The sequence below is a fragment of the Hemiscyllium ocellatum genome, chromosome 16 (assembly GCF_020745735.1).
Source record: "Hemiscyllium ocellatum isolate sHemOce1 chromosome 16, sHemOce1.pat.X.cur, whole genome shotgun sequence".
In the NCBI taxonomy this organism is placed as follows: domain Eukaryota; kingdom Metazoa; phylum Chordata; class Chondrichthyes; order Orectolobiformes; family Hemiscylliidae; genus Hemiscyllium; species Hemiscyllium ocellatum.
In genome coordinates, this window is record NC_083416.1 from 76,629,244 (window position 1) to 76,773,422 (window position 144,179).

Sequence of the window (144,179 nt, forward strand, 5' to 3'; positions counted from 1 at the left end):
TCTCCTGCTCCTTGGATGCTGCCTGACCTGCTGCGCTTTTCCAGCAACACATTTTCAGCCCTTACATAAGTACATCATGGTAAAAGAACAGAATGCCGAATATAGTGTTACAGTTACAGAGAAGTTGCAGAGAAAGGACAACTGCAACATAGGAGAGGTCCATTTATACGTCTGATAACAGAAGGGAAGAAGCTGTTCTTGAATCTGTTAGTACGTGTTATTAAACTTTTGTATCTTTTGCCAGGTGGAAGAGAGTGGAAGAGGGTGTAACTGAGTTTGGAAGGAATTTTGTCCAAAGGTTGTTACTTCGTATTAGGAGAGCAGTAATGTCACAGAACTAGTAACTCACGGAATCAGGTTAATATCTGGGGATAGAGGTTCAAATCACAAGCAAGGCAGATTGTGAAATTTGATTTCAACTTAAATAAAATCTTGGAGAGGGGACAAAAAGCTAGCCTAATGGCAACTACGAAACTGCTACTGATCATTGTAAAAATCCAGTTGGATAATTAATGACTGTGAAATATCCTGGGACATTAAAGTTAGAGGCGCTATACAAATACAGATCATGGTTGAAATGTATATTCTGTTCAAAAAGTTTATAAAATTAGGTGACTTGATTCTTAAGAAAGAAAGAGAAAGAAACATTCTGATTTAGGAAGAACCAGCCTAAAATATGAACATGCGTTTGAATGCTGAGTAACTATAATATCCCTGATTTTCAGCCCATTGTGAGAAACAAATAGAGCTTTAAGCTTGGAAAGAGTCCTGGTTAATTCACTTTTGTTGCAGGAACTGATGAGCAAATAAGCCTATTGTCAGACCGATCCAATATTCTTGTCACACATTGAGTTCACTGGGATCCCTTCACGGACTGAGGTCAAAGTCTATTCTGTTGGAGAAAGAGGACACAAGGGGGAAGGTGAACAAAGCATTGTGCATTCCTGGGAGTTGTACTGAAATCTGTGCTAAAGTGAGAGACTGCTGTATAAAAGATAATTTTCATTCTACTGTTGCCATTGGGAATTCAGTAGACAGTGCTAATGTAGAAATGTGCTCTGCCTGTGTTTTTAACTGGCCAAAATTATACCATGTTATTAAAAAAGGATATAGTCGCGTGGGAGAGACTGCAAACAAGATTAGATACCAGGCTTGAAATGTGTTGCTGGAAAAGCGCAGCAGGTCAGGCAGCATTCAAGGAGCAGGAGAATCGACATTTCGGGCATGAGCCCTTCTTCAGGAATCTTCAGATACCAAGCTTGCAAGGTTGTATGTCAAGGAAGGATTGATAAACCAAACATTGTTCTCTCAAGAAGTGAAAATTGCGAGGTGACCTAAAGAAGACTGTAAAATTATGAAAGGTTTTGATGGGGTGGTCATGGACAATATGTTTCAACTTGTGCAGAAAAGCATAATCGCACGTTTTAAATTTATTATCATTGCCAAAACATAATGAGGAATTCAGGAGAAATATCTTTACCCAGAGATGATGAGAAGGTGGAACTTGCTGCTATATGGAGTGGTTGTGGCTAGTGTCACATTAAATGGGAAGCAAGAACAAGAGAGAGATGGGGATGGAGTTAGATCAGGATGAAGCTTAACATACCAGCATGGGATTGTTGGGCTGAATGGCCTGTTTTTGTGCTTTATGTATTGTGTTGAAAATGACTAATTGTGAAACTTGCAACACAATGGGGAGCTAAAGTTCAGAGTTACACTGAGATTCCTAACAAACTCAGTGTAAAAAAACTCCTACATTTCTATAGCACTTTCAGCATACGGTGTAAGAAGAGGCCACTCGGCCCCTTGAGCCTGTTTCATTATTCAATAAAGGTGGTGGTGAAGGATTGCTTTTCAGACTGGAGGTCTGTGACCAGTGGAGTGCCACAAGGATCGGTGCTGGGTCCACTTCTTTTTGCTTTTTATATAAATGATTTGGATTTGAACATAGGAGGTATAGTTAGTAGGTTTGCTGATGACACCAAAACTGGAGGTATAGCGGACAGCAAAGTAGGTTACCCCTGAGTACAACAGGATCTTGATCAGATGGACCAATGGGCTGAGAAGTAGCAGATGGAGTTTAATTTAGATAAATGCGAGGTGCTGTATTTTGGGAAAGCAAATCTTAGCAGGACTTATACACTTAATGGTAAGGTCCTGGGGATTGTTGCTGAACAAAGAGACCTTGGAGTGCAGGTTCATAGTTCCTTGAAAGTGGAATCACAGATAGATAGGATAGCGAAGAAGGCGTTTGGTATGCTTTCCTTTATTGGTCAGAGGAGTTGGAAGGTCTTAGGGTTGAACAGGACATTGGTTAGGCCACTTTTGGAATATTGTTTGCAATTCTGGTCTCCTTCCTATTGGAAAGATGTTGTGAAACTTGAAAGGGTTCATAAAAGATTTACAAGGATGTTGCCAGGGTTGGAGGATTTGAGGTATTGGGAGAGGCTGAACAGGCTGGGGCAGTTTTCCCTGGAGCGTCGGAGGCTGAGGGGTGACTTTAAAGAGGTTTATAAAATCTTGAGGGACATGGATAGGATAAATAGACAAGGTCTTTTCCCTGGGATGGGCGAGTCCAGAACTAGAGGGCATAGGTTTAGGGTGAGAGGGGAAAGATTTGAAAGGCACCTAAGGGGCAATGTTTTCACATAAAGGGTGGTGCGTGTATGGAATGAGCTGCCAGAAGAAGTGGTGGGGACTGGTCAATTACAACATTTAAAAGGTATCTGGATGGGTATATGATTAGGAAGGATTTAGAGGGATATGGGCCAAGTGCTGGCAAATGGGACTAGGATAATTTAGGATATCTAGTCAGCATGGATGAGTTGGACTGAAGGGTCTGTTTCTGTGCGGTATATCTCTCTGACCTTATGACTCGAAGATGATAGCTGATCTGATTACTCCACATTCCCCTATGACCCTGATAACCTTTCACCCCCCCCCATCTAATTATCAATAATCTATCTATCTGTGCCTTAAAATATTCAAACATCCAGTTTTAAGTGTGCAATCCCTTACTTTGAGATTATACCTTCTGGTCCTAAACTCTCCCACAAGCAGAAACAGCCTTTCTGTACCTCCCAGGTAAAAACAATGACTGCAGATGCTGGAAACTAGATTCTGGATTAGTGGTGCTGGAAGAGCAAAACCAATGTAGTGTACAAAATCCCATGCAAGGACTGCACAAAACACTACACAGAACAAACAGGAAGACAGCTAACGATCCGCATCCATGAACACCAACTAGCCACGAAACGACACGACCAGCTATCCTTAGTAGCCACACACACAGATGACAAGCAACATGAATTCGACTGGGACAACACTACTATTATAGGACAAGCCAAACAGAGAACAGCCAGGGAATTCCTAGAGGCATGGCACTCATCCACAGATTCAATCAATAAGCACATCGACCTGGACCCGATATACCGACCACTGCAGCTGACAGCTGGAACTGACAACCGGAAGCGGCAGATTCAAATCACTATAAATGCCGGAGGAAAGATCACAGAAGCGCTTCACAGGAGGCTCCCAAGCACTGAGGATGTCACCTAGACAGGGGACGAAACGTCTGCAACACAAATTCCCAGCTTGGCGAACAGAACCACAACAACGAGCACCCGAGCTACAAATCTTCTCACAAACTTTGACTATCAAGTTTCCTCTGCCATTTGATTATGTCTGACATGTTTCTAAACCCTATTCTCCTGCCTTCTCCTCGTAACCCTTAATTTCCTTACTAATCAAGTACCTAATTGTCTTTGTCTTAAATACACTCAATAACAGCCTCTCCAGACTTCTGTGACAATGCATTCACAGAGTCACCATAGTCTGGCTGAAGAAATTCCTCCTCATTTCTGTTCTAAAGGTGACCATGATGTGGAAGTGCTGGTGTTGAACTGGGGTGAACAAGGTCAGAAGTTCCATGACACCAGGTTATAATCCAACAGGTTTATTCGGAAGTATAAGCATTCCCAGTGCTGCTCCTTTGTCAGGAAGCTTGTACTTCCAAATAAACCTGTTGGACTATCACCTGGTGTTGTGTGATTTTTAACTTAACCCAGTTCTGAAGGGTCATTGCTTCACTCTGAGACTGTGCCCTTGGGTCCTAGTCTCTCCTACACGTGGAAACATCTTCTTCAGTCTATCTAGGCCTCTCAGTATTCTGTAAGTTTCGATTATATTCCCCCGACCTGATCCTTCTAAACTCCACCGCACACAGACCCAGAATCCTCAACCACTCCTCATTACACAAGCCCTTTGTCTTCCAGGATCACTCTTGTAAACCTCCTCTGGACCCACTCCAATACCAGCACATCCTTACTGAGATAAGGGGCCCAAAACCACTTACAGTATTCCAAATGCAGTCTAACCAGAGCCTTATACAGCCTCAGCAGTACATCTCTGCACTTGTATTCTCACCCTCTTGAAATGAATGCTAACACTGCATTTGCCTTCCTATCGGCCAACAGAACTTGCATGTTAACCTTGAGTGAATCCTGAACAAGGATTCCTAAGTCCTATTGTGCTTCAGACATCAACAAACCTTCCCCACTTAGAAAATAATCAACACATCCATTCTTCCTACCAAAGCGCATAACCTCATACTTCTTCACATTACATTTCATCTGCCATTTCTCTACCCACTCTCCTAATATGCCCTAGACTTCCTATCGGGAGGTTTATAAAATCATGAGAGGCATGAAGAGGATAAATAGACAAAGTCTCTTCCCTGTGGTGGGGGAATCCAGATCTAGAGGACATAGGTTTAGGGTGAGAGGGGAAAGGTATAAAAGGGACCTAAGGGGCAACATTTACGCAGAGGGTGGTATGGAATGAGTTGCCAGAGGAAGTGGTGGAGGCTGGTACAATTGCCACATTTAAAAGGCATCTGGATGGGTATATGAATAGCAAGGGTTTGGAGGGATATGGGCCGGGTGCTGGCAGGTGGGACTAGATTGGGTTGGGATTTCTGATCAGCATGGACCAATTGGACTGAAGGGTCTGTTTTAGTGCTGTACATGTCTACGACTGTTTGACTCTAAGTCCTTCTGCAGCCTCCCTGCTTCCTCACATCACCCGCCCCTGCACATATTTTTGTGTCATCTGCAAACCTAGCAGCAACGTCCTCAGTTCCTTCATCTTCACTAGTCACTAGTAGACATCTTGAAAGAATTCCTACTCTCTGCCTTCTACCGGTGGGCCAATCCTCTACTCAGGAGGAAGTGAGGACTGCAGATGCTGGAGATCAGAGCTTAAAAATGTGTTGCTGGAAAAACGCAGCAGGTCAGGCAGCATCAAAGGAGCAGGAGAATCAACGTTTCGGGCGTAAGCCCTTCTTCAGGAATTCCTTATGCCTGAAACTTCGATTCTCCTGCTCCTTTGATGCTGCCTGACCTGCTGGGCTTTTCCAGCAACACATTTTTAAGCTCAATCCTCTACTCATGCCAGTATCCTGCCTCTAACACTATGGGACCTTATTCTGTTCAGCAGCCTTCTGTACAACACCTTGTCAAAGGCCTTCTGGAAATCAAGTTGCCTCTTACGTTTCCAAACACTAGCCCGAGATTTTGCCAATCTTTTACCTGAGATTGCCAATCTATCTCGTTCCACATTCATTCAGTGTTTACACAAGGCGTTCAACGACGTTTGTTAGCAACAATAGTAGCGGACGTGGCTTCAATTTATCCAACTATTGGGGTTCATAGAACTTCAGAGTTGAAATTAACACCATTCGTCTCTGCCGATAATACGATGAGACACTTCACTGTGCCGCAGATACACTCACCCCATTCATAAGACAACCCACTCATTCCAAGTTCATCACTTTCAGATGTCCCAAAGCACTTCAGAGACACTGAAGTACTTCTGAAGCGTGGGGTCACTGTTGTAATGTAGGAATTGTGAGAGTCAATCTGCACTGGAAGCTCCCATAACAGGAATGAAATAATGATCGGGTTAGCTTCTCTACTGATCTTGGTTAAGGGATACATTTTTGCCCCATTTGCCAGGGAGTCCCCTGCTCTTTTTTGGGAAAGGCTGTGGGATCTTTTATGTTCACCTGAGAGAGTGGATCAGGTGTTGATCTAATGTGACATCCAAATATAAGGACTGCGTGTATTTTATTTGAAACATGAACTGGAAAATGGAAGTTTTAGACTCCTTTCTTGCAGAAGTATATTTTAATAAAGGAAAATTGGAATTTTACGTTCACTTACTGATCACATCATGACATGCAAATTTTTTAAGAAGCTGGATTCGATACTTCAGTGTGATTGGCTGACATCAGGTGGCTGTGGGCTGGAGAAACAGAAACTGCCCAGTAACGGTTTTGGATTGGTTTTTGAGGAGCAGTTTGTTGCAGGCCTGAGAGGTAGAGGAGAGAGTATGAATGGGACTCGAATCTCCAAATGCCCGCAAACAAGACCAATCTCTGTCTCCTCGTTTGTGAGTGAAAACAAACTAACATTAAAACAATTTACAATAAGAAAATTTCAACTCAACAAGATCAACTTGTAGAACATAGAACAATACAACGCAGAACAGGCCCTTCGGCCCTCCACGTTGCGCCGACCTGTGAACTATTCTCAGCTCATCCCCCTACACTATCCCAAAATCACCCATGTGCTTATCTAAGGATTGTTTAAATCTCCCTAATGTGACTGAGTTGACTACATTAGCAGGGAGGGCATTCCACACCCTTACCACTCTCTGAGTAAAGAACCTGCCTCTGACATCTGTCTTAAATCTATCACCCCTCAATTTGTAGCTAAGCCCCCTCGTACAAGCTGACATCATCATCCTAGGAAAAAGAATTTCACTATCTAACCCTCTGATTATCTTGTGTGTCTCTATCAAATCCCCTCTTAGCTTTCTTAGAGTCGTAGAGATGTACAGCACGGAAACAGACCCTTTGGTCCAACTCGTCCACGCCGACCAGATATCCCATCCAATCTAGTCCCACCTGCCAGCACCTGGTCTATATTCCTCCAAACCCTTCCTGTTCATATACACATCCAGATGGCTCTTAAATGCTGCAATTGTACCAGCCTCCACCGCGTCCTCTGACAGCTCATTCCATACACATACCACCCTCTGCGCGAAAAAGTTGCCCCTGAGGTCTCTTTTATATCTTTTCCCTCTCACCCTAAACCTATACCCTCTAGTTCTGGACTCCCTGACCCCAAGGAAAAGACTTTGTCTCTTTATGCTATCCATGCCCCTCATAATTTTGTAAACCTCTATGAGGTCACCCCCTCAGTCTCTGACGCTCCAGGGAAAACAGCCCCAGCCTGTTCAGCCTCTCCCTGTAGCTCAGATCCTCCAACCCTGGCAACATCCTTGTAAATCTTTTCTGAACCCTTTCAAGTTTCGCAACATTTTTCCGATAGGAAGGAGACCAGAATTGCATGCAATATTCCAACAGTGGCCTAACCAATGTCCTGTACAGCAGTAAGATGACCTCCCAACTCCAACGCCAACTTCTGACGAATAAAGGAAAGCATACCAAACGCCTTCTTCACTATCTTATCTACCTGTCAAGCTCCTGGGAGTGGTCATCCACAACAAGTTTTCTTGGACTCTTCATGTGGGCGCACTGGTTACAAAGGCCCAACAACGTCTCTTCTTCCTCAGGCAGCTGAGGAAATTTGGCATGACAGCGAATACCCTTGCCAATTTTTGCAGATGCACCTTCGAGATCATTCTGTCTGGATGTATCACTACCTGGTACGGCAACAGTACCATTCAGAATCAGGGACGGTTACAGAGAGTGGTGAACTCGGCCCGGTCAATCACAAAGGTCAACCTCCCATCTATAGAATCCACCTACCAGGCCCACTGTCAAGGAAAGGCTGGCAGCATTCTCAAAGATCCATCCCACCCTGGCAATGTTTTTCTACAACCTCTACCATCGGGGAGAAGGTACCATCGGCCTGAACACACGCACCAGCCGGTTTCAAAACATTTCTACCCTACTGTTGTTAGAATACTGAATGGACTCTCAAACTCTGAACATTCACCTATATCTGTGTTTTTGTTTTTGCTGCTATTTACCTTTTATTATCTTATCTTTGCTAATTAACAATGTGATCTGCCTGTACTGCTTGCAAGACAAAGGTTTTCACTATGCCTCAGTACACGTGACAATCAATTCAATTCAATTCAGGCCCACTCCAGGCTACACCAGCCACACCATGTCACTGCCAGGGGCCCACTCCACACTGAAGCGAGAGTCTCGCTCCCGGTTTCACAGGCTGACCGACCGACTCTGTAGCCGTGCTGCCTCTAAAGACGCCACCCATTGAAACCACCTTCCTACTGAAGAGCTTTCTTCATCAGGGTAGGTTTGAGAAGAAAGAAGGGGAAGAAGGGAAAAGAAAAAAAAAGTGCACAAAGAGAGCAAGCCCCGGGCACAATATTTTGCCATCAACCTGGATGTCACCGCCATCTGTATCTCAGAGTATTTTTACAATAAATAGCAATGACATTGATGAGGGAAGTGAATATATTGTAGCCAAGTTTGTGGATGATACAAAAATAGAAAGCAAGACAAGTGGTGAGGATGACCAAACATTTGCAGGGGGATAACAATAATGTCAGTGAGTTGATAAAGCTTAGCAGATGTAATATAATATAGGGAAATCAAGGAATATAATGTATGGAAGAGAGGACCTAAATGTTACTTAAATGGAGAAAGACTGCAGAAAGCAATGGAACAGAGGAAAGAGGATTTGGGAGTCCTCAGCCATGAATCACAGACAGCTAGTATCCAAATTTAGTGCGTAATGGGGAAGGCAAGTGGAATGTCAGCTGTTATTCAAGTATTACAGGTCAGACCACAGCTAGAATACTGTGAACAGTTTTGGGCCCTTTCTCTATGGAAAAATAGTCTGCAGGCAGTCCAGAAATGGTTCACTTAACTATGGAGGGACAGTCAAATGGTTGAATAGATTGGGCCTGTACTTGTTTGAATACAGAAGAATAATAAGTGAAGAATTACTGACAAAATAAATTCTCAGGCAACTTGACAGGGTAGATGCTGAAAAGGGTTTTCCCCCATGGAGGTGTACGTGATGGGAGCGTATAATTTCATACCAAAGGATTGTACATTTAAGACAGAGATGAAGAATTCTTACTCTCAGAGGATGGTGAATCTGTGGAATTCTTTACACAGAGGGCTGTAGAGGCTGGGGCATTCATAGGTTTTTAATCAGTAAGAAAATCAAGGGTTATAGAGAAAAGGCAGGAAAATGTATTTCAGGATTAACAGATTAGCCCACAGCATTGAACAGCAGGGTAGACTCAATGGGCTGAATGGCCTACTTCTGCTCCCACATATTTGATTAGATTTTTTGATTAGATTCCCTACAGTGTGGAAACAGGCCCTTCGGCCCAACCAGTCCACACCAACCCTCCGAAGAGTAACCCACCCAGACCCATTTCCCTCTGACTAATGTACCTAACACTGTGAGCAATTTAGCATGGCCAGTTCACCTGACCTGCACATTTTTGGACTGTGGGAGGAAACCGGAGCACCCGGAGGAAACCCACACAGACACAGGGAGAACATGCAAATTCCACACAGTCATCCGAGGCAGGAATCAAACCTGGGATCCTGGTGCTAACCACTGAGCCACCGTGACATATGGTCTTATGGTCAGTCAGTGTGAACCATCTGGGTGATTCACATTTATAATGACACATGGAATAGTAGGTCTGGATTTCCCATCAGTCTTGTGATAAAAGGGACAACACGTCCAGCAGCATCCTCCCACCCCCCAGAGTCAGAGGTGACTTAACTGGAACATAGGAGATCCTGAGGGGACTTGACCGAGTGCATGTGGAAAGGGTGTTTCCTGTTTTGGGAGAATCTAGAATCAGCGGTCGTGGTTTTAAAAAAAAAGGTTGCCCATTTAAAGCGTTGATGGCAAAATATTGTGGCTGGTGACTCTTTGGAATTCCATTCCCTTCCTCAAAAGACAGTGGGTGGAGAATCTTTAAATATTCTAAAGGCAGAGAGATTCTGGATGACAAAGGGGATGAAAGATTATTGGGGATATGCAGTACGGTACAGTTGAGATTAAGATTAGATCTTATTGATTAGCAGAGCAGGCTTGAAGGGCTGAATGGCCTACTCTTGTTCCTTATTTGTGAGTTGGGGGTCTTGGTGAGGTGGGAGGAGTTTGGGTTCCAGTAAAAGGGACCTTATTTTGGAGGGTGGGTGATAATCCACAAAGGGGGGACTGGATGGGGTGAATCTCTTGGTTGCCTGACAGAAGCCCCTGCCATGAAAAGTGACATTTCCTGTGCCACACTCTACTGAGATAAAATATCAGAGATGGCACAATGAGTCTTAAGGGCAGGCTCACCAAACACCAGCTCCACTGCCCCTAACCTGGGCAATTTCAGACAAGGCGGGGACAGGGAGGGGGGAATAGGAGGGGAAGATGGATGGGTGTGAAATGGGTGATCTTCCTGCTGGGTTGAATGAGCTCAAACCCTTTTCCCGTACACACCGGTAAGGAGCAGAAAACTCAATCCTCAATTGTGTGAGGAGAACGGGATCAGAGGGCAACTGGAGGTGGTGGGTGGTAGAGGTCTTGAGGTACACTCCCATTGGTCCAGGGGACCCACGCCCTCAGTCCACCACCACCCTGTGCAGGGTGTAGAGTCATAGAGATATACAGTACCGAAACAGACCCTTCAGTCCAACTCATCCATGCCGAACAGATACCCTGAATTAATCTAGTCTCATTTGTCAGCACCCGGCCCACATCCCTCTTGACCCTTCCTATTCATATACCCATCCAGATGCCTTTTAAATGTTGTATTTGTACCACCCTGGCAGCTCATTCAATACATGCACCTCCCCCGTGTGAAAAAGTTGGCACTTAGGTCCCTTTTAAATCTTTCCCCCCTCACCCTAAACCTATGCCCTCTCGTTCTGGACTCTTCCACTCCAGAGAAAAGACCTTGTCAACTTATCCCGACATTCCGGAAAAACAGCCCCAGCCTGTTCAGCCTCTCCCTACAGCTGGTTGCCTGGCAACCCTAATCTTGCTGTCAGTAAAATCCTGGCATCGGCGAGAGGAGGTTCTTCATTGGGAATTAATTTCCTACCCATTCATGGTCACAATTCTTCCACCAGATGTGACCAATGTTACCTTTCCCTTGGTATAAATGGGTTGGGTGTTAGGTGGTGCCAGAAAGTCCTCCTGCTTTCAAACCCACTGGTAGGGGAGCTGAAGAACAGGAGGAAGCCATTCAGCAACATCGCTAATTAGTTCGTCAATCCTTAACCTGGAACCACCTTTGCTTCACGTTCCTTGATAACTTTACCCAACTGAACCTTCAGACTTGTCAGCTCCAACCAAGCTCTCAGTGACCTGTAACCTCTTGGCAGGACAGCCTGACAAGTTTTTATACACAGGAAGTTCTATATTTAAAAGGTTAATCATTGTTTTTGCTAGAGTTCAGCCAAATTGAGGGGGGTGGGGGAGACGTGGAGATCTCATAGAGACTTCTACAATTCTAACTGGACTTGACAGGGCAGATGCAGGGAGGATGTTCCTAATGGTGGGAGTGTCCAATGACAAGGGTCACAGTCTGAGGATTTGGGGTGGGTCATTTAGGACAGAGATGAGGAGACATTTCTTCATGGTGAGCCTGTGGAATTAATTACCACAGGAAGTACCACAGGTGCCAAAACAATGAATGTATTGAGGCGGTTAGATAAAGCACTTGGGGCAAAATGGGATCAAAGGTTACGGAGAGAAAGCAGGATTAGGCGACTGAGTTGGACGATGACTGGATCATGAATGGCGGAGCAGGCTTGATGGGTCGAATGGCTTCCTCTTGCTCTTAACTTCTATGTTTCTATGGAATCTGTTACCATTTCAAATTTTGCTAAATTGCATGTAGAGGTTATAATGGCTGATCGTTTAACTCAGGTCCCCGTTCCCACTTTCTCCCCAGATCCTTTAATCCCTTTACCCCTAAGAGTTATATCCTTCTTGAAAACTTTTAATGTTTTAGCCACTTCGTGAGGCAAAGAATTCCACAGGCTCCCCACTCTCTGACTGAAGAGATGCCTCTTTACCTCAGTTCTGAATGGCCTACCTTGTACCCAACAGCTGCAGTTTTTTGTCTCTACCCTGTAGCCTTAGACTTTGACTCCTGGTTTTAGACTCCCTGGTCATCGGGAATATCCCTCTTGTATTTACCCTGTTTCGTCCTGCTAAACATGTTTGCAAAAATACGCATTACCACAATAAGCCAGACTCCTATGGGGCAGTTGGGTGGGGTAGGGTTTGTTGCCGGGGTTGTCAACGTGAGAGAAATTGATTGCAACAGCATCAGACTTGATCCCTCTCCTGCCTGGGGTGGTTTTGGTGTATATCTCCTTGCCCCCTTTCTGTGCTGGGGGTCATGATGCTGCTGTATAAAGTTACTGTTGGGCTGGAAATGAAAGTTCTGCTTGGGCCTTTACTATGTATAGGATAAAGATAACATATGGGGAATGTGGCATTGCCCGTCAGAAACAAGGGGTCCCTTCATAAAAGTCACATTTACACAGCTTGAGAATGACAGATCTCCCCTGTACTGAACACAACTGTAAGAGATGCAGCATTACAAAAGTTATAACATTTTTTCAAAGTTTCTTTCTCAGGATACAGGTATCATTGCCAAGTTAACAGCATTGTTTGTCCATCCTTAGTTGTCCTGAGGAGCTGGTGGATGGGCCTTTCTTTTGAACAGTGATTGGTTTGATACTGTCAAATAGTCACTGCCATGTGGTTCCTGTTGGTATGGGCCTGTTTGAATAATGATGGGGTTACCGTGATGGTATGAGGTGACTACATCTTGCCTGGTGACCCATCAACAATGAGTAGATAGCCAAAACACGTTGGCAAGTGTGGACGTGTAGTTATGGTATGAGTTTTGAAGTGATTAGACCAGTGAGCCATATGTCTGTTGTAGAAAAAGTTTTGAAAAGGATTATAAGAGATAGGATTAATAATCATCTAGCAAGCAACAATTTGATTGTTGATAGTCAACATGGTTTAGTCAAGGGCTTATGCTCGAAATGTCGAATTCTCTATTCCTGAGATGCTGCCTGGCCTGCTGTGCTTTGACCAGCAACACATTTGCAGCTGTGATCTCCAGCATCTGCAGACCTCATTTTTTACTCGATGGTTTAGTCAAGGGCAGGTCGTGTCTCACAAACCTCATTGAGTTTTTGAGAAAGTGACCAAGCATGTAGATGAGGGTAGGGCAGTTGACGTGGTGTACATGGACTTCAGTAAAGCCTTTGATAAGGTTCCACATGGTAGGCTGATGGAGAAAATGCAGAGGCATGGAATTGAAGGTGACTTAGCAGTTTGGATTAGAAACTGGCTTTCTGTAAGAAGGCAGCGAGTGGTGGTTGATGGAAAATATTCAGTCTGGAGTCCAGTTACTAGTGGTGTGCCACGAGGATCTATTTTGGGGCCACTGCTGTTTGTCATTTTTATAAATGACTTAGACGCAGGCATAGGTGGATGGATTAGTAAATTCGCAGACGACACTAAAGTCGGTGGAGTAGTGGTCAGTTTGGAAGAATATTACAGGTTACAGGGGGCCTTGGATAAACTGCAGAATTGGGCTGAGAGGTGGCAAATGGAGTTCAATGCAGCTAAATGTGGGAAGAATAACAGGAAGGCAGAGTACTGGGTCAATAGAAAGATTCTTGGTAGTGTGGATGTGCAGAGGGATCTTGGAGTCCATGTACATAGATCCCTGAAAGTTGCCACCCAGGTGAATAGTGCTGTTAAGAAGGCATACAGTGTGTTAGGTTTTATTGGTAAAGGGATTGATTTCCGGAGCCGTAATGTCATGCTGCAATTGTACAAAATGCTAGTGCGGCCTCACTTGGAATATTGTGCAGTTCTGGGCCCCCCTATTACAGGAAGAATGTGGAAGCATTGGAAAAGGTGCAGAGATTTACCAGGATGTTGCCTGGTCTGGAGGGAAGGTCTTATGAGGAAAGGTTGAGACACTTGGGTCTGTTCTCATTAGAGAAAAGAAGGCTAAGAGAGGATTTGATAGAGACATACAAGATTAGATTAGATTACTTAGAGTGTGGAAACAAGCTCTTCGGCCCAACAAGTCCACACCGACCAGCCAAAGCGCAACCCACCCAGACCCATTCCCTTACATTTACCCCTTCAACTAACACTACGGACAATTTAGCATGGCAAATTCACCTAACCTGCACATCTTTGGATTGTGGGAGGAAAGCAGAGCACCTGGAGGAAACCCACGCAGACACGGGGAGAATGTGCAAACTCCACATGTTTTTGAAGGGGTAGGAGACAGGAATTGAACCCGGGTCTCTGGCGCTGTGAGGCAGCAGTGCTAACCACTGTGCCACCGTGCCGCCCTGAAAGATGATCAGAGGATTAGATAGGGTAGACAGTGAAAGTCTTTTTCCTAGGATGATGATGCCAGCTTGTACGAGGGGGCATAACTACAAATTGAGGGGTGATAGATTTAAGACAGATGTCAGAGGCAGGTTCTTTACTCAGAGAGTGGTAAGGGCGTGGAATGCCCTACCTGCTAATGTAGTCATCTCAGCCACATTAGGGAGATTTAAACCATCCTTGGATAAGCACATGGATGATGATGGGATAGTGGAGGTCATCGAGGTGAGAATAGTTCACAGGTCGGCACAACATCGAGGGCCGAAGGGCCTGTTCTGCGCTGGATTGTTCTATGTGTTCCTGCTCACCTGCTGTTCTTCTCCTTACACTGGTTGAACATCAGGTCATAGTTCAGGAAGAGACATGAGGGCTGTGGGATCAGCCATGATTCCATTGAATGGCAGAACCATTCATACTAAGTACACTTTATCATGTTCTTTGTACCAAGGTTCATTACTTCATATTTCTTTGTATTAAACTGTGGGGTGGCACAGTGGCTAGCACTGCTGCCTCACAGCACCAGGGACCTGGGCTCGATTCCAGCCCTGAGCGACTGTCGGTGTGGAGTTTGTATATTCTCCCTGTGTCTGCATGGGTTTCCTCCCACAATCCAAGGTGCAGGTCAGGTGAATTAATTGGGTGAATTGCTAGTTGAAGGTGAGGGCTGCAGATATTGGAGATTAGAGTCAAGATTAGTGGCGCAGGAAAAGCCCAGCAGGTCAGGCAGCATCTGAGGAGCAGGATTCTTCATCCACTTACAGCACTCTCAACTACCTTCTCCCCAGCCTCATTCCTGATGAAGGGCTCCTGCCCAAAATGTTGATTTTCCTGCTCCTCAGATGCTGCCTGACCTGCTGTGCTTTTCCAGCAACATTCTAAACTCGAGCTAAATTGCCCACAGTGTTCAGGGATGTGTAGGTTAGGTAGAGGTAAATGTGGGATAATGGAAATGGGTCTGGGTGGGTTACTCTTCGGAGGGTTGGTGTGGACATGTTGGGTCGAATGCCCTGTTTCCACACTGTAGGGATTCTATGATTCTAAACTTCATCTGTCACCTATCTGCCCACTCCACCAGAATGCTAATACCCTCGCAGTGTTCCACACTACCCTCCTCTCAGTTTACAACTATCTCAAATTTTATATCATACACAAACTCTGAAATTAGCCCCTGCATACCAACTCCAGACTGTTAATTTATTTTACATATCTCTTTTCGTAGAACGTGCCAGACCTGTTGAATTTTTCCAGCGCTTCCTGTTTTTTTGTTGGAGATATTGTGATTTCTTTGCGTGTGTCTGCTGCCCTTGTCTTTCTCGGTGTAGAAGGTGTGGGTTTGGAAAGTGCTCCTGAAGGAGTCTTGGTGAACTATTGCAGTGCATTTTGTCGATGATACACACACACCAACTCAAGGAAACCCAAACATGAGAACAGAAAGCAGGAAACACCAGCAGTGCTTTGTCCGGAGGCTGCCTGAAGATGTTATCCAGTATGGTGACGAAACATCTGAAAATGAACCTTCCAGCTCAGCGAGCAAACCTACATCCAGGACCTCAACCTGAGCTACAAATTTTCTCAAAACTTGCTAATACACACACCGCTGCTATTCTGTGTAGATATGAAGAGAGTGAGTGCTGGAGATGCCAGTCATGTGGCGCTGCTCAGTCCTGGATTGAATATTGTTGCAGCTGCACAAATGAATCTGGTAGACAGCAAACAACGGGTCCTCTGGTTTCCTCCCACAATCCAAAGATGTGCAAGTCAGGTGAATTGGCCATGCTAAATTACCCATAGTGTTAGGTGCATTAGTCAGGGGGAAATACAGGGTAGGGGAATGGGTGTGGGTGGGTTACTCTTCAGAGGATTCGGTGTGGACTTGTTGGGCCAAAGGGCCTGTTTCCATACTGTAGGAAATCTAATCTAAAAAAAAATTCAGCTCCAGTGGTGGAGGCTTCTGGGATTGAGCCCAGTAGTAGTAGGTTGATCTGAAAATGTGTTGCTGGTTAAAGCACAGCCGGTCAGGCAGCATCCAAGGAACAGGAAATTCGACGTTTCGGGCAAAAGCCCTTCTTCAGGAATGAGCATTCCTGATGAAGGGCTCCGGCCCGAAACGTCGAATTTCCTGTTCCTTGGATGCTGCCTGACCTGCTGCGCTTTAACCAGCAACACATTTTCAGCTCTGATCTCCAGCATCTGCAGACCTCACTTTTTACTAGTAATAGGTTGCTCTGTCCTGGATAACGTCCAGCTTCTCAAATATAGTGGTTGCTATAAACATCCAGGAGGGAAAAAAGAAAGACAAAGTTTCATGAGAAAATATATATATTGTTTGAAAGATTAAACTCAGCTGTTCCCATCTTCCTGTTGTGTCAGTTTATTTAACATCGTCCATGAGAACAGTCGGTAAACAGTCTTTTAAAAAATAACTTTATTTATTTCCCAGGAATTGCACAGTTACAAAATATCCCCAACTGAGTCACTCAACTAACTTCAGGATTTACAATGATGTCTCGAACTGCAACAATTAAACTGCATTGAGATTGTTCACCCTTTAAATCCAACCCGTTTAACAGACAAGCTCATCATTTGTCTGATATGAGCAGTGCCAACTGGAGAAATGAACCTTTCAGTCCCCCAAGGTTAAAACAAGTATCCGGTTTTGTTACTTCTATTCACTCTTGGGATGCTGGTGTTGGTGCAGGAAGGAATGGAAAGGGTTAAACTGGTTCAGGACAGTGTTAGTTGCCTGTAAACTGGGTGGGTGCAATAATGGCCAATTACATCAGCATGTGAAATTGCAGCTCGCATGCTGAATTGAACAGAACAATTTGAGTTGAAAGCGAACAGTTAATTGCAACAAACCAGTGAGGACTGACAGATGACCAGAGGGACAGGAAGTCATTACATGGCTAAATCAATGGAAGAATTCTTGGAACTCAACCAACCAACAGCTGAGCAGAGATCCAGAACTAACCCATGTTCACAATGGCTTGATGTAAAAGACCTTTCACAAATTACAATCAGTATAGAAATCAGCAAAATGTCACTCACAGGAGAACACAAAAGAGAACAAAAAGGAAATCCCTTGTCAGACTCATTCTAATTGTCAGCATTTTTCTCTTTGTTCCGGTCTTGCTCCACACTTCTGCACCACCGCCAAAAGAAACAGGTGGATGTAGAGGAACCACTAAACCTTTTGAATGTCTTTAACACCTCGTTGCTTTCTGGACTGAAGGGGATTCAGGCCAAGTTGGTAATGTGTGCTGATAACAAAACCCAGCATCCGTGAGAGAGGGAAGACAGGGAGAAGCAATATGGAAAAATCCACATGCAGACGGGCTCTCCCTCGATGGGAAGCAACCAAAGTCATTCATAAGGAAGTCAACATTCTAACTGACAGACCCCAAAACTGTGAGGTCATTATACCCACAAACGTACACAGTTGTTTCTCCTGATTCACTATATCCTGTTGGACATTATCCGTGTGTTCAGTTTCTTAAAGAATGATTTCAGTTTGCAGATCTTGCAGGACTTTTTCTTGCTTTTATGCTTGACCACCTCGTTCCCTCGCTGATCTTCCTCGTCCTCACTCGCCCAGGGTCCCCAGGCACCCCCGTTGAGCTCTGGGTTGGCCCGGGGGTCGTCCGCTGGGTACCTCACCGGGATGGAGGTGCTGTCGTAAAACGCCAACCTGGCCAGCAGCTTCCTCACCACTTTCGGGTGCTTGGCGGAGATCTCCTCGCGCTCGTACGGGTCAGCCGTGATGTTGAAGAGCCACACTGACCTCCGGTGACCTGCCCGCTGCCTCTCCAGGTTCCACCAGCTCCCCGGGAGGGTGGGCAGCGTCTGCGGCGGGATCCAGTCGCTGTAGCCCGGATCCCCGGTCAGCAGTTTCCAATCCCCCACCCGGATGGCGGCTTGGATGGCGGTGTTCCAGAGGTTGTGTCCTTCCTGCCAGGAGCCGAACCTGGCGTGGCTGTGCAAGGGGTCAATGTTGTGCAGGATCTCGGTGCGCGGAGACCGCTTGCCTTCGCTGATCGTCGGCCAGAGATTGTACCCGTCGAGTAGGGGGCTTTCTGTCATGTTGCCCCCCGCCAGTGACACCAGGGTGGGGTACCAGTCCGTGATGTGCATCAGCGACTTGCTCACCCGCCTCTTCTTCTTGATCAGTGGGCTGTGGACAAAGCCTAGGCCTCGGATGCCACCTTCCCAGTAGGTGCCCTTGCGCCCTCGGAGGGGCCAGTTGCTACCCCCCCAGAAAGGCTGCCCCCCGTTGTCGGTGGAGAAGATGAGGAGGCTGTTGTTGTAGTAGCTGTACCTCTTGAGGGCCAAAGTGATGTTCTTGATGGCCTCGTCCATGCAGGTGACCATGGCTGCGTACTTCCTGCGGGCCACGTTTCCGAATGACCTGTACCGGTAGATGTATTCCTTTGGAGACTGCAGCGGGGTGTGCACGGCCTGGAAGGCCACGTAGATAAACAGGGGCTCCTTGGGGCTGTGCGTGGCGAGGATCTTTGTCACCTTCTGGGCGTAGAGGGAGGTGGAGTACTTCCCGCTGTACTCCCAGGCCACATTCTCACCATCGTGAAGGTCAAAGCCACAGACGCCAGGGCCGTCACAGTTATCGTAGGTGTAGTAGTCAGTGCTGCCGGTCAACGTGCCAAAGAAGGTATCGAAGCCTCTCCTGGTGGGCAGACACTCCTTCTTGTAGAAGCCCAGGTGCCATTTGCCAATCATGTGGGTGGAATAGCCAGCTTCCTGCAGCTTCTGGGGCAAAGTCACCTGATCGAGGGGCAAGCAATTGGGTTGCCTTGGCCGAATGATGGAGTGCTGGAGGCCGGTGTGGATCTGGTACCTGGAGAGAAGCCAAAGGGAATCCATTACCGACCAAGAGCAAAGCATTGATTATATACAGCACCATATCCCAACACAGAACATGCAACCAATCACTTGGCAATTCTACCATATTGTGTTCCTGTCTAATGGAGTTCATTCGGGCCATCTGTGACTGCTTTCTCAAACTAGGGTGAAGTCCTGAAGAGTTACGTTGCTTTTTCTCCTCCTCCAAGTCCTTTCCCTTGCTCCCCAGCGCACCTTCACTTTAGATGGACCGCCTCGGGCGACTGTCTGTGTGGAGTTTGCACTTTCTCCCTGTGTCTGTGTGGGTTTCCTCCGGGTGCTCCAGTTTCCTCCCACAATCCAAAGATGTGCAGGTTAAGTGATTTGGCCATGCTAAATTGCCTAGAGTGTTCAGGGATGTGTAGATTTGGTGCATTAGTCAGGGGTTAATATAGGGTGGGGGGATAGGGCTGGGTGGATTACTCTTCGGAGGGTTGGTTTGGACTTGTTGAGCCGAACGGCCTGTTTCCACACTTTTGGGAAAATCACTCAGTTGGGATAAAAACAGAGTGCCTTGATTGGTCACTGGATGGAGATATATAAGAGCAGCGTGAGAATGGAATCTCAAGGTCCAGCTTCTTGGTCTTCCTCATCGTCTCCGTAATGATGTCTATTGCATTAAATCCTTGGTTGCTAACATTCAATAAACGACACCTTGTTTAAGTTGAGAGCTTCTTCCTTTTAGACATTTTAAAAATTTCTTCATGCGACATGTGCTTTTTTTAACCCATTCCTAATTGCCCAGAGGGCAGTTAAGAGTAGGTTTGGAGTCACATTCGGGCCAATCCGGAGAAGGACAGCAGATTTCCCTTGCTGAAGGGCTTCGGTGAACAAGATGGATTTTTGCAACATTCAGCTGGCCAGCTCTTCCTTCCAGATTTTGTACTGAATTCAAATGTTACTGTCTGCCGAGGGATTCTGGAACGCTAGGCATTCAGTGGCATTATCATGATCCCCACTCCCTCTCCTTAAAATATTTTTCTCTAAAACATGACAGCCCCTCTATATTTTTACCAGAGAAATAGATGGAGACAGAATGTTTGAGAACACCCATACTGCATGACAAGCAGTGGTGAGGATTTGTTTCACAACAGTGGGAATATCACCGGCCTGGTCATCCAGCTGCCCAGCTTAACCCACAGCACACAAGGGTTCAAATCCTGGTACATCGGCTATTGCAATTTACATCCAGTAAAGAAACCTGGGATTGGAAACTAGTCTCAGTAATGGTGAGCTTGAAACTACCATCAGGCTAACTAAGCAGGGTAAACGTTCCAATGGGGAGAAAGTGAAGACTGCAGATCAGAGTCAAGAGGGTGTTGCTGGAAAAGCACAGCAGGTCAGGCAGCATCCGAGGAGCTGGAGAATCGACGTTTCGGGCCAGAGCCGAAGACGTTTGACAAGGTTCCCATGGGAGACTGATTAGCAAGGTTAGATCTCATGGAATACAAGGAGAACTAGCCATTTGGATACAGAACTGGCTCAAAGGTAGAAGACAGAGGGTGGTGGTGGAGGGTTGTTTTTCAGACTGGAGGCCTGTGACCAGTGGAATGCCACAAGGATCAGTGCTGGGCCTTCTACTTTTTGTCATTCACATAAATGATTTGGATGCGAGCATAAGAGGTACAGTTAGTAAGTTTGCAGATGACACCAAAATTGGAGGTGTAGTGGACAGCAAGAGAGAGTTACCTCAGATTACAACAGAATCTGGACCAGATGGGCCAATGGGCTGAGAAGTGGCAGATGGAGTTTAATTCACATAAATGCGAGGTGCTGCATTTTGGGAAAACAAATCTTAGCAGGACTTATACACTTAATGATAAGGTCCTAGGGAGTGTTGCTGAACAAAGAGACCTTGGAGTGCAGGTTCATAGCTCCTTGAAGGTGGAGTCACAGGTAGATAGGATAGTGAAGAAGGTGTTTGGTATGCTTTCCTTTATTGGTCAGAGTACTGAGTACAGGAGTTGGGAGGTCATGTTGCAGCTGTACAGGACATTGGTTAGGCCACTGTTGGAATATTGTGTGCAATTCTGATCTCCTTCCTATCGGAAAGATGTTGTGAAACTTGAAAGGGTTCAGAAAAGATTGACAAGGATGTTGCCAGGGTTGGAGGATCTGAGCTACAGGGAGAGTCTGAACAGGCTGGGGCTGTTTTCCCTGGAGCATCAGAGGCTGAGGGGTGACCTTATAGAGGTTTACAAAATTATGAGTGGCATGGATAGGATAAATAGGCAAAGTCTTTTCTTTTTAGGGTGAGAGGGGAAAGATATAAAAGAGACCTAAAGGGCAACTTTTTCATGCAGAGGGTGGTACGTATATGGAATGAGCTGCCAAAGGATGCGGTGGAGGTTGGTACAATTGCAACATTTAAGAGGCATTTGGATGGGTATATGAATAGGAAGAGTTTGGAGGGATATGGGCCGGGTGCTGGTAGGTGGGATTAGATTGGGTTGGGATATCTGGTTGGCATGGATGAGTTGGACCGAATTGTCTGTTTCCATACTGTACATCTCTATGACTCTAATCCACCGAACCTACAAATCCCTGAACACGATGAACAATTTATTATGGCTAATTCACCTAAGCTACACATCCCTTAACACTCGCCAATTCACTCAACCTGCACATCTTTGGATTGTGGGAGGAAACTAGAGCACCCAGGGGAAACCTGCAGGCAGTTGCCAGAGGGTGGAATCGAACCTGGGTCCCTGGCACTATGAGACAGCAGTGCTAACCACTGAGCCACAGTGGCAGCTATTTTCTTATGGTCTTATGGAGGGATAATAAATGCTGCCCTCACCAGCAATACCCACATACCACCAAAGAATATTTCTTTACAAGTCCTATTTTCCTGCCTTTTCTCTGTCAACCTGCAAATTTGTTTCCCTTCAAGAATCCCCTTTTCAAAGTCCCTATTGAAAGTCCTTCTTGAATTTGCTTGCACTATCTTATCAGTCATTGCACAGGCCCTGACCACTGACTGCACAAACAAGTTCTTCCTCTTGTTCCCACTGGCTCTGTTTCCAGTCATCCTAAACCGGTCAGTCTGGTTGCTAACGTTTCTGTCACAGGAAACAGTTTCTCTGCTAAGAGTTGCGATGAACCTACTGTGGATATCTTGACACCGTCCAGGATAGACCAGCCTGCAGCGAGCACCTTCAACATTCATTGAGGCCTTTCAGCCCAACGGGACAAGACTGATGATCATGCTCCACCCTGCCTACTCTCCCTACCTACCTCATTACATCCTCTCAGTAGATTCATCCTTCTTTTCACCGTGATCTAGAGAGTTAATCAATGCTAGCTATGTCAGTGATGCCCACATACTGTTGTTGAAGGAAAGTAATTTCTTTCTCAAACAAACTGTGGGCTTCAAGCATTTCTCTGTATATTTTGCTGTACGAGGCTATTGAAAGATGACCGTCCCTTTGCTCTTTGTATGTCGAGAGTCAAGCTGAGATAGACCCAGCTCGGAAACAGTCAAATTGCACCCAGACGTTTAACACAGTCTCTATGTCTACAGATGCTGCTATTTCCAGCACTTTATTTTCATTTCGGATTTCCAGCGTCGGCAGTATTTTGCTTTCATTGTAAATTCAGTAACCTGGGAGGAGCTCACTGCAGTAGAGACAAACTTTCAAACGGTGACTCCAGTCACCAAGATCAGCTGAGAAAACTTGGGGAAGTGGGAGGAGAAGTGGAAGAAGAAGAAAGAAGAACTAGATTATCTGGATGGCAATGGTTTGGGAAAGGGGGAATACAGTGAAATCTGGGCATCCTCATACACCAGTCACTGAAAGTTAGCATTGCAGGTGGGGTGAAGAGGACAAGTGCTATCTGGCCTTCATGATTAGATTCCCTACAGTGAGGATACAAGCCCTTTGGGCCAACCAGTCCACACTAACCCTCCGAAGAGTAAGCCACCCAGACCCATTTCCCTCTGACTAAGGCATCTAACACTATGGGCAATTTAGCATGGCCAATTCCCCTGACCTGCACATCTTTGGACTGTGGGAGGAAATCGGAGCACCCGGAGGAAACCCACACAGACATGGGGAGAACGTGCAAACTCCACACAGACAACTGTCTGAGGCTGGAATCGAACCTAGCACACTGGTGCTGTGAGGCAGGAATGCTAACCACTGAGCCACCGTGTCGCACATAGCGAGAGGAGTCGAGTACAGAAGCAGAGATGTACACAGGACCATGGTCAGAACAAACCTAGAGTACTGTGTGCAGTTTTAGTCTTCTTATCTGAGAGAGGATGTTCTGGCAAGGGATACAGCATAACAAATGTTTATCAGAGATTGGATTGGTTAGGGCTACACTCATTGGAGTTCAGAAGAATAAGGGGGTGAACCTATAAAATTCTAACAGGACTGAACGGGGTATATATAGAAAAGATACTCCCAGTGACTGGGGAAATCAGAACTAGGGTCACAGGCTAAGGATATGGGGTAGGACTGAGAGGGGGAGAATTTTGTTCACCCAGAGAGTGGTGTGCCTGTGGAATTCACTACCAGAGAAAGTAGTTGAGGACAAAACATTGAATATTTTCAGGAAGGATGGAAATATAGTTCTTGGAGTGAAATAAATCAAAGGAGAGAAAATGGGAATAGGGGACTGAGTTGACTGATCAACCATGATCATATTGAATGGCAGAGCTGGAGAGAGGGGCTGAACGGCTGAGTCATGCTCCTATTTGTCATGTTTCTATGCCAACCATATTTCCAATCTGGGCAGGCTTTTGTAGCTGGTGATGCGGATACATCTTTATTGTGTAAGTGAAGCGTTATAGCTCATCTTAAAGTTGATATCGCACATCTATTGCAGTCAATAGTGATAACTCGTAACTGTCTTTCAAGGAATTAACAAAAAATTCAGTCAAGATGTTTGGGCATCCACCCCTCCCCCTCGAATATATTCACATCGTTCAATTTTAACTATTCTCTTGAGTTTGTGAGTTCCACATTCTCACTGTTGTCTGGGTAATTAAAATTTCTCTTGAATCCCCTATTGGATTTATTAGTTATTCTCAGATTAATAATTTAATTTTGACCCCCAACACGGGAGTAAAAATATCCCCTCTGCATCCACAGAGTCAAACACCAGCATAAGTCGAAAGTTTTCAATCAGGTCATCCCTCAGTTTTCTCTTTCTGAGAGATAAGCATGCAGTTTGCTCCTGTCTGTTCAGTCTTTCGAACTAGGAGCAACCTCCAAAGGGTTGGTAAGCACAGTTGGTTTGAGATGGGGAAAGTGAGAGAAAGTGAGAACTGCAGATGCTGGAGATCAGAGTCAAAAGTGTAGCGCTGGAAAAGCACAGCAGGTCAGGCAACACCCCGAGGAGCAGGAGAATCGCCGTTTCAAGCATAAGCTCTTCACCAGGAATGGGGGAGGGGCCCACGGGGGCTGAGAGATAAGTGGGAGGGGGTGAGGCTGGGGGTAAAGGTAGCTGGGAATGCGATAGGTAGATGAAGGTGGGGGTAAAGGTGATAGGATGGAGAGGAGGGTGGAGCAGATAGATAGGAAGGAAGTTGGACAGGTGGGACAGGTCAAGGGAGCTGTGCCATTTAATTTCTTTCCTGGCTGAGGTTACCATGAAAGTCCCAGCTTCCTAACCTCATCTGAGGCATGGGGGCCCTCAGATTGATTTACCACCAGTTATCTCTCTCTCGCTCTCTAATGACAGAACAACCCGAGGCAGCCAGGCCTGTCAATCAAACGTTGGTGTGGAGGCAGAGCGGAAGAGTCGGACATCGCACAGAGCCGTGGGAATAGGGGACTCCATAGTGAGAGGAACTGACCGGGGCTTTTGTGGCAGTAGGCGGGACTTAAGGATGGTGTGTTGCCTTCCTGGTGCCAGGGTTAAAGACATCACAGACAGAGTGCAGGAAATCCTCAAGGGTGTAGGTGAAGAGCCAGAGGTGGTGGTACACGTCAGCACAGATGATGTCGGGAAGAAGAGAAGGAACATACTACAGCGGGACTTCGGAGAACTAGGAAGAAGGCTGAAAAGCAGGATGTCCAGGGTGGTTATCTCCAGTTTGCTTCCAGTTCTTCGGGCAGGTGTGGCCAGAAACAGGGAGATAATGGACTTGAACGTGTGGCTGGGGAACTGGTGCAGGAAGCAAGGATTTAAATTCTTGGATCACTGGGGTATGTTTTGTGGTCAGCATAAATTATACAAAAGAGACGGTTTGCACCTGAATAGGTTGGGGATCAGCAAGGGAAGTCAAGAAAGACAACGGTATCAATGAAGCAGAAAACTCAAAAAGGGACCATGCTGTAAGGTTGAGTGAAATAGAGGTTGATGGGAAGGGTGAAGGCAGTAACAAATTAAAAATACTATACATGAATGCACGAAGCATTAGAAATAAGATGGATGAGCTTGAGGCTCTTTTGGAAATTGGCAGATACGATATTGTGGGGATAACTGAGACGTGGTTTCAAGTGGACAGGGCCTGGGAAATGAATATACAAGGCTACATGTGCTATCATAAGGACAGATTGACAGGCAGACGGGGTGGGGTGGCCATGTTGGTAAGGGATGATATTCAGTCCCTTGCACAGGGGGACCTAGAATCAGGGGATGTAGAGTCAGTGTGGATAGAGCTGAGAAATTCTAAGGGTAAAAAGATCCTCTTGGGAGTTATCTACAGGCCCCCAAACAGTAGTCTGGATGTCGGATGTAAGTTGAATAAGGAGCTGAAATTGGCCTGTCGCAAAGATGTTACTACAGTTGTTATGGGGGATTTCAACATGCAGATAAACTGGGAGAATCAGGATGGTATTGGACCTCAAGAAAGAGACTTTGTGGAGTGCCTCCGAGATGGATTCTTAGAACAGCTGGTGCTGGAGCCGACCAGTGAGAAGGCAATTCTGGATCTGGTATTGTCCAACGAACCAGAATTGATCAGAGACCTCAAAGTGAAGGAGCCATTGGGAAGCAGTGACCATAATACTATAAGCTTCAATCTGCAATTTGAGAGGGAGAGAGTACAATCAGAAGTGACAATATTTCTGTTGAATAAAGGGAACTATGGAGCTATGATGGAGGAGCTGGCCAAAGTTCAATGGTGCAATGCCTTAGCAGGGATGACTGTGGAGGAACAATGGCAGATATTTCTGTGTATAATGCAGAAGATGCAAGATCAGTTCATTCCAAAAAGGAAGAAAGATCCTAGGAGGGGACATGGGTGGCCGTGGCTGACGAGGGAAGTTAAGAAACATATAAAGTTAAAAGAGAAAAAGTATAACATAGCAAAGATAAGTGGGAAAATGGAGGACTGGGAAGCTTTTAAAGAACAACAGAGGATTACTAAGAAGGAAATACGCAGAGAAAAAATGAGGTACGAAGGTAAACTGGCCAAAAAGATAAAGGAGGATAGTAAAAGCTTTTTTAGGTATGTAAAAGGCAAAAAAAATGGTTAAGACTAAAATTGGGCCCTTGAAGACAGAAACAGGGGAATATATTATGGGGAACAAAGAAATGGCAGAAGAATTGAATTGGTACTTCAGATCTGTGTTCACTGGGGAAGACACAAGCAATCTCCCTGAGGTAACTGAAATGAAGGGAATTTATATTTGCCAGGAATTGATGTTGGAGAGACTGTTAGGTCTGAAGGTTGATAAGTCCCCGGGGCCTGATGGTCTACATCCCAGAGTACTGAAGGAGGTGGCTTGAGAAATCGTGGATGCTTTGGTGATTATTTTCCAGAGTTCGATAGATTCGGGATCACTTCCTGCTGATTGGAGGGTGGCTAATGTTGTACCACTTTTTAAGAAAGGTGGGAGAGAGAAAGCAGGAAATTATAGACCAGTAAGTCTGACCTCAGTGGTGGGAAAGATGCTGGAGTCTATTATAAAGGATGAGATTACGACACATCTGGAGAATAGTAACAGGATAGGTCAGAGTCAGCATGGATTTATGAAGGGGAAATCATGCTTGACTAATCTTCTGGAATTTTTTGTGGATGTAACTCTGAAGATGGACGAGGGAGATCCAGTAGATGTTGTGTACCTGGACTTTCAGAAAGCTTTTGATAAAGTACCACATAGGAGGTTAGTGAGCAAAATTAGGGCGCATGGTATTGGGGGCAAAGTACTAAATTGGATTGAAAGTTGGTTGGCTGACAGGAAACAAAGAGTAGTGATAAACGGCTCCATTTCGGAATGGCAGGCAGAGACCAGTGGGGTACCGCAGGGATCAGTGCTGGGACTGCAGCTTTTTACAATATATATTAATGATATAGAAGATGGTATTAGTAATAACATTAGCAAATTTGCTGATGATACTAAGCTGGGTGGCAGGGTGAAATGTGAGGAGGATATTAGGAGATTACAGGGTGACCTGGACAGGTTAGGTGAGTGGTCAGATGCATGGCAGATGCAATTTAATGTGGATAAATGTATGGTTATCCACTTTGGTTGCAAAAACAGGAAGGCAGATCACTACCTAAATGGAATCAACTTAGGTAAAGGGGCAGGACAAAGAGATCTGGGTGTTCTTGTACACCGATCAATGAAGGTAAGCATGCAGGTACAGCAAGTAGTGAAGAAGGCTAATAGCATGCTGGCCTTCATAACAAGAGGGATTGAGTATAGAAGCAAAGAGATTCTTCTGCAGCTGTACAAGGCCCTGGTGAGACCACACCTGGAATATTGTGTGCAGTTCTGGTCTCCAAATTTGAGGAAATACATTCTGGCTATTGAGGGAGTGCAGCGTAGGTTCATGAGGTCAATTTCTGGAGTGGCGGGACTACCTTACGTTGAAAGACTGGAGCGACTGGGCTTGTATACCTTTGAGTTTCGAAGACTGAGAGGGGATCTGATTGAGACATATAAGATTACTAAAGGATTGGACACTCTGGAGGCAGGAAACATGTTTTCGCTGATGGATGAGTGTTGAACCAGAGGACACAGCTTAAAAATACAGGGTAGACCATTTAGGACAGAGATGAGGAGAAACTTCTTCACCCAGAGAGTGGTGGCTGTGTGGAATGCTCTGCCCCAGAGGGCAGTGGAGGCCCAGTTTCTGGATTCATTTAAGAAAGAGTTGGATACAGCTCTCAAGGATAGTGGAATCAAGAGTTATGGAGATAAGGCAGGAACAGGATACTGATTAAGGATGATCAGCCATGATCATATTGAATGGTAGTGCAGGCTCAAAGGGCAGAATGGCCTAGTCCTGCACCTATTGTCTATTGACTGTACTTTGGGACAATGGCAACTTTATCTTTAGCCTCCTTTTTTGGGAACACAATGTGAGAAAGTGTAGGCTTATGCACTTTGGTAGGAAGAATAGAAGTGTAGACTATTATCTAAAAGATTTTGGAAATTGGAAGTACAAAAGGACTTAGGAGTACTAGTTCAGGATTCTCTTGAAGTTAACATGCAGGTTCAGTTGGCAGTTTTGGGTCCCATTCATAAGGCAGATGGTCTGGTGTTGGAGGGACTCCAGAGGACCTTGACAAGAATGAGCCCATATGAGGAGTGTTTGCAGACTTCAGGCCTATACTCGATAGAGTTTAGAAGGATGAGGGGGTTCTGATTGAAACTCTCAGGATACAGAGAGGTCTGGATAGAGTGGACAGGAGAGGATGTTTTCATTCGTAAGAGAGACCAGGACATGGGGGCGCAGCCTGAGAGTGAAGGGATGACCCTTTAGAATTGAGATGAGAAGGAATTTCTTTAGCCAGAGGGTGGGGAATCTGTGGAACTCTCTACCTCAGAGGGCTGTGGAGGCCAAGTCATTGAGCGTATCTAAGACAGAGATAAAAATGTGTTGCTGGAAAAGCGCAGCAGGTCAGGCTCATGCCCAAAATGTCAATTCTCCTGCTCCTTGGATGCTGCCTGACCTGCTGCGCTTTTCCAGCAACACATTTTCAGCATCAGAGCTCTGTCACTAGCTGCCTTTTATACTTGGCTCACATCTCACTTCGAGTTGCAGTCAGCCAGGGCTGTAGCAGAGCAGTTAAGTTGCAGCCAAAGACACGGTCCAATAATTTGGAGCCTTGAGTTTAAGAGTTCCGCCACACAGCTGGAGAATTCAAATTGAATTAATTGAATAACCTCAGAAGACAACATTGTTTCTTTAAACAAAAAGAAAGCTATTGTCAGTACTGAAGCTGCTGAATTCTCATTTGAAAAAAGCCCATTTATTTAGCCCTCTGTGAGGATTTGGTGGCTGGCTCTGAACTGGCCATGCAAAGCCACTCAGTTGCAATGAGGAAGTTGCCTCACCACCGCCCTCTTAAGGGTATTTAGCAAATTGAGCTCCTGCCAGGGATGCCCACATCCTGTTGACAAATGAAAGAAAATTTCTTTTTCAAAACTAACAGCAGGCTCCAAGAGGCTTCTGTGCATAGCTCGCATCCAGAGGACAACCACAGATAAGAAAGCCCCTTTGCTTTTAGCTCACCAACCTGGACTGAAGTATAAACAGCTCCTGAAGAATGAGCTTCTAAATATTTAATAGTATCAAACACGACACTTTGATCAAGAACTCGCTTCAGATTGTCAGATTCTGTTGTGTGGTCTTCTTCAGCTAGTTTATTTTGACAGGACAGACAGAAATACTGGGAGTACGAGTCCGTAAGAATATGAAAAAAATCTTTATTGGGAATTATTTTAACGAACGGTTGGTGCTGAAGAAGTCAATCATTTGAAGGAACAAGCAGGAACATTCATGGATTTTATTCTAAAGAAATGTTAATTCTCCTGCCTTTGATGTTTACATAAACATCAGAATGAGAACAGACGTCTTTGACGAGAGACATATGGGTGGAAATGCAATAGAAACTGGAGACAGGCTTTTCAGGAGCAAAATTAAGAAACAAGTCTACATATAAAAGGTGGTATATGTTTTTGTAACTTTCTTCTGGAGCTGATATTAGCTTAAATAGTAATTTTAAATTGATAGATTTTTGTGAATCGAAAAACACTAAAGGGTTGACTCCATTTAACTCTATCTCTGTAACATTGCAGATTCTCACATGAAATGTGGGGCATTATCGACAAGATCACCATTTATTGCCCATTCCCAATTGTCCAGAGAACATTTCAGTGTCAACCAATTCCAGTTGGTCTGGAGTCACGTACAGAATATGGAACATAACAGATTTCCTTCCCTAAAGGACATTAGTGAACAAGGTGTTTTTATTTTAGCAACTAGTGCTGGGCACGTCAGATCCCAGACTGTAAACTGGTTTGGTAGATCAAACGCTGTCTCTTTTTTTCAGTTTTAATGAGGATGTCTTTACCAAAGCACAAGCAACGCAATTCTGCCGATTTGGTAACAGAACAGTAATGTATAGCACAAAAGAAACAAAAAGAAAAACAGAAGTAGAATTCACATCATTTACAGATTTCAAAAGAGATGGTAGAATATAATCCCTTTATTCCCAGCAGCACTCCTTTACAGAAGAGAAAGGCCACTCAGCTGCAATGAGGAAGTTGCCTCACCACCAACCTCTCAAGGGCATTTAGAGATAGATAGCAAATACCACTCCAGCCAGGGATACCCACATCCTGTTGTCAAATGAAAGAAAATTCTTTTTTTTTCAAAATAACAGCAGGCTCCAAGAGGCTTCTGTGCATAATTCCCTCACCAAACAGAATTGCCTCGTCTATAACATCTATAGCAGTTGACTGCTGCTCTATCGCCCAATCTGAGAATCTGATAGTCTCTTTCTTGAGCTTTCACACAACTGAATTTAGACTTTTGCAGCTTAAAATAACATCCTGTCAGTGTCTTAACCAAACACTTCTCGTCTGGAACGTTCAAACAAAACTACTTACATTGTATTAACCTACTGCTTAACAGTTCTTAACCATTCCCTTCTTCAGGAGCAACACATCCAGATTAAGCCAAGACTTCTGCAGATTGACCAACTGAAACTAAGAAGGTTTTTTTTCCCATGCCAAGGGTGTTTCTCCCAAGTAAAAGAAAATAGAAATCAATCCCTGACCTTTTAAATTGAAAGTTTAATGCACAACCGTTCAAAATCCTCCCAATATAAACCAATTCCTATTAGCTCCCTTGACATCCCTCTCCCAGACTGTTTTTAAAATCATTTAAAAATGATTTTAAACCACTAGTTCAAAATTCAAAAGTCCAAATTACTGTTAAAATATATTAAAACCACACAGCCATAATAGCTATAATGGCTGCCTTTATTGAATCCAGCATAGTGTTGTGTTTATTAATAATAAATTCATGAAGAATAAGCCCGAAGATCAGCCTTAATTTGCCTTCTCCTCATCAGTTGCTTTTGAATCTAAATTCATCACGTGGCATAAATACACAGGACAGAAGAGGTAAGAGATTGGCAAAACGGATGGGTTTGACACGGCTGGTCCTGACAAACTTTCCAGTTCATCCCTCCCCCACCCAGTGTCCTGGACTAGATTCTTGATTGGACATGGAACCCCCATGGGAAGGAGCACAAAATGGACTGAGGAGAGCCAGGACGGGGCACGAGAAAGGTTTGGCAGGAAGGATTAGGGAGAACCCAAAGGCATTTTACGCATATGTGAGGAATAAGAGAATGATCAGGGAGAAGGTAGGGCTGATCAGGGAAAGCGTATGGATCTTGTGCGTGGAATCTGAGCCAAAAGGGGAAGCCCTAAATGAGTTTTTTGCTTCAGTTTTCACTAAGGAAAGGGAACTTGTTGTGAATGATAACTTTGAGAAGCCGGGGAACAGGCTTAAACAGATCGAGACTAAGGAAGTTGGTGTGCTGGAGATTTTGGCAAACATTAAGATTGATAAGTCCCCAGGGCCGGACTAGATTTATCCTAGGTTGCTCCGGGAAGCGAGAAAGGAGGTTCCTAAACTATTGGCGAAGATCTTTGCTTCCTCACTCTCCACAGGAGTCATACCAGACGTTTGGAGGGAGGCAAATGTGGTTCCCCTTTTCAAGGTGGGGGAATAGAGAAATCCCTAGCAATTACAGACCAGTCAGTCTTATTCCTGTGGTCAGCAAGGTTTTGGAAAGAATTCTGAGGGATAGAATTTATGACTATTTGGAAAAGCATAGCGTGATTAAAGGCAGTCAGGATGGCTTTGTGAGGGGCAGGTCATGCCTCACAAATCTTATTGAGTTCTATGAGGAGGTAATGAGACAGGTTGACGAAGGTTGAGCAGTGGATGTGGAGTACATTTGAATTCAGCAAGGCATTTGGTAAGGTTCCCCATGGTAGGCTCATTCGTAAAGTCAGGAGGTATGGGATACAGGGAGATTTGACTATCTGGATTCAGAATTGGTTAGCTGACAGAAGGCAGAGGGTGGTTGCAGTTGGAAAGTATTCTGTCTGGAGATCAGTGTTGAGTGGGGTCCCACAGGGCTCTGTTCTTGGGCCTCTGCTCTTTGTAGTTTTTATAAATGACTTGGATGAAGAGGTTGAGGGGTGAGTTAATAAGTTTGCCGCTGACACAAAGGTTGGAGGCTGTAGTATCGAGGGCTATTGCAGGCTGTAGCATGGCATAGACACGATGCAGAGCTGGGCTGAGAAATGGTAGATGGAATTCAACCTGGATAAATGAGAAGTGATGCATTTTGGAAGGTCAAATTTGAAGGATTCTTAGCATTGTGGAAGAACAGTGGGATCTTGGTATTCAAGTGTATAGATCCTTCAGAGCTGCCACCCAAGTGGATAGGGTTATTAAGAAAGCATATAGTGTTTTCAGGGGGATCAAATTTACAGGGGGATCAAGTTTAAGAGCCGCGAGGTTTTGCTGCAGCTCTATAAAACCCTGGTGAGACCACACTTGCAATATTGTGTCCAGGTCTGTTCGCCCTACTGTTGGAAAGATACAGAGGCTCTGGAGAGGGTGCAAAGGAGGTTTACCAGGACGCTGCCTGGACCGGAGGGCTTGCCTTATGAGAAGAAGTTAACTGAGCTCAAACCTCTCTCTCTGGCGAGGAGGAGGAAGAGAGGTGACCGATCAAGGTGTACAAGATAATGAGAGGCATGGATAGAGTCGATAGACAGGCACTTTTCCCCAGGGCAGGATTGACTGGCATGAGGAGTCATAGTTTTAGGAAGAAGGTATAGAGGAGATGTCAGAGGTAGGTTCTTTATGCAGAGAGTTGTGAATGTATGCAATGCATTGCCAGTGGTGGTGGTGGAGGAAGAGTCATTGGGGACATTTAAGCGACTGCTGGACATGCACATGGATAGCAGTGAATTGAGGGGTGCTTAGGTAAGGTTATTTTATTTTAGATTAGGATTAATCCTCGGCACAACATTGTGGGCCAAAGGGCCTGTACTATCCTGTACTTTTCTTTCTATAAACTGTCTTGCATATCGTCTGATGTAAAGTCTAACCCAACTTTATAAAATTGGGTAACACTTTAGAGCATAACGTTTGAATTTAGAAATATTCCATGATTTATTTAAAGACTTCTAAATTACGGCAACTTCACAAATACAGCTGAAAAAGTGCATGTCACAAACATAAGCAAGGTCTAGTCCACACCCAGGAGCAATCCAATGTTCAATTATTGCAAACAACTTAAATAGAAACTTAAAATAACTAAATACAGAAATATGTAATAGCTACATTACTTTAGTGATTTATTTAAATCAAAAGCTAAACGTTTGAGTTATAGGGAAAGGTTGAACAGACTGGGGCTGTTTTCCCTGGAGTGTCGGAGGCTGAGGGGTCACCTTACGGAAGTTTATAAAATCATGATGGGCATGGATAGGGTGAATAGACGAGATCCTTTTCTCCAGGGTAGGGGAGTCCAAACCTAGAGGGCAAAGGTTTATGGTGAGAGGGGAAAGATTCAAAAGAGACCTAAGGGGCAACTTTTTCCACGCAGAGGGTGGGGTGTGTGTTTGTGTGAGTGTAATGGGTATGCGTGTGTAATGAGCTGCCTGAGGAGGTAGTGGAAGCTGGTAAAATTACAACATTTAAAAAGTATCTGAATGGGTATATGACCAGGAAGGGTTTAGAGGGATAGGAGCCAAGTGCCGTCATATGGGACTAGATTAAAACAGAATATCTAGTCGGCATGGACGAGTTGGACCAAAGGGTTTGTTTCCATGCTGCACAGCTCTAGGACACCAAAATTAAAAGTTGCCCCCTTTAGAGTCTAGTTGCCCATCCTCTGACCATTGCCCAACACAGTGGATTCTACTCCAACATTTGGGACTGCAAATTCGGAACCGGGACCCAACACTTGGGAGTCATCCCTTTTCGCTGAGATCTGCACACAGCATAGAGGGTGTAGGAGTAGGAATAGGCAATTCATTAGTCAGTGCATTTAGTATGGAAGTTGGGAAGTTATGTTGCAGTTGTACAGGACATTGGTGAGGCTGCACTTGGAGTATCACATTCAGATAGGGTCACCTTGCTATAGGAAGGATGTTATTAAACTAGAAAGAGTGCAGAAAAATTTACAAGGATGTAGCCAGGACTCAAGGGTCTGAATTACAGGGAGAGGTTGGACAAGCTAGGACTTTTCTCTTTAGAGTGTAGGAGACTGAGGTGGGATCTTATTGAAGTGTATAAGATCATGAGAGGCATGGATAGGGTGAATGCATTCCAGGGCTGGGGAATCGAGAACTAGAGGGCATCAGTTTAGGGTTAGAGGGGAAAGAATAAAAGGGAACCAGAGGGGCAATTTTTCATGTTAAACACAGAGGTGGTATATGTAAGGAATGAGTTGTCAGCAGAAGTGGTTGAGGAGGGTATGTTAACAACATTTAAAAGGCATTTGGACAAATGCATGGATAGGAAAAGTTTAGAAGGATATGGGACATGTTCAGGGAAATGGGGTTAATGTGGATGGACATTTTGGTCAGCATGGACCAGTTTGTGCCAAAGGGCCTTGTCTCTGTGCTGTCAGACTTTTATAATTCAGCCCAACCAGTTTGCTCCATTATTCAACGAGATCGTGGCTGACCTGATAATCCTTAACTTCACTTTCCTGCCTTTTCCCTGGATCCCTTCATCTCCTGACTGCTTTAACGACCCATCTGAGCCTTGAATATATTGAGCGACCTGACCTCGGCAGCCCTCTGTGGTGGGGAATTCCAGGGATTCACTACCCTCTGGGAGAAGACATTCCTTGCTTTCAGGGGGATAAAGAAAACTGAAGTTGGAGGGGTTGGTGGGGGAAGAGTCTGAAGCCGAAATGAACTGATCTCTGCATTAATTTGCAAAGTCTCTCCAGATCTGAGAGCCTTGTAGTCACTCTCTGCTCTCCTGTTTGTGAACGGATGGTAACTCATTGCCACACTGCTGCTGTCAGCCCCTGGGTGGGTAGGAGGGGGAGGGTGGTGGTGTGGGGTGAGGACTGCCGCCTGCTTTTGCTGAGAAACTTCATTAAATGAAATGATCTTTTTGAATCTGTGAGCCATGGGCGACGACATTCAGACAGAAGAATTCTACCAACACAGCAGGCAAGTCGCTGCTGCTGAAGACTTCCATTTGGTTCGATTCAGGAGTGGAATATTCACCGAGAGGACCAAGATGTCTTGAGAGGGCAGCAGCTATCGAGAGCACACCTCTGTCTGGGTTTTAATTTCTGAAACCTCTTTGCAACTCCTGGAAGCAGCGTTTTCAGAAACCTAGTCAGCAAACAGAGTGTGACGTCTTGAAACAGGTCAGTGGGTAAATGCAGTGCCGAATGCAGAATTAAGCTGCGCTGTCCAAGAAAATATATCTCGGAAAAGGTTCAGATCTCAGACTGCGGTTTATTCCAACCATTCCAAAGCTGTCATGGCTGGTGTCCCTTCCTTTACTTTCCATAAACTTAAACTCGTCCAGAATTCCACTGGTCTGGGTCTTGAGTTACAGATCCAGCCTTATCCCCATCCCCCCACAGTGCTTACTGAGTTTCATCGGAGATTCCGCTCAATCACAGTGCTGTGTGGCTACTTACAGCCAAATCAATTGCAGCAGTTCAAGAAGGCAGCTCACTATCACCTTAACAAACAGTTAGAAAATCACACAACACCAGGTTATAGCCCAACAGGTTTATTTGGAAATATTAGCTTCCAATTAAACCTGTTGGACTATAACCTAGTGTTGTGTAATTTTTAAACTTTATGCACCCCAGTCCAACACCACCCGCACCTCCACATCATGTCTTATCAAATACAATATTGAGGGGGGGGATGGAATTGGGCGGCAACTGCTTAGTGGACAGTTAATCCAGAGACCCAGGTAATGTCCTGGGGACCCAGGTTTGATGCTGCCACAGCAGATGGTGGAATGTGGATTTAATAAAGAATCTGGAATTAAGTGTCTAATAATGACATGAATCCATTGTTGTTTATCAGAAAAACCCATCTGGTTCACTCATGTCCCTTAGGAAAGGAAACAGCCATCCTTACCTGGTGTGGCCAACATGTGACTCCAGGCCCACAACAATGTGGTTAACTCTTGACTGACTTTGGCAACAGCCAAGCAAGTCACTCAGTTCAATGACAAACAGGGATGGGCATTAAATCCTGGCCTTACCTGTGACACCCTCATCCCGTGAAAGAATGAAGGGAAAAAGAATATATCAACAACACCCAGTTCTACCTCATCGTCAATTCTCTCAGCTTCACACCATTCACAAAGTTATTGAATGGAATACCTGACACCCACAGGGAGGAGAGATTCTGAGCTGAGCCCTGAGGAAGGGTCACTGGACCTGAAACTTTAACTCTGATTTCTCTCCACAGATGCTGCCACACCTGCTGAGCTTTTTCAGCAACTTCATTTTTGTTTCCCAATTACAGCATCCCCAGTTCTTTGGGTTTTTATTTGGGATGGATTTTATATTTCATTTTCCCCTCAATTTCCGGTATCTTTCCTAATTTGTTTACTTCCTGTGTTTCTCGCCTGACTTGAGAATACAGCAGTTCAGCGGAAACATTTATTTTCTCTCCACCATGGGAAAGGAAAGGCTATGCTGGCTTTATACCTGACTGAGCGAAGGTTCTGCCTCCAGGAATCAACAGTTAATTTTATTTTAACCTGCTTTCAGTTTGTAGAGGACAATGCAAAAATGAACGTTAATGTTACACTAATAAATAGACTTGAAGATTGGTATGCTTATATTTACAGGAAGTTAAATGAAAATAAACTGTTTTCCTGACCTTACTTCATTCCTGCTTTTCTGTCAGAATTTTTATTAAAACATGATTCATTCTAACCAGCATAGTTACTGTGAGCAGTGTATCTTCAATTTAAACAGTGTATGGTCACTTTAAGCATCATTTTTAGCGGTACATGTAAATGTTGAACAATTAAAAATAATTTTAAAGGAGTGCAATCATTTGATAGTCCCAGAATTAAACATCCTTTTTGAGCAACGGCTGTGGCCACTTTAAAAACAGCAACAGTAGCAATGTACAATATGAGTGCGTGGTGAGGAGACAGCATCACATTCCTGGCAAAAGACCATCAGGATATCCTGGTTAAATTTTGTTGGATAAATACATACTGCAGAGCCATCCATCACTGAAACAAACACGGCTTCTTCACACAAAAGACAACCAAATTCACACAAGGCAGTTGGCCCCAGCATTTGGAAATGATTTGCTGAGAAATAGTTAAGAGTTAAGAGGAGGGAACTTGTGTCTCTCTCCAGCACTTTATCACTGTCTTAGAAACATCTCCATCTGTTCAACTGGTGATGTGTTGCAAAGTGCAGTGAATGTTCTTGTGTGAAAGCAAGCAACAGCCAAATCTCAAACAGTGACATGATAAATGGTCAGCTCCATGGCACTGGCTGAGGAGTAAATATTGGCTCAGGGCAATGTGGATGGTGCCACGCAGGTGCAGTTTCTCACAGTATCATAGAATCCTATAGCATGGAAAGAGGCCATTCACCGAGTCTGCACCGACCCTCTGAACAGCATCCCACCCTGACCTAGTACACCCGCGCCTCCCCCTCCCACACTTCCCATGGTTAATCCACCCAACCTGGGCACTAGTGGGCAATTTAGCATGGCTAATCCACCATCTATTTAACATGCAGGGAGAAACTGTTTCCTCCAAATTCAGGAAAGGGGCACAATTCTAAAATGAGAGCTTGGACGAAAATCAAGGTTTTTCACAGAAAAATGTGTATGGAAATCAAACTCTCCATCCCAAAAGGCAGTGAATATTGGGATCAATTGGAGTTTTCAGTGCATGGGTTAACAGATGTTTCGTGGATAAAAGGTTATGGAACTGATGAAGTCAAGTATAGAGCCATCATAATCCAACTGAATGCCGACACAGAATCCAAGGGATGAGTTGGCTTCTTCCTGTTTCACCTTTTAAGTTTACAGGATGGCACTCTTGCCTGAGAATTCAAAGACGTAGGTTCAAGTCAATAGACAATAGGTGCAGGAGTAGGCCATTCAGCCCTTCGAGCCTGCACCACCATTCAATGTGATCATGGCTGATCATTCCTAATCAGTATCCTCTTCCTGCCTTATCTCCTTAACCCTTGATTCCACTATCTTTGAGAGCTCTATCCAACTCTTTTTTAAATGAATCCAGAGACTGGGCCTCCACTGCCCTCTGGGGCAGAACATTCCACACAGCCACCACTCTCTGGGTGAAGAAGTTTCTCCTCATCTCTGTCCTAAATGGTCTACCCCGTATTTTTAAGCTGTGTCCTCTGGTTCGGCACTCACCCATCAGCGGAAACATGTTTCCTGCTGCCAGAGTGTCCAATCCTTTCATAATCTTATATGTCTCAATCATATCCCCTCTCAGTCTTCTAAACTCAAGGGTATACAAGCCCAGTCGCTTCAGTCTTTCAGTGTAAGGTAATCCCTCCATTCCAGGAATTGACCTCGTGAACCTACGCTGCACTCCCTCAAAGTCCACCTACAGAAACTGGAGTGCAGAAAGGGCTGACACTTGTCACAATTTAACTGGGAAGAGTGCGTCAATAACCATGCCCCACTGTCCCACAATTCCTCAAAATGTCAACATTTCCAATGGGGCCACAAACCACCAAAACAGAAACTGCTAGCAAAGCTCAGCAGGTCTGGCAGCAGCTGTGGAAAGAAATCAGAGTTAACGCTTCAAGTCCGTTCGGAGGAAGGGTCACTGGATCTGAAACATTAACTCTGATTTCTGTCCACAGATACTGCCAGACTTGCTGAGCTTTTCCAGAAACCTCTGCTTTTATTTCTGATTTACAGCATCCACAATTCTTTCAGTTTTTACAATTGGCCTGAATGGTCACTCCTCAGGACGAAGCCACTTAGCATTATTTGATTTTTATCCGAAAATAACTTATTCATTGTGACACACTTAATGGCAGTGAAAAGACATACACAAGCAGACACATATACACGGGCAGACTTGCATGTGAACACATATACGCAAACACATATGTGGACACACCCAGACCCACGTGGACAACATATACACACACACGTGCAGACACACAAGTGGACACATGTAGACACACGTGGACACATGCACATCCCATACAGATACAAACACAGCAGCATATGCGGAAATGTGGATAAATGGACGAACACACACACATGGGGACATGACACAGGATACACACACACACACACACACACACAGCGCTATTACGGCCGGAAGGAACACAGACAAGGAACAAAAAAATCAAAGTCACCAAGCTTGGGTCAAATTGTTTCTAACAGATCCTCCTAATTTTAGGAATGATGACACATTGCTATCTGCAAGTGATGCTTGTTCTTCGTTTCAATAGTTGGTTGGTTGGTTATGCCTAGGTCGTTTCTTATTAGAATTCTTCCTTTTAAGCTTTCTTGGTTTTTCTACCTTTTCATTGACACCAGGAAATGGGATAGACAGAGCGAAAGAGAGTGAGAGAGAGAGATGTTTACAGTTTCCCAGGCTCTCAACTCTGCCCTGGCAGATTTGTAGCAAATTGCAACTCATCTGATTTGAAGGCTGTCATCAGCTCATCTTCTGGTGCCACTCAGTCTCGCTCAACTTCAAAAAGTAACTTTGCCTTGTACAGCTAAAAATGGACATCACTGGATTCAGAGCTGAAAATGTGTTGCTGGAAAAGCGCAGCAGGTCAGGCAGCATCCAAGGAACAGGAGATTCGACGTTTCGGGCATAAGCCCTTCTTCAGGAATGAGGAAAGTCTGTCCAGCAGGCGGAGATAAAAGGTAGGGAGGAGGGACTTGGGGGAGGGGCGATGGAGATGCGATAGGTTTCACTGGATTCATTCAAGTTGCTAAACTTTGCTGATATTTCAGTGATATAACAGTCCAATTTCCATTCCAGTTTATATAGCTCAAAAAGGAAAAATATGTGGGCCTTACATTCTCCAGGGCAGTTCTGAGGGAGTGCCACACTGTCAGAGGCACCATCGTTTGAATGAGATGTTAAAGCAAGGCTCCAACTGTTCTTTCACATCAATGTGAAGGATTACATCACACTGGTTTGAACAAGGGCCAGAGAGATCTCCCGCAGGGCCAATATCTATCACTCAGTCAACACTAAGCAAAGTATGCGAGCTGGTGCTCATTTCCATTCTATTAATGGGATTTTACTTCATGTGAATTAGCTGCCACATCCACAACACATACCCATAGACACCTGGGTATCCTACAGGCTTGAGGGGTTTCATAGTCTACTCCTATTTATAAGTTGAATGTCTCATCTGAAATGTCATCTCTGACAACACAGCACCCCTGCAGCAAGGTGTTGGAGGATAAGTCTTGATTACATACAAAATGGGTTGAGGGAGTGGGTGTCAAGGATGAGATTGCATTATATCAGTTCTAAACGTCACTTCAGAACTTTATTTGAAAATTTTGGCAAGGCCAACAGTGCAAAGATTAATATCATCTACGAGAGGTGACAAGTTCTATGTAACAAGCACTGTTTACGTGACATCACTTTGCATTGCTGAGAGCTGAAGATTTGAAGAGTTCTGTTTAATGCAAAATGCATTTTTTTTTCAGTGTTTTTGTTTGCAACACTTCTCAAAGTGCTTTTTTTTGATTACGGTATAACTCAGGCTACAAGCACTGTGAAATCACTGCCTGTTCGCCAATTCAATCATCCTCCAACATGAATCATGTTTCTGTAGATATTACTCATTTCAAATCATTTCTTCATTCCAACTAAAGAGACTGTTTGAAATTAAAAACCCACTTGGAATTTCTTCCCTCATATATAATTTTCTTTATTCTTTCACAGGATGTGGGCACCATTGCAAAGGCCAGCATTTGTTGCACATTGAGAACTGTTCTTTAAGAGTGGGTTTGCTTGGTGATGGTAATTAAACATCAACAATGCTGCTTTGCCTGGAGTCACATGTAGGCCAAACCGAATACAGATGGCAGATTTTCTTCCCAAAGTTAGCATCAGTGGTTGACACTGTTGCCTCATGATGTCAGGTTCACAGATTCAATTCCATCCTCAGATAACCGTCTGTGCAGAGATTGCACATTCGGGGTTTCCTCTGGGTGCTCCGGTTTCCTCCCACAGTCCAAAGATGTGCAGTTTAGGTGGATTGGCCAGGCTAAAGTGTCCATAGTGTCTAGGGTGGGTCAACTCCTGGAAATGTGGGATTACAGGGTTGGGTGGTGGTGGTGGGTGGGGTGGGGGGTGATGGGGGAGGGGGTCTGATCTTCAGAGGGTCAGTACAGACTTGATGGGCCAAATGACCACTTCCTGCACCCTAGGGATTCAATGATTCCAAGGACATTCGTGAACCAGCTGGGTTTTCACAACCACTGATGCTAACTTTGCTTTAGGGGCATGGTTTCAAATCTGACCACAGCAGCTGGAAGTATTTGAATCCATAAACTTGGTTGGAATGCTCTGCCAGTAGCAGTGGTGGACTCTCCCTCTTTATGGTCATTCAAGCGGGTATTAGATAAGCATATGGAGGTTATTGGGCTAGTGTAGGTTAGGTAGGCTTCGGTCGGCACAACATCGAGGGCCGAAGGGCCTGTACTGAGCTGTATTTTTCTATGTTCTAATTGATGGTAGCTTTGTGGCACCATTAAAGGAGACAAGCTTTATACTCCAAGTTTATGGATTCAAATACTTCCAGCTACTGTGGTCAGATTTGAAACCATGCCCCTAAAGCATTAGTTTGGCCCTCTGGGTTACTAGCTGAAAATGTGTTGCTGGTTAAAGCACAGCAGGTTAGGCAGCATCCAAGGAACAGGAAATTCGATGTTTCGGGCCAGAGCCCTTCATCAGGAATGGGGAAGAGAGCTTCTTCAAGGAAGGCATCCTTGCAAGAGGATTCGCAGTAGGTTAAAATCTTCGAGTAAAAAGTGAGGTCTGCAGATGCTGGAGATCACAGCTGAAAGTGTGTTGCTGGTTAAAGCACAGCAGGTCAGGCAGCATCCAAGGAACAGGAAATTCGACGTTTCGGGCCAGAGCCTGATGAAGGGCTCTGGCCCGAAACGTCGAATTTCCTCTGGGTTACTAGTCTAGTGGGATTACCGGTGTTTCTCTAAAGTGATTGCTTTTTGTGGACAAGCCTCACCCGCACAGGGATGGGGCACTATTCGATGCACCATAAGATGCTTTGTAGAATGACCACTCATCACCCAAATAGGCCCATCCACACCTGCCTTCTGACATTACTCAGATAAGCTATTCTTTTCTGGAAATATAAACTGGGAAGTTGGAAGTTTGGACTGTCACATTGCAGAGGAGAACGTTTGTTTTTAAAAAAACTCACTCAAAGATAAAAGGGAAACTATTGGTGTTCAGTCATTGGTTACTTTCGGGCACACAAGTTTGAGACTCACTGGCTTCAGGTGACTTTGGATTGAGAAAGTAAGTTCCCTGCATAAAACATTTTAGTTGATTTTAAGTTTCAGTTTGCAACAGAACTGAGAGGCAATTGTGCGGAGATCTACAAAGGCCCTCAAGAGAGGCAGATCTCTGAGTGTAAATGAAACAGCACGAAGAGATTCGGGAAAAGAATTCAGAACTCAATATTTTTGGAGGTACTGAGTTAATGTGTCAAAGGGCCTATTCTGTACCAACTTGGTATGATTATGCACTTTTACTATTATTCTATGATTTAAGTAAAACCCCCAGGCCAAAAATACTGCCTACTGAACTGAGGATTGCTGCAATCACCAATAATTTAAATCTCAGCATCAAAACTCTAAAGGGCTGATGGAAAGTCATCTCATTCTGTATTTGTGATTTGAACCTTGATCCGCAGAATCTGTTCCATTTTGCTGAGATATTTCAGCAAATGTCTGTCCTGTCCATTTTATCTGTGAGTGTATGTATGTCTTTGGATTTAATGGCGTATGCTTTTAAAGTTTGCATGTATGTCATTGACAGTCCATTTTACCACTCGTTAAAGGAAAATGCTGTGATGTGTTTTCCTCATTCACTCCTGAGATGTGAGCATCGTTCGCTGGTCCAGCTTTTATTGCCAATCCCTAGTTGCCCCTTGAGAAGGTGGTGTCGAGCTGCCTTCTTGAACCGCTGCAGCCAGTGTGCTGTAGGTAAATCCACAGTGGCATTAGGGAGGGAATTCCAAGATTTTGATCCAGGGACAAAGAAGAAAGAGTGATATATTTTCAACTCAGAATTGCGTGTCGTGCATCGTTCAGGTGGTGCTGTATTTGTCCTCCTTGTTGGTCATGGGTTTGGAAGATGCTGTGGAAGAAATATGGACTTCCATGGATTCCAGTTTTGCTAGGGCTCCTGGATGTCACACTCCATCAAATGCAGCCTTGATGTCAAGGGCTGTCACTCTCATCTCCCCTTTGGAAATCAGCTCTTTTATCGATGTTTGAACCAAGGCCGTAATCAGGTCAGGAGCTAAGTGGCCCTGGCAGAAGCCAAACTGGGTGTCACTGAGCAGGTACTACTTGACAGCACTTTTGATGGCACTTTCCGTCAAGTGTGGACTGACTGGCGATAATTGGCTGGACTGGATTTGTCCTGCTTTTTGAGTACAGGACATACCTGGCCATGTTTCCACTTTGTCAGGTAGATTCCAGTGCTGTAACTGTACTGGGACAGCTTGGCTAGGGGAGCAGCAAATTCTGGAGCACAAGTCTTCAGGGCCAGTAGCCTTCACAGTATTCAGTGTCTCCAATTGTTTTTTGATATCATGTGGACCGAGTCAAATTGGCTGAAGACTGGTCTCTGTGATGCTGAGGATCACTGGAGGAGTTGAAAAATGTGGTGCTGGAAAAACACAGCAGGCCAGGCAGCATCCGAGGAGCAGGAGAATCGACGTTTCAGGCATAAGCCCTTCTTCAGGAATCGGGCTTATGCCCGAAACGTCGATTCTCCTGCTCCTCGGATGCTGCCTGGTCTGCTGTGTTTATCCAGCAACACATATTTCAACTCTGGTACTCCAGCATCTGCAGTCCTCACTTTCTCCTTCACTGGAGGAGGCTGAGATGGATCGTCCACTCAGTGCTTCTGCCTAAAGATTGCTATGAAAGCTTCAGCCTTATCATTTACACTGATGTGCTGGGCTCTTCCATCATTGAGGATGGGGATGTTTGTGCAGCCTCTTGCTCCAGTGAGTTGTTTAATTGTCCACCACCGTTCACCACTGGATGGGACAGGACTGCAGAGCTTAGATCTGATCCATTGGTTGTGGATTCATTTATCTCTATCACTGGCTGCTGATGCTATCTGGCATGCAAGTAGTCCTGTTTGGTAGCTTCACCAGTTTGGCACCTCATCTTCAGGTAAGCCTGGTGTTGCTCTTGGCATACCTTCCTGCACTCTCCACTGAGCAAGGGTTGATCCCTTAGCTTGATGGTAATGGTTGAGTGGGGGATATGCAGGGCCATGAGGTTACGGATTGTGCTGAAGTACAATTCTTATGCTGTTGATGGCCCACAGCACCTCATGGATGCCCAGTCTTGAGTTGGTAGATCTATTCACAGTTTGTCCAATTTAGCATGGCGATAGTGCCACATGATGGAGATTATTTTCAATGTAAAGACGAGACTTTATCTCCACAAAGACTGCATGGTGGTCACTCTTACCAATACTGTCATGGACAGATGGATCTGCAGCTGGAACATTGTAAGGATGAAGTCAAATATATTTTTCCCCCGTTGCTTCCCTCACCATCTGTCACAGACCCAGTCTAGCAACTATGTTCTTTCAGACCCAACCAACATGTCCTATTAGTGCTACTACCAAGGCACTCTTAGGGTATGGGTTTTCAATGTCCACCACCAAGTACATTATGCCCTTTTGCCACCCTCAGTGCTTCCTCTAAGTGTTGCTCAACATGGAAGAGTACAGATGCGTCAGCCAAGGGAGGATCATATGTGGTAATCAGCATGGGGTTTCCTCGCTTGTGTTTAACCTGAAGCCACAGGACTTCATGAAGTCTGGAATCAATGTTGAGGGCCCCCAAGGCAAATCTGCTGACTGTATACCTCTGTGCCATCACCTCTGCTGGATCTGTCCAGCCCGTGGGACAGAACACATCCAGAGATGGTGATAGAGTTGTCTGGGACGTTATCTCGAAGTTATTACTCTAAAGTATGACGGTGTCAGGCTGTTGTGTGAGTAATCCGAGATAGATTTCCTAATTTTGGCTCTCGCCCCCAGATGTTAGTAAGGTATAATTTTGCAAGGTTTTTTCTGGTGCTTTATATGATGTAACAACCGCCCCGTGGCCCAACACTTCAACTCCCCCTCCCACTCTGCCGAGGACATGGAGGTCCTGGGCCTCCTTCACCGCCGCTCCCTCACCACCAGAAGCCTGGAGGAAGAACGCCTCATCTTCCGCCTGGGAACACTTCAACCCCAGGGCATCAATGTGGACTTCAACAGTTTCCTCATTTCCCCTTCCCCAACCTCACCCTAGTTTCAAACGTCCAGCACAGCACTGTCCCCATAACTTGTCCGGACTTGTACAACCTGCCTAGCTCCTTTTCCACCTATCCACTCCACCCTTTCCTCCCTGACCTATCACCTTCATCTCCTCCCCCACTCATCCATTGTACTCTATGCTACTCTCTCCCCACCCTCAACCTCCTTTAGCTTATCTCTCCACGCTTCAGTCTCTCTGCCTTTATTCCTGATGAAGGGCTTTTGCCCGAAACGTTGATTTCGCTGCTCGTTGGATGCTGCCTGAACTGCTGTGCTCTTCCAGCACCACTAATCCAGAATGATACAGACAGTTACAGTTGTGGAGGTTGGTACAACTAAGAGGCATGCTTGGCCAATTCACTTGCCCTTTACTCCTCCCTAGAACATCTTAACACCAAGAACAGCTACACAAGAATACTACTCATGACTGCAGTTCAGCCTTCAACACTATTATCCCCGAGAGACTGATTACTAAACTTAGTGATCTCGGACTAAGCCCCATTCTCTGTAACTGGATCCTCAAGTTTCCTGACCCACAGGCCACAATCAGTGAAGATTGGGGACAATATTTCATCCTCACTAACACTCAACACTGGAGCCCCCCCAGGGATGCATATTCAGCCCCCTATTGTACTCACTCTATACTCATGACTGCATCGCCAAATACCAGACCAATGCCATTTACAAGTTCACTGATGATACCACCATAGTTGGTCCAATCTCAAATGGTGACGAAACAGGCTACAAATGGGAGGTGGAAGACCTGGACAAATGGTGCACTGTGAACAACCTCGCTCTCAAATGCTGGCAATACCAAAGAACTTATTATTGACTTTCGGTGGGATGTTACTCATGCCCTCCTACACATTAACAGCACAGAGGTGGAACAAGTGGAGAGTGTCAAGCTCCTGGGAGTGGTTATCCACAACAAGCTTTTCTGGACACTTCATGTGGATGCACCAGTTACAAAGGCCCAACAACATTCCTTCCTCAGGCAACTGAGCAAATTTGGCATGACGATGAATATATTTGCCAACCTTTATAGGTGCGCCATCAAGAGCACTCTGTCTGGATGTATGATTACCTGGTATGCCCAAGTGTATGATTCAAGATTGGAGACGGTTGCAGAGAGCGGTGAACTCAGTCCAGACAATCACAAAGGCAACCTCGCATCTACAGAATCCATCTACCAGACCCGCTGTCAAGGAAAGGACGCCAGCATTCTCAAAGATCCATCCCACCCTGGCAATGTTTTCCTACAACCTCTACCAACGGGGAGGAGGTACAGAAGCCTGAACACATGCACCAGCCGGTTTCAAAACAGTTTCTATCCTACTGTTGTTAGATACTGAATGGATACTCAAACTCTTAACATGCGCCTGTACCTGTGTTTTTGTTTTTGCTGCTGTTTACCTATTATTTAGGTATCTATGCTACTTAACTCTGTGGTCTGCCTGCATTGCTCACAAGACAAAGCTTTTCCTCGGTGACACGTGACAATAAATTCAATTCAATTCAGGGAGCAGTTAAGAGTCAATCACATTGCTGTAGGTCCAGAGTCAGATGTAGATCAGACCAGGTAAGGACAGCAATTCAACAAATAAGCTTTTGTTTTCTTGTTTAATGATGGAACCCACTGAGAGTTAATTTTATCTTAGGTACGTGTTCCAGTCAGACATTAACCAGTCTTGTGATTCATTTGGTCATTTCTGCATTTGTGATAATTTGTGGAAACTGATTCCTGGTACATTCTACTCATCAGGGTCATGACACTGATCAAAGGTACAGATCACATGGAGTCTCTCAGGACCCAGTGACTTCAAAAAGCCCCTTAAACCCACAGCTTCCAATGGCCATATTTTCACAGGGGTGCATCTGTCAATTTGTCCATCTTTATTTTACTGGGAGAACTATTGAGACCAAAGGAGCAAAACTTTACACTTTTCCCTCCCGCTCCATCTTAGCTAGTGGAGCTTGTACGAGACAGGGTGGAGAATTTAATAAAAACAGAGATAAAAATAACTAATCATCATTATTGCAAACCGTCTCAAATTTAGAGTTGAAAGGGAACAACCTGTGATAATTAAATGTGCAAATTAAATATGGACAAATGAATGTGAAGTATGGAATCTACCTAGTAGTTTGATGTTGCAGAATTTTGACATTCCTGTTCAGTGAAAGCAATCATCTAGAGAAACAGCTTCCATTAATATGGTGGTATTCACAGCATTAGTTCACTTTGCAGCCAATTTCTCTTTTTGCATCAAAAAAAGTGGCAATCATCCTGCACACTGTAAGCTCTCCCAAACAGCAATGGCAGATAATTCATTTCGTACAGGTCATTCAAATTAGACGTCCACCACACACAGAAATGTTTGTTGAGGGATGAATATGTCAGCCAATGGAATATGGGCAGAAAGGACCATTCAGCCCCTTCATGCCAACCAATAAGATCATAGCAGATCTGTCTGTGTTTCGAATTCCATATTCCCCTCTACTCTGCCAATCACCATCTTTTCCCCTGATTAATAAGATGCTGTCCAGCACTGCCTTAAAAATATTCAGTTCAGCGATGGTGTTTCCTCCCACTATCAACAACCTGGGGGCTTACCATTACCAGAAACTCCACTGGACTCACCACAAACACAATGGCTAAAAGAACAGTTTGGAGGCTAGGAACACTGCAGCCAGTAACTAACTTCCTGATTCCCAAAGGCTGCCCACCATCTACAAAGTCCAAGTCAGAAGTGTGAGGGAATTATTGCCTGAATGGGTGCAGCTCCAACAACACTTGAGAAGCTTGATACCATCCAGGGCAAAGCAGCCCGCTTGATCGAAGCCACTCCACAAACATCCAATCCCTCTACCACCAACACTTAGTACGCACAACTGCTGCTATCTACAAAATGCAGCGCAGAAATTCACCAAAGATCCTCAGACAGCACCTTCCAAACCCACAACCCCTTCCATCTAGATGGACAAGGGCAGCAGATACATGGGAACACCAGCCCCTGCAAATTCCCCTCCAAGCCACTTACCATCCTGACTTGGATAAATATATCACCATTTTTTCCCCACTGTCGCTGGATCAACATCCTGAAACTGCCTCTCAAAGAGCAGTGAGTGTCTACCTGGAAGATGGATTGCAGCAATTCAAGAAGGCAGCTCACCACCACCTTCTCAAGGGGCACCGAAGGGCAGGCAATACATTCTTAACCAGCCAGCAACACCCATGTCCCACAAGTGAATGAAAAAAATGACTGTGCCTCCATCACCTTCTGAGACAGAGGGTTCCAAAGTCACACAACACTCAGAAAACATTCTCCTCCTCGCTATTCCTAAAGGGCAGCCACTAACTTTGAATGAAAACGTTCTTGATTCACCCACAAGAGGAAATATCTTTTCCCCATCTACCTGGTCAAGACCACTCAGGATCTTATACATTTCAATCAAATCGCCCCTCAATCTTCTAGAAATAAGCTCAGTTTATCTGACTGCTCCTCAGAAGACAATCCATTCATTCCAGGTATCACTCCAGTAAACCCCCTCAGAACCGCCTCCAAAGCAGCTACTTCCTTCCTTAATTAAGGAGACCAAAACTGTACACAGTACTCGATATGGAGTCTCACCAGTGCCCTGGAGCATAAAATTAGGAATGTTGTGTTCAGTTCCTCTCATAAAGGATAGCATCCAACTACCCTTCTTGATTACATGCTGTACCTGTAAACTAACCTTTTTTTTTGAGTTGTTGGCCAGAACACCCAGATCCCTGTGTTTCTCAAAATCCTGCAATAGATATTGTCTGCAACACCAGGGAAAGCTCCCTTGCCCTTTTTTCAATGGGATCATTCCCACTTATGAGAGAGCTTAGATGGGGCAGACTTACTGTGAGAGCTAAGATGAGAGAACAGGGAGGGTGTAAATTTCCGCTCCGTTTATTTGCATGACACTTCTGGCAAAACAATAATGGACACACTGACAAACACGCTGTGAAAATACAGCCTTGGAAAGCTTTAGTGTTTAAGGGGTTTTCTTGCAAGTCAGTGGGTCCCAAAATGGCCCCACACAATTTGTCCCCCTGTTCAGTGTGATGATCATCATGGGTAGAGTGTCCCGGAAATCAGGTCCCCAGTTTTCACGGATTGTCATAAGTGCAAAAATGACCATTTTAATCTCTAGGATAGTTAATATCTGACCGTGACCACTATCTAAGACAAAATAAGTTTGCAGCAGCTTTCATCAGTAAACCAGGGGACAAAAAGCATATTTCTCAAGGTCCCATCTGGTCTATAGGTGACTCCACAACAAATTGGTTGACTCTTAGCTACTATCCTTTAAAATGGCCAAGGAAGCTTATCATCTTCTACAAAGAAGAAAGGAATGACACAGTTTGGATCATATGGCATCAAAAGAGCAAACTTTGCAGTTTTTGGGAACTATCCATGACTTTGTGCAGGACTCTCCATACTGGGGCTTAAATCCTCCCCGAACTTCGGTTTCTCCCTGAGCCACAGTTGATGAGTTTCATGCAACTACAGACCCTGTCACTTGCCTCTGGACTGCAATAGTGAAGCGCCTCAGGTTACTGCACATTTGTGGTCGATAATAACTAAGGCATGATGTCAAACCAGATCTAAAAAGCAGTAATAGTGGATGAAACACTCTGAAATCTTCCCAATCCTCTTTTCAGATGCAGCACCACCAGATAAATAAACACATTTCTTTAAATTCTTTGAATTTTAAAAATTTGATAACAAAACCAAATTGTTCCTCAGGCACTCCAGAATTTCTCTCTGTTTCATAGAGGTATCAAAGAGGGGAGGTCTTTCAGCCAAGCATGACTTTGCTGGCTTTTCCAATTGATCTTCTCTAATTGCCTTTCAAATATTTTATCCAACTTCCCTTTTGAAAGTTATTCTTGAAACTGCTTCCACCGACAATGTATTCCAGAATAACACAAATCATTGTGTGAAAAGTATTCACCTCATTTCCCTGTACAAAATATCTTAAAGCTGTATCTTTAATTACTGATCCTCCTGTCTCTGGAAATGCAATTTCTCCATCTTTGCCTGGTGAGAACCCCATTGAGAGGTTAGGAAGCTCCAACAAATCTCTTTGTAATCTCCTCTGCTCCTAGGAGAGCCTTATTTGAGATGCTTTTGTCAAGGTCAGAACATTTTAAATGATTCAGTGCCTTCAGTAGAACTATTCTTCCAAAAATTTTAATTCTGAACAAGCAGAATTGGACATCGGAACTAGGCAGTACAGAAATACCATACAATTTACCCTCAAGCATCAGAATGATGCCTTAAACGATTCCAAATGGATTTTTTTATTAATATAATCAAACCATTTCACTTGTTTGTAACACTTGGACTTATATAAATGATTTGGATGTGAACATAGGAGGTATATTTGTAAGTTTGCAGATAACACCAAAATTGGAGGTGTAGTGGACAGCAAAGGAGGTACTTATAGATCAGTGGGCCTTACTTCTGTTGTAGGAAAGATTTTGGAAAGGATTATAAGATTTATCATCTAGCAAACTACAATTTGATTTCAGATGGTTAACATGGTTTTGTCAAGGGCAGGTCATGTCTCACAAACCTCTGAGTTTTTTGAGAAGGTGACCAAGCATGTAGATGAGGGTAGGGCAGTTGACGTGGTGTACATGGACTTCAGTAAAGCCTTTGGTAAGGTTCCACATGGCAGGCTGATGGAGAAAATGCAGAGGCATGGAATTGAAGGTGACTTAGCAGTTTGGATTAGAAACTGGCCTTTCTGAAAAAAGGCAGCGAGTGGTGGTTGATGGAAAATATTCAGTCTGGAGTCCAGTTACTAGTGGTGTGCCACAAGGATCTGTTTTGGGGCTACTGCTGTTTGTCATTGTTATAAATGACAAAGACACAGGCATAGGTGGATGGATTAGTAAATTTGCAGACGACACTAAAGTCGGTGGAGTAGTGGACAGTTTGGACGAATGTTCCAGGTTGCAGGGGAACTTGGATAAACTGCAGAATTGGGCTGAGAGGTGGCAAATGGAGTTCAATGCAGCTCAATGTGAGGTGATGCACTTTGGGAAGAATAACAGGAAGGCAGAGTACTGGGTCAATGGAAACATTCTTGGTAGTGTGGATGCGCAGAGGGATCTTGGAGTCCATGTACATAGATCCCTGAAAGTTGCCACCCAGGTGGATAGTGCTGTTAAGAAGGTATATGGCACGTTAGGTTTCATTTGTAGAGGGATTGAGTTCTGGAGCCGCAATATCATGCTGCAACTGTACAAAACGCTGGTGAGGCCACACTTGGAATATTGTGTACAGTTCCGGTCGCCCCATTACAGTAGGATGTGGAAGCATTGGAAAAGGTGCAGAGGAGATTTACCAGGATGTTGCCTGGTCTGGAGGGAAGGTCTTAAGAGGAAAAGCTGAGGAACTTGCGTCTATTCTCATCGGAAAGGCAGTGGCTAAGGTGGGGATTTGATAGAGACATACAAGATGATCAGAGGATTAGATAGGGTAGACAGAGAAAGACTTTTTCCTAGGATAATGACGTCAGCTTGTACGAGGGGCATAACTACAAATTGAGGGGTGATAGATTTAAGGCAGATGTCAGAGGCAGTTTCTTTACTCAGAGAGTGGTAAGGGTGTGGAATGCCCCACCTGCTAATGTAGTTAACTCAATCACATTAGGGAGATTTAAAACAATCCTTAGATAAGCACATGGATGATGATGGGATAGTGTAGGGGGACGAGCTGAGAATAGTTCACAGGTCGGCGCAGCATCAAGGGCCATAAGGCCTGTTCTGCGCTGTATTGTTGTGTTACCTCAGATTACAACAGGAACTTGATCAGATGAGCCAATGGACTGAGGAGGTGCAGATTGAGTTTAATTTAGATAAATGCTCGGTGCTGCATTTTGGGAAAGCATATCTTAGCAGGACGTACTTAACAGCAAGGTCCTGAGGAGTGCTGCTGAACAGAGAGACCTCCGAATGCAGATTCATAGCTCCTTGAAAGTGGAGTCGCAGGTAGTTAGGATAGTGAAGGCAGCGTTTGGTATGCTTTCCTTTATTGGTCAAGGAATTGAGTATTGGAGTTGGGAGGTCATTTGCAGCTGATTTTGGTTAGGCCACTTTTGGAATATTGCATGCAATTCTGGTCTCCTTACTAACAGAAGAATGTTGTGAAACTTGAAAGGGTTCAGAAAAGATTTACAAGGATGTTGCCAGGGTTGGAGGATCTGAGCTACAGGGAGAGGCTGAACAGGCTGGGGCTGTTTTCCCTGGAGCGTCGGAGGCTGAGAGGGGACCTTACAGAGGTTTATAAAATTATGAGGGGCATGGATAGGATAAATAGACAAAGTATTTTCCCTGGGGTGGGGGAGTCCAGAACTAAAGGGCATGGGTTTAGGGTGAGATGGGAAAGATATAAAAGAGACCTAAGGGGCAACTTTTTCACACAGAGGGTGGTACGTGTATGGAAAGAGCTGCCAGAGGATGTGATGGAGGCTGGTACAATTGCAACATTTAAAAGGCATCTGTTCGGCTACATGAATAGGAAGGGTTTGGAGGGATATGGGCCGGGTGCTGGCAGGTGGGAGATTAGGTTGGGATATCTGGTCGGCATGGACAAGTTGGACCGAAGGGTCTGTTTCCATGCTGTACACCTCTGACTGTGAGGTGCAATTCCACCAAAGTTGCATGTAGTTTCAATAAGGTCTCTTTGTCTTTATAAACCACTATCACATTGTGATAAAGATTTGAATGTTATTTTTCTTAATTACTCACTGTACCTGCACTTGCTGTGGTTTATGTACTGAATGTTGCTGAATATCAGCAATTCCGAGTCAGCATGTACAAGTATGCTCTTCCCCTTTTAACTTCCTTACCCAGTTGGATAACGTCACACTCCCCATGTTATATTCCATTTAACAGAGAGTCTTACAGCATGCAAACAGACCCTTCAATCCATGCTGAACACATTTCCCAAACTAAACTAGTCCCACTTGCCTGCATTTGGCCTGTATCCCTCTAAATCCCTCTTATTCGTGTTCCTGTCCAAATGTCTTTTAAGTATTATAACTATACCTGCATCTACCACTTCCTCTGGCAAATCATTCCATGTGTGAGCCATGCTGTTTGTGGAAGTAGTTGCCCTCAGGCCCTTTTAAAATCTTTCTCCTGTCATTTTAAAAACTTGCTTTCTAGTTTTGAACTCCCCTACCCTGGGGAAAGGACCTTTGCTATTCATCGCATCGATGCCCCTCATGATTTTTTAAACCTCTATGAAGTCACCCTTCAACCTCCTATGCTCCAGTGAAAAGGAATCCCAGCTTATCCAGCCTCTCATTTGCCCAGTCACTCCACGTGTCTTGTTTGGTGTTCTCTTCATGTGGGCCCCACAAGCTTGGCCAACATTTGCTGCCCCCAATTGCCCCCGAGGAGGGGGTAGTGAGCTACCTTCTTAAAACACTGCAATCCACAAGCTATAGGCAAACCCACAATTTTGACAGGATTTTGGTGGGGGGGGGGAAATGAGTTCCAGGATTTTGACGCATCTGCTGCCCTAGCCCTTCCTTCCAGATGGTCGGGACTGTTTACTCCTTTGTAACCTCTTTGATTCAGTTTACTTCTCCACTGATTTATCTGCATTTATCTAAATTAAACTTCATCTGCCCCTCCTCAGCCCACTGACCCATCTGGTCCAGATCCTGTTGTAATCTGAGGTAACCCTCTACGCTGTCTACTACACCTCCAATTTTGGTGTCCATCTGCAGTTGCTGGAAAAGCTCAGCAGGTCAGGCAACATCTGTGGGGAGAAAGCAGGTTACAGGTTTCTGGTCCAATGAAGAAGGTTGAGCTTTCCCAACTATTTCTAACTTTGTTGTTAACCCAGAGAGCTCTGGTAATGTCCTGGGTTCATATCCTGCTATGGCAGGTGGTGGAATTTGAATTCAATTTTTAAAATAAAAAATTGGGATTAAACATTTAATAATGACCGTGAAACCATGTAATTGCTGGGGGAAAAACCCCATCTGGTTCGCTAAATCTGCCGCTCTTAACTGATTTGTCCTACATGTGACTCCAGACCCAAAGCAATGTGGTTGACGCTGAATTATCCTCTGTGCAATTAGGAATGGGTAATAATACTGGCCTGGACATAATGTCCACATCCATAAATTAATGAATAATTGGGTTTTGAGGGATATGAGCCAAATGAGACCCAGATTAATTTAGGGTATCTGGTTGATTAGAATAGATTCCCTACAGTGTGGAAACAAGCCCTCCTGCCCAACACGTCTATACTAACCCTCGGAAGAGTAACCCACCCAGACCCATTCCCCCTGACTAATGCACCTAGCACTATGGGCAATTTAGCATAGCCAATCCACCTAACGTGCACATCTTTGGAGTGTGGGAGGAAACCCATGTGGGCACAGGTAGAATGTGCAAATTCCACACACCATTGCCCAAGGCTGGAATTGAACCTGGGTCCCTGGCTCTGTGAGACAGCAGTGCTAACCACTGAGCCACTGTCCGTTATTGGAATACTGCATGCAATTCTGGTCTCCTTCCTATCGGAAAGATGTTGTGAAACTTGAAAGGGTTCAGAAAAGATTTACAAGGATGTTGCCAGGGTTGGTGGATCTGAACTACAGGGAGAGGCTGAAAATGCTGGGGCTGTTTTCCCTGGAACACTGGAGGCTGAGGGGTGACCTTATAGAAGTTTATTAGACTATGAGGGGCATGTATAGGATAAATGGACAAAATCTTTTCCCTGGGATCGGGGAGTCCAGAACTAGAGGGCATAGATTTAGGGTGAGAGGGGAAAGATATAAAAGAGACCTAAGGGGCAACTTTTTCACGCAGAGGGTGCTACGTGTATGGAATCAGCTGCCAGAGGATGTAGTGGAGGCTGGTACAATTACAACATTTAAGAGGCATTTGGATGGGTATACGAACAGGAAGAGTTTGGAGGGATATGGGCCGGGTGCTGGGAGGTGGGACTAGATTGTGTTGGGATATCTGGTCGGCATGGACGGGTTGGACCAAAGGGTCTGTTTCCATGCTGTACATCTCTATGACTGAAGAAGGTTCCTGCCTGAAATGCTGATTCTCTTGCTCCTCGGATGCTGTGGGATCTGCTGTGCCTATTGTATCATAAGGACCTATGGTCATACTTATAGTGGGAATTATCTGTGTACAGGGGGTGCCTGATTTATGAGTGTCTGACTTTGAATGCTTTTTTTTAGTGAATGCATTCCCATACAGAGTGGAATTTTAAAGATCCAACATACGACCATTTCCTGTATTTATGAACAGCTGCTTTACATTGTGTTCCAATCTGTTTACAAATCAACTCCTGAACGGACTCACGCATAGAACCCACTTGCAACCTGGGGACTGCCCACACCAGTCACATTGTAGTTGCCATTTTCTGCTACTGGTGGTATTGCAGTGTCTCCAGTGGAGGAAAGATGCAATTACAATGTGGCAGGTTTACATTGTAAAAGTGAATTGTGGAACTTATGAATGGAAAAGATGGGAGATAGCCAGACAAAATTAATTCACATACATCTCTCAATTGACCTACAACATTGCGGTGTTCATTGGGAATAACTGAACAGTTTGCACAAGTCAGCACTATTTGCTTATTTTCATATAGATTTCTACTACAAATGCCTGCATCCATGTTTATAATGAACTGGTCAGACTGTAAGTTTTTTTCACTGTCTGCACAACTACACCTTGAGAAGTTCCATACTAGATCTTGCCAGAGTACCATATATACTCCAGTAAAAGTTGACCCCCCCTACTTTTGGTCAAAAAAATCCGGAATTTTCCATATATCCAGTGTAAAAGTCAACCCTAGTTCTTCTCAGAAATGTTGATCTGTTATCTGCGTCGAGATATTATCCTGTACATAAATGTTTCGGTGAGGAAATGAATTTGTGCTATTATGTGATTTGATGTACAATTCACACCAATTCAGTGTGAAAGAGTCAGGTGACAACCATCCTCATGGAATTCAGTTGAGGTTTTGAAATTTCTTCGTTTTGTGTAAAAATGCTCTCCAGAAAAAGAAATACACAGCAGCATTAAAACTGAAAGTTACTGAAGTTGCAGAGGAGACATAACTGTGTAGCAGTAAGAGAATTTTGGGCTTCAGAGAAACTGGAGAAAGATGTTGAATGAAGGTCAGACAATGTGCCAAGAGAGATAAACCCAACATATGGCCACAATCAGAAGAAAAGGCTGCTGAGTGGGTACTTGAAAATTGTCAAAATGGAAAATGTATTAGTCATGAAGCCACCCGAATCCACGCACCAAACAAATCAAAGGAGGGTGGAATTTCGGATTTTAAGGCAAATACTGGACGGTGCACAGGTTTCATGAGAAGGCATGACTTAGCATTTTGGCAAAGGAGCAGGGCTGCACAAACACTGCCTGCTGAACGTGAAGATAAATTTTTACAAATTCACCAGTTTGTAATCAGAAATCAGCAGAAGGAAGGCTACAAGTTATCATGCATTGGAAACATGGACGAAATGTCTATTACTCTTGACACGTCGAGAGTCGGACTGTGAACTAAAGAGGAGAAAAGAAAACAGTATTGGTGAGGAGAACCATTGGTCATGAGAAAAGTAGCTTTAATTTAGTTCTCTCTTGTGTGGCTGAAAGCACGAAGTTTAAACTTTGCCAAAGGAGAAATTTCAAAAAGAAAGTGTCATCCATAAGGCTAGATGGATGAAGGTAGATGTAGAAAATGGATAAACAAAGCTTGGAATTTACAATGTGGTGGAATATGCAAGAAAAATGAGTTTGCTCATCTGTGATCAGTTTAGATCGCATCTGGTGAAGAATGTTATTGCTAACATTCGACCACATAACACCAATATAGCTGTAATTCAGAGCAGATTTACCAATTGATGCTGGTATCAAGGCAGCGTTTAAGGACATGATGAGAATGAAGTGGAATAACTAGAGGTGGGATTTTTTTTCCCTCCATACAAGAAAGGGCTCCATCACTGCCACTGACCTGCAAATAGATCCTTGATTCACAGAAGGGAGATAAAAGCTGACACCATTTCAAAATCATTCAAGAAATGTGGAATTTCAAATAGATTGAATGATACAAAGGACAATTATTGTTGGGATAACATAGAAGTTTAAAAAAAATCACAATACCAGGTTATAATTCAACAACTACCTGTTGAAGGAGCAGCGCTCCAAAAGCTTGTACTTCCAAATAAAGCTGTTAGACCCTAACCTGCTGGTGTGTGATTTTTAAACCTTGCCCACCCCAGTCCAACACCAGCTCCTCCACATCATGGAAGAATAAGAAGTGGATGATATGTTACCATAACTACAGACAGCAAAGATGAGCCACAAGATGATATAATTCATCCTGATAATTATGAAGCTTTATTCAGTGCTGAAGATGTTGAATGGTGTGATTTTGCAAGATTTTAATGAAGTTTCCTATTTAACATGTTTAATTTAAGTTGTCCTGTGTAATTATGATTTAAAGCTATATTACATTTCTACTTCACTTTTTGTATGTATAAACAAAAGCTTACTAATTCATTTTTGTTTCTATTGTCTTTATCCAGTAATTACCATAATTTATTGTATTTTTTCTTTATTTGTTTAGAGATCAATCAGGCTTCTGCTAAAAGTGCAGTATTTTGGACTGGAGCATGAATTTCAGCCCCTCAAACGTAAGATCTATTTAATAGTCAACCCCAAACATTTAACCTTAAAAAAGGTAGTCTAAAAAATTCACTTATAGGAATATACTGTATGATATTTATAGGAATTTATAGTGAGAAACATTGGCAAGTAACAGATTAAATTTAGCAACATTTATACAATGTACAAAATATTTTTAAATGGAATAAAAATATTTTCCCTTTTTAACTGCTTTATCCTTGGCTTTCTGATGAGCACATTGAGTATTGAGTCTCAGACCAGAGATTTAAGCAGAAAATCCAGCTTGTTGCTCCCAGAGCAGTGCTGCATTACCAGAGGTGCTACAATGAGGTATTACTCCATCTACTTTCCAGGGTAGATGGAAGAGATCCAAAAATCTACTAATTTAAAGATCATGGGCAGAGCAATGATGAGGAGTGCACTTCCCCACCCCAGCATCTTGGGACACCCTTTATCTTTCCAAATTATCACAATCACTAATAAAGCAGATTACATGATTGCAGAATCAGTGATTTATAGAGTATTCACAGCACAGAAAGAGACCATTCAGGCTATCACACATGCTGACTCTCTGCCAGCAGGAGTGATTCAGTGAGTCCCACCTTCTTCCTGTAGCCCTATAAAAGTTTTGTTCCCTCACTTTCACAATTCCATTACAAAAGCCTTTCAGGAAGTGCCTGTCTTAATTCCATATCATGCATCATGAAACAAATTGTTTCTTCATTTCATCTTTGACTCTTTCGCCAAACATGTTAAATGAATGTCCTCTCCTTCTCAATGATTCTGTCAACAATAACAGTTTTTCCCCTACATTGTCTGGACCTTTCAGGAGTTTGAACAGCTCTATCAAATCTCACCAGAAATAGCAGCTGGAGCAGACCATTGAGTCAGTTTCAAAGTCAGGCTGAATCCTGGGCTCTCCCTTAGTTCTCTCAGAGCAAAGAAAGATCGATCGATCAATTAATCACCTAAAGCATTTAACTCATCTCACCTAGGCACAGAGAGGCTGCCTAACTTGACTGAGTATTCCCTGTTTTTTTTAATTGATCTGGTCAATAGTCCAGTTGCTGACTGTGGGATCTTGCGGTGTCAAAATTGGCCGAGTTTCCTACACAGGAGCACTGTCTACACTCCTGAAGCTCAGGTGTAATGTACCAAATGCACTCTGAGCAGTGAGTGGTTAGGATCAGGAATATGTTGCCTGGGAATGCAGTGGGAGTGGATTTGCAAAAGGCAATCAGTCCATTTTCTGTTCCAGAAGGAAAGTGGCCATTTGCTCCATCATGCCCACATTGGTTCTATTCCCCAGAATCAGAGAATCCCTACAGAGAGGGAAGAGGCCATTCAGCCCACTGCATCTGCTCCAACCCTCCAAAGGCCATCCTACCCAGACTTGCACTATCCCTTGTAATCCTGTATTTCCCACACCCAGGAGAAAGTGAGGACTGCAGATGCTGGAGATCAGAGCTGAAAATATGTTGCTGGAAAAGCGCAGCAGGTCAGGCAGCATCCAAGGAGCAGACGAATCGACGTTTCGGGCATGAGCCCTTCTTCAGGCTCCTCTGCAAATCCTGTTACAAGGATGCCTTTCTTGTAGACGTTCTCTTCCTCCCTCTACAAGATTCCTGAAGAAGGGCTCATGCCTGAAACGTCAATTTTCCTGCTCCTTGGATGCTGCCTGACCTGCTGCGCTTTTCCAGCACCACATTTCCCACACCCATTCCACTTAACCTGCAGGTCTTTGGAGTGTGGGAGGAAACCCAGACAGACAGAGGGAGAATGTGCAAATTCCACACAGAGACAGTCGCCTGATGCTGGAATTGAACCCAGTGGTGAGAGACTGCAGCTCTAACCACGGAGCCACCATGCAACCCAAAAGGTAATACAGGTTACGGTGGATTGGCTATGCTAACTTGCCCCCATTGCACCCTCGGGATGTGCGGGCTATGGGTTAGCCTTGGGAATGCTCTTCGGAGAGTCGGTGCAGACTCGATAGGCCGAATGGCCTCCTTTTGCGCTGTAGGGACGTTACAGTTTGTATGATGAGTGCCTGTCTCACAGCCTTTTCTGTACACCACTATGTGCCCGGACAGAGGGGAGTAGCGGTGCCCTGCCCTTGCAGGGGGCTAGCACAGACACGCCTGGCCGAACGGCCGCTGTTTGGGGGTGGGGGGGGGGGGGGAAGGAGGGGTTCAGTCTCACAAATCTTTAAAAAATCTCGCTAGCGCGGAGTAGGGGAGGGATCAGGGGAACGCGGTGAACTCACCTCCCAGTGATGAGCTGACTCCTGGACGGGGTACAGATGGGTTGGATGTAGTAGTTCTCTAGTCTCACCCCCTCGGCCGCCAGCCTGTCCAGGGTCGGAGTGTGGATGTCTGAGTTGTGGTACCCGATATCATGGAAACCCTGGTCATCCGCCAGGATGAAGACGATGTGAGGTTTCGCCCTGTCACTGCCCTTCTCCACAGGGAGCCCTTTCCTCCCGGTTAAACCCGGCTTCATCCAATCCCAGGACAAATAACCGAAAGACAATAAACTAACCAGGGAGAAGCCGGTCAGAGTGTATACAGCCATAGCTTCCCACACCCCACCTCTCTCCCTCCCTTCCTCCACTCACAATCCAAACATCACAGCTAGGGCAAACTTTCAACACAACAGAGAGAAAAAAGTTTTTACAAACTTTTCCGACTTCCCTAAACCAAAGTTTTTTTTAAAAAAAAGGGAACTGGTTTGCTTCAAACTCTCTCGGTAGCAAAGAGGCTGGAGCTAGCTCAGCTATTAGAGCCCAGTGTTAAATTGCACAGCAGACTGCTTACCCGCTACTTCTGCATCCCGCCTTATTCCCCTGGTCCCTGCCCTCTCCTCTCTCGTTGGCTCAGGGGCATGGGCGGGCACTGGCTATTTCCTTTCGGATTGAGCAGTTGAGCTGTCAGTCAGTGTCGGCCATTCATTCATTCATTCTCCTCCCAGGGCAGCACTCCTCACGTTCAGCTGTGTCAACACTGTGGGTGATGAATGCATGTCCTGGAGGAGCCCGCGTTGGACTGGGGTGGACAAAGTTAAAAATCACACAACACCAGGTTGTAGTCCAACAGGTTTACTGTATTTGGAAGAATAAGTTTCCAGAGCGCTGCTCCTTCATCAGGTGGTTGTGATGCAGGGTCATAAGACACAGAATTTATGGCAAAAAATCAACTGATAGGATTTATTGAACAAACCTAGATCCCAAAAGGCTTACGACCAGCAACTGAGGTTTGTTCAATCTATCCAATCAGTTGCATGATACTGTGATCTTTTGTTATAAATTCTCTGTCTTATGATCCTGCTCCACAGTTACCTGATAAGATTAGATTCCTCTTCAGCCCAACACCGACCCTCCAAGGAGTAACCCACCCAGACCCATTTCCCTCTGAACACTACGGGCAATTTAGCATGGCCAATTCACCTGGCCTGCAGGAGGAAACCCACACAGACACGGGGAGAATGTGCAAACTCCACACAGACATTTGCCCGAGGCTGGAATCAAACCTGGGTCCCTGGTGCTGTGAGGCAACAGTGTTAACCATTGAGCCACCGTGCCACCCCAAAGGAGTAATGCTTCCAAGTAAACTTGTTGGACTATAACCTGATGTTTGGACTATAACCTGGTGTTGTGTGATTTTTAACAGTGATAAATTCATCTAACCAACCAGCCCATTAGAAACGGAAGCAAGCAACTCTTCCCCTCGATCCTGCTCTGCCATTCCACATCAATCATGGCCATGGAGACAGTAAGGAATGCAGATGCTGGAAGTTGGAGTTAATCGGTGTAAGGCTGGAAAAGTACAGCAGGTCAGACAGCATCCGATAATTAAAACCGAAACACCCAGAAAGGAGCACCTCATCTCACAGTCTGTTAAAAGCAGTGTGACAAGTGATATAACCTACCTCTCACCTCCAATCTATTATAAAGGAGACATTAAATGAAAGGAATCCCTGATACTCACTTTATAAGTACCAATTTGTTTGTTTTTTAAACTCTAACAGTAAACAAATTAACAGAATTACTAACGCCCCTAACAATTCCTACATATGCCCTCATACTGCTGCACCAAACCTCTCAATTCAGTTCTCCGATCCTGAGTCAGGTAGCTTACTATCCTATTCTATCCTATTCTCTGGGTGTTTCAGTTTTAATTATCATAGGGGTGTCAATCTCCACTTCGTAACAGATTGGGGCTTCATCTGGGATTTGAACCTGGGACCTGTCCCAAGGATTTCATCCCAAAACGATGACTTTCCTGCTCCTTGGATGCTGTGCTTTTCCAGCTTCACATCTATTGACGTAGATCATGTCCAAACTAATTCCTTATCTTTGTAGAGAGAGAAAAACAGAGATAACATTTACACTTCAAGTATGACTGTTCAGTTGGCTGGATGGCTGGTTTACAGAGTAGTGTGATGCCAACAGTGTGTGTTCAATTCCCATCACCGGTTTGAGGTTACCATGGAAGACTCTACTTCTCAACCTCTTCCCTCCCTGAATCTGGTGGCCCTCGGGTCAAATCCCCGCCAGTCACTTCTCTATAATGAGAGAGCAGCCCTAATGGTCTGGTAAGGCTATGGCAATACAACAACACTTCTTCAGAACTGTTCCTCCAGCGTACTCTCTGTGTTGGTTTTAGATTTTTCAGTATCTGCAGTGTTTCCAAATTTTTTATTTTGTGGTCATTTGTCCAATTGCTAATTGGCATCATAGAACATAGAAAAATACAGCGCAGTACAGGCCCTTCGGCCCTCGATGTTGCGCCGACTGAAGCCTACCTAACCTACACTAGCCCAATAACCTCCATATGCTTATCCAATGCCCGCTTGAATGACCGTAAAGAAGGAGAGTCCACCACTGCTACTGGCAGGGCATTCCATGAACTCACAACCCGCTGAGTAAAGAATCTACCCCTAACATCTGTCCTATACCAACCCCCCCCTTAATTTAAAGCTGTGTCCCCTAGTAACAGCTGACTCCATTAGCGGAAAAAGATTCTCACTGTCAACCCTATCTAAACCCCTAATCATCTTGTACACCTCTATCAAATCTCCCCAAACCTTCTTTTCTCCAATGAGAACAGCCCCAATTGCCTCAGCCTTTCCTCATACGATCTTCCTACCATGCCAGGCAACATCCTGGTAAACCTCCTCTGCACCCGTTCCAGTGCCTCCACATCCTTCCTATAGTATAGCGACCAAAACTGCACACAATACTCCAGATGAGGCCGCACCAGAGTCTTATACAACTGCAACATGACCTCAGGACTCTGGAACTCAATTCCTCTACCAATAAAGCCCAGTACACCATATGCCTTCTTCACAGCACTATTTACCTGGGTGGCAACTTTCAGAGATCTGTGTACATGGACACCAAGATCCCTCTGCTCGTCCACACTACCAAGTAGCCTACCATTAGCCTAGTAATCCATCTTCTTGTTACTCCTACCAAAGTGAATCACTTCACATTTAGCTACATTGAACTCCATTTGCCACCTTTCTGCCCAGCTCTGCAGCTTATCTATATCCCGCTGTAACCTGCCACATCCTTCTTCGCTGTCCACAACTCCACCGACTTTCGTATCATCCGCAAACTTGCTCACCCAGCCTTCAAGCCCCTCCTCCAGGTCATTTATAAAAATGACAAACAGCAATGGTCCCAAAACAGATCCTTGTGGAACACTGCTAGTAACTGCACTCCAAGATGAACCTTTACCATCAACTACTGCCCTCTGTCTCCTTCCAGCCAGCCAATTCCTAATCCAAACCTCTAATGCACCCTCAATGATATACCTCCATAATTTTTGCAGTAGCCTACCATGGGGTACCTTATCGAACGCCTTGCTAAAATCCATATACATCCATCTACTGCTTTACCCTCGTCCACTTCCTTGGTCCCCTTCTCAAAGAACTCAATAAGGTTTGTGAGGCACGACCTGCCCTTCACAAAACCATGCTGACTATCCTTGATCACATTATTCCTATCCAGATGTTCATAAATCCTATCCCTGCTGAGGAAGACTCACTTGACCCGAAACTTTAACTCAGATTTCTCTCCAGAGAGGCTGCCAGACCTGCTGGGCTCTTCCAGCAATTTCTGTTTTTGTTTCTGACTTATGGCAGCCACAGTTTCCTTGACTTTTGCTAGTTGTGGGAGCTTCCTGTGCAGAAATCAACTACTGAGTTTCCCCTGTGGGACCATTGTCTGCAGTTGTGGCCACCTCTGTAATGTAGGAAGCACACTCTAATTGGTGAGTGGTTAGGTTCTGGAATGCAACTCCTGTGAAGGCATTGGAGTTAGATTCAGTTGTGGTTTTCAAAAGAGAATCAGACCATGTTCTGGGGAGGAATACTCCAATAATCCTTTGTTTTTTAAGAATATATCTCCCTGAGCCTCAAGAATATGTCTTATTTCAAAATCGTAACCCTAATTCTGGTTATCCTCATGATATGCAATGTCTTTTCCAAGTATCTTACCACTAAGAAACCAGTAATACTGGAGAATGAATCTCTTGGCAAGATTTGTAGCTCAGGTTGAGGTTCTGGATGTAGGTTTGCTCGCTGAGCTGGAAGGTTCATTTTCAGATGTTTCGTCACCATACTAGGTAACATCATTAGTCAGCCTCTAATGAAGCTTTATCTGGAGGCTCACTGATGATGTTACCTAGTATGGTGACGAAACGTCTGAAAACGAACCTTCCAGCTCAGCGAGCAAACCTACATCCAATGAATCTATTGGTTGGACTGTGAAGCATACAATATACGTCACACCAGTATGTCCCATTTTCCAGTTTAATTGGTTTTCCCCCTCTGACAGCTGTCAAGTCCTCATGTCTGTATGTGCTGTTGGTGTTTTGTCGCCAATATTCCAAATCAAAACCATTTTATGTTGATCCAGGTACTTGAACTTCAAAACAAACATCTACATTTTTGAATCATGAGTTTTTATGTATTAGTTCCACGCAATTTAGGGGTCACTGGCAAGAACACGGTGGCTCAGTGGTTAGCATTGCTGCCGCACAGCGCCAGGAACCCAGGTTTGATTTCAGCCTCGGGTGACTGTCTGTGTGGGGTTTGCACATTCTCCCAGTGTCTGTGTGGGTTTCCTCTGGGTGCTCCGGTTTCCTCCCACAATCCAAAAATATGCAGTTTAGGTGAATTGGCCTGGCTAAATTGCCCATAGTGTTAGGTGCATTCGTCAAAGGGAATTGGGTCAGGGTCGGTTACTCTTCGGAGGGTCAGTGTGGACTCATTGGGCCGAAGGGCCTGTTCCCACACTGTAGGGAATCTAATCTAATCTAAAACAGTATTTGTTGCCCATCCTTAATTCTGTTTCAAAGGCAGGCAGTGAGGAACTATCTCCTTGAACCAGTGCAGTCTTTGGGTGGAGAGGGACAGCCATATTGCAATTGGGGAGAAGGCTCCATGATTTTGACCCGACAGCGATGAAAGAAACAGTGATATATTTCCAAGTAAAAAATGAGGTCTGCAGATGCTGGAGATGAAGGGCTTATGCTCGAAACGTTGAATTCTCTATTCCTGAGATGCTGCCTAACCTGCTGTGCTTTGACCAGCAACACATTTGCAGATATATTTCCAAGTCAGGATACTGTGTGACTGGGAGATAAACTTGTCAGTCATGGTATTTGCATGTATCTGTGCCATTACCCTTTCAGATGGTTGAGGTTGGAGGTTTGGAAGGTGTTGGCTAAGGAGCCTTGTTGAGTGGCTACAGTGCACCTTGGATATGGGACACTGCTGCTACTGATGTCAGATGGGGAAGGAGGGAATGCTGAAGCTGATGGATAGACTGTGTTAACCCGGAGGTTGTTGAGTTTTAGTGGAGTTTCAGGAGACCTTAATTTTAATCTCCCTGCTCCTGTGGTGTATAATAGCATGTCTGAAAAGGTTGATTAGGAAAACATCCATACAGAGAGTGACATCTTACTTGGAGCCCCAGAGACTTAGGTTCCAATTCCATGTGGTATCACCATAATATAAACTTATTGTTTGAAACTGCTGGTTTATAGATTCTGGGCAAGTTCAGTGTTCCTGACTTTTCTGATTAAGATGCTTTATCATAAAATCCCGACTATATGGAACAGGCCCTTCAGCCCAACAAGTTCACATCGATCCTTCAAAGAGTAACCCAAACAGACCCATTCCCCTATCCTATTACTCTACTTTTACTCCTGACTAATACATCTAACCTAGACATCCCTGAACACTATGGGCATTTAGTATTTGTGAGTTTTGATAAGATTTGTAGCTCAGGTTGAGGTTTTGGATGTAGGTTTGCTCACTGAACTGGAAGGTTCACTCCAGACATATTGTCACCCTTGTGTGACAATATTGTTACTAGGTAACATCTTCAATGGGTCTCCAGGCGAAGCAGTGTTGATGATTCCTGCTTTCTATTTATATGTTTGGGCTTCTTTGGGTTGGTGACATCATTTCCGGTGGTGATGTCATTTCCTAGTTCTTTTCTCAGAGTGTGGTAGATGGGGTTCTAACTTGATATGTTTGTTGATAGAGTTCTGGTTGGAATGTCATGCGTCTAGGAATTCGCATGCGTGTCTTTGTTTGGCTTGTCCTACGATGGATGTGTTGTCCCAGTTGAAGTGGTGTCCTTCCTCATCTGTTTGTAAGGATACTAGTGAGTGAGGGAGGGTCATGCCGTTTTGTGGCTAGTTGACGTTCATGTATCCTGGTGGCTAGTTTTCTGCCTGTCTGTCCAATGTAGTGTTTGTTACAGTCCTTGCACGGTATTTTGTAAATTACATTAGTTTGCTCGTTGTCTGTATAGAGTCTTTTAAGTTCATTAGCTACTGTTTCAGTGTGTTGCTGGGTTTGTGGGCTACCATGATGCCAAGGGGTCTGAGTAGTCTGGCAGTCATTTCCAAGATATCTTTGATATAGGGGAGAGTGGCTAGGGTTTCTGAACACATTTTGTCTGCTTGTTCGGGTTTGTTGCTGAGGAACAGCAGTTGACCATTTAGCATGGGCAATTCACCTAACCTGCACATTTTTTGGACTTTGAGAGGAATCCAGAACACCCAGAGGAAATCCACACAGACATGGGGAGAATGTGCAAACTCCACACAGTCACCTGAGATGGGAATCAAACCTGGGTCCCTGGCACTGTGAGGCAGCAGTGCTAACCACTGAGCCACCATGCCGCCCTTGTGGATCAGGGAAAACAGCGACCAGCTTCTCAGCCCTCAGGCTTCCCTGCAGCTAATATGGAGGAGTCTGAGCCATAAGACATGGTGGTTAACACAGAGCTGGTGTAAAGCATTGTCCTGTATGATGGAAAGCTACATTATTTATTCCACAATCACCAGTTTACAGACCATACATTACACACTCAGTAAGCACCCTATGTGCAATTTTAACTATATATTTTCTCCCTCACGGGATGCGGGTATTGCTGGCTAAGCTCTAGAGAAAGTGGTGGTGAGCTGCCTTCTTGAACTGCTGAGTTATATGTGCTGTAGGCAGACCCACAATGTCCTTAGGGAGGGACCTCCAAGATTTTGACCCAGTGAAACAAATAATAGAGAAAAGAATCCCTACATAGTGGAAACAGGCCCTTCAGCCCAACAAGTCGAAAGAGCATTCCACCCAAACCTATTTCCCTAAATTTAACCCTGACTAATGCACCTCATCTACACATCCCTGAACACTCTGGGGCAATTTAGCATGGCCAATTCACCTAACTTGCACATCTTTGGACTGTAGGCAGAAACCAGAGAACCCAGAGGAAATCCATGCAGACTTAGGGAGAATGTACAAACTCTACACACACACAGTCACCCAAGGCTGAAATTGAACATGGGTCCCTGGTGCTGTGAGGCAGCAGTGCTAACCACTGAGCCAATGTGCTGCCTATATGTTTCCAAATCAGGATGGTGGGTGGCATGGAGGGGAATTTGCAGGGATTGGTGCTCCCATCAAACATTCCCTCTCAGCCACGTGGGTATGTACGCCTGTAGCCGATCCAATGTTGCACACTGGGGTCGGTGTGACAATCACAGCACTGGCCTCTCATTTGGTCCAACCCATCCATGCTGACCAGATATCCCAACCCCATCTAGTCCCACCTGCCATATCCCTCCAAACCCTTCCTATTCATATACCCATCCAGATGCCTTTTAAATGTTGTAATTGTACCAGCCTCCACCACTTCCTCTGCCAGCTTATTCTATATGCGTTCCACCCTCAGCTATGAACCTGTACTTCAAGGTCTCTTTGTTCAGCAACACTCCCTCGGACCTTAACATTCAGTGTATAAATCCTGCTAAGATTTGCTTTCCCAAAATGCAACCTTTGAGCCAGTTTTGTATCCAAATGGCTAGTTTGCCCTGTATTCCATGAGATCTAACCTTGCGAACCAGTCTCCCATGGGGAACCTTGTCAAATGCCTTACTGAAGTCCATATAGATCACATCTACCACTCTGTCCTCATCAATCCTCTTTGTTACTTCTTCCAAAAACTCAATCAAGTTTGTGAGACATGATTTTCCATGCACAAAGCCATGTTGACTATCCCGAATCAGTCCTTGCCTTTCCAAATACATGAACACCCTGTCGCTCAAGATTCCCTCCAACAACTTGCCCACCACCGACGTCAAGCTCACTGGTCTATAGTTCCCTGACTTGTCCTTAGCACATATCTTAAACAGTGGCACCACGTTAGCCAACCTCCAGTCTTCCGGCACCTCATGTCTGATTATTGATGATCCAAATATCTCAGCAAGAGGCTCAGCAATCACTTCCCTAGTTTCCCACAGAGTTCTAGGGTACACCTGATCATGTCATGGGGATTTATCCATTTTCATATGTTTCAAGACATCCAGCACTTCCGCCTCTGTAATATGGACATTTTTCAAGATGTCACCTCTATTGCCCGACATTCTATATCTTCTATGTCCTTTTCCACAGTAAATACTGATGCAAAATACTGATTTACTATTTCCCCCATTTTCTGTGGCTCCACAAAAAGGCCGCCTTGCTGATCTTTGAGGGGTCCTATTCTCCCTAATTATCCTGTTGTCCTTAATGTATTTGTAAAAACCCTTTGGATTCTCCTTAATTCTATTTGCCAAAGCTATCTCATGTCCCCTTTTTGCCCCCCTGATTTCCCTCTTAAGTATACTCCTACTTTCTTTATACTCTTCTAAGGATTCACTCGATCTATCCTGTCTAAACCTGGCATATGCTTCCTCCTTTTTCTTAACCAAACCCTCAATTTCTTTCGTCATCCAGCATTCCCTATACCTACCAGCCTTTCCTTTCACCCTAACAGGAATATACTTTCTCTGGACGTTCGTTATCTCATTTCTGAAGGCTTCCCATTTTCCAGCCGTCCCTTTACCTGCGAACATCTGCCCCCAATCAGCTTTTGAAAGTTTTTGCCTAATACCGTCAAAGTTGGCCTTCCTCCATTTAGAACTTCAACTTTTAGATCTGGTCTATCCTTTTCCATCACTATTTTAAAACACATAGAATTATGGTCGCTGGCCCCAAACTGACAACTCAGTCACCTGCCCTGCCTTATTTCCCAAGAGTAGGTCAAGTTTTGCACCTTCTCTAGTAGGTACATCCACATACTGAATCAGAAAATTGTCTTGTACACACTTAACTAATTCATCTCCATCTAAACCCTTAACACTATGGCAGTCCCAGTCTATGTTTGGAAAGTTAAAGTCCCCTACCATAACCACCCTATTATTCTTACAGATAACTGAGACCTCTTTACAAATTTGTTTCTCAATATCCCTCTGAATATTAAGGGGTCTGTAATCTAATCCCAATAAGGTGATCATCCATTTCTTATTTCTCAGTTCCACCCAAATAACTTCCCTGGATCTATTTCCAAGAATATCCTCCCTCAGCACAGCTGTAATGCTACCCCGATCAAAAACGCCAACCCCCCTCCTCTCTTGCCTCCCTTTCTATCCTTCCTGTAGAATTTGTATCCTGGAACATTAAGCTGCCAATCCTGCCCATCCCTGAGCCATGTTTCTGTAATTGCTATGATATCCCAGTCCCATGTTCCTAACCATGCCCTGAGATCATCTGCCTTCCCTGTTAGGCCCCTTGCATTGAAATAAATGCAGTTTAATTTATCATGCCTACCTTGTTCTCTGCTTTGTCCCTGCCTGCCCTGACTGTTTGACTCAATTCTATTCTCAACTGTACCAGTCTCAGATTGATCTCTTTCCTCACTATCTCCCTGGGTTCCACCCCCCCACCTTATTAGATTAAATCCTCCTGAGCAGCTCTAGCAAATTTCCCTGCCAGTATATTAGTCCCCTTCCAATTCAGGTGCAATCTATCCTTCTTGTTAAGGTCACTTCTACCCCAGAAGAGGTTCCCATGATCCAAAAATGTGAATCCTTCTCCCATACACCAGCTTCGAAGCCATGCATTCATCTACTCTATCCTCCTATTCCTGCCCTCACTAGCTCGTAGCACTGAGAGTAATCCAGATATTACTACCCTTGAGGATCTCTTTTTTAAATTCTCTATAATCCCCCTTCAGAATCTCAACATTTTCCCTTCCTATGTCGTTGGTTCCAATGACCGCTTGCTGGTCCCTCTCCCCTTTGAGAACATTCTGCACCCTCTCTGAGACATCCTTGATCTTGGCACAAGGGAAGCAACACACTATTCTGATTTTTTGCTGCTGGCTACAGAAACATCTGCCTGTGCTTCAATTGCTTGGAACCCGACATACCTCTCATTAAATTACAGTCAATCTCAATACCAGAAATTCTGGTTCCCATGTATGTGATGTCCATGTGCATCCAGTTAGGATTAGTTCGGGATTTGGAATTTTCAGTCTCAGTGGCATTGGGGAGTTACTGCAGTGTGTCCTTTCGATGATGCACACTGCTGCTATCTTGTGTCAATAGAGGAGGAAGTGCTGAAAACATTAAATTTTTGTTCCCTCATCCTGGGAGGACAGCTTTCCTTCGTCCAACTTATTGGAACCTGATCTTGATTAAACAGCTTTATTAAATCTCCGTTTGACTCTCTTCATTCCAAGGAGAACAATCTCAGCTTCTCCAATCAAACCTTATAGTTTGGTTTCCACTGACTTCCCACCTCTGACAGTATACCGCTCAGTTTGTTAAGAGGGGAGTTTCAGTGAGCACCTCAGTCTATCACAGGTCTTGACAGTGCCATCCCGGGTCAACAGAAGTCAATCAGAGGTCAGCAGCTTCTGTGTCCTAAAGACCTTGGTCAAGGCCTATCCTTCAGAGCATGCAATGGTAAGGAAGGAAGTCTTTCTCATCTCCTTCTCGTTAGGAGGGACCATTGGGAAGAGAGGATGAAGGGGGATAGAGGTAAGGAGCAATAAACTCCACCAATTATTTCACTTTCTCATCATCTCTAACAGGGGGAGAATTCCCACCCATCCTTTTTGGTAACTAGGAGTGGCACAGTAACTGGCACTCCTACCACACAGCGCCAGGGACCCAGGTTCGATTCCAGCCTTGGGCGACTGGCTGTGTGGAGTTTGTACATTCTCCCCACGTCTGTGTGGGTTTCCTCTGGGTGCTCCAGTTTCCTGTCACAGTCCAAAGGTGTGCAGGTTGAGTGGATTGGCTACGCTAAATTGTCCAGGGATGCCCAGGTTAGGTGAACAATGTCAGAAGTCACACGACACCAGGTTAGAGTCCAACAGATTTACTTGAAATCACAAGCTTTCAGAGCGTTGCTCCTTCGCCAGATGAATGGCATGTTTCCACATGTAGGGATCTAACTACTTCCTTGAAGGAGAAACTAGTAAAATCGGTGAAGTGTAACATTCAGGTACTTTTCAAAATGGAGCGCCAGTACATCCCTTTCCAAGTGTGACTGTTTTTCCCCACTGGCCGAACCAGGCTCAATGAAGGCCTAACATTGCTGCTTTGCCAGGTATTTTCAATCAACTGGCTCAGACAGATTATGACAAACGTCTGGAGCAGATGGGACTCAAACCCAGTTCTTGTGGTCAGAGGGAGGAACACTTCCGTACTTTTGCATTAAATTACTCTAATTACAAAGCATAAGATTGCACACACATCCCTGAACATCCTGTCACCTTCAATGGTCTAAATGCACATGAACCCCCAGGTCACCCAGTGCCTGCACTCTCTCTAGAATTGTGCTCTTAAGTCAATACTGCCTCTCCCCAACTCTTCTGCCAAAATACATCACCTCACACATCTTGGTATTAAATTATTCGCCTGTGCTGTTGACAAGTCCATGACCTATTGCAGTCAGTTGTATCATTCTTATTCTCTGTCACACATACTTTTGATGCAATCAACAGGTTTTGAAATGTTATTTTACATTCTGTTATGAAAGTCATCTAGGTCTACGTCAAAAAAATAACTTGAGGCCCAAACATTTACCCTTTGAGAGCACCACAGTCTGTCATCCTTCAGTCCGGAGAACAGCATTTACCATGACTCGCTTTATTCTGTCCATAAGCCAATTTTTTTTTGATCCAATTAGACACTGACTCTACTATTCCATGAGCCTCAGTTTTGTGAACCAGCCTTTTATGTGGTACTTCCTCAAACACTTCCTTGAGATCTGTCTAGACGACACCAGTTGTATTTAGTCCTTTGACCTTTCCGGGAGATTCATGACAAAATTAAATTGAAATAAATAAGCAGCCAGCTTTCTTCAGGAATTGACTTGATTTGATTTGATTTATTGTAGTCACCTCAGAGAAAGTGGGGACAGCAGATGCTGAACATCTGAGTTGAAGAGTGTGGTGCTGGAAAAGCACAGCAGGTCAGGCAGCATCCGAGGAGCAGGAGAATCGATGCTTCGGGCATCACGATGAAGGGCTTAGGCCCGAAACGTTGACCCTCCTGCTCCTTGGATGCTTTCTGACCAGCTGTGCTTTTCCAGCACCGCACTCTTTGACTTTACCGTGGTCATGTGTACCTACGTAAAGTGAAAAGCTTTCTCTTGCAAGCAGTACAAGCAGGCCATAGTAAACGAGGACATACAGATCATTGTGTGCTTAGACAGAATGAGGCAAGTTGAATACCAGTGAGAAGTCCCTCAATCTTTTTCTTTCTTTAGACAGTCATAGGGTTGTACAGCATGGAAAAACATCCTTCAGACTAATTCATCCATGCCAACCAGATATCCCAACCTAATCTAGTCCCATTTGCCAGTACCCGGCCCATATCCCTCCAAACCCTTCCTATTCATATACCCATCCAGATGCCTTTTAAATGCTGTAATTGTACCAGCCTCCACCACTTCCTCTGGGCAGCTCTTTCTGTACACACATCACCTTCTGCGAGAAAACGTTACCCCTCAGGTCCCTTTTATATCTTTCCCCTCTCACCCTAAGCCTATGCCCTCCAGTTTTGGATTCCCCTACCCTGGGAAAAAGATCTTGACTATTCACCCTATCCATGCCCCTCATGATTTTATATCCATATATGGTCACCCCTCAGCCTCCAATGCTCCAGGGAAAACAGCCCTAGCCTATTCAGCCTTTCCCTATAGCTCAAATCCTCCAACCCTGGCAACATCCATGTAAATCTTTTCTGAACCCTTTCAAGTTTCAAAATGTTCTTCCAAGGCTATGGATGCCACTGTTTAGGCCGTCACTGATTATTTGGGGATGGAGACAGTGAGTAGAGGGTTTGGCTTTCATAAGACCACACCCTGTCCCAAGCTAACCCGCAACAGTGTCTCTAATTGCTCCCAAACTTGAGGGCCGTACCTCCCTCCCCCACACCCTTCACCCTCTCTTGTCCTGCCACCCCATCTCACTTTTAATTTATCCTGTTATTTCTTTTCACCCCTATGCCTTATTCTAGCCCTCTAAGGTGGATAAATGGGCAGTGCACATATTTCTGAGTCTTAAAGTCTTTGGTTGAAAATTCTCAGCCAACAGTTGGGGTGGGGGCACATGTTGGGAGTGCGGCACTGTTGGAGCCGCCATTGTTTTTAACAAACCGTGGGTGCTACCTGAACATCTCAGGGGAGCTAAAACACGTCGAACGTCCAGGAGAGAGCTGAAAGCTCCCGAATATCCAGGAGAGAGATAAAACATCCCAAACATCCAGGAGAGAGCTAAAACCTCCCGAACATCCAGGAGAGAGCTAAAACATCCCGAACATCCAGGAAAGAACTAAAACACCTCGAACATCCAGGAGAGACCTAAAACACCCAGGGAGACCTAAAACATCCAGGAGAGAGCTAAAACATCCAGGAGAGACCTAAAACATCCAGGAGAGAGCTAAAACATCCTGAATATCCAGGAGAGAGCTAAAACACCTCAAACATCCAGGAGAGAGCTAAAATCTCCCAAACATCCAGGAGAGAGCTAAAACGTCTCGAACATCCAGGAGAGAGCTAAAATCTCCCAAACATCCAGGAGAGAGCTAAAACATCCCGAACATCCAGGAGAGAGCTAAAATCTCCCAAACATCCAGGAGAGAGCTAAAACATCCCGAACATCCAGGAGAGAGCTAAAACATCCCGAACATCCAGGAGAGAGCTAAAACATCCTGAACATCCAGGAGAGAGCTAAAACACCCCGAACATCCAGGAGAGAGATAAAACGTCTCGAACATCCAGGAGAGAGCTAAAACACCCCGAACATCCAGGAGAGAGCTAAAACATCCCGAACATCCAGGAGAGAGCTAAAATCTCCCAAACATCCAGGAGAGAGCTAAAACATCCCGAACATCCAGGAGAGAGCTAAAATATCCCGAACATCCAGGAGAGAGCTAAAACGTCTCGAACATCCAGGAGAGAGCTAAAATCTCCCAAACATCCAGGAGAGAGCTAAAACACCTTGAACATCCAGGAGAGAGCTAAAACATCCCGAACATCCAGGAGAGAGCTAAAACATCCCGAACATCCAGGAGAGAGCTAAAACACCCCGAACATCCAGGAGAGAGCTAAAACACCCCGAACATCCAGGAGAGAGCTAAAACATCCCGAACATCCAGGAGAGAGCTAAAATCTCCCAAACATCCAGGAGAGAGCTAAAACACCTCGAACATCCAGGAGAGAGCTAAAATCTCCCAAACATCCAGGAGAGAGCTAAAACATCCCGAACATCCAGGAGAGAGCTAAAATCTCCCAAACATCCAGGAGAGAGCTAAAATCTCCCAAACATCCAGGAGAGAGCTAAAACACCTCGAACATCCAGGAGAGAGCTAAAATCTCCCAAACATCCAGGAGAGAGCTAAAACATCCCGAACATCCAGGAAAGAGCTAAAACATTCCGAACATCCAGGAGAGAACTAAAACACCTCGAACATCCAGGAGAGGACTAAAATATCCCGAACATCCAGGAGAGGACTAAAACATTCCGAACATCCAGGAGAGAGCTAAAACCTCCCGAGCATTTGGCTGAAACATCCCGTCACACTACTTTGAAGAAAAGATGGCACGAGTTCCCTGTGTTAAGCCAGTGGAGTCTGTGTGATCTTGCTCTGCACACATTGGTCACTTTATTTCTTATATCATGACAATGCCTGCCAATGGTTACACAGCCATTTGGGACTTTTTGGTTGTTTCAGACAGTTGCTATGCAAATGTGGGAACTGGGTAGCTTGGGTGGTTGTTGTGTATATCAGTGTGACATTGATAGTGTGGGTCCAATTCCTGCACTGTCTGAGCTTAGCATGAAAGGCTCTCATTCTCAAGGTTAAACCATTCCTGATGAAGGGCTTTTGCCCGAAACGTCGATTTCACTGCACTTTGGATGCTGCCTGAACTGCTGTGCTCTTCCAGCACCACTAATCCAGAATTTTTACCATCACCAGTTCTCCCTGGTGTCTGTGTGGGTTTCCCCCAGGTGCTCCAGTTTCCTCCCACAGTCCAAAAATGTGCAGGTTAGGTGAGTTGGCCATAGAAAATGCAGAGATAAGGTAAGGGCGGATGCTTTTCAGAGGGTCGGTGTGGACTCGATGGGCCAAATGGCCTTCTTCCACATTGGAGGGATTCTATAATTCTATGAATCTAGTTGCCTCTCTTTCTCTGGTGAGAGAGCCCCTTAGTCTAATCGGATTATGATTACTATATACACATCTTTATTTTTCATCATCTGTTTCTTTGTTTCTCCCTCTCCCTCTCTATATCTCTAACATCAGTTAGGAAAGTGAAAGGTTAATTTTTCTAGGCCGTATTTGGCAGGCCACTGGTCACGGTAGGTTAGACATTACTGGGTTGTCGGAGTCTTATTACAAATGTGTTATCGATGTGTTCTGCTGTTTAGTTTTTAAAGCTTTTTTTTAAATGCCGGTACCCAGTTTGCTGGAAGTAAATCAGGCAGATGGCAGGAGTTTAAACATCACTCCTGTCCCAGGAAAAAGCACGTCTGCCAAGGGGCAACTCCAGGGGTGGCCTGAAACTAATGGACGTTTGGTTAAAGTATCCAGGAGATGGACAGATTCCTTCTCTATTGAAAACGGAAAATGTTCGAAACACTCAGCAGGGGCCAAAGTGAAAGAGGCCGAAATAAAGATTCAGGATAATGATCTTTCACCAGAATTGGAAGGGATTTAAGAGATCTCAAGCAAATCAGGGAAGAACGAAGGGAAAGGACAAATGGGATGTTTTGCAGTCATCGAAAATGGAGGTCTACAGACTATTCTGCCCATCGAATCTGGACCAGTCAAATACATGCACCTAATGATTAGAGTCCTAGAGGTCTAAGGCATGGAAACAGAGCCTTTGGCCATCCAGTTTCACAATTAATCTCATCCCATTTGTGTGTGTTGGTCCATATCCCCCCGCACCATCTCATCCATGTACCTGTCCAAATGTTTCTTAAACGACAAAATTGTACTCACCTTCACCACTACCTCTGGTAGCCTAATCCAGACACTCACCACCCTGTGTGAAAATAAATTGCCCTTCCAGACCCATTTGTATTACTCCCTTCTAACCTTTAACGTTTTAGTCTCCTCTACCCTGGGGAAAAGCTGTTGGTTATCTACCTATCTATGTCTCTCTTGACTTAATCCCCTTTCCCAGCAGTCGGCCCATAGCCTTGTGTGCGTTTGAAATTCTTCTTAAATGTGATGAGTGTTTCTGCCTATCCCACCTTTACAGGCAGTGAGCTCCAGATTTCCACCATCCTCTGGCCTAACAAAGCATCCCTCATATTGCCTTTAAACCTTCTGCCCCTGAACTTAAATCTATGTCCCCTGGTCATTGATTGATCCCTCTATCAAGGGGAAAAGTTCCTTCCTTCATCCCCTCAGTGGTTGATTGGAGTGATTCATCTGAGTTGGCAATCAAGGAGGTGGGGATGAGCTGGCCCCTGAAAGCATCCTGATCAAGAAGACATCAGATGAGCTGGGAGGCAGCAGAAGGGCCTACAGGCGGACATGGGACAGAAGCTCTTGTAAATGGAATCAGAGATGACCCACCAACATCATAATGGCTGGCCAGAATGATTTTGGGGTGAGAGTGACCCTTCATCCCAGACTGGCCCTACCATTATTTCTCTAAGCACCACAGAACAATGGGGAGTCTAAGCAATGTCCATGATCCATTGTCAATTGGCGTTAAAACCCACCTGGTTCATTAATGTCCTTTAACAAAGGAAACCTGTCGTCCTTACCTTGTCCAGCCTACATGTGATTCTAGCCCCAGAATGATGTGGTTGAACTTAACTACTCCCCAGACAGGGATGAATGAGTAATAAATACTGACCTAGCCAGTAACACCCACATCCTGTGAATGAATACATTAAAAACATTGTGCCATTTTCCAGGCAGTGTATTCCAGGACTGAACATTGCACTGTGTCTCACTTTGAGACCACAAAACCAGGTCAGTCACCACCTTGATGAATGGTGGAATAAACTCAAGGGGCCGAATAGCCTATTTCTGTTTATTTCTTATGATCTTACACTGACTGGGAAGTACGGGCATCAGGAGTGTTGACCTTTGATCTTGCATTTAAAACTCTGGGATTTCTTACATCAACAATGATCTAACATTAAGGCAGAAGCCCTAAGCATACAGGCCTCTGTCACCCAGAAATCAGAGTGACCTGTGAATCACATTGTAGCGGATATAGAAGCTAAAGAACAGGAGGAGTCCATTCAGCCCCTCTTTGTTTTCTGCCCTTCAATTAGATTGGGCCTGATCTGTATGTTTGCTCCATTTACTTGCCCTTGGTCCAACAGAAATCTATAAATAAATAAGACAAAAATTTGCAGATACTGGGAATCTGAAACAAGAACAGAAATTACTGGAGAAATGCAGCAGGTCTGGCAGCATCTGTGGAGGGAGGAACACAAACGTTGAGTCCAATGACCCTTCTTATATTTTGATTTTGAAACTTTCAATTGACTTTTACCTTAATAGAATATAGAGCATAGAAAAGTACAGCACAGAACAGACCCTTCAGCCCACGATGTTGTGCCAAGGATTAATCCTAATCTAAACTAAAATAACTTAACCTATGCACCCCTCAATTCACTGCTGTCCATGTCCATTTCCAGCAGTCGCTTAAATGTCTCTAATGACTCTGCTTCCACCACCACCGCTGGCAACGCATACCATGCATTCACAACCCTCTGTGTAAAGAATTTACCTCTGATGTCTCCTCTATACCTTCTTGCTAACACCTTAAAACTATAACCTCTCATGGCAGTGAATCCTACCCTGGGGAAAAGTCTCTGGCCATCGACTCAATCCATACCTGTGGACTTCAGCAAGGCATTTGATAATGTTCTCCATGGTAAGCTCATTCATAAAGTCAGAGATATGGGGTACAGGGAGATTTGGCTATCTGCATTCAGAATTGATTGGCTGACAGAAGGCAGAGAGTGGTTGTAGATGGAAAGTATTCTGCCTGGAGGTCAGTGGTGAGTGGTGTCCCGCAGAGCTCTTTTCTTGGGCCTTTGCTATTTTTATAAATGACTTGGATGAGGAGGTTGAGGAGTAGGTTAGTAAATTTGCTGATGACACAATGATTGAATGTTCCGTCAATAGTATCGAGGGCTATTGCAAGCTGCAGCGCGACATAGACAGGATGCAGAGCTGGGCTGAGAAATGGCAGATGGAGTTCAACCTGGATAGCTGCAAAGATGCATTTTGGAAGGTCAAACTTGAATGCTGAATATAGGACGAAAGACAGAATTCTTGGCAGTGTGGAGGAACAGTGGGATCTTGTGTTCAAGTGCATAGATCCCTCAAAGTTGCCACCCAAGTGGATAGAGATGTTAAGAAAGCACAAGGTGTTTTGGCTTTCATTAACAGGGGGATCGATGTTAAGAACCATGAGGTTTTGCTGCAGCTCTATGGCACGTTGGCTCAGTGATTAGCACTGCTGCCTCACAGCGCCAGGGACCCGGGTTCAATTCCTGCCTTGGGCAACTGTCTGTGTGGAGTTTGCACATTCTCCCCGTGTCTGCATGGATTTTCTCCGGGTGCCCTGGTTTCCTCCCATAGTCCAAAAATATGCAGATTAGGTGAATTGGCCAAGTTAAATTGCCCATAGTGTTAGGGGTAAATGTAGGAGAATGTGTCTGGGTGGGTTGCTCTTCGGAGGGTCGGTGTGGACTTGTTGGGCCGAAGGGCCTAGGGAATCTAATCTAATCTCTACAAAACCCTGGTGAGACCACACTTGGAGTATTGTGTCCAGTTCTGGTCACCCTATTAGTTTTTCTTTTCGAGAGTCCCAGATTTCTACTTCTCTTTTTGCAAAGATGTACATCCAGATGTTACCCCTGAATGGTGTTGTTATATTTTTAAGTCCCAACCCACTTGATTTGGGTTCAATCCCCAGAGAAAATGGTTTCTCTCTCTCTCTACTCTGTCAGATCCATTAATCATGAAATGTTATGACTGAGGCTGGAGAGTTCATTATCGTCTTACAGTCCCAGTGGCCACTGGCTATGAAGGTAAATATCCAGTTATAGATAAGGCCAGTTTAATACATTCTTCAGCTTAGAGTTAGTACAAAAAGGTCCACATAACAGGCTTCTGTAATCAACAATGCAATCATTGATTTTATTGTGAAATTAGGGCTTAATTGCCAGAAATGTAAGTCAGATTAAAACATCATATAAATTACGAGAGTATAAATATTTACCCTTCTAAATAACCCAACACATGCTTGGATGCACCATTAAAAACTAAAAATAAAATCAAAAGTTTTTGCCACAGGGATTGGTTTAAAAAGCACTTTGGATAAACAATGGTTATATCTTGAAGGAGAAAGGGATATGGAAAAGTTCAAATTTGTTTTTAGCCACTGTCCTTGCAAATGTAAATGAGTGTCACTAAGTATTGGTCATCGTCACTGGAACCTTTGCAGATTCATTCAGGAAACATCAAGAAGAACGTTTTCCAAGGTTTTCAGGAAAGACAGCTCGGTCAATGTTTCTCACACTCAACTATTCTGCCTTTTCTTTATAATTATCAATATCACTGAACAAGCTCAGCACCATCCAGTTTGGTTGTTTATTTGATGAACACCTTAAACTCTTTTTCAGAAATTCATTTCCTTTGCCACTGGCAAATGGTAGCTGCAATGTGTTTCATCTACAAGATGGACCGCAGAAATATGTCGAGGTGTCTTTGACTGTAAACCCCATAAACTCTGTCACCCAGAAGCACAAGGGTAGAAGATGGATGGCCACTCCAGCTGCGATATATGCCTCATGCTATGCACCATTCTAACTTGGAACCATATCACTGTTCCATCACCAGGTTAACGTCCTGGAATTCCCTCCCTAACAGCACTCTGGGTGGATCTAACCCCATTCACTGCAGCAGATTGAGAAAGCAGCTCACCCCCATCTTCTCTAGAGCAATTAGGAATGGGCAACATGTGCTGACCTTGCAAATCAAAGAACCAAGTGAAAAACCAATTCCTGGTCCAACAAGTGTCTACCCATCTCAGTCCTGAATGCTCCAATTGCCTCTGTACCATCCACCGCTTGTTGGAATCATACAATTCATTCCATCTCCCACTACACAGTCCTCTCCCCAATGTGCACCAGTCCCTCGGCTTTTATCCCCACACCCTGACAATGGAAAAGGAGCCTTTCTGCAGCATTACTGATACCTTTTGTAAGAAAGTAAAGAAGTGCTCCTTGATTTTCTTCCGAATTTCCAGCTTACTTTATTTTTATTTAGAATTTCCAGTGTAATATAATGCTTTCTTTCGATGTGCAAGGCATACAGAACAAAGGGGTTAACCTTCCTCAGCTTCTCCAAGAATAAAGAACAGTACAGCACAGGAACAGATCCTTTGGCCCATCAAGCCGGCACCAACACAAAACGCCTTTAGAAATTAAAAATCCTCTACAAGCTCCGTTTCCGTTACCTCCTGTCTAAAGGTTACCTCAGAGTACAACAGAAATGGGCCGATGGGCCAAGGAGTGGCAAATGAAGTTTAATTTAGATAAGTGTGAGATGCCGCATTTTGGAAAGTCAAATCAGAGCAGGACTTATAACCTTAATGGTAAGGTCCTGGGGAGTGTTGCTGAACAAAGAGACCTTGGAGTGCAGGTTCATAGCTCCTTGAAAGTAGAGTCAGGTAGATAGGATAGTGAAGAAGGCGTTTGGTATGCTTTCCTTTATTGGTCAGAGTATTGAGTACAGGAGTTGGGAGGTCATGTTACGGCTATACAGGACATTGGTTAGGCCACTGTTGGAATAATGTGTGCAATTCTGGTCTCCTTCGTATCAGAAAGATGTTGTGAAACTTGAAAGCATTCAGAAAAGATTTACAAAGATGTTGCCAGTGTTGGAGGATTTGAGCTATAGGGAGAGGTTGAATAGGCTGGGGCTGTTTTCCCTGGAGTGTCAGAGGTTGAGGAGTGAACTTATGGAGGTTTATGAAATCATGGGGGGGCAAGGAATAGGGTAAAGAGATAAGGTCTTTTTCCTGGGTTGGGGGAGTCCAGAACTAGAGGGTATAGGTTTAAGGTGAGAGGGGACAGATTTAAAAGGGACCTAAGGGACAACATTTTCATGTATTGGGTGGTGCGTGTATAAAATGAGCTGCCAAAGGAAGTGGTGGGGGCTGGTACAAATATAGCAATTAAATTAAATTAAGTTAAATTAATTTAAATTAAATTAAAAGACATCTGGATGGATATACAAATAGGAAGGGTTTAGCGATCAAGGTCAAAATGTGTGGTGCTGGAAAAGCACATTCCTGATGAAGAGCTTATGCTTGAAACATCGACTTTCTTGCTCCTCAGCTGCTGCCTGACCTGTCGTGCTTTTCCAGCGCCACACTTTTCGATTCTGATCTCCAGCATCTGCAGTCCTCTCTTTCACCCCAGCAAATGAGAATAGATTAACTTCGGAAATCTGGTCAGCATGGACGAGTTGGACCAAAGGGCCTGTTTCGGTGCTGCGTATCTCTACGACTCTCTTCATGTATCTGTCGAGATACCTCATAAACATTTGCCTTTGTATCTGCCACCACCACTTCCTGTGGCAGCACATTTATCACCCTCTGTGTAAAAAACCTGCTTCAAATTCAACCTCTTTTACCTTAAACCTATTTCCCCTAGCAACTGACACTTCTACTCTGGGAAAATGACTCCGACTATCAATTCTATCCATGCCCCTCATAGTTTTGTAAATTATCAATTACAGTTATCAATTTAGCGGCATTATGGCATGCATTGCCACATAACCAAGAAATGTTTGGTAACTGGCATTCATACATTACTGCTTGTTTACAATCACATCAATTATCCAAATGATCAATTATCCTAACAAAATACTTCCCACCCCGTTTCATTCAGTTAATCAAGGTTTGACTGTAAATCCAATTGTCTATTTGCACAGGAGTTACCAACAGCTCCATACAGTGCTCCATCCGCTCCACAATACTCTCCTCCTATTTTTTAATTGATTCACAAGTTGTAAATGGATCATGGGTAAAGCCAGCATTCATTGACCATCCTCAACTGCCCTTGAGAAGCTAAAACAAACAGGTGAAGCTCAGCAGGTCTGGCAGCATCGATAGAGAGAGAAATGGAGTTAATGTTTCGAGTCTGGTATGACTCTCCTTCAGCTCTGAAGGGATGTGGCTGGGTCTGCTGAGTTTCTCCAGCATTATTTGTGCTTGTTTCAATCTTTAAGCATCTTCAGTATTTTGGCTTAGCCCTTGTGAAGTTAACAGCACTGCTTGCCTCAGACGGTAGTTAAGAATGGAACCACACCACTATGGGGTTGGAGGCAGATTTTTTTAATTTCCGAAATATACTTATTCATAAAATTAGTTTATATACGTACATAGTCACTAAAACAGTTAATTTTAGCACGTGGAGAACAAACAAACATTAGAGCTTGACTTTTCTGACAGTTCCAATGAATCCAAGACATTTCTGACTTATACTATTTACAGGTATTTGAGGCAACAGAAGAGTCCAATAACTGAAGGGAACCCATTGTACTTTGGCTGAAAGACCTCAGAAGGTGGTCTTTCCCCACACCACCCTGGTGGTAGCTGCCCCAAGCTCTAGCGCATCCCTTAGCACGTGGTGGACCTTGGAATGTTCCAGTCAGCAACACTTGGTCAAGATCCTCACACTAGGAGACCAACACGGGTGGCATGGTGGCTCAGTGGTTAGCACTGCTGCCTCACAGTGCCAGGGACCCGGTTCAATTCTTGCCTCGGACAACTGTCTGCGTGGAGTTTGCACATTCTCCCCTTGTCTGGTTTCCTCCCACAATCCAAAGATGTACAGGTTAGATGAATTGGCCAGGCTAAATTGCCCGTAGTGTTCGGTGCATTAGTGTTAGGTAATGTAGGGGAATGGCTCTGGGTGGGTTGCTCTTTGGAGGGTCGGTGTGGACTTATTGGGCCGAAGGGCCTGTTTCCACACTGTAGGGAATCTAATCTAATCTAAAAAAACAAGTTTCAGGCAGACCAAAGAGCATCTTTCTCTGAGTTGATGGTCCTCCAGCTACAGTTGTCTCAGTGTGTGTCCTGGGGAACAGACCATAGAGCACGGATTCCTGTCACAGAGATCCTCAGGATGAATCACAGCTACAACCACTGCAGCTCTCTACAGACTTCCTCCAGTCTGGAGTCACATATAGACCCAGACTAGGTCTACAAAGCAGATTTGCCTTCCCAAAATGTTATCGCTGAACCAGTGGATGTTCACAATAATTGAGCAATTTTACGGTCACTGTTACTGAGGCTAGCTTTTTAATTGTACATCTCTGTTATCAATTGAAGTTAAATCCCTCACTTCCACTGTGGGGTTTGAATTAATGTCTTTGGTGCAGGCATCTGAATTATAAATCCAACAACATAACTCCCCAAAAATTCACAAAGAACTGCAGATGCTGTAAATCAGAAAAACAAACAGAAACTACTGGGGAAACTTGGTGGGTGGCATGGTGGCTCAGTGGTTAGCACCACTGCCTCATGGAACTTGGCAATTCCAGCCTTGGGTGACTGCACATTCTCCCTGTGTCTGTGTGGGTTTCCTCCCACAGTCCAAAGATGTGCAGGTTAGGTAAATTGTGTAAGGGATGTGTAGGTTAGGTACAATCGTCAGAGATAAATGTGAAGTAATAGGGTAGGGGTGGCATACTGTTCGGAGGGTCGGTGTGTACTTGTTGGGCCAAATGGCCTGTTTCCACATTGTCGGGATTCTATTTTATTTTCTATTTTCTGTTTTCAAACTCAGCAGGTCTGACAGCATGCGTGAAGAGAGAAAGCAGAGTTAATGTTTTGGATCCAGTGACCCTTCTTCAGAAGTCTGTTGCTGTCAGACCAGCAGAGTTTTTCCAGCGTTTTCTGTTTTTGTAACTATTACGCCTCCATACTCCTGGCTTATTGTCATGTGGGTCTCTATGAATATTTATTTGCAGATGCTCTACTCTTGTGCAAATGCAAATAATGTTCACCGATCTCTGCAGGGCCACAATATTGATAAATGGGAACAATTAAAAATTTAAATGATTCCTGTCTCAGCTGGATGAAAATAAAGTCCACAACAGCCTCCAAACGCACCGTAACATTCTGTGATTGGTGTTAATTGCATTTCTGGCGAAGTGCCTCAGGTAGCAAGGCCCTGTATTCTGTCTTTAATCTAGGAACAAACATCCCGAGATATTACTACAGTTCAGTGAGCAGCGCTGTTTCTCCCCTCTGAGTCAAAGGTTGCAGGTCCAAACTCTACTCCAGATGAGACATCATCTGTGCTGACACTCCCAGTGCGGCACTGGTGGAGTGCAACATTGCCAGAGGAGCCACCATTTGAATGAGATCTCTGACCCTCTCAGGTGAATATGAAAGACTCCGCGGCACAATTTCGAAGAAGATCAGATTTCTTCTTTGTGTTCCGGCCAATGTTTTGACTCTTTAGCAAGGATTATCTGCTCGTATTGCATGCAATTCTGGTCTACTTCCTATCGGAAAGATGTTGGGAATCTTGAAAGGGTTCATAAAAGATTTACAATGATGTTGCCAGGGTTGGAGGATTTGAGCTACAGGGAGAGGCTAAACAGGCCGGGGCTGTTTTCCCTGGAACATCGGAGGCTGAGGGGTGACCTTATAGAGGTTTACAAAATTATGAGGAGCATGGATAGGGTAAATAGGCAAAATCTTTTCCCTGGGGTCGAGGAGTCCAGAACTAAAGGGCACAGTTTAGGATGAGAGGGGAAAGATATAAAAGTGATCTGTGTGGCAACATTATCACACAGAGGGTGGTACGTGTATGGAATGAGTTGCCAGAGGAAGTGGTGGAGGCTGTTACAATTGCAACATTTAAGAGGCATCTGGATAGGTATATGAATAGGAAGGGTTTGGAGGGATATGGGCCGGGTGCTGGCAGGTGGGACTAGATTGGGTTGGGATATCTGGTCGGCATGGACGGGTTGGACCGAAGGGTCTGTATCGGTGCTATACATCTCTATGACTCTATGACTGCAGATGCTGCAAAGGCAGAGTCGATGAAGTATGGAACTGGAAAAAGCACAGCAGGTCACGCAGCATCAGAGGAGCAGGAGAGTTGACATTTTGGGTTGGGACCCTTCATCAGGATCCTGATCTGCTCATTATCTCATTGCAGTTGGTGGAACCTTATCATGCACAAATTAGCAAATATGTTTCCACCAGCAATTTCACTCAAAGAGCATTTCGTTGGCCATGAAGGGCTGCGGGACCTCCAAACGCAAGTCTCTCCTCATTCTTAATATTATTAAGGCATTTTGATATTAAGCATATGTAGGCACTACTGACTGGATCAGTTCTTGCTGCCCATTCACGATTACCCTTGAGAAGGGGTGGTGGTGAGCTGCCTTCCTGAACTGCTCGGTTTGCTGCAGGTGCACCCACAGTGCCACTGGGGAGTGGGTTCCAAGATTTTGACCAAGTGACGGTGAAGGAACGGTGATATATTTCCAAGTCAGGATGGTGAGTGGCTTCAGGGGTGCTTGCAGGTTCCCATGTCTGTGCAACCCTTTCCTTCTAAATGGTCATGGATGTGGCTGTCTGAGGAGCCTTGATGAATCTCTGGAAAGCATCTTGTAGATAGTACACACTGCTGCTACTGAGTACCATTGGTGGAGGGAGTGGATACTTATGGATGTGGTGCCAATTCAGCGGTTATAGTCCAACAGGTTTAATTGGAAGCACTAGCTTTCGGAGCGCTGCTCCTTCATCAGATGGTTGTGAAGTGCTTCCCATTAAACCTGTTGGACAATACCTGGAGTTGTGTGACTTTTTTAACTTCGTATGCCTGGATATTGATAGCATTGACTTCAGAGTCTTGATGAAGAATTGGCTGGTGAGTAGACGACTGTTCCGTCAACCCTTACACAAATCTTCTCATCAAGACATTTCTCTTTATAAAAAGACAACTCTGGAGATGCTAGAAATCTTTAATAACTACATTAACTGTTGAAGAAACTCAGCAGGTCTGGCAATATCTATGGAGAGAGGAACAGAATTAATGTTTCAACTTCAGTATGACTCTTCCCTGAATGAAGAGCAGACACTAGCTGAAAATGTGTTGCTGGAAAAGCGCAGCAGGTCAGGCAGCATCCAAGGAACAGGAGAATCGACGTTTCAGGATGAGCCCTTCTTCAGGAATGAGGAGAGTGTGCCAGGCAGGCTAAGATAAAGGTAGGGAGGAGGGACTTGGGGGAGGGGCGATGGAGATGTGATAGATGGAAGGAGGTCAAGGTGATGGTGATAGGCTGGAGTGGGGGTGGGGGCGGAGAGGTCAGGAAGAAGATTGTAGGTTAGGAAGGTGGTGCTGAGTTCGAGGGTTGGGACTGAGACACGTTGGGGTGGGGGAGTGGGGGAAATGAGGAAACTGGAGAAATTTAGGTTTATCCCGTGTGGTTGGAGGGTTCTTAGACGGAAGATGAGGCAGCTGTCGTCTTGCTATGGTCTGGCGATGGAGGAGTCCAAGGACCTGCATGTCCTTGGTGGAGTGGTAGGGGGAGTTGAAGGGTTGAGCCACGTGGTGGTTGGGTTGGTTGGTCCGGGTGTCCCAGAGGTGTTCTCTGAAACATTCCGCAAGTAGGCAGCCTGTCTCCCCAGTATAGAGGAGGCGACATCAGGTGCAGCGGATGCAGTAAATGATGTGTGTGGAGGTACAGGTGAACTTGTAGCAGGTATGGAATGATCCCTTGAAGAGCAGACACTGCCAGACTTGCTGAGATTTTCCTGCAATTGCTGTTTTCATTCTCTATTATCAGTACTTGGAAATACTTTTCAAACTTTCAGCAATTCTGTTTATTTGCTTAAATTTTATGGATTAATGTTGAACTTTGCAGATAATCTTTTGTCTGGCTCATAGATCTCAATCTGATTGATATTTTCCAATGTGCCTGAACTCCCAGTGATAGCAGGAATAACACTGAGCTCTTCAATATGATTTTCTGGGAAATTCTATAAGACCATAATACGTATTCCACAAATTAATGTGAATGTCAGTTTTGCTTCATAATCCAGAGCCGATGCCTCCAGTTAAGACTTTCAATCATCAGAAATTGTTCCTCTGACCTATGATCCATTTTGTCGTTGTCAAGTGAATGCTGAGTCATGCTGTGAGAAAGACCTTCAATTGGATTGAGTTATTTAATCTCAGCGTGCATCTTATAGACTCATAGAGATGTACAGCACAGAAACAGACCATTCTGCCCAACCTGTCCATGACGACCAGATATCCCAACCCAATCCAGTCCCACCTGCCAGCACCCGGCCCATATCCCTCCAAACCCTTCCTATTCATATACCCATCCAAATGCCTCTTAAATGTTGCAATGATACGAGCCTCCACCACTTCCTCTGGCAGCTCTTTCCATACACATACCACCCTCTGAGTAAAAATGTTGCCCCTTAGGTCTCTTTCATATCTTTCCCATCTCACCCTAAACCTATGCCACTTAGTTCTGTACTCCTGCACCCCAGGGGAAGAGACTTTGTCTATTTACCCTATCCATGTCCCTCATAATTTTATAAATCTCTATAAGATCACCCCTTAGCCTCCAATGCTCCAGGGAAAACAGTCCCAGCCTATTCAGCCTCTCCCTATAGTTCAAATCCTCCAACCCTGGCAACATCCTTGTAAATCTTTTCTGAATTCTTTCAAGTTTCAGAACATCCTTCTGATAGGAAGGAGACCAGAATTGCAAGCAATACTCCAACAGTGGCCTAACCAATGTCCTGTACAGCCGCAACATGACCTCCCAACTCTCGTACTCAACACTCTGACCAATAAAGGAAAGCATACCAAACGCCTTCTTCACTATCCTATCTACCAGCGACTCCACTTTCAAGGAGCTATGAATCTGCATTCCAAGGCCTCTTTGTTCAGCAACACTCCCTAGGACCTTACCATTAAGTTGTATAAGTCCTGCTAAAATTTCTTTCTCAAAATGCAGCACCTCGCATTTATCTGAATTAAACTCAATCTGCCACTTCTCAGCCCATTGGCCCATCTAGTCCAGATCCTGTTGTAATCTGAGGTAACCCTCTTCGCTGTCCACTACACCTCCAATTTTGGTGTCATCTGCAAACTTACTAACTGTACCTCTTATGCTCGCATCCAAATCATTTATATAAATGATTAAAAGTAGAGGGCCCAGCACCGATCCTTGTGGCGCTCCACTGGTCACAGGTCTCCAGCCTGAAAAACAACCTTCCACCACCAGCCTCTGTCTTCTACTTTTGAGCCAGTTCTGTATCCAAATGGCTAGTTCTCCCTGTATTCCATGAGATCTAACCTTGCTAATCAGTCTCCCATGGGGAACCTTGTTGGATGCCTTACTGATGTCCATACAGATCACATCCACCGCTCTGCACTCATCAATCCTCTTTGCTACTTCTTTAAAAAAAACTCAATCAAGTTTGTGAGACATGATTTCCCACGCACAAAGCCATGTTGACTGTCCCTAATCAGTCCTTGTCTTTCCAAATACATGTACATCCTGTCCCTCAGGATTCCCTCCAACAACTTGCCCACTGCCAATGTCAGGCCCACTGGTCTATAGTTCCCTGGCTTGTCCTTAGCACCCTTCTTAAATAGTGGCACCACGTTTGCCAACCTCCGGTCTTCCAGCACTTCACCTGTGATGATCGATGATACAAAAACCTCAATAAAGGCCGAGAAATTACTTCCCTAGCTTCCCACAAAGTTCTAGGGTACACCTGATCAGGTCCTGGAGATTTATCCACTTTTATGTGTTTCAAGACATCCAGCTCTTCCTCCTTTATAATATGGACATTTTTCAACATGTCATCATCTATTTCTCTATGTTCGATATCTTCTATGTCCTTTTCCACAGTAAATACTGCTGCAAAATACTCATTTAGTATCTCCCCCATCTCCTGTGGCTCCACACAAATGCTGCCTTGCTAACTTTGAGGGACCCTATTCTCTCCCTAGTTACTCTTTTGTCCCTAACATATTTGTAAAAACCCTTTGGATTCCCATTAACTCTATTTGCCAAAGCTATCTCATGTCCCCTTTTAGCCTTCCTGATTTCCCTCTTAAATATACTCCTACTTCCTTTGTAGTCTTCTAAGGATTCACTCGATCTATCCTGTCTGTACCTGACTTATGCTTCTTTCTTTCTCTTTACCAAATCTTCAACATCTTTAGTCATCCAGCATTCCCTTCACCTACCAGCCTTCCCTTTCACCCTGACAGGAATATACTTTCTCTGGACGCTCGTTATCTGATTTCTGAAGGTTTCCCAGTTCCCAGCCGTCCCTTTCCCTGCAAACAACTAGTTTTGAAAGTTCTTGCCTAATAATGTCAAAATTGGCTTTTCTCCAATTTAGAACTTCAACTTTTAGATCTGGTCTATCCTTTTCCATCACTATTTCAAATCTAATAGAATTATGGTCGCTGGCCCCAAAGTGCTCCCCCACTGATACCTCAGTCACCTGCCCTTCCTTATTTCCCAAGAGTAGGTCATGTTTTGTACCTTCTCTCATTGGTACATCCACATATTGAATCAGAAAATGTTCCTGTACACACTTAACAAATTCCTCTCTATCTAAACCCTTAACACTATGGCAGTCCCAGTCGATGTTTGGAAAGTTAAAATCCCCGACCATAACTACCCTATTATTCTTACAGATAACTGAGATCTCCTTACAAGTTTGTTTCTCAATTTCCCTCTGACTATTAGGGGGTCTATAATACAATCCCAATGAGATGATAATCCCTTTCGTATTTCTCAGTTCCACCCAAATAACTTCCCAGGATGTATTTCTGAGAATATCCACCCTTAGCACAGCTGTAATGGTATCCTTTATCAAAAACGCCACTCCCCCTCCTCTCTTGCCTCCCTTTCTATCCATCCTGTAGCATTTGTATCCTGGAACATTAAGCTGCCAGTCCTGCCCATCCTTGAGCCATGTTTCTGTAATTGCTATGATATCCCAGTTCCATGTTCTGAGTTCATCTGCCTTCCCTGTTAGGCCCCTTGCATTGAAATAAATGCAGTTTAATTTCTCAGTCCTACCTCGCCCTCTGCCTTGTCCCTGCCTGCCCTGACTGTTTGACTCGCTTCTTTTTTGAACTATACCAGTCTCAGATTGATCTCTTTCCTCGCTATCTCCCTGAGACCCACCCACCCCCATCTCAATAGTTTAAATCCTCCTGAGCAGCTCTAGCAAATCTGTCTGCCAGTATATTAGTCCCCTTCCAATTAAGGTGTAATCTGTCCTTCTTTTACAGGTCACTTCTACCCCAGAAGAGATTCCAATGATCCAAAAATGTGAATCCTTCTCCAAAACACCAGCTCCTCAGCCATGGATTCATCTGCTCTATCCTCCTATTCTTGCCCTCACTAGCTCATAGCACCAGGAGTAATCCAGATATTATTACTCTCGAGGATCTCCTTTTTAAATTCCTGCCTAACTCTCTGTACTCTCCCTTCAGAATCCCATCCTTTTCCCTTCCTATGTCATTGATTCCAATGTGTACAATGATCTCCTGCTGGTCCCTCTCCCCCATGAGAACATTCTGCACATTTTTTGAGACATCCTTGATCCTGGCACCAGGGAGGCAACACACCATTCTGATGTTTCGCTGTTGGCCACAGAAACATCTGTCTGACTGGAGAGTCCCCGAACACAATTGATCTCTTGGAACCTGACATACCTCTCACTGCATTAGAGCCAGTCTCAATACCAGAAACATGGCTGTTTGTGCTACATTCCCCTGAGAGTCCATCACCCCCTACATTTTCTAAAACAGCATACGTGCTTGAAATGGGGATAGCCATAGAAGACTCCTACACTACCTGCCTCCCTCTTTTGCCTTTCCTGGAGTTAACCCATCTATGTGACTGTATCTGTAATTTTCTCCCTTTCTATAACTGCCATCTATCACATCCTTTGCCCTTGTAAATTCATTGTTGCCTCTAACTGCCTCTCCAATCGATCCATTCAATATGATAGGATTTGCAACCAATGACATTTATTGCAGATATAAGCCTCAGTAACATGTAAGCTCTCCCAAAACTCCCACAAGAACCATTTTGCTTCTTTCAATCCACAGACTCAGAAAATAACACTGTTTTATTCTTCTACAAAATACTGTTCCAGGCTTATTTAATACTTATGACTTATATTTTTAAGTTTAATCAAGAGACATATCTCAATAAAACATATAATCAAGAAAGAATCCCTCTACTCACTACTGCAGACTTACTGTAAGGCCACACTTAAACATTTTCACTTATCTATTTCTGTGCTGTGACCTTTCCCAAACAGGTTCATCCAAGATTAGTTGTGAATTTGATTGGTGGAATCTGTGCAACAGCTTTAGGACCCTGAAGCACCTTTTTGACAATGTCACGGAGTTGCTTCCCACAGAGTTTAAATAGTACAGTGTGGGAGGAGTTAACTCAATTTGAAATAGATTGAGGAAAGAAGCACATGTGGATACCAGTCTCTAAGCAATGCAAATATAAATACAGAGCAAAGCTCTCTCAATATTGTTTCCATCAAATACTCTAACAGCATTGGATACTGGGTGAAGTTTCCTCTACTCTGTCCCCATCAATCACTCTCAGAAGAGGTGCAGCTCTTGATAAGAATAAAGCTTCTTCTATACTGTCCCTTCTAACACTTACATGTGAAATAATCAGAGGTAAGTCTTGGTAGATCTCTGATAATCAAGTTGTACAGGAGCCCAGGCATGAAGATATTTCTGACTGTCTCTCCTCCTTGACCAGTCTACTGTAGAACCAAAACTCTCTAGCCTGGCCCCAAAACCACATGACCACGAATCAGAACATCTGGTATATATTGAAACATAAAGGATTCAGCAAAATCAACATGAATTTACATCGCACCTTTAATATCGCAAAATCTCCCAAGGGAATTGACGGGAGTTCAGGATTTTACACCAAACCGCATGGGGGATATTTAATTTAAGATGGTGCTCACATATTTGGCTAAAGCAGTGGATTCAATGATACAAGAGTTTATTGGTGAACAGGACATTAGGTTGAGGTATGGGTAACAGTGTTTTGGATGAGCTCAAGTTTCTGGAGATTGGACGATGGGGTGTACACTAAGAAACGCTGGAATAATCAAGTCTGGAGGTAATAGAAGGCTGGATGAAGAACAGATGAACTAAGGTAAAATTAGATCTGGGTGTTATTACAGAGGCAAAAGCAGTCAGTCTTAATAATGGAATAGAAATGTTCTCAGAAGCTCAGATTTATCTGCTTTAACTATGAATAATGTCATTGTAAAACTGTTGACATAACCAAGTTTTTAATGTGAATTTTGCAGACCATTATTTATTTGTTCTTTAGACTTTTTTCAACCCTTCCACCTGCAAATGATGTACAGGACAGTGTAGGCAAAGCTTTATTTCATATCTAACCTTGTGCTGCATCTGTTCTGTGAGTGATTAATAGGGACAGTGTAAAGGAAGCTTTACGCTCTACCTAGTGTTGTGAGAGTGTTTGATGGAGACAGTGTAGAGCCCTGTATCTAACCCCATACTGTACCTATCTTGGGAGAATTCGATAGGGGACAGTTTAATGACAGCTTCACATTAATGTGCACCCATGTTCTCCATGACTAGACAGATGTTTGATAAAATGCCCCTGTAGGTCAGAATATTGCAAAATTTACCTGATCTGGGGCAAAGGCAGATAGTTAAATCACTGAAACTGCTTTGCCAAAACCAATTGTTGGAACTGATGCTGTACATGAGCTGTAAAATGAATTGCTTATTGGTCCCTCAAGCTCTTTGCTAAAAACACAAATTGCCTCTCGTTTGTGCAGAACAGTAATAACACACAGACTGATAATCCTTCCATCCTTTTATAGAACTCTTCATTTCACAATGCATAGCAGCTAATGAAAACCTTGTAACTGGGAGCGCGCCTTTGTAGAGACAATTCGGCTTGGAAACTGCAGTTGAAAACATGGTTAGAATATTAAAGTAGTTTTTCTACATATCAGAGAAGGAAATATTAACCCATGTTGTAACAAATCCACCTTTCCATAAGTAAACTAAAGATGTCTAAGAATAAATCAGATCATTAATCATTGAATGGTAAGGGATGTTGGATGGATATTAAACATTTCTGGTCGTGATTGGAAAGATTAATACATTGGTTGTATTGAGCTGCTACATGTTCATTTTATTTCCTGCAATTGAGTTTAGGGGGAAATGAGGGCCACATTTGGGGTCAGGCGTGTGGAAAAGGTTGATGGAAGGGTGGGCGAAAGTGAGGCCTGCAGATGCTGGAGATCAGAATTGAGAGTGTGTGGTGCTGGAAAAGCACAGCAGGTCAGGCAAGCATGCAAGGAGCAGGGGAGTCAACATTTCTGACAGGATGGTGCTGGATGCACACAGCTGGAGTTGAGCAGAGACCCGAAAAGGAGAGCAAAATAAAGTTGACTTTGGAAAAAGATAATATTCCTTACGGCAGTAAAAGCAAAGCAGCTGAAGTGCATGGAATCCCGACATTGTGGAAACAGGCTATTCAGCCCTTACTGACATCCCACCCCCTTTTGTCTGTACCCCACATTTGCCATGGCTCACCTACCTAGCCTGTATTTCTCTAAATACAATGGGCAATGTAACAGGGTCAATCTATTCTAACCTGCACATCTTTGGATTGTGGGAAGAAAGCTGAAAAATGTGTTGCTGGAAAAGCGCAGCAGGTCAGCCAGCATCCAAGGGGCAGGAGAGTCGACATTTCGGGCATAAGCCCTTCTTCAGGGCTTGTGGGAAGAAAGCAGAGCACCCGGAGGAAACCCACGCAGACACAGGGAAAATGTACAAACTCCACACAGACGGTTGCTCTAGGCTGATTTCAAACCTGGGTCCTTGGTGCTGTGAGGCAGTAGTGCTAACCACTGAGCTACCGTGCCACTCAAGGGCTGTTCATGAATCTTGGGTGGGATTAGTACAAACAGACAGTGTGGAGTTAGAGGGCCGTTAATCCCAAAACTGTTCTCAGTTGCAAAGCCTGTTTGTTAAATTCAAGTGAGTTTTGACATGTTCAGCGTCTAAACAATGGTCATGCAAAAAAAAATGACCTCACCTGATTTCACTTTGGGGAGGCGTGAGAGACTTTTATTCTTTTGTTGCTGTCTCTCTGCTGAACTGTGAAGTCAAAGATTGTGGTCTCAGATTTTCCAATCACTCACATTCAGTTTATCAATCCAGACCATTCATTGTGGCACACTCTTTGCTTCCCAGTTTTGTTGTTTTTGCTGTTTTCATTATTAACCTGGTGATTCTTTGTGATGTGTACAACACTCTTACCTGGGAGATCTTCTTAATAACCCAGTGACTTCTTAATAATAATTCCTTGCCAACGAAAGAACATCTTCTTGCCGACAAATCATTTTCTTGTTTTTTTTTATCATCACTCACATCATGATGTATTCTGGAAGTAGCAACTTGACCATTTTACAATGCAAAGAATTTCTCAGGATATACAGTAAAAAGGCAGGTTATTTAGCCAACAGCTCAATGTTTCTGCAACACTTAAATGAAGAAAACAAAGGAACAGAAATTGAAAAACGAGGGTAAGCTAGATTGTAATATAAAAGAAGATTGCAATTTTTTTTATAGATATAAAAAGTAAGAGAGAAGCCTCAACCTGTGTATACCTATCCCCACTTCACCACCCTGTCTTTACTTTTAGTTTAGTTTAGACTTACAGTGTGGAAACAGGCCCTTAGGCCCAACAAGTCCACGCCGAAGCGCAACCCAACCATACCCCTGCATTTACCCCTTACCTAACACTACGGGCAATTCAGCTTGGCCAATTCACCTGACCTGCACATCTTTGGACCGTGGGAGGAAAGCGGAGCACCCGGAGGAAACCCACGCAGACACGGGGAGAACGTGCAAACTCCACACAGTCAGTCGCCTGAGGCAGGAATTGAACCCAGGTCCCTGGTGCTGTGAGGCAGCAGTGCTAACCACTGTGCCACCGTGCCATTGTCCTTCCATCTGCAGCTCCTCTTACATCCACCCTCAGTCCTGAAGAATTGGTGGTGGTTTAACCTGAGGGTCTCTACACTTCAGGCAAGGGGAGAGGTTGAGAAGGAGAGTCCTTCATGGTAACCTCAGCCAGTGCGGGAATTGAACCCACACTTTTCATAGAGAAGTACAGCATGGAAACAGACCCTTCGGTCCAACCCATCCATGCTGACCAGATATCCCAATGCAATCTAGTCCCACCTGCCAGCACTCAGCCAATAACCCTCCAAACCCTTCCTGTTCATATACCCATCCATGAGATCTAACATTGCTAATCAGTCTCCCATGGGGAACCTTGTCGAACGCCTTACTGAAGTCCTTATAGATTACATCTACCGCTTTATTACTTCCTCTTTATTACTTCCTCAAAAAACTCAATCAAGTTTGTGAGACATGATTTCTCACACACAAAGCCATGTTGACGATCCCTAATCAGTCCTTGCCTTCCCAAATACATGTACATCCTGTCCCTCAGGATTCCCTCCAACAACTTGCCCATCACCGACGTCAGGCTCACTGGTCTATAGTTCCCTGGCTTGTCCTTACCACCCTTCTTAAACAGTGGCACCACATTTGCCAACCTCCAGTCTTCCGGCATCTCACCTGTGACTATCGATGATACAAATATCTCAGCAAGCGGCCCAGCAATCACATCTCTAGCTTCCCACGGAGTTCTAGGGTACACCAGATCAGGTCCTGGGGATTTATCCACCTTTACCTGTTTCAAGACATCCAGCACTTCCTCCTCTGTAAATGGACATCTTTCAAGATGTCACCATCTATTTCCCTACATTCAATATCTTCCATGTCCTTTTCCATATTAAATACTGATGCAAAATACTTGTTTTGTATCTGCCCCATCTCCAGCGGCTCCACCCAAAGGCTGCCTTGCTGATCTTTGAGGGGCCCTATTCTCTGAGGAGAAAGTGAGGACTGCAGATGCTGGAGATCAGAGCTGAAAATGTGTTGCTGGAAAAGCACAGCAGGTCAGGCAGCATCCAAGGAACAGGAGAATCGACATTTCGGGCATAAGCCCTTCTTCAGGAATGGGCCCTATTCTCGGGCCCTATTCTCTCCCTAGTTACCCATTCGTCTGTAATGTATTTGTAAAAAACTCTTTGGATTCTCCTTAATTCCATTTGCCAAAGCTATCTCATGTCCCCATTTTGCCCTGTTGATTTCCCTCTTAAGTATACTCCTACTTCCTTTATACTCTTCTAAGGATTCACTCGATCTATCCTGTCTGTACCTGACATATGGTTCCTTCTTTTTCTTAACCAAACCCTCAATTTTCTTTTAACATCACTCACCCAGCCAACTGAGCAGGCCCTCAAACAGTGTTGGAAGGGTTTTCTTTTCAAGAAGGTACAGCATTTTCATTTGGAACAACATGAAACATTGGAAGCCAGATGTGAATAGATAAGGATCCACAGACAGTTGTAATGTAAAGCATCCTCCTTCAAAGTTCAGGCTGATAGTTAACTCACAGATCCCAGAATGTGTGTAGCAAGAGAAAAAAACTGCAAGGCATTAGAAATCAGGTGGAAGTAATATCCTGAGCTTACACCAAGAACATTCAGAAAGATTGTCAAATGACAGACAGTGTCAGAATCTAAACAACGTAGGGTGGGGACACAAGGACAGGTAACAGTTAAAGGTCAAAGGTCAGATATGCTAATTAGGATTACAAAGGGGTCTACCACAACATGTACAGACATGTATAGAATGCTTTCCAAAGAAAAACAAAAATTTTAATTTGTCCAGACAAGTCACAGGTCACTTTCTTATGTTCTGGGGAATTCAAACTCACACTGGCATTTCAGTCTTCTCAACATCTTATAAAACAACAATATGCCTTTAAATAATAACTTTTAATATCGTAAAATGTCCCAAATCAGTGCTTAACTACAGAGCAAAATTGGTGACACAATCAAATGAGGTGCTTTTAAGCCCGGTTACAAAAAGCTTGATCTACAAAGATATAGATATTATGGAAAATATTACATTGAAACATAGGCACAGGATTAGGCCATTCCACCGTATTCAATGTGATCATGGCTGATCATGCCATTACAGTATACCACTCCTGCTCTCCCTCCATACCCCTTGATCTCTTTAGCCATAAAGGCCATGTCTAGTCCCTCTTGAGTATATCTAACAAACTGGCCCCAACAGCTTCCTGCGGGAGAGAATTCCACACGTTCACAACTCTCTGAGTGAATTCTTCCTCATCTCAGTCCTGAATGACTTACCCCTTTTCATAGACTGTGACCCCTAGTTCTGGACTTCCCCAACACCAGGAACATTATTCCTGCATTTAGTCTGTCCAGTCCCATCAGGATTTTATATGTTTCTGTATTTTATATAACCTCCCGTGTTCTTTTAAATTCCAATGAGTACAAGCCCAGTCTTTCCTCATATGTCAGCTCTGACATCCTGGGAATCAGTCTGGTGAACCTTCGCTGGGCTCCCTCAGTAGCAAGAATGTCCTTCCTCAGACTAGGAGACCAATACTGTACACAATACTCAAGGTGTGGCCTCACCTGTACAACTGCCACAAGCTGTTTCTACTCCTATACCCAAATCCTCTCACTATGAAGGCCAGCACACCATTAGCTTTCCTCATCGCCTGCAGCATCTACATGCCACCTTCAGTGACACCCAGATCTCATTGCACCTCACCTTCTCCTAAACTGCCACCATCCAGATAATAATCCTGTTTTTTGCCACCAAAGTGGATAACCTCACATTTATCCACATTATATTGTATTTGCCAAGTAGTTGCCCTCTCAGCCAGCCTGTCACTCTACAGACTCATAGCATCCTCCACCCAGCACAAAAATGCCACCCGGCTGGTAAGAGCAACAAACATATTAACAGAGGGAAATTCACCATAAAGGGACCCACAACTGGGCACAGTATTCCAGTGAGGTCTTTTTTTTTTGAAGTCAAAAATCAACAACATCAGGTTACAGTCCAACAGGTTTATTTGGAAGCTAGTGAAAGCTAGTGCTTCCAAATAAACCTGTTGGACTATAACCTGACATTGTGTGATTTTTAACTTTGTACGCCCCAGTCCAACAGCGGCATCTCCAACTCATTTTTTGAAGTTTTTATCATACTGTTTCCTGTGTACTGGATTGTCTAAACAATACATTTGAATGCATCATTTACTTTTGCGGCATTGTGATTAAGATTCACAATTTTTTTTCATGTTATTTCTATCTGGAAATTTTCATTCTAAAGTGAAAGAACAAGGTATAGCTTGAAGTTTGATTTGTATTCCATATTGTGCCAGTTAAGAAGGGACATGCCTAATTTTAGTTCCATTTTTAAGTTCTGTGTGGGATGAAGGGGTCTCTGATGTTTTGTTTGTATTTGTCTGAAATAATTGACATGACGTAGGGAATCCGAGATGAAAACTAGACTGTTTTTTTACAAAGGCAGAACCATCCAGAAGGTCAATGAGTCAGTGGCTTTCTTTTCAGGTCAATCTTCAAATTCCTTGCCGAGAAAAACACCAGCAGCAGGGCAGTTTTGCCGTTTCCAGAATATTCTGGGCCGAATGAAAGAAGTCCTGAATGGCCGCAATGCTGTTAAGAGAAAGGTTCCCAAAACAGAAGGCTGCGGAAAAGGAAATTAAGGAGCCTGTGTCAGAACTCAGTGAGCCAGGATAACAGTTTCTTTAAGAATTTCAGGAAGACACATTGATTAAAGAAGTCAGCATCAAGCGAATGCAGATGTTTGATGGAAAGAAACCAAATGGAGTCATGTTAACTCAAGGAGTAACTTTAAAGGGCAAGAGATCTTAAAGCTACTCAATGACTTGGCCCTCACAGCCTTCTATGGCAGTGAATTCCATAGATTCCTCACTCTCTGGCTGAAGATGTTTCTCCTTTTCTCCATTCTAAAAGGTCTTCGCTTAACTCTGAGGCAGTGTCCTCGAGCCCGAGTCTCTCCTACCAATGGAAACATATTCCCAGTATCTACTCTGTCCAGGCCATTCAGACTGCTGTATGTTTCAATTAGACCCCCTTCATCCTTCATGGTTGAAGATTCCTTCCTCACCATTCATCCCTTCATAAACGAAGGTGTAAGGACAGACAATAAAATTATTTCACTGAATGCGAGTGTTGCTGGCTGAGACAGCATTGATTGCCCATCTGTAGTTGCCTCTTGAGGAAGTGGGGGTGAGCTGCCTTCTTGAACCGCTGCAGTCTCTGTGTGGTAGGTAGACCCATAATGCCTTCTGGAGGAGGTTCCAGAATTTTGACCAAGTGACCTGCAGAATGGTAACACATTTCCAAGTCAGGATGATGGTGGCTTAAAGTGAAACAGTCTTCAATTCATGGAGATCTACAGCATAGAACAGTAGCCTTCAGCTCATCACATCCATGATGATCAAAAACAACCATCTAACTTTTCCAATCTCATTCTCTAGCTCTTGGCCCATTGCCTTGTATGCCTTGGTATTGCAAGTGCATATCTAATTACTTAGAGTCACAGAGATGTACAGCCTGGAAACAGACCCTTCGGTCCAACCCATCCACGCCGACCAGATATCCCAACCCAATCTAGACCCACCTGCCAGCACCTGGCCCATATCCCTCCAAACCCTTCCTATTCATATACCCATCCAAATGCCTCTTAAATGTTGCAATTGTACCAGCCTCCACCACTTCCTCTACCAGCACATTTCACACACATACCACCCTCTGCGTGAAAACGTTATCCCTTAGGTCCCTTTTATATTTTTCCTCTCTCACCCTAAACCTATGCCCTCTAGTTCAGGACTACCCAACCCCAAGGAAAAGACTTTGCCTATTTACCCTATCCATGTCCCTCACAATTTTGTAAACCTCTATAAGGTCACCCCTCAGCCTCCGACACTTCAGGGAAAACAGCTCCAGCCTGTTCAGCCTCTCCCCATAACTCAAATCCTCTAACCCTGGCAACATCCTTGTAAATCCTTTCTGAACTCTTTCAAGTTTCACAACATCCTTCCGATAGGAAGGAGACCACGAGTACATGCAATATTTCAACAGTGGCCTAACCAATGTCCTGTACAGCCGCAACATGACCTCTCAACTCCTGTACTCAATACTCTGACCAATAAAGGAAAGATTACCAAAGGCCTTCTTCACTATCCTATCTACCTATGACTCCACTTTCAAAGAGCTATGAACCTGCACTCCAAGGGATTTCTGCCTCTACCACCCTTACAGGCAGTGAGTTCCCTCTGAGTGAAAAAGTTTCTCCTCACATCCCCTCTAAACTTCCTGTCCCTTGTTTTAAATCTATGCCCCTGGCCATGGGTCCTTCATCAAGGGGGAAGGTTTCCTCCTGTCTCCCCTGCCTATGACCCTCATAACTTTATACACCTCAACCATGTCCCCTCTCAGTCTCCTCTTCTCTAAGGAAAACAACCCAGTCTGTCCCATCTCTCTTCCTAACTGAAACTCTCCAGCCCAGGCAACATCCTGGTAAATACCCTCTGCATCCTTTCCATCCAAACCACATCCCTCCCATCATGTGGATTCCACAATGGCAGCCAATACTCTCGCTGTGGTCTAACCAGCATTTTATACAGTTCTTGCATCACCTCCCTGCTCCAATATCTGTGCCTCAGCCAAAGATAGCCAAATGTCCCATATGTCTTCTTGATTGCTTTATCCACCTGTCCTGATGCCTTAAGGGACCAGTGTGCATGTCATTCTGCTGTAACACATGTTTTGTCAATGCAAATTCACTGTAATGCAATTTACGAATTGGGGATGTTGTTTCAAAAGTGCCAACTTTTAACACGTGTTGGCTGTAACGTGATTACATCATCAACACTTTAAGCATTGTTTCTAAAGCACGATATTTCTTTAACATGGGATTGCACATGTTATTGAAGAACTGACTCTACATGCACACCAAGAACCCTCTAATCTTACCACTCATTATGTATTCCCTTGCCTTCTTTATCCTGCCCAAGCGCATCACCTCACGTTTATCCAATCAAATTACATTTGCCATTGATCAGGCCATCTGACCAGCCTGTCCATGTCCTCCTGTCTCCTAATGCTATCTTCCTCAATGGTTGCCACCCAACCACTTTTTGTATCATTTGTGAACTTACTGATCAACTCTCGCACATTCAAGTCTAAATCATTTACATAAACCACAAACAGCACAAATCACAAACAATTTGAAGGGAAACTTGCAGATGGTGGTGTTCCAATTTATCTGTTGTCTTCATCCTTCCAGATGGAAGTGGTCATGCGTTTGGAAGGATTTTTGGTGAATTTCTGCAGTGCATCGTGTAGATGGTACACACTGCTGCGATTGAGATCAGTGGGTGGAGAGAACGAATGCTTGTGAATGTGGTTCTGAGAGAGGGCAGTGAGATGTCAATAAATGCAAACTTTTCTTTTTGTTATTGACCGTTTGGAAAAAGGACAGAATTGGCATTTGTTGACTGTTCTTACAGAGGTTCCAATCAAAAATTACTTTTGAAGTGAAACCACTGTTGATTGGTGGGGTAATGCAGCTCCCCAATTCAACAAGATAGTCAGATCCACACACAAAATGAGATCTGTCCCAAATTGCCCTAGTTTTATGGTTGTTGCCATTGAAATTTTTAAACAGGAAATGTTGAACAATAGCAATAAAACACAGAAAACCATCCTGCTGATAATATCTACCTGAATCAGATTATTTCTCTCTGAGTGCTTTGCAAACTGACAAAAGGTCTTACCGCAGTCACTTTTGGTCCTGAACATTACTCAGTCTACCTGACATGACCCTGGAAAGATTTGAGCTCCAGGTGAATTTAGCTGGGTTACGCTATTCATCTGCGGTAACAGTACAAGCAACTCACAAGACAAGCATCAAGCTAAACTGAATTCTGCAATCACCTGAACGAGTTAATATGGTGAAGAGATTTCAGTATCGGTGGCATTTGCATCCAAAGATTAATGGTTCAAATCAAAAAGCATATCCCTTCAGTTGTTCACATAATGCATGGGACAGAACATACCACCAGCCGGCATTTGCAAAGTCCGCAACAGAATGTCCAACCTTAGATATGTTCTGCAATTGGATAATTCTGTTTTTGGAAAGAATTGGACTGACAATCAAATTAGGATCATGAGTATCATGCTGGAAAAGCGCAGCAAGTCAAGCAGCATCTGAGGGACAGGAAAATCGACATTTCGGGCAAAAGCCCTTCATCAGGAACAAAATTTTGTCCAAAACGTCGATTCTCCTTCTCCTTGGATGCTGCCTGACTTGCTGTGCTTTTCCAACACCACAATCTTGACTCTAATCTCCAGCGTCTGCAGTCCTCACTTTTGCCTAATCAAATTAGGATTGTTGGGTCAGCAGTGTGGCACGTTTGTGGGGACCGGAAGCTAAGTGTGCAGAGCAAATATGTGCACATATCGAACCTGTTTCAACTCAACAGAACCAAATGTGTAACTTTTAACCTTACTTTGGATGTTTTATGCTGTTCTATAACCACTGCAATGTTTAATTTTTACCTTTGTTCTTTCTTTTTGCCTTCTTCTTAAGATTCTGTGCCGAGGTACTTCTACCTAAGATGGTACCTTGTGTGGTACACTGTTCCCTGTATTCCTGTACCTTTGCTCTTGAGTCCATGCAACAAAAAAATCAAAAGCAAATCAAATCAAAAACTAAATCAACCCTCTGGTTTAACCCCGGGGGCAATGCCCTGACCAATCAAAATAAACAAAATAAATCCAAAGCCTCCAGTTAACTGTCAATCATCATTACCTGCTGCTTTCTCTATGGCAATGCCTCTATCTATCAGAGTCCACTTGCCTTTCCATCAGCGCTCTCCTGTCATACAGTAAGAGTGTAAAGCATGCATGTTTTCCAATTTATTAGTGTTCCTACAAATTGCCTTGGTGAATACACGATGAAGAGTTTTGGCAAAATACAGCAATACTCAAGTTTTGTGGAAACAAATGACTGTTTACAAAACCAGTTTAGTTGTTCTCACCAGCAGATCCTTGATTTCACAAGTCGTTGAATTCCTGCGTTTACCCTAATTAACAGGTCACCATCCAAACTGAACATTGGCTTTCGAAACATTTCCAAGTGCTATTTTCCTTGGACTTGCTTCCTTGGACTAGTACCAATGAAACCTTTCTTCAGATTCTATAAAAATCTGCTTTCGGCGTTTTGAATTGACACAGCAGGTCATTACGGAGGAGTTCTGCAAACTAGATTTTTCAGGGCTGCACAAATCCTGCTTGAGAGAGAATTTTATTGAACCAGATGCCATTTGATGTGGGCAACATAATAAGGAAGCCATACATAGCAAGTGTAAACAGCTGGCCTATCGTCAGCAACTCAATGAAATAATTCAAGATGGCGTTGGAGTAACAGGACTCTTGCCCACTGTTCATCCTCTTCCACTTACTTCTGCTCTTCATCTTTCATTTTTTTTCTTTCATTTCTTTGGGGCCTGTTGTGGTGGGTTAGTCAGCGAAATCTGCCTAGCAGCGAGAGAGGGACAGGCGCGGAATGGTGGCTCCCCCTAGTGGTTGGAGTCAGCTCCTCACTATAACTAGAGGCATTGGCACAATGGCAAAGCTCCTCCAGCGTTGGCAGTCGGAAGCATCACTGGACTTCTCAAGATGGTGGCACCACCGACCCAACATCTCGGAGGAGGGCAGCCGGAGCGAGACTCTTGGTGAGTCTGTGGCGGCCTGGCCAGGTCAGGCAGCAGAGCCAGAGATCCCTGGTTGCCGGATGAGTGCAGATTCAGCACAAGACCTGACATCAATGTTGGCATTGGTGAGGTGGGCCCAGCGGTGAAGAGATGGCACCTAGAGAGTGGCTGCTTCAAAATTGTTGGATGTGGCATTTCTGGCAGCGAGGCAGTAAAGGATTGTTTGTTAAGTCTCTCATCTTTTAGAATGGGCATGTTGGTTTCAGTTCTTTCATATCTAAATTCCAGAACTTTCTGAAAGTTACATTTTCAAGTGAACTTTAACAATAGGTGCCATGTCAGCATGCCTACACACACAAGTTTATGGGATGAATTTGTACTTGCAGAATTACATTTTATTTTGCTCAAAATCTACATGAATCCATGTAAGATTCTGTAAATCTGTTTTTTAAGAAATAAAATCAGTCTGAACACTGGGGCACAGACAGCCTCACACAGGGCACCTCACACCTTCAATGCACTATCTGGGCCGACATGGCACCAATTGTTAAAGTTCACATAAGAATGTAACTTTCAGAAAGTTCTGGAATTTACATATGAAAGAACTGAAACCAACATGCGCATTCTAAAAGTTGAGAGACTTTATGGACAATTCAGGTCTTTTTCAATATATAATTTCAGTTCCATAACTCTGTGAACATTTGCTCTAAATTCTGTGTCCTACGATCGTATACTCCATAAACACCTGATGAAGGAGCAGCGCTCTGCAAGCTAGTGCTTCAAATAAGCATGTTGGACTATAACCTGGTGTTGTGTGATTTTTAACCTTGTTCCTTAAAAGGTGGAGGAAGCAAAGCAGATGTAGATTGCTGATGAGCAATGGAACAAACAATTCCTGGGGGGATAGGTGGGAAAGTGGAGTCATAAGGTCAACCTTAATCCAATTGCATGATGTGCTCTTGCTATTGCGGACATGTTTGTAGGTCAGAATAATACTGCAGTTCAGAAGAATCAAATGAGATCTCATTGGAACATAAAAGGGTTTAACAGGCTGGAAGTTGTAAGGCCTGGGCCACTCAGAGTACACCAAAGCAGCCAGACAGTGAAGGGTGAACTCCCTTTCAGGTTTGGTAAAGAGTCGTTTAGTCACAAGGGACAAAAGCCTTAACTACAAACTATTTGCATTTAAGCCGGCCTCAACCAATCAAGCAGGACTAGATTCTGATGATGAATACAAGGTTTGAGGGTTTGATTTCCCTAAGGAACGGTTCGGAGCATGCCCTCTCCCAGAATACATAGCACCGCTGTATGGGCAAGAGGTTGTGCAAAAAAATTGAAGCATGTTAATGGAGTAAGCAAAGCAATCTGTCCAGAGACAGGAGGGTCCGTAATTATAAAGAGGAAACAGATTTAAGATAATTGGCATTGGAGCAACAGAGGAAATGAGAAGAATTTTGTTAATACAACCCAGTGCTATGTTCTAAATGCACTGGCTGGAAAACTAGCAGACACAGATTACATAGCAGCTTAAAGCCATGGGAATCAATAGCCTAGTGATATTATTAATCTAGAAACTCAGCTGGTTCAAATCCTGCGATGGTAAAAGGTGGAGGTTGAATTCAATAAAATGAATCTGGAACTCCGGGTCTAATGATGACCTTGAAAGTATTGCTGACTATTGGTGTGGGTGGATCCCCTCTGGGTCACTAATGCCCTTTAGTGAAGGAAACTGCCATGCTTACCTTGTCTGGCCCATGTATTACTCCAGACCCACAGCAATGGGGTTGACTCTTACCTGCCCTCTGAGCAATTAGAGATGAGCAATAAATGTTGGCCCAGCCAGCAACACCCTCGTCCAGTGAGTGAATAACAAAAACATTCAAACATTTGAACTGGATTCAGAATTAAGAACAAATCAGGGGCAATGGGGAAATATCAAGGAAGAGCTATTTTGAAAGCTGCCACAGGTGGGGGATGAAAGGTTATTGGGGAGAAGCAATAACATGTTGAGGTTAGAATCAGATCAACCACAATCATATTGAGTGGTAGGTCAGGCTCAAAAGGCTGAGTGGCTTCCTCTTGTTTGTACATTCAATGGACTGAATGGCCATCCTCAGTGTTGTATCATTCCGTTGGTCCAGCAATGAATGCAGACCACCATTCCATCATGGCTAGAGGAGGCAATACTGGAGGCCACAACAAACAAGAAACTTCCTCCACAAGCATCATCATCATCAACAACATCATTACCATCATCATCATGCAGAGATCTGGTGTCATCATATATGCATTGACGTTATCCCATTTGAAAATTCTGCTCAGTTGGTTGACACTGCAGAAGGTGGGATGGTGGGGAAAAGTGTATCCAAACATAACTGACCCTGAGGTCCCTGTTGCATCGAGATAGCTGCCAATGGGGAAAACCTGAAGGGCAGGTCATAGAGTCATAGAAATGTACAGCACAGAAACAGACCCTTCAGTCCAACTCATCCATGCCGACCAGATATCCCAACCTAATCTAGTCCCAGCACCCAGCCCAAATTCCTCCAAACACTTCCTATTCATATATACATCCAGATGCCTTTTAAATGTTGCAATTGTACCAGCATCCACCACTTCCACTGGCAGTCTCTTCCACACACGCATGCCCCTCCTCATGAAAAAACTGGTCTTAGGTTTCTTTTATATCTTTCCCCTCTCACCCTAAACTGATGACCTCTGGTTCTGGATTTGCCAACCCTTGGGCAAAGACCTTGTCTATTTACCCTATCGATGCCCCTCATAATTTTATAATCCTCTATAAGGTCACTCCTCAGTCTCCGATGCTCCAGGGAAAACAGTCCTAGCCTATTCAACGTCTCCCTGTAGCTCAAATCCTCAACCCTGGCAACATCCTTGTAAATCTTTTCTGAACCCTTTCAAGTTTCACAACATCCTTCCAATAGGAAGGAAACCAGAATTGCATGCAGTATTCCAAAAGTGGCTTAACCAATGTTCTGTATTGCTGCAACATGACCTCCCAACTCCTGTACTCAATTCTCTGATCAATAAAGGAAAGCATTATCCTATCTGCCTGCGATTCTACTTTCAAGGAGCTGTGAACCTGCACTGCAAGGTCCCTTTGTACAGCAACACTCTCGAGGGCATTACCATTAAGTGTATAAGTCCTGCTAAATTTTGCTTTCCCAAAATGCAGGACCTCGTGTTTATCTACATTAAACTCCATCTGCCACTCCTCAGCCCATTGGCCCATCTGATCAAGGACCCAGTATTTCAGGTCAAAACATTGGACGTTTGCCTACAGGACAGAAGCCAAACTGGCCAAAAAGTGCACTGTCCGGTATAAACCCAGAGATCTGACCAGACTACTCACAACACGGATTAAACTCTGGGCTGAACAAAGGCTGTGGTATCAGGCTAAACAATGAACAAACAAAGAACTGCGTAGACGTTGGAAATCAGGAATTGCTGGAGAAGATCAGCAAGCCTGGCAGCTGACAGTGAGTCAGTTGTGGTAACAGACCGTGTGATGACGAGGCCTGATGTGTGGGCATTGGGCTAAGGATACAGGAGAAGGTGCTCAGGCCCTAGAATTGTTGAACTCGATATTGCATCCTGAAGGGTTGTATGATCCCCAAGTGAATATGAGATGCTGGAGCAGGATGTTGGCCAGGGAACTGGGTGGTGTGTTGAAGTGGCAGGCAACATGATACTCAGGGGAGAGAGGATGACGCCAGAAGGAAGGGGAGAGGAGGAAGGTTCTGGAAGGGTTTGGGTATCTCTGAGTTGCATTCTTTAATGCTTGGAAGGAAAGAAGAAGTTTTATGTTAGAACGCCGAACACACTGGAGGATGAAATGGAACTGGAGGGCAGGGTGGCTCTGAGCCAGAGTGAGGCGGTGTTGATGGACAGAGAGGTCAAGAATGTGCATATAGCAACGCAGGGCACTGAGTGTGGATCTCAGGATTAAACAAGAACAGCTGTCTGAGGAGCATTGAGGATCAAGGAGATACCTGTGATCCTGGGACATAAGGGATGCAACTTCAGTCGGAATCTACATGGAGTAAGTCTGAGCTGGAGGCAATAGCTGAGGAATGTCATGTGGTCCCCGTTAGCAGCCATTGATTCTCCCAAGCTGACCTTTACCCTTTCCTTTGTCTGCCCCAACTATTCTCCCACTGGGCTTCATCTCCACCTATCGTTTACTCCTCCCCCCTCCTCCTACCCACGCCAGCCTAGATGTGCTAACCTTTTCCTAGCAACAATTGGTTCTGACCACTGGACTGAAAAGTTAACTCTGCTTTCTCTCCACAGATGCTGCCTGACCAGCTGAGTTTTCCTAGCAATTTGTGATAATGTTTCTGAGAGAGATTTGTGGGAGATGCTGTTGACTCAATCAGTACGGTACCTGAGAACGGGGAAGGGGCTGACTATTGAACCACCTGAGCAGTCAAATGGAGACTCAGTTTAAGATGGATGTGTAGGACAGCACCGCTGACAGTACAGCACTCCTGCAGTACAGCACTCCTGCAGTACAGCACTGGGAGTATCGGCCTAGATGTTATGCAGAGCCTTTGGAGAAATGCTGAACCCGTCATGACCTTTTGACTTTGTCTTGAGTTGCTGACTATTTCTGTTAAGGAAGCTTTATTTCTGTTTAGTCTTACCGTCACCACACTTAATGAGCTGGGCTTGCTGAAGCAACTAATCAGAATTACAGCAGGTGTGTTTATGTTCCAGAATCCAAATGTCAACAGATTGTTTTCCCGATAAAACTTTTCTTTTTCCTTGTAAACTTGGCTGGGACTTTCATTTATTTGTTTCGTCTCTCTTGGTGAAATCTTTGCTGGCACAGTTCTTGATGAGGGTGAATGGTTATTCAGACAGTGTTTAATAGACTTCAGACATTCCAGAAGATGGTGGCAAACTCAAATTTGAATCAGCAAGCAGCCTCCCCTGCGATTATGGAGAACAGGGGAGGCCATTTGGCCCATTGTGCCAGTCCGAGCTGTTTAAGAACGATCCAGCAGATGAACATAGAAGTGGCCCCTCTTTGATCTTCCCATTCCACCTCAAACACAACAGCAGAACAGCTGTGGGCTGTTTGTACACCATCTGTTTGTCTGAGAGGATGATTCATGCAGCATGAGAAATGGAGACTGGCAGATTCCCAACTGCTAAGCTTACACTGATGGGAGAACTCAATACGTCACACCAGCGACGAGACCACTGGAGACTTCCTTATCATATGCACATCCCACAACAAAAACTCAACATCTGCTCTTGCGTAGATGTTACTCAATGTTCTTCTGGGACAGTTTAAGGACTGGAACAAGCTGAGAGAATTGCGAGGATTGTTAGGTTACCAGGAGATCCACATGGTTTGGAGATCAGCTGTAATTTAATTCAATGGTGGGACAGACTAGAAGGACCCACTCCTGGTACTGAGGACTGGGGCAGAATTACCCAGGCCCACCTGGAAGCCTTAGAAAGGCAGGTCAGGGCACTCAAGAGGCATTGGGCAACATAATGGGTTCAGTTTCGGTTATTCAGTTGTCAGAGCAGTCCAGGTGGGATGAGTGGGTCCAAGTCTCACCAGTGATGGCATATCCCATCAACAAAAGCTTATTGTTGCTCGTGTACAAGGTTTCAGAGGTACGGGATTTCAGACAATGCTTTGGGATTTTTAAAAAAATGTACTTGAAAAGGTCACAGGTGCACAGTTGCTGCAAAGGAACCCAGGTTCAACTGCAGCCTTGGGTGGCTTAAAAATCAACGAGGCTTTTGACATGTGGAACCACAGAGGTGGGTCAGATTCCGAATGAGTATTTCGTATCGGTATTTGCTGTGGAGAAGAGCTAGAGAACTTGGTGATACAAATAGTGTATTGTTCTATCAAAGAGCTAGAATGGATGCAATAGAACAAATGGCCTCCTTATGTCCATTGAGAATCCATAGCTCTGTAACAGGACACCCCCTCTCCTCTGACTTTGCATGCATCCTGAATTCAGCTTCTGCTTTAAGCAGGATGTAGAGTCATAAAGATGTATGAACAGGCTCTTCGGTTCAACTCATCCATGCTGACCAGACATCCCAGATAAATCTAGTCCCATTTGCCAGCACTTGGCCTAACTCCCTTGAAACTTTTCTATTCATATACCCATCCAAATTCGTTTTAAACATCGTAATTGGACCAGCCTCCACCACTTCCTCTGGCAGCTCATTCCTTACATACACCACCCTCTGTGTGAAAAAGTTACCCCTTAGGTTCCTTTAATGTTTGCACCCAACTGTTCCCTCCACAGCATCTGTTGTCTATTGACCTTTCACAGCACTTCTTAACTGGATCTTGATGTGAAGCAGCATAGGTACCTGTACAAATTGTAGCAGGATTCGGGGTCCTGTATAGGAACAGGAATCCACTCATTGCCTCCCATCAAACATATAGCTTTCTGTCTGCATGAATTGAACTTGAAGCTAACCACCTGCATGCCACAGCTGTAATACATCCAGACAAGGAAAAGTCTTTTCGTTTCTCCTGTGCCAAGATTCCAGCTGAAAGGCAACGGACTGGCGAGAATTCCGTTTCCTGTATTCCGTAATATGTTCTCACAATCCACAAAGTCAATATCAGCTGTTGGGAAAGAGCCACGGGGATTGTGGCTAATTGGACAGACATGAAGGCAAGCTCAGGGAGTCGAGCTCTTAGGGGAAAGGGGGAGGTTAAGAGGTGACTAATAGAGGTTTCAAAGCTGCCTGGGCCTTCGATGATAGAGAGAAGGAAAAGCTGTCCCCATTGGCAGCAGAATAAATATTCTCATGATGTAGGTTAACATTGACGAATGAAAGGACCAGGGATGAGATGAGTTTTTGTTTTTGCAGTGAGTTGTTGTGATCGGGAATGCGTAGTGTTGGAGTCAGATTCAACATCAACTTTCAAAAGGAGATTAGGTAAATAAATGGAAAGGCTAAACTGATAGGATTCCCGGGAATGAGCAGAAGGACTGTGGCTGATTGGATAGACACAGGCGCAATGGAACAAATGGCCTCCTGTTCTCCCTGATTGGCTCTGTCAGAAGTCTCAGGCACTCAAGGCAAGAATTAACTCATGAGTCAGCACAGATCAAGTTGCTCTTTGTCAGGGTTGAGCAAGAAAAGCTGCCAAGATTTAACAGAAGACGTGACTTCACCTTCAAGCACGTCGATAAAGGCCCAGACTGATAGCAAAGAGAAACCCAAGTGTTGACTGGATGCTGGCTTCTGAGATTACAGCAGTTTTCTCAAGTAAATGCAGAAAAAATGTTTATAATTTTTGGGGAAGGGGTGGAGGGGGGAGGCCAAAATTAGAGACGGCAAAAGTAAAATAAAAACAGGATGTGCTGGGAAGTTAGCAGATATAGCGCCACAATTTAAAAGAGGGGGGAGAGAAAATCAAGAACTGCTGATATGTTCCTCTACCGTCACTAATTGGAAAACATCGGATCCACGGTCATTTCTCAATGAAAAACAAACTATTCAGGATTGAGATGAGGAGTGATTGCTTCACTCAGAAGGAAGTGAAACGTTGGAATTGTCTGCTCCACAGGGATGTGGAAGGTCAGTTATTGGACAGATTCAAAACAGCAAAACAACAGGGTGTTGGTGAGAAGGATCTGCTGGGTGATGAGAAATGCAAATGAAATGTTATTTATTGCAAAGGGAATGGAATATAAAAGTAGGGAGGTCTTACTGTCAATGTACAAGAGCTTGAGGAGGGTACATCTGGAATACTGCGTACTGATTTGGTCTCCTTATTTGAGAAAAAAACGATAAAGTATTAAATCTTACTCTGTTTGATTACACGTGAGTTTCATTGGCATTTTTGGGAGGTTTTTCTCCTTGAGGGGATCTCTTGCCTCAACTCACCAAACCACACCCCACTGACACTTGACCATGTATACTATTGCCTACATGACTGCCGCTCACAACTCCCAACCCCAATTATCCTGTATGCCCTCTGCGCTGCCTACTCACCCACCAGGGCCACCTCTCCATCAAAGTTATTGGGTGCCAATTACTTTCATCGCCTTTACTTGCCTCACTCTCATTCCGGGAGGAGTACAGCCCACAATAGGGACGGAAGTGTCAAAGGGGCTGGTTCAACCCCTCGCCTCTTATGGGTAAACAATCCAGAATCTGACTGCCCAGAGCGGGTGACTGACTGTATGCGAGCTCATGCACAACACAGAAATACAGAAGAGCATTCGACCCCTCCAACCTGCTCCACAATTCAATATGATCATGGCTGATCGTCGAGTTTAATACCCTAATCCCATCCGCCCCATTTTCCTTGATTACAGTACAGTTTTGGTCCAACCAGTCCATACCACCATGTTCCCAAGTGAAACTAGTCCCATCCGCCTCTGTTGGCCCATTTCCCCCTGAACATTTCCTATTCCAAATATCTTTTAAATGTTGAAGTTCATTCTACACACAAGCCACTCTCTGTGATAAAAAGGTGCCCCTCATGTCTTTTTAAAATCTTTCTCCTCTTGTCTTAAAATATGCCCCAATCTTGAAAGCTTTCCGCCTGGGGTCAAGACACCTACCCTTCACTTTACCAATACCACTCATGATTTTATAAACCTCTATAAGGTTACCCCTCAGCTTTCTACGCTCCAGGGAAAAACATCTAACCCCATAACTATCCTCATAACTCAAACTATTCTTTTCTACCTCCATCTTGAAAACACACATTGTTTTGGCCACCACCATTTTCTATTTTAGTGGATTCCACAGGCTCCCCGCTCTCTGGGTGAAGAGATTTCTCCTCATCTCAGTCCTAAAAGGTTTACCCCTAATCCTTAAACTATGACCCCTGGTTCTGGACTCTCCCACCACTGGGGATATCCTTCCTACATCTAACATGTTAGAATCGTATAGGTTTCTAGGAGACTTTCACTGCACTCCCTCTATAACATGAACAGCTGTCCTCAGAGAAGGAGACCAAAACTGCACACAATGTTCCAGGTGTGGCCTCAGCTATGTCCTATATATTTGCAGCAAGACATCCCTGCTCCTGTACTTGAATCATCTATGCATCACTACAGGTTGCCCTTGACTTACTGAGCTGTGGCCCCTCACTGAAGGCTATCTCCCTTGACTCTGCTGAAACCCACGATAAGCTTCCTGGCTTTGTCTGTGTTAAACAGTACAGCCAGACAGCCATACTGGAAGGCTGGTATCTCTGCCAAGTGCATATAGACGGGGCAGGATGTTGTGAGCACATCTGGGGAAAACAGTGGAGACGTAGCTAAATAACCAGGATCTTTTTGAATGTTGCAGCAGATTCAAAGGGCTGAATGGCCTATGACTGCTCCTCAAAGATCTGGCAGTAAAGGTGGAATGGGAATCAGAGTTCTTGTTTCAGTTCTGATGAAAAGTCACCTGAAACTTTAACTCTGTTTCTCTCACCACTAGGCCATCAAACCCAAGATATATTTCCATCATTATGTGTTACTGTTTCCAATTTCTTGCATCTGGAGTATTTCGTACTTACAACCATCAATACACAATAAATTCAATCAGGGAACTCAGGCGAAATGTGTTTTTACTCAGAGAATGATGGGAATGTGGGAACCGCTAACAGAGCAAGACACTGAGATGAACATTTTTAAAAAGTCATTCCTAGGACGTGGACTTCGCTGGCATTTATTCCTCATCCCTAGTCGCACTGAAGGTGGTGGTGAGTCATAGAGTCATAGAGATGTACAGCATGGAAACAGACTCTTCGGTCCAACCCATCCATGCCGACCAGATATCCCAACCCAATCTAGTCCCACCTGCCAGCACCCACCCATATCCCTCCAAACCCTTCCTATTCATAGTTGCCTTCTTGAATAGTTGCAATCCATGTGCCATAGGTAAACCCACAATCCCAATAGGGAGAGAGTTCAATGGCTTTGACCCAACAGGGAGGGAATGGCGATAATATTTCCAAATCAGGATGGTAAGTGCTCAGAGTGGAACTTGCAGTTGATCATGTTCTCATGTATTTGCTGCCTTTGTCTTCCTTCTTGGTCATGGGTTTGGAAGCTGCTGTCTAGGGAACTTTGGTGAATTTCTGCAGTGCATCTTGTAGATGGTGCACACAACTGCTACTGAGCGTCACTGGTGGAGAGACTGAATGTTTGTGGTGTGGAATAGTGTGGCAATGTGGACATGCTTAAGAGGAAAGTAGGTAGGTAGTTGAGGAGAGAAGGGATAGATGGGTTGACTGATAGGATGAGATGAAATATAGTAGGAGAAAGTTCATGTGGAGCATTATCTCTGATATGGACCAGTTGGACTGAATGGCCTGCTTCTGCATTGCAATATTAGGTGCCATTCCATGTTATTAAGTGTTTTGTTTTTGGTTTGTTTCAAAGCATTATATATTGTTCCTATAAGGTAATTGCATGAGACCTAGATGCAATAGGCAAGGTCACCAGCTTCCCTTGTTACTGGAGAATTTCATTGTTTGTTCATCACACTCGAGATCAGAACATTTAAAGATGCACAACACAACCACATCTGTTTTGTGCTGCTTGCAAACAGCTCTTCCAGATGGTGCGTTAACAAGATCTTCAAGAACAAAAAAGTTGCACTACAGGAAACAAGCTCTTGGCTTGCACGGGTTGGACCGAGGATGAATAGCAACGAAGGCACCCATGATGTTTGAGTTAAATTCCTCTTCTGATGCTTGGAATGTTTATGGCCATTATGGAAAAATTTGGGCAGGGGAGGAATTGACTTCAATTATGAGATTTCAAGATAATGTGCTTTCATTGAAGGATTATGCTACTAGGGAGGTTCGATGGAGAGTTGGATTTTGACAGAGCATTACGGTAGGGCTTTCCTTGATGAGGGAGATTGGGCGCTGGTGGTACAGGGTCAATCAGAGAACTCCAAGATAAGAGGGATTGGTTTTAGCCCATTCCCACTCCATACCTAATCTAAATATTCTTCTCCCTTTGCTATAACAAGTTCAGGATGTGGAATCTAATCATGGGGATGGTTTAATGGTTGTTGTCATTAGACTCATACCCCAGGGGCTTAGGTAATGTCCTGGGGACCTGGGTTTAAACTCCATCACGGTGGAATTTGAAATTGATTTTGAAAAGTGGAATTAAGAGTCTAAAGCTGGCTGTGAATCTAGGAGGAAACCCCATTTGATTCAGTAACGTCCACAAGGAAAGGAAACTATTGTTCTTTTATAATTATCTACGTGATTCTAGAGCCACAGTTTTGCAGGTGACTCTTAGCTACCCTCTGGGCCACTAGAGGGAAGCAATAAATACCAGTCCAACCAGCGATAACCTCCACCATGAATTTTTAAAAAATGTTCCCTCTCTCCTGCTTGCTCCCCTTCCCATTTATTAAGTGTCTCACTTTCCAGTGCACAGCCTTTAGCAGAAATATGAAGGGAACCAGATAAATGGGATTTTGCCCAGGCTTATACTAAAATTTCATCAGCCTGAACGATAATTCCAAGCTGTTAATTTTCACACTTGGCTTCAACAGTTGCTGCTCACAGGAACTTTCACCTTTGAACCCATTATCAACCACCCATTGTAACCAAGGCTAGGCCACTCAGGGGTGAAGCTAGAACACAAAGGGTTGCAGAAATCCAGAACCTTCCCCTGCAAAGAGCCAATTAAATATTACAAATCTTGAATATTCCAAATCTTAAATGTTCCAAATCTTGAGAGTGATAGATTTTTCAGAAGCAAGCATATTGACATGTTATACAACTAAACACATCCCCCATCATCTAAGTGAAAAGAGAAATATGATTCAGGAGGTGAAAGGTCTCCTCCCATTCTTTCACAATCATTTGTGTCAATCTTAATCTTGTCCCTCTTGTTACCATTACAGTGTGGAACAATCTGACACTGTTTACCTTGCCTGGCCCCTTCAAAAACATGAAGACTTTCCTCACGTGATCCTTGAATGTAAACACTTGTCAATGAAGGAAATGTTTGCTCCTTTCCAAACCTCACCTTAGGCCCCTCAGCCCTGACTTTCTATTCAATGTAAGATTCTCAGACTCTGCCAACAGAGAGTACATAAACTCAGGTGAATGCATGCAGTCTCAGATTGCGCTGGTGTTAGCAATTGCATCTCACGCCCCTGAGAAAGGTCAGATGTTCAGATGCTTTTTAGTTCCGAGTTGCACTCGAAAAACAAACCTCCAGACATTAATTTAGTTGTGGTGAAATGTAATCATTAGAGCGGGGTATTTGCACTCAGTAACGGGCTGGTGCACTCGAAAATTAATGAGGAGCCAGTAGGATACTGGGTTGGTTTTGTCAGCAAACAGCACACTCTCAGATTTATGGTGAAAAGCATAGGCTTGTTAAACATGCAGCAACTGAGCTCTAATGATGAATTCCAAGTATTAATGATCCATAACCCGCTCACACAAACACACACTAGAACCGCTAATACTCAGTCTGGTTCCCCTCTTGTCCCAGAGTCAGTCAGTTGCAGGTTTATGTTCCAGACTACACAAGGTGGTTTAATCACCAGAATCAGCATAGCCAGAGCCTTTAACAAAGCCAACACATGTAGAGATGGTTACTGTCTCAGTGGGTAGCACTCCTAGCTCAGCATTAAGTGGTTGTGGATTCAGCAGTGTGTGCTATCTACAAGACACACTGCAGAAATTCAACAAAAATCCTTTGACAGCACCTCCAAACCCATGACTACCAGCATCTCAAAAGACGAGGGCAGCAGATAAATGGGAACACCACCAAGTACCTCTCCAAGCCAATCACCATCCTAACTTGGAAATATGTCACCGTTCCTTCACTGTTGTTGGGTCAAAATCCTGGAATTCATTCTCTAACAGCATTGTGGGTCTAGCTACAGCACATGGACTTCAGTGGTTCAGGAAGGCAGCTCAATGTCACGTTCTCAAAGGCAACTAGGGAAAAACAATACTAAGGATGGGCAATAAATGCTGGCCAGTCAGTGATGCCCATGTCCATGAATTAATTTTTTAAAAGTTGGATAGGGAGACACACAATGCAGAAACAATGCTATATGTCCAAGTCAGGATGGTGGTGGTGAGTGCCTTAGAGGGGAACATGGGTGTATCCCATGTATCTGCTGCCCTTGTCTTTCTTGGTGCTAAAGGTAGCAGGTTTGGAAGGTGCTTTAGAACAGTGACTTGACTTAGCTGAAAATGTGTTGCTGGAAAAGCACAGCAGGTCAGGCAGCATCCAAGGAACAGGAAATTCGACGTTTCGGGCATAAGCCCTTCATCAGGAAGGCTTATGCCCGAAACGTCGAATTTCCTGTTCCTTGGATGCTGCCTGACCTGCTGCGCTTTTCCAGCAACACATTTTCAGCTCTGATCTCCAGCATCTGCAGACCTCACTTTCTCCTCAGTGACTTGACTTAGGCAGACTCTCCCAGTTCAGTACTGAGGGAATGCTGCACTGTTGTGGGGTGCTGTCTTTTAGACGAGACGTTAAACTGAGAGCCTGACTGCCTTCTCAGGTGGATGTTAACGATCCTGTACAAATACCTCGTCAAAGAGCAAGGGACCTCTCCCCAGGCATGACTGAAAACAAATGGTCTGATCATTACCACATTGTTGGTTTTGGGAACTTGCTGTGCATTATTTGACTGACAGGTTTCAGGAATTGACTAAATAGTTGTGGACAATTGTGAAAGAGATAGGCCTGCTCTCCCTTCTGTTGCTCAGAAGCCAGTTTGAGAGTTGTGTGTTGTTTTGGGCATTTCACTGTGTAAAGAGTTGGTTAGTTCAGTTGGCTGGATGGCTGGTTTGTAATGCAGAGTAATGTGCTTACAATGTGACTTCAATTTCCCCCAGATGTTAAGGTTTCCACGGAGATCTCTCCTTGCCTGTGGTGTGGTAACCTTCAGGTCAGTTGTTCCTCTCTCTGAAAGAGCAGGCTATGGTTTAGTAGGAATAGAACACAGAACGTAGAACGGTACGGCACAGTACAGGCCCTTCGGCCCTCGATGTTGTGCCAACCTTTTATCCTACAACATGGTGCCTTTGCACAAAAAGCATTGAAGATGTGAAAAGGCCTTCACTCAAATGATGCCAGCAGTAAAAAAAATTATGTAACTATGCAAAAGGGGCAGGGAAAGCCACGAGGAGATTTCTTTTAATAAACATATGGTGATATTTCTGACAAGGTCAACATTTATTGCTGATCTCTGCTGAACGGACCTCTCTAATTTCAAATCTAATGTTGATCTTGCTCTGTGCACCTCCTGGAGGCTGGAAGAATGACTTGTCTGTGTTATTCCAGCCTCCTGCTTATATACCTCGGATTCCAGCATCTTCAGTCTTTTTTGTCTCTAACTGAACTTGAGCACCTCCTGTGCTGCTGTAATCCTGTATGTCTCGCTCTGTCTAAACACTCTATGATCTGAATGCTCTTGTATGTTATGATCTGCCTGTACTGCTCACAAAACAGAACATTTCACTGTACTGAGGTACGTGGGACAACAATGAATCATGATGTAATGGAGCCAGTGTTGGACTGGAGTGGACAGAGTTAAAACTCACACAACACCAGGTTATTGTCCAACAGGTTGATTTGGAAGCACTAGCTTTCGGAGCACTGTTCCTTCATTGGGCAGCTGTGGAGCAGTATTTAAAACTTGATTTCTATGTCAATTTGCATAATCTTTTTGGAAATCCTCTCTACTTTGAGCCAACAAATCAAATCAAGATCTTGAGGCTGTGCTGATGGTGAGGTGTCTTCTACTTGACCTATTGCAGTTCTTGCGATGAAGGTACGGTGTTGTTACATAGGGAGCCCAAGGATTTTAATGTAGTGTTGGTAAAAGAGCAGCTTTCCAAACAGGGATGGTGTGGTGTAACCTGGAGAGAACTTGGAGGTGATGAGATTCCTATATACATTCTATATACATACCTATATACATATATTTCTATAAACATTCCTATGTACATATTGGCCCCTTTCTTCAAATGTTGGAGTTTTGGAAGTTGTGGAAGCCATGCTCAGTCACAATGAAGAGTGAGGAGAGATGCAAGGAGAATCTGCCTGTATACAAGGATATGGGAGAGAGTGGGACAGTGAGATTTTTGGGGGGCAGATAGAAGGCTGTGAGGAAAGCAGGATAATTAGATTAACTGGGGGTTGACGCAAGACTGTGTGGAGAATTGGGATTACTTTGAGATTGAGGGCAAGGGGCAAGTTTCCATAATTGGATTAAATTTGAATCATATTAAGAAAGAGCTGACATGGATACCAATTTTAGAGTAAGATATTAACAATTACATTTGCTCAGTCTAGAGAAAATTACATATCCGTTGGCACAATTCAAAGAAAAACAAGGAATTTTCTTAGTGGCTTGGCCAGTGTTTTTCCCTTAACTAACTCAAGGAACCAAATGTACTGAAACAATTCAACAATGCCTTCTGATTGGTTAGATTTATTCATGGATTTTCCTGCATAGTTTGATGATCCACAAGTTTTTAACTTATTTTGGGCTTTCAAGAAACAATTTTTAATTCTTCCCTTTGGAGTTCAGGATGATTGAGCTGCACACTTGGCGTACACATAACCTTGGCTGACGATCCCTGGCGTAGTGCAGATCACATCAAACATGGTGGGAGAGGGAGTTGGGAGGAGGATGCAAGGGAGTTCTGAAAGTATTCAGACAGTGAAAAAGCCAGAACATGACAACTGGAATACAATTTGAATCAATGTGCGGATGTCCAATTTGATTAAAAAAGTAGGAAGACAAAACTATTTAAGTAGTGAGAGATTTGGAATATCTTGATCCCCAAAGGGACTTGAATGTCTTTGATCATAAGTCAACAAAAGCTGATGTGTAGGTGCATTAAGGTCTTTGCAAGTCAAACGTTGTGTTGCCTTCATAGCAAGAGGATTTGAGTCCAGGAGTAAAAAGGTCTTGCTGCTGTGTTAAGGAGGTTTGAGAGTGGTTTTGGTCTCCTTGTCTATGGAAGGATATATATGCAATGGAGGTTTACCAGATTATTTTCTGGAATTGTTTCAGAAGGAGAGATTGTTGAAATTGTCTGAATTTTCCAGATTTTCCAGCTTTGAGATCTCAATGAAACTCACAAAGTTCCTCCAGGGTATAACAGGGTCAATGTTGATAGGAAGTTTCCCTTAGAACCAAGGCACATGATCTCATAATAAGAAGCAGGCCATTTCAGACTGAAATGAAGAGGAAGGTCTTGGGTGTGAAAATAGTTGAGTGAGTTGACCCAGTCAGAAGGTATTGGCAAATTGTTTCTGTATAGGATTATTCTGTTTAGTGAGTGTTGGTTAAGAGAGGAAGTTGGCCAATAATTGAGGGTGGTGAATCTTTGGAATTCTCTGATGAAGGATGTGGCAGCACAATCATTGTGAATATTGTTGATAAACATCATTAGTTTTATAGTTAATAATGAAATGAAGGAAAATAGGAATAAAACAGGAAAATGCCATTATGGTAGGTGATCAGCCAATATCTACAATGGCAACCTAGTCATGAGGGGCTGAATGGCCCCAACCTTTCTATAATGCCCTGTGTCTATGTCCATATTCAGCAGAAATTTGAATTCACACCACTTAAGTGTCAGATGATCATAATCTTCAACAAGAGAGTGGTATGTGTATGGAATGAGCTGCCAGAGGAAGTGGTGAAGATGGTACAATTACAATATTTAAAAGGCATTAGCGAGTTTTGAGAAGACTTGTAGCTCTGGTTGACGCTCTGAATGTAGGTTTGCTCGCTGAGCTGGAAGCTTAAAAGGCATCTGGATGGGTATATGAATAGGAAGAATTTAGAGGAATATGAGCCCAAGTGCTGACAAATGGGACTAGATTAGGTTAGAATATCTGGTCGGCATGGACAAGTTGGACCGAAAGGTCTATTTCTGTGCTGTACAACTCTATGACTCTGATTAAGAGGGAATCTAACCATCATCCCTTGATATTCGAAAGCATTACCATCATTGCAACCCCCACTATCAATATTCCGGAGTTACCATTGACTAGAAGTTAAACTGGACTAGCTACATAAGTACTGTGGCTACAAGAGAAGTTTAAAAGTTAGGAATGCTGTGGTGTTTAATTCACCTCCTGATTCCTCAAAGCTTGTTCAACATCTATAAGGCCTAGGTCTGGAGTGTGATGGAATATTATCCACTTACTTAGATGAAGTCAGCTCCAGCACCACTCAAGAAACTCAACAATATCCAGGACAAAGCAAGCTGCTTGATTGGCACCTCGTTCACCACCTTCAATATTCCTTTCCTCCCCCACTCAGTAGCAGCAGTTTGTACCGTCTACAAGACGCACTGCAGCAACTCACCAAGGTTCCTTACAGAGCACCTTCTAACCCATGAACTCTACCGTTTAGAATAACAAGGGCAGCAGATACATGAGAACACCATCTCCAGCAACTTCCCCTCCAAGCCACTCACCATCCTGCCTTGGAAATATATCACCATTCCTTCACTGTTACTGGGTCAACATCTCAGGAGCTGCCCTTCCTAAATGCACCCTGTAGACCACAACAATTCAAGAAGGCAACTCACCACGGCCTTCTCCAGGCTGATTCAGCTCAGCCAGACATACCCCATGGACAAATGAAAATGAACGCTTCTTGATTCTACATGACTGAAGACATCCATTTTAGTTGGAATGTAAGAATGCGTGGCAGATGTAAAAAAGAGATTGTAGCAGAATGAATGGTGGAAATGTGGAGTATTCTTCCTGGCACTCTGGAGTAACTCATTTTCTGAGTTTGTTATTAATTAATATTCAGCACAGCATGGGCATTTATGCACAAAACCATATGCATGAAATTTTATATGCGCTTGGGCAACTCTCTCACACTTAGTGAATGACTTGTGTGCACATGTCCACAGCCTTTGCAAGGGGTGATTAGCTCAATTAGCTTACAAAACAGAGGGCTGCTATCAATGTGGGTTCAATTCCCACACTGGTTGAGGTTATCATTAAGGGCTCTTTTTCTTTCATTTGGAACGCAATGACCCTCAGGTTAAGCCACTACTGCTTGTCTCTCCATTGAGAGAGCAGGAGTATGGTGACTGGTGAGATTCTATTCTCTGACTTTACCCATGCAGACACACGCATACACTTACACACATGATTCCACATGCCTATACATATGAACAAAAACTTCCCAGTTACAGAAAGCAATCCAACAGGGAAGGAACACCAAAGTGGTAGTTATTTCCAGTCATTCATCAGAGTCATAGAGTCATAGAGATGTACAGCACGGAAACATACCCTTCAGTCCAACCCGTCCATGCCGACCAGATATCCCAACCCAATCTAGTCCCACCTGCCAGCATCCGGCCCATATCCCTCCAAACCCTTCCTATTCATATACCCATCCAAATGCCTATTAAATGTTGCAGTTGCACCAGCCTCCACCACTTCCTCTGGCAGCTCATTCCATACATGTACTACCCTCTGCATGAAAATGTTGCCCTTTAGGTCTCATTTATATCTTTCCCCTCTCACCCTAAAGCTATGCCCTCTAGTTCTGGACTCCCCGACCACAGGGAAAAGACTTTGTCTATTTATCCTATTCATGCCCTTTATAATTTTGTAAACCTCTATAAGGTCACCCCTCAGCCTCCGATGCTCCAGGAAAAACGGCCCCAACCTGTTCAGCCTCGCCCTGCAGTTCAGATCCTCCAACCCTGGCAACATCCTTGTAAATCTTTTATGAACCCTTTCAAGTTTCACAACATCTTTCTGATAGGAAGGGGACCAGAATTGCACGCAATATTCCAATAGTGGCCTAACCAATGTCCTGTACAACCGCAACATGACCTCCCAACTCCTGTACTCAATACTCTGACCAATAAAGGAAAGCATACCAAATGCCGTCTTCACTATTCCATCTATCTGCGACTCCACTTTCAAGGAGCTATGAACCTGCACTCCAAGGTCTCTTTGTTCAGCAACACTCCCTAGGACCTTAACTTTAAGTGGATAAGTCCTGCTAAGATTTGCTTTCCCAAAATGCAGCACTTCGCATTTATCTGAATTAAACTCCATCTGCCACTTCTCAGCCCATTGGCCCATTTGGTCCAGATCCTGTTGTAATCTGAGGTAATCCTCTTCGCTGTCCACTACACCTCCAATTTTGGTGTCATCTGCAAACGTACTAACTGTACCTCTTATGCTCGCATCCAAATCATTTATGTAAATGTCAAAAAGTAGAGGGCCCAGCAACGAATGTTGTGGCACTCCACTGGTCACAGGCCTCCAGTCTGAAAAACAACCCTCCGCCACTACCCTCTGTCTTCTACCTTTCAGCCAGTTCTGTATCCAAATGGCTAGTTCTCCCTGTATTCCATGAGATCTAACCTTGCTAATCAGTCTCCCATGGGGAAACCTTGCCTTACTGAAGTCCATATAGATCACATCTACTACTCTGCCCTCATCAATCTTCTTTGTTAATTCTTCAAAAAACTCAATCAAGTTTGTGAGACATGATTTCCTACGCACAAAGCCATGTTGACTATCCCTAATCAGTCCTTGCTTCTCCAAATACATGTGCATCCTGTCGCTCAGGATTCCCTCCAACAACTTGCCCACCACCGAGGTCAGGCTCACCGGTATATAGTTCCTTAGCTTGTCTTTACCGCCCTTCTTAAACAGTGGCACCACTTTGGCCAACCACCAGTCTTCTGGCAGCTCACCTGTGACTATCGATGATACAAATATCTCAGCAAAAGGCCCAGCAATCACTTCTCTAGCTTCCCACAGAGTTCTCGGGTACACCTGATGAGATCCTGGGGATTTATCCACCTTTACCCATTTCAAGACATCCATCACTTCCTCCTCTGTAATCTGGACATTTTGCAAGATGTCACCATCTATTTCCCTACAGTCTATATCTTCCATATCCTATTCCACAGTAAATACTGATGCAAAATATTCATTTAGTATCTCCCCCATTTTCTGTGGCTCCACACAAAGGCTGCCTTGCTGATCTTTGAGGGGCCCTATTCTCTCCTTAGTTACCCTTTTGTCCTTAACATATTTGTAAAAACTCTTTGGATTCTCCTTAATTCTATTTGCCAAAGCTATCTCATGTCCCCTTTTTGCCCCCCTGATTTCCCTCTTAAGTATACTCCTACTTCCTTTATAATCTTCTAAGGATTCACTCGATCTATCCTGTCTGTACCTGACATATGGTTCCTTCTTTTTCTTAACCAAACCCTCAATTTCTTTAGTCATCCAGCATTCCCTATACCTACCAGCCTTCCCTTTCACCTTGACAGGAATATACTTTCTCTGGATTCTTGTTATCTCATTTCTGAAGGCTTCCCATTTTCCAGCCGTCCCTTTATCTGCGAACATCTGCCTCAATCAGCTTTCGAAAGTGCTCGCCTGTTACTGTCAAAATTGGCCTTTCTCCAACTTAGAACTTCAACTTTTAGATCTGGTCTATCTTTTTCCATCACTATTTTAAAACGAATAGAATTAAGATCGCTGGCCCCAAAGTGCTCCCCCACTGACACCTCAGTCACCTGCCCTGCCTTATTTCCCAAGAGTAGGTCAAGTTTTGCATCTTCTCTAGTAGGTACATCCACATACTGAATCAGAAAATTGTCTTGTACACACTTAAGAAATTCCTCTCCATCTAAACCTTTAACACTATGACAGTCCCAGTCGATGTTTGGAAAGTTAAAATCCCCTACCATAACCACCCTATTATTCTTACAGATAGCTGAGATCTCCTTACAAGTTTATTTCTCAATTTCCCTCTGACTATTGGGAGTTCTACAATACAATCCCAATAAGGTGATCATCCCTTTCTTATTTCTCAGTTCCGCCCAAATAACTTCCCTGGATGTATTTCTGGGAATATCCTCCCGCAGCACAGCTGTAATGCTATCCCTTATCAAAAATGCCACTCCCCCTCCTCTCTTACCTCCCTTTCTATCCTTCCTGTAGCATTTGTATCCTGGAACATTCAGCTGCCAGTCCTGCCCATCCCTGAGCCATGTTTCCGTAATTGCTATGATATCTCAGTCCCATGTTCCTAACCATGCCCTGAGTTCATCTGCCTTCCCTGTTAGGCCCCTTGCATTGAAATAAATGCAGTTTAATTTGTTAGTCCTAGCTTGTCCCTGCCTGTCCTGACTGTTTGAGTCACTTCTGTTCTCAGCTGTACCCGTCACAGATCGATCTCTTTCCTCACTATCTCCCTGGGCCCTACCCCCCACCCCCACCCCACCCCCATACCCCCCCCCAACTCACCTTACTAGTTTAAATCATCCCAAGCAGTTCTAGCAAATTTCCCTGCCAGTGTATTAGTCCCCTTCCAATTTAGGTGCAATCTGTCCTCCTTGTACAGGTCACTTCTACCCCAAAAGAGATTCCAATGATCAAAAAATGTGAATCCTTCTCCCATTCACCAGCTCCTCAGCCATGCATTCATCTGCTCTATCCTCCTATTCCTGCCCTCACTAGCTCGTAGCACAGGGAGTAATCCAGATATTACTACCCCTGAGGACCTCCTTTTTAAATTTCTGCCTAACTCTCTGTAATCTCCCTTCAGAATCTCAACCTTTTCCCTCCTTATATCGTTGGTTCCAATGTGGACAATGACCTCCTGCTGGCCCCTCTCCCCTGTGAGAACATTCTGCACTCTGTCTGAGACATCCTTGATCCTGGCACCAGGGAAACAGCACACCATTCTGCTTTTTCTCTGCTGGCCACGGAAACGTCTGTCTATACCTCTGACTACAGAATCCCCTAACACAATTGATCTCTTGGAAGGTGACGTACCCCTCGTTGCATTAGAGCCAGTCTCAATACCAGAAACTTGGCTATTCGTGCTACATTCCCCTGAGAATCCATCACCCCCTACATCTTCCAAAACAGCATACCTGTTTGAAATGTGTATATCCACAAAAGACTCCTGCACTAGCTGCCTACATCTCTTACCCTTCCTGGAGTTAACCCATCTGTGTGACTGTATCTGAGACTTTCCCCCCTTCCTATAACTGCCATCCATCACATACTGTTGCTGTTGCAAATTCCTCATCGCTTCTATCTGTCTCTCCACTCGATCTGATAAGATTCGCATCCAACAGCATTTATGACAGATATAATCCACAGTAACCCTTAAACTCTCTTTAAACTCCCACACCTGACAAGAAGTGCATATCACTGCAAAGGCCATTTTTGCTCCTTCACAATCCTCAGACCCAGAAAATAACACCGAGCTTCAGAATTCAATTGTAGCATGTGTACTGTTCATCAGCTGAGATCAGAAAATTTGTCAGTAACTGGGTTTTCCAAGGCTCATGCAGCCTCTGCTGGTGCTTTTACTCAAAGGAGTTTTGAGAATGTCAATTATTGCAAATGTGTTTTTTTTGCAAAAATGGAGCATCAATAGACTCCCTCGGCCAGATTCAATCATGAGTGCTTCTCCTTAATGAGCACATTGGCTGTACAGCAGGAACTTCCTTTTCCTTCATTAATTCACAGCAGGAGCAAAGCTGGAACATGTCCAGAGTTTGAGACAGCCTCAGCTAGATTCAATCATGCCTCCCCTTCCTACTACCTTGTTACTTCATCTGTCTTCAGCTCCTTGCAGTCTCCACAGGAACTGGAGTGGGTTATTAAGCCCATCAAACTTTCTTTTAATCTCAATTTCCTCACCTTTTATTTTCACATACTTACCCCAACCACTCACTTCCCTTTTGCAGACTTCATTTGACTTGCTCCCTGTTGTATTCAGGAATAACAAGGTCCATTTCCCAAAGTAGCAGATTTAATTGAATTCGCTTCTGTAAATAGTTCAACTCAATTGAGAAGGTTCTGGTCACTCAGTCAGGATTTCCCTTTCCAAAAAAACACAATTGATACTCCAAGGAGGCTTTACTGTGATGAAACATCCCAAGATGCTTCGCAGGAATATGCCTAAACAAAGTTTTATGCTGATCCACAGAAGGGAATATGGGGACAGATGACAAAAAGCTTGGTCATGGTCATAGATTTATTACAGTGTTGAAACAGGCCCTTCAGCCCAACAAGTCCACACCGACCCTCCGAAGAGCAACCCACCCAGACCAGTTCCTCTACATTTACCCTTTCACATAACACTGCGGACAATTTAGCATGGCCAATTCACCTAACCTGCACTGTGCGAGGAAACCCATAGACACAGGGAGAATGTGCAAACTCCACACAGACAGTTGCCTGAGGTGGGAATTGAACCCCGGTCTCTGGCGATGTGAGGCAGCAGTGCTAACCACTGTGCCACTGTCATATGTCATGGAAACAGACCCTTCGGCCCAACCAGTCCACGCTGACCATAATCCCAAACTAAGCTAGACCCACCTGCCTGCGCTTGACACATATCCCCCCAAACATTTTAAATCCATAAGCGTATCCAAGTGCCTTTGAAACATTGTAACTGTACCCACATCCACCATTCCTTCTGGAAGTTTGTTCCAAACGAACCATCTCTGTGTAAAAACGTTGTCCCTCGTGTTTTTTTTTAATCTTTCCCCTCTCACCTTATAAAATGTCCCCTTGTCTTGAATCCCCCCCATCTTTGGGAAAACACACCTGCCATTCACTTTATCTTTACCCCTCATGAGTTGATAAGCCTCCACAAGGTCACCCCTCAACCTCTTACATTCTAATGAAAAAAGCCCTTCAGTGGAGGTGGGTACTGCAGCTGCTGGAGATTAGAGTCAAGATCAGAGGATGCTGGAAAAGCACAGCAGGTCAGGCAGCATCCAAGGAGCAGGAAAATTGACGTTTCAGGCAAAAGCCTTTCATCAGGAATTCCACTCTAATCTTGACTCTAATCTCCAGCATCTGTAGTACCCACTTCTGCCTATTGGAATTGTGGTGTGGCAGATTCGATTGACACATTCGGCGGGGGACATTGGATGATTATTTGGATAAAAAAACGTGCAAGGGTATGGAGAAAAACCAAGAGATTGGCACTGGGTAATGATGCCAGTTTAATGAGCTAGGGCAGGCAAGATGGACCAAATGGCCTCCTTCACTGCTCACACCTATCCAGTCTCTCTTCATAACTTAAACCCTCTATTCCCAGTAACATTGTGCTAAGTCTTTTCTGAATCCTCTCCAGCTCATAATATCCTTCCTATAACAGGGAAACTCGGACTTCATACCATATTCCAGAACAGGCCTCAGCAATGTCCCGTACAACCTCAACATAACATCCCAACTCCTATACTCAAAGGTCTGAGCAATGAAGGCAAGCGTGCTAAACACCCTCTTGACCACCCTGTCTATTTGTGACACAAATTTTTAAAAATAGGTTTAAAGAAGCATTTACAGGAAGGAAGAGGTCAAGAGGTATAAGGAGGGGATTCTAGAATTCCAGGGATACTAAATGGGAATGTGGAGAAGGCCAGAGTTAGAGGACATGACTTGGAGATTTTTAATGGGCTCCAGGGGCCTAATGAGACAGGGAGACATGAGGCCATGGAGGTATTTGGAGATAGAGAATTTTAAAGTCAGGATGGCGCTTAACCTGGAGCCAATGTGGGTTACTGAGCACAGTGATGATCGGAGAACAGAACTTGCTGTGCTTTAAGACAGTGACAACAGGATTTTGGAATGCATCAGTTTTATGGCAGATAGAATGTGAGAGATCAACCAGGAGTGGATTTGGATAGTCGAGCCCAGAGGTAAAGATTGGAGAGAGGGTTTCAGCAGCAGATGAGCTGAAGCAAGGATGAAGTCAGAGATGTTACTGCCTACAAGATGCACTGCCGAAGTTCACCAAGGATACTTATACAACACCTTCCAACCTGTGCCTTCTACCACCTCAAAGGACAAAGGCAGCAGATAAATGGGCACACCATACCTGCAAGTCCCCTTCCAAGTAACTCGCTGCACAGAAACATATTGCCGGTCCTTCAATGTCACTAGGTCAAAATCTAAGAATTCCCTCGCTAAGGGCATTGTGGGCCTACCTACAGCACATGGACAGCAGCAGCTCACCATCACTATGTCCAGGGCAACTGTGAATATGCTCTAAATGGTGACCTAGCCAAAGACACCCAAGTTCTGAAGAAGAGTCATATTCGACTCCAAGACTTGACTTTGTTCCTCTTGTCATTGACACTGCCAGACCTGCTGAGTATCTCTAGCAAATCCTGTCTCTCTCTACATCTCTGTAAACTGCAATGGTGCTCTCATTCCTGCTGGTACCCAGACAGACCACCCCATACACAGAGCAGAAATTCCACTGCATTGATTATAATGGAGCCGAGCCAAGGTCCAGAGGAACTGACTGAGGATCCAAAGTTTCCACTGTGTTATTAAGCATGTGGAAATATTACGCATTGGATCACGATGAGATGAGAACCAAGACTGTGTCTGACTGAAATTGCTCCATTGCCATTTGCCCTGTCCTGACACATTAATCCTGTTGTTTCTGCAGCTAATACAACACTTCTGATCTGGTTCATGTTTCCACCTCCCAGTTTTATCACATTGTGTTTCTCCAGATAGCAGCGGTTCTGTAGCTGTAACACAATGTCTGTCTTGGTTCTGAACAAGGAAGCCCTGCTGACAATTCTTAGCAGTCACCCCTGACCCTGCCTCTGCCTGATACCTGCAGGCGTGCACATTCCAATGGCTTCTGTTGTTGCTCTCTCTCTCTCTCTCTCTCTCTCTCTCTCTCTCTCTCACACACACACACACACACTTGAGGCCTCTTCATTACTGACACAGCTGTCATCGACTAACTCAGCATCAGTCAGAGGGGGAGCTCAGGGTTGTGAACTCTCCTGAAATTCTCAAACTCCCCCTGCAGCTGAACTCAAATCTAGCTTCCTCTGGTGACCTCCTTTCTGAGACCCCATACTCTATCTCTCTCAGGCCAACACCTCCCCCCCCCACCACCCCACCACCCCTCCGCCCCTCAGTCAGGTCACTTCAACCATGCATTCCAAAAGGCAGAGTGCAAAGGTCAGCTTAAGCTAAACACAGACTTAGTGTGACCAAGCCCATAACTCAACAAAGCCCCCTTCCCCTCACCCCAGGCTGTTTGGGAAGGTTGTTTCCCCTTGTGGGAGAGTCTACAACCAGAGGTCATCATCTGACAAGAAGGAGTCACATATTTAGGATAGAGATGAGGAGGATCATGGATCTAAGGAATTCTTTACCTTAGAGAATTGTTGAGGTTAAATCATTTGTGTATTCAAGGCAGAGATATGGATGGATCTTTATTCAGTAAGGCAGCCATGGGAAAAGGCAGGAAAGCGGAATTGAGGATCAACAGATCAGCCATAGTCTCAATGAATGGTAGAGCAGACTTGATGGGCTGAATGGTCTACTTTTGCTTCTATGTTCTCTGGTCTTAAACTAACATGAATGGCGGGAAACGGAGGAATAAATTTGTTTGTTCATTTTCTGCCCCAACTGGTTATGTTTTTTCTCGTTATTTCACTGGCTGCGGGCATTACTGTCTTGGCCAGAAAGAATCATCAACGTACCATTGTCCGGGAGAAGGTAGTGGTGAGTTGCTTTCTTAAATCGCTGCAGTCTTTGCCATTACGGAATACTGAATGGCCTGGACAGAGTGGATGCTGGGTAGATGTTTCCATTGATAGAAGAGACTAAGACCCAAGGGCCTTGGAGTAAAGGGAAGACCTTTTGGAATGGAGATAAAGAGAAACTTCTTCACCCAGAGAGTGGCGAACCTACAGTCCTGTCAGTGAGAGAGTTCCAGAACTTTGACCCAGCAACATTGAGGGACGGCAATACCGTTCCCAGCCAGGACAGTAACTGTGACAGTGAAGGGAGTGGAAGTGAGGAGAGAATAAATTCTCCGTGGATTGAAAGTCTGCCTAATCCCTAGAAATGAGGAAAAACAAGTTCTCATTTAAATCATGTTTTACCACAAGCTCAGGATGTTCCAAATTACCTTCAAAGCGTCATCACTATCCCAATGTGGGAAAGGCAGCAGCTAACATGTGAACAGCAATCCCCCTCAAACAGCAATATAGTAATCACCAGATAATCTATGTGTCTGCGTCTGTGTCTGTGCCTGTTTGTTTATGTGTGTGAGAAATAAGAGCGAATGTGTGATAGAGAGAAAATGTGTGTGCGTGTGTCTGTGCGTGTGAGGGATAGAATGTGTGTGCATGTGTGATAGAGAGAGTATACGTGTGTCTTTGTGTGAGAGTGAGTGTGAGAGAGAGTGCATGTATGTGTGTAAGAAAGTGTGTGTGTGTGTATGTTTATGAACGTGTGTGTGTCTGAGAGAGAGTGTGCGTGTTTGTGTGTGAGTACAGGGGTCATGGAGAAGTTTGGAATCACAGATAAGAATTTTAAACTTGTACTGCTGGGGAGGAAGATGTCGTAATACAGAGGGTCTTTAGTGGGACAGCAGCTAACAGTGACCTAATGATGGACTTAAACCTCGATTGTTAAACATTTACCACATATATTTCCATAGAATAAGCTCAGAATAACAAGTTGTTCTTGCTAGTTACTTAGAGTGACCTTCTCAAAATGGTCTGTCACTATTTGAACTGATATTATGTTTACAGTGGCAACATTCTCAACTACTATTTTACAAAAATGCAGGTTGGGAAGGTAATGAAATGCAATTTGATGAAAATACAACACCAGTGCGCTACTCAGACTAGATCCTTTTCCAATGAGATTGGATTTTAAATTTAAGGGCAGCATTGCTGACTCAGAGTAGTATTCAACTGGACGCCAAATTAGTGTTCAGTGCCTCCAGCCTACATTCCCATCTCATGATGTTATAAGTTTTTAAGTGGGGTCCAACATTAACTATAACACAGTGAATTCGCCAGAGCACTGGGGGCATTGAATGGTTCCAGTAAAACATTCTGAAGAAGCCATTTGGCCGGGAACACTCTTCCATAAGACCATTATATACAGAAGTGGAAATTAGGCCATTCAACCCATTGAGTCTGCTCCACCATTCAATCATGGCTGATATGTTTCTCAACCCCAGTCTCCTTTCTCCCCATAACCTTTAGTCCTTCTGACAATCAAGAACCTATGCATCTCCATCTTAAATACACTCAATAACTTGGTCTCTACAGCCTTCTGTGACAGTGAATGCCATGGATTCTCCACTCTCTGGCTGAAGAAGTTTCTCCTTATTTTCATTCTAAAAGGTATTCCCTTTACTAAGGCTATGTCCTTGAGTCTTAGTCTCTCTGACCAATGCAAACATCGTCCCAACATCTACTCTGTCCAGGCCATTCAGTATTCAGTAAGTTTCAATTACATCCCCTCAATCCTTCTAAACTTCATTGAGTGTAGACCCACAATCCTCAAATGTTCCTCATATGTTAAGCTGTTTATTTCTGGGACCATTCTCATGAACCTCCTCTGAACACGCTCCAGGGCCAGTACGTCCTTCCTGAGGAATGGGGTCCAAAACTGTACACAACATTCCAAATGTGGTCTGACCAGAGGCTTATAGAACCTCAAAAGTACATCCCTGCTTTTATATTCAAGTCCTTCAAAATATATGCCACTGTTGCATTTGCCTTCCTAACTACTGTCTCAATCTGCAAGTTTATCTTGAGAGAATCCTGGACTAGAAAGCCCAAGTCTCTTTGCACTTCAGACTTGTGAATTTTCTTCCCATTTAGAAAATAGTCCATGTTTTGATTTTTCCTACCAAAGTGCACGACCTCACACTTTCCCACTTTGTACTCCATCTGCTACTGCTTTGCCCACTCTCCTAACCTGACTAAATTAAGTATTCTGTAAGTTTGCCTTTGAGTTTAGAAGATGAAAGTTCAAGCTCCCACTCCTATTCTCGGAGCATTGAATAGAGGCTGGTCTCTCAGTACATTACTGAAGGAGCACTGCACTGTCAGGAACACCAACTTTCAAGTGGTCCATCAAATCGCGATGATGTTTCAGGGCACTGGGTGAGAAAAAATCCCGGGGCCTATTTGAAGAGATATTAATCTAATATCCAGTCCAACTGTTCAGTAGATGTAAGAGACGCCGAGGTTGCTGAGTTGGAGCAGGGGAATTCCCGTTGAAATATTGGATCAACACTGATCCTCAGTCAGCAGAATGGAACAGTGATTAACCTCATGCAGTGGGTGGGTGTGTGTCATCAGCAAACGGCCTATTATGTTCTACATTTCAAAACTACTTCATTGGCCATTGGGTGCTTAAAGGTGTCCAGGGGTCATGAAAAGTTCTGTATAAATCTAAGTCTTCATTTTATTTTATCCCTCCAAAGTTCTCCTTATGGTGATGATGCCTTCTTCTCGACAATGGGCAGAGGGCAGAGAAGGATTCTGGATTAGAGTGGTGCTGGAAGAGCACAGCAGTTCAGGCAGCATCCGAGGAGCAGTGAAATCGACATTTTGGGCAAAAGCCCTTCATCAGGAAACAGAGAAGAACAATTGCAAATCTAATTGGGAACACGACCATAGATGGGTCAGTTTTTGTCCAGTGTGTGCAGGATGGCTTCCTGACACAATATGTAGACAGGTCAACAAGGGGCAAAGCCACATGAGATTTGGTACTGGGTAATGAGCCCGGCCAGGTGTTAGACTTGGAAGGAGGTGAGCACTTTGATGATAGCAATCACAATTCTGTTATGTTTACTTTAGCGATAGAAAGGGATAGGTGTATACCACTGGGCAAGAGTTACAGCTGGGGGAAAGGCAATTATGATGCGATTAGGCAAGATTTAGGAAGCATAGGATGGGGAAGGAAACTGCAGGGGATGGACACATTAGAAATGTGGAGCTTATTCAAGGAAAAGCTCCTGTGTCCTAGATAATTATGTACCTTTCAGGCAGGGAGGAAGCTGTAGAGCACGGGAGCCGTGGTTTACAAAGGAAGTGGAATCTCTGGTCAAGAGAAAGAAGAAGGCTTATGTTAGGACGAGATGTGAAGGCTCAGTTAGGGCACTTGAGGGTTACACGGTAGCCAGAAAAGACCTAAAGAGAGAGCTCAGAAGAGCCAGGAGGAGACTTGAGAAGTTGTTGGCGGATAGGATCAGGGTAAACCCTTAGGCTTTCTATAGGTATTTAGGGAATAAAAGAATGACTAGAGTAAGATTAGGGCAATCAAGGATAGTAATGGGAGGTTGTGTGTGGAGTCAGAGGAGATAGGGAAAGCACTAACTGAATATTTTTTGACAGTATTCACTCTAGAAAATGACAGTTGACGAGGAGAATACTGGGATACAGGCTGCTAGACTAGGTGGGATTGACGTTCACAAGGGAGAGGTATTAGAAATCCTGTAGTGTGTGAAAATAGATAAGTCCCCTGGGCCGAATGGGATTTATCCTCGGATCCTCTGGGAAGCCAGGGAGGAGATTGCTGAGCTTTTGACATTGATCTTTAAATCATCATTGTCTACAAGAATAGTGCCATAAGACTGGAGGTTAGCAAATGTAGTTCCCCGATCAAGAAAGGGAGTAGAGACAATCCTGATAATTATAGACCAGTGAGCCTTACTTCAGTTGTTGGTAAAGTGTTGGAAAAGGTTATAAGAGATAGGATTTATAATCATCTAGAAAAGAATAATTTGATTGGGGATAGTCAGCACGGTTTTGTGAAGGGTAGGTCATGCCTCACAAACCTTATTGAGTTCTTTGAGAAGGTGACCAAACAGGTAGATGAGAGTAAACCAGTTGATATGGTGTACATGAATTTCAGCAAGGTGTTCGATAAGGTTCCCCACAGTAGGCTATTGTACAAAATGCGGAGGAATGGGATTGTGGGAGATATAGCAGTTTGGATCAGTAATTAGTTTGCTGAAAGAAGACAGAGGGTGGTGGTTGATGGGAAATATTCATCCTGGAGTCCAGCTAGTAGTGGTGGACGGCAATGGTCGGTGTTGGGTCCACTGCTGTTTGTCAGTTTTATAAACGACCTGGATGAGGGCATAGAAGGGTGGGCTAGTAAATTTGCAGACAAAACTAAGGTTGGTGGAATTGTGGATAGTGATGAAGGATGTTGTAGGTTACAGAGAGACATAGATAAGCTGCAGAGCTGGGCTGAGAGGTGGCAAATGGAGTTTAATGCAGACAAATGTGAGGTGGTTCACTTTGGTCGGAGTAACTGGAATGCAAAGTACTGGGCTAATGGTAAGATTCTTGGTAGTGTAGATGAGCAGAGAGATCTCGGTGTCCAGGTACACAGATCCTTGAAAGTTGCCACCCAGGTTGACAGGGTTGTTAAGAAGGCATACAGTGTTTTAGCTTTTATTAGTAGAGGGATTGAGTTCCAGAACCATGAGGTTATGCTACAGCTGTACAAAACTCTGGTATGGCTGCACTTGGAGTATTGTGTACAGTTCTGGTCACTGCATTATAAGAAGGATGTAGAAGCTTTGGAAAGGGTGCAGAGGAGATTTACTAGGATGTTGCCTGGTATGGAGGGAAGGTCTTACGAGGAAAGGCTGAGGGACTTGAGGCTGTTTTCGTTGAAGAGAAGAAGGTTGAGAGGTGATGTAATAGAGACATATAAGATAATCAAAGGGTTAGATAGAGTGGACAGGGAGAGCCTTTTTCCAAGTATAGTGACGGCGAGTACGAGGGGGCATAGCTTTAAATTGAGGGGTGTTAGATATAGGACAGATGTCAGAGGTAGTTTCTTTACTCAGAGAATAGTAAGGGTATGGAATGCTTTGCCTGCAACGGTAGTAGATTCGCCAACTTTAAGTGCATTTAAGTCGTCATTGGACAAACATATGGACGTACATGGAATAGTGTAGGTTAGATGGGCTTCAGATTGGTATGACAGGGCGGTGCAACATTGAGGGCCGAAGGGCCTGTACTGTGCTGTAATGTTCTATGTTCTATGTTCTAATGTTAATTATTGGCCAGGCTGGGCAAAGATGACAGAATTCCACACTTTAAAGAACCAGGTTTTTTTTATGCAGTGGTTTTATGGCCACCAGTGCTGAGACTAACTTTATTTTCCAGATTTCTTCATACTTGACTAAATTTGAATGCTCCTATTGTCATGGTCCCTGTATATAAGAAAGGATATATTAGCATTGGAGGCAGTCCCAAAGAGCTTGATTTCTGGGATGAAGGGGGTTGATGTTTCAAAAACAGCCAAACAGCTTTGGCCTCTATTTATTAGAGTTTAGTTGGGTGAAGGCTGATGTTGATGGAACTGGATGGATCAAAGGGTTTGTTTCTATTCATCCCCAAGAAAAGAAAGATTATCTGGGGAGGGATTAGACAGCCATGGCTGACAAAGGAAGTCAGAAAATGTATTAAAGAAAAAGAGAGATCCTATAAAGTGGCCAAGAGCACTGGGAAATCAGAAGATTGGGAAGGCTACAAAAAAAAAACAGAGGATAACAAAGAGAGAAATAAGGAAGGAGAGGATCAAATATGAAGGTAGGCTAGCCAGTAATATTAGAAATGATAGTAAAAGTTTCTTTCAATACATAAGAAACAAACGACAGGCAAAAGTAGACATTGGGCCACTTCAAACTGATGCTGGAAGCCTCGTGATGGGAGATAAGGAAATAGCTGGAGAACTTAATAAGTAATTTGCGTCAGTCTTCACAGTAGAAGACACGAGTAATATCCCAACAATTAAAGGGAGACAGGGGGCTGAGTGGAGTATGGTCGCCATTACAAAAGAGATAGTGCTAGAAAAGCTAAAAGATCTTAAAATTGATAAATCTCCTGGCCCCGATGGGCTACATCCTAGAGTTCTGAGAGAGGTGGCTGAGGAAATAGCGGAGGCGTTGGTTGAGATCTTTCAAAAGTCACTGGAGTCAGGGAACGTCCCGGATAATTGGAAGATCACTATTGTAACCCCCTTGTTCAAGAAAGGATCAAGACAAAATATGGAAAATTATAGGCCAATTTGCCTAACCTCGGTTGTTGGTAAAATTCTAGAATCCATCATTAAGGATGAGGTTTCTAAATTCTTGGAAGAGCAGGGTCGGATTAGAACAAGTCAACATGGATTTAGTAAGGGGAGGTCGTGCCTGACAAACCTGTTGGAATTCTTTGAAGAGGTGACAAGCAGGTTAGACCAGGGAACCCAGTGCATGTGGTCTATCTAGATTTCCAAAAGGCCTTTGATAAGGTGCCACACGGAAGGCTGCTGAGCAAGGTGAGGGCCCATGGTGTTTGAGGTGAGCTACTGGTATGGATTGAGGATTGGCTGTCTGACAGAAGGCAGAGAGTTGGGATAAAAGGTTCTATTTCGGAATGGCAGCCGGTGACAAGCGGTGTCCCGCAGGGTTCAATGTTGGAGCCGCAGCTGTTCACATTATATATTAATGATCTGGATGAAGGGACTGGGGGCATTCTAGCGAAGTTTGCCGATGATACGAAGTTAGGTGGACAGGCAGGTAGTACTGAGGAAGTGGGGAGGCTGCAGAAGGATCTAGACAGTTTGGGAGAGTGGTCCAGGAAATGGCTGATGGAATTCAATGTGAGCAAATGTGAGGTCTTGCACTTTGGAAAAAAGAATACAAGCATGGACTACTTTCTAAACGGTGAGAAAATTCATAAAGCCAAAGTACACAGGGATCTGGGAGTGCTAGTCGAGGATTCTCTTAAAGGTAAACATGCAAGTTGAGTCCGTGATTAACTGCAAATGTGTTGCTGGTCAAAGCACAGCAGGTTAGGCAGCATCTCAGGAATAGAGAATTCGACGTTTCGAGCATAAGCCCTTCATCAGGAGTCCGTGATTAAGAAAGCGAATGCAATGTTGTCATTTGTCTCAAGAGGGTTGGAATATAAAAGCACCATTGTGCTACTGAGACTTTATAAAGCTCTGGTTAGGCCCCATTTGGAGTACTGTGTCCAGTTTTAGTCCCCACACCTCAGGAAGGACATACTGGCACTGGAGCGTGTCCAGCGGAGATTCACACGGATGGTCCCTGGGATGGTAGGTCTAATATACGAGGAACGGCTGAGGATCCTGGGATTGTATTCATTGGAGTTTAGAAGATTAAGGGGAGACTTAATAGAAACCTACAAGATAATACATGGCTTGGAAAGGGTGGACGCTAGGAAATTGTTTCCGTTAGGCGAGGAGGCTAGGACCCGTGGACACAGCCTTAGAATTAGAGGGGGTCAATTCAGAACAGAAATGCGGAGACATTTCTTCAGCCAGAGAGTGGTGGGCCTGTGGAATTCATTGCCGCAGAGTGCAGTGGAGGTCGAGATTGATAGATTCTTGATATCACAAGGAATTAAGGGCTATGGGGAGAATGTGGGTAAGTGGTGTTGAAATGCCCATCAGCCATGATTGAATGGCGGAGTGGACTCGATGGGCTGAATGGCCTTACTTCCATTCCTATGTCTTGTGGTCTTATGGTCTTACTACTCCTTGTTATGTGTTTCCCCGTACAACACGGCTGCGGAAGGGTTACCATTCAGCCTTGTTTCAATTAACTGGCAGAAGTGAAACCACCCACAAGTCTGATTCACATTAAGAAGCAAAGCAGAGCCAAACACAATGAGAGAATGTTAAAGAAAAAGACAGATTGTGATTTCTTCGATGATTGCTACCAGATGTCTAGTAGACAGACCTCTCTCCATGGATTTTCATTCCAGTGGAGAGAACAGTGTTGACATTGTGGAATCGAGGGATGGTATCGTCAGCTGATTACTAGGAGAGCCAAAGAGAACACAATTAGTTTTTGACTCTGGCCCCTTGTGCCCCCTAGTCTTTTTCCCAATGACCTTTTATCGAAGCATTGATGACAACAGATTCAAGTCTTGAATGTGACACATGAATTCTCTTGCCTGAGCCTCTCAGACAGTTCTTCTTGGACACCTGTCTAGGAAATGGCCATTTGGATCCAAGCCTTTGATCATCACGTCCATTGTTTGTAGTATCTCCTGGGTTTACTCAGGTAAAAGGATGATGTTGCCAAGAAGCACCTTGGGACTATTGCATTGGAGGTAATGGGACAGCCAATATGTGCACAATATTTGATCACATCAACAGCAATGAGGAGTGTCCAAATAATCTGAGCTTCAGTTACTTTCTCTGAACTGTCTCCATTGGAAGTATATCTCTCCCTAAATAAGAAGACAAAATTATTATTAAACTGGGGAGGGTTCAGAAGAGGTTTACCAGGATGTTGCCAGATATGGAAGATTTGTGTTACAGTGAAACGCTGGAACCTTTTTCATTGGAGTGATGGGAGTTTGAGAAGTGATTTTATAGAGTTTATGAAATTATGAGGTGGTATAGATAAGGTTAATAGCAGGTGTCTTTTCCCTAGGGTGGGGGATTTCAAGACTAGTGGGTACATATTTAAGGTGAGAGGAGAAAGATTTAAAACAGATCTTAAAAAGATATGGGGTCAAATTTTTAACACTGAGGGGGTGCTCGCATGTGAAATGAACTTCCTGAGGAAGTGGTGGATGTGGAAACAATTGCAATGTTTAAAAGACATTTGGATTAGTACCTGAATAGGAAAGGTTTGGAGGGATATGGGCCAGGCAGGTGGGAGCAGTTTAGTTTGGAATTGTTTTCAGTATGGACTGGTTGGACCAAAGGGTCTGTTTCTGTGCTGTATGACTCCATGACTCAATGACATTTGATAGGAGATAGATATTGGACAAGGCACCAGGCAGATCTCCCCTTCTATTCATCACAATAATGACAATGAGAGCACTTACAATCATCCAACAGGGCAGACAGGGTCTTAGCTTGACATCACATCTGAAAGGTGACACCTCCCTCATTATCATACTGGCATTCTGAGCCTAGAATTCATCCTCAGGTCTTGGAGAGTGAGTTGAAATACAGAGCCCTACATCACAGCCATGTGGGCACTGCTTGCTTAAGGAATGGTCAATGGAGGAGCATGAGAGAGTTCATCTGCGAAGCTGAGGGTTGGGGCAAGAGAGATTGAGCAAATGTTGAAGGGGTGGTGACTGCAGGACCACCAGGAGCATCGAGTCTAGCAGGTGGATTGAGAAAATGGAACTTTTACAGTTGCACATTTACAAGACGAGTGACACGGAGACCTGGATTGACTACCCCCATGAGAAAAAAATCCCCAGAGCCCTCAACTCTCTGATATTTCAGAAATATATCTACCTCTTCTTTTCAATGAATCAACACATTGAGGTTGAGAATTCAATTATTCACTAGCCTCTGGGAGAAGGAATTCTGTCACACCCCAGTTTTAAATTAGTATCCCTTACTCTATAACAATCTTCCCCAGTTTGAGATTTCTCCACTCGTGGATGCATCTTCTCGACATCTACCCTATATTTTCAATTGAGAAAATTCACAAGTAGATGTAGGGCTCTGTATTTCAAATCACTCTCCAAGACCTGAGGATGAAGTCTAGATTGAGAATGCCAGTATGGTAATGAGGGAGGTGTCACCTTTCAGATCTGATGTTAAGCTAAGACCCTGTCTGCCCTGTTGGGTGATTGTAAGTGCTCTCGTGTCATTATTTTGACGACTAGAAGGGGAGATCTGCAGGAGCCTTGTGCCAATATCTCCAAAGACCTAGATTAAATGAAATTCCTTATCACACACACTTTACCCTTCCCCGAATAATTCACAAGTTTTAAATATTGAAACTTCTTGACTCCGGGACTACTTTTCCTGTCCTTGCTGGTAAGGTTGCTTACTCCTGGAGTTTTCATCACCTGACCTCCTGTTTCCATCGACCCTCCCATGCAAGGAACAGGCAGGCGATGGCTGGATTGTATTATCATTGGGCTGTTAATCCAGAAACGACATAACGTTCTTAGGGACCTGGGTTCAAATCCCACCACAGCAGAAGGCATTAAAAATCCAATGGTGACCATGAAACCATTGTTTGGGAAAAACCTATCTGACCCCTTTGAGGGAAAGAAACTGTTGTCCTTCCCTGGTCTGACCTACACATGACTCCAGACCCATAGCAATGTGGTTGACTCTTCACATCCCTCTGGGCAATTAGGGATGAACAATAAAAGCTGACCTAGCCAGTAATAAATGAATAAAAAAGAATTCCGACACAGACCCCACCTTTAATATTTGTATCACTATAGTGATCAAAGCAGGTAAGAAAAAAAGGCATATTGTTTCTTCTTTACTGTCCTTTTGATGTTTCTTCCAAGATTTTTGCGTATTCCTGGAGAACAATCTTCAATTCCTGGTGCTTCCAGGATAATCTCAGAGGTTTAGTATCCTCCTTATTTGTTAAAGCTCTGAACTCAGCGCCTGGGTTTTCAAATGGAATGAACATTTCAGGATTCCTGTTGCTTATTCACATCTTCAAGGCTGGCATTTCGTTTTTTGCCAATTTCACAAACTGAAAGGCAGCCAACTCGAATATGCCTGCTTGTTCTTGCAAAAGAGTCTTTGGTGAAACTCCAAACATGACAAAGTTTTTCCACAGAGAAATATGTCTCATTGTCCAACTGGTCCATGCCAATGTGTAGACACAAGTCAAACCTTATCCCACTGCCTTTCTATCTCACTTCATCAGGAGCTCCTTCTATTCCTTTGTTTCATTAATTCTTGGCTGGCTAGGTTAGTATTTATTGCCCATCCTTCATTGCCCAGCGGGCAACCACATTGCTGTGGGTCTGGAGTCACATGTAGACCAGACCAGGTAAGGATGGCAGTTTCTTTCCCTAAAGGACATTAGTGACCCAGGACATTTTCCGACAATTGGCAATGGTTTCAGGGTCATCATTGGACTCTTAATTTGAGATTTTTATTTAAGCTCATGGCAAGATGGAGTACATTACCAAGGTCTCTGGATTAATGGTCCAGCAATACCACTAGTAGGCAACCTTCCTCAACTCATTTTCCTAAACTCTGTCTTTATTACTCAACTCAGACATCCCCTGCACTATTGGAGGTATTACTTTTCAGATGAAATTTTAAAACCAGGCCTAGCCTGTTCTCTTAGGCCACAGAATCACAGAAGAAGCTCTTTCGGGTCATTATACCTATATTAGCTCTACTTAGTGCCAATCTCCTGTCTCCTCCCCGTACCCTAGTACATCATTACAACAACAAACTATATCCAACACCCTCTTGAATGCCTCAGTTGAACTTGCTTTCACCAGATTTCCAGGCAGACCTGAAAGATCCCATAGCACTATTTTAGAGAAAGTCGGGAAATTCTGTGCCCTGAGCAATTTCTGTCTTTCCACAACATGACAAAAAAACGATGAGCTGGCTGTCAGCAGCTGGCTATTCTGGGATCTTCCTGTGTGCAAATGCATCTCTGCATTTCTGACGTAACAACAGCAACTACGCTTTGTCAGCTGCATAATGTTTCAGAACTTCCTGACAATATGGCAGAATCAAACACAATACACCTTCTCAATAGGCTCTCAATAAAGAAATTTCTCCTAGATTCTTCACTAAATTGATGATGAACTGCACTTGGCTAGGTTTCCAATCCCTTAGTGCAGAGTACAGGAGCCAAAACAATCTAGCCCTTGGTGTCATCATGGCTATGAAAAACGGCTCAGCAGTCAGTGAGAGATGAAGCCAATATAGATGTTGACATGCCACACTGGGCAAGCCAATGTACAACTGAGTCACTGAGCATCTTTTCTGTAAGCCGCAGAATTACAGAATGGTTATTGCACACAAG

General features: G+C 44.2%; 1 protein-coding gene across 1 annotated transcript; it reads right to left on the reverse strand.

Annotated features, from left to right (window-relative positions):
- Positions 1–16,875: 16,875 nt before the first annotated feature.
- LOC132823491 (arylsulfatase I-like) lies at positions 16,876–61,683 on the reverse strand. Its single transcript, XM_060837411.1, has 2 exons — positions 61,145–61,683; positions 16,876–19,317 (listed from the first exon to the last, which is right to left on the reverse strand). The coding sequence occupies exons 1-2, from the start codon at positions 61,450–61,452 to the stop codon at positions 17,922–17,924; spliced, it is 1,704 nt and encodes a 567-aa protein (XP_060693394.1). The 5' UTR covers positions 61,453–61,683; the 3' UTR covers positions 16,876–17,921.
- Between the last annotated feature and the right edge of the window lie 82,496 nt (positions 61,684–144,179).

What these genes read in the sequence shown, in the direction of transcription:
- LOC132823491 (XM_060837411.1), bottom strand. Translation starts at nt 61,452, where the DNA reads ATGGCTGTATACACTCTGACCGGCTTCTCCCTGGTTAGTTTATTGTCT. An exon ending in AGTCAGCTCATCACTGGGAG is followed by an intron (nt 19,318 to 61,144) that starts GTGAGTTCACCG and finishes GCTTCTCTCCAG; the next exon opens with GTACCAGATCCACACCGGCC.